The sequence below is a fragment of the Taudactylus pleione genome, unplaced genomic scaffold (genome assembly GCF_031769625.1).
Source record: "Taudactylus pleione unplaced genomic scaffold, aTauple2 ptg000845l, whole genome shotgun sequence".
NCBI classification, from domain to species: domain Eukaryota; kingdom Metazoa; phylum Chordata; class Amphibia; order Anura; family Myobatrachidae; genus Taudactylus; species Taudactylus pleione.
The window spans coordinates 6,079,372-6,223,550 of record NW_028285247.1 but is presented as its reverse complement, the minus strand read 5'-3'; the positions used below and the strand labels follow the sequence as shown (position 1 = coordinate 6,223,550).

At 43.0% G+C, this 144,179-nt stretch overlaps 1 protein-coding gene, 1 long non-coding RNA gene and 3 pseudogenes across 4 annotated transcripts; 1 reads left to right on the top strand and 4 right to left on the bottom strand.

The window, feature by feature from the left end:
* Positions 1–2,657: 2,657 nt before the first annotated feature.
* On the bottom strand, positions 2,658–2,775 carry LOC148474447 (5S ribosomal RNA; annotated as a pseudogene).
* Positions 2,776–7,666: 4,891 nt separating this feature from the next.
* On the bottom strand, positions 7,667–7,784 carry LOC148474446 (5S ribosomal RNA; annotated as a pseudogene).
* A 4,892-nt stretch (positions 7,785–12,676) lies between these two features.
* On the bottom strand, positions 12,677–12,794 carry LOC148474445 (5S ribosomal RNA; annotated as a pseudogene).
* Positions 12,795–41,159: 28,365 nt separating this feature from the next.
* Positions 41,160–78,276, bottom strand: LOC148474444 (uncharacterized). The gene is made up of 3 exons (XR_015872882.1): positions 78,232–78,276; positions 49,942–50,097; positions 41,160–44,950 (listed from the first exon to the last, which is right to left on the bottom strand). It is a non-coding gene; the product is annotated as an uncharacterized LOC148474444 (long non-coding RNA).
* LOC148474443 (ubiquitin thioesterase otulin-like) lies at positions 77,975–140,907 on the top strand. 3 transcript variants are annotated; one of them, XM_088458618.1, is made up of 9 exons: positions 77,975–78,069; positions 78,633–78,844; positions 86,247–86,531; positions 103,532–103,617; positions 117,670–117,767; positions 118,303–118,446; positions 127,043–127,162; positions 133,050–133,316; positions 139,373–140,907. In XM_088458618.1, the coding sequence occupies exons 2-9, from the start codon at positions 78,693–78,695 to the stop codon at positions 139,562–139,564; spliced, it is 1,344 nt and encodes a 447-aa protein (XP_088314744.1). In that variant the 5' UTR covers positions 77,975–78,069; positions 78,633–78,692; the 3' UTR covers positions 139,565–140,907. The 3 variants fall into 3 exon arrangements, with proteins under 3 accessions (XP_088314744.1, XP_088314745.1, XP_088314743.1); XM_088458619.1 differs by lacking the exon at positions 77,975–78,069 and adding an exon at positions 78,120–78,336; XM_088458617.1 differs by lacking the exon at positions 77,975–78,069 and adding an exon at positions 78,344–78,525.
* The last annotated feature ends 3,272 nt before the right edge of the window (positions 140,908–144,179 follow it).

Here is a 144,179-nt window from a genome sequence, read left to right as displayed (position 1 = left end):
TGTTTAATTTGTCAAACCAGTTGTTGGAACTGTCATTAATGAGATGGGTCTTGTATGTGGTATCAAACGATTTGATCTTATCACGAATAATATTAAGTTCACTGCTGGATTCCTCTATGACTACTAAGATGAGGTCCAGCGAACATTTATTTAAAACTGCCACCCATCTTTTACAGAACTCAACGTTGTTTCGTCCAATGGTGGGAACATTCTTAACCCTAAAGCCTCTGGGGATTTTTCTTTCTTTATGATAATCTGAAAGTGTAACCCCGTGCAGGTGGTAATCAATTTCTTTTTTCTTTAGTTTGAGAATCTGTGTAAACAATTCATCTACAGATTGTGTGCCCGCTGTGTCTAAAAGGGTTTCTTTGAAATACAAATTTTCAGCTTCCGACTCACTGAAACTGAGAATGTCCCCTATTGGTAACTGTATATTCAAAAAACCACTCCCATCTGAGGGTATATTAGTAGCCCCTGGCTGACTCTGAGACATCACTAGTGCAGAATGGAAATGTACAAACGGGCAATGATAGTTGTTAAAGGTGTGGGGTTACAATAACCATCTGGTGCTGTGTGCTCCACTATATGATGTACCACTATGTAGTGTTGCTCAGACACTGTTTATGTACATAGCAATAAGACCAGAGGACACTGACCTGTGTCTATTCAAAAACATGAAAAGAATGAAAAATGAAAAACATGAGAGATACTTCTTGTTATGAAGCACAGGATAATAATTAGTCCGCATATAACAAATCAAAAAATAAAAAATAAAAAATCATAAGAAATAAAAAAAAGAGAAAAAAAAGTCTTATTTCTGTATTGTGCAACCCAAATCCATAAGAAAAAACAGGAAAAAAAGAAAGAAGGAATGTTCTGATATATCGGAAAGAGTAATTTAAGGGGGTGCCATGCAACCAACCGGATTGAAAAACAAACCAGAAGTAACATATACTGCAAAAGATGGCCGGCACTCCACAAAAAGATCGTCTTCTTCGTCCGTGTAAACGGCCCGATGCTGCAAAGGTGCAGTGTGATGACGTCACTATGTCTCTGCTGTGTGTCAGATGTGCGCTAAAACCAACGCGTTTCAGGCTCCTGGCCCTTTTTCAAGGAGCCTGAAACGCGTTGGTTTTAGCGCACATCTGACACACAGCAGAGACATAGTGACGTCATCACACTGCACCTTTGCAGCATCGGGCCGTTTACACGGACGAAGAAGACGATCACCCCGTGCAGGGAACCAGCCGGACGGAGCGGAAGCCGTTAAAGGTAGGCAGATATAGGGAGAGACAGTTAGTTTTTCACGTCTGACTCCAGTATCACACCGCACTGCAAGGCATGTTATCGGAACCCTGATGTCAATTATGGACTTTGCTAAAATTAAAAAAGGGTTTTAAACATCTTTTACTAATCCCTTTTTTTTTTTTTTTTTTTACAGGTATTGCGTTACATTCATACATGTTTATTCACAAGCGCTCTTTATTTGTTACATATTGAAATTATTTTATTAGGAGCTGCTTTCAAAATAACATCCATAGCGCAGAATATATATTTTTTTATCACTCCACAAAAAGAGCTGATACTTGCCCGGGTGCCCTCCAATGGAAAAACTGCCAAACATGTATGGAAATGACGGCGGCACTCACAGGACTTGTGCAAAGAAGACTCACGACTCAGGAAGGTCAAAGTTCAACGTTTCAGTCTGGCGACTTTTATCAAGAACTACAGAAAAAAGATACAGTGCATACCTTTATACCCAGTGACATCCCATAGTGACAATGTACACCTGCTCACCACGCTGCTGCTGGCGTCATCAACATGAGACAGAGCGCTTGCGCAATGATGCAATCGCGCACAGCGTGGTTACCATGGTAAGTAACCAGGACGACTACATGTAAATACACAGACCAGGCTCTGCAACGAAAGCGTGCTACAATCCCCCCCGCTTGCGCAATGGGGAGCGAGCACGCTGTCGCTATGACAAGGCAGACACATAGCAATACTGTGTAATGATTCCTGGTGAGGTGGCAAAGCAAGCGGTGACATACAAATTAAACAACGATGCCAATACAGAAACAACAATATGATATATGCGGGTAATAACAACACAATTTCAATGTAATAAAGAGTCATATTATCGATCTTGCTACATGAGCAAGCATGTACCATGTAACATACATGATGACAACAGGTAAGTGGCATATGTCTTGGGTAATGTTGAAAATCAGAACCCACAGGTCAAACATGTTATCCAGCTCTTAAGCGAGTGTGAAACCAAGCAACGCATGTATAAAAAAATGTGTGTTTGAATAATCAATATATGAACTTGTGAGGATGAAATGACCTCCACATGACCAAAACTGAACAAATGAAACCTTTAGGCTAATAATGGAGTGGTTCTGACCCTGCCAAGAAGAAAAAAATGTGACATATAAAGCTGATGTGAAACAAATGGCAGGTCATTAGACTCTCAAAGGTCCACCATGTAATATAGACTGGTGGATCCTAAAGGGGATTCCACAGTGCACATTACAAATAATAAATAATCAAAACACTGCCCAGCTGGATGTATCTGACAAGAGTCCATCCACTGTGTGGAATAAGGAAAAGTGACGGCAAATGCAAACGGATGCACATCAGATAAGGATAACTCCATGTTACAGCACCAGGTATTCCTAGATGGTCTCCCATTCAAGTACTAGCCTGGCCTACACTGCTTAGCTTCAAAGATCAGACGGTATAAGGCGTATCCAGTGTAGTATGGCTGTAGCAGAAGAATGATAAATCCAAGTGTGATCATCCTGCATATGTCTAAAACCGAGACAACAGCAAATCAACACACAGCAGATAGCTCCAAACAAATCAATACCACCTGGCATTACAAATAGAAAAAACAACATGAAAATTACAAACATATAAATTAGACAAAGCAATAATGAAGCCTGAAAATGTGGGTAACAACTACCCTGTGAGTATAAGTGTAACTGCATTGTGTGGCAGTGATGTGAGGAAACCCTCAAAAAAAACAGGAAAAAGAGAGTTGTTCATTGAGACCAAATGGTGATATGGTGTTAATTTTAATCTTCCAAAATGTTTCAAGTTGTAACAGCTTTTTATCCCTATCCCCTCCTCGTTTGTTGATGGGGACATGATCAATTAGTTTATATACCAGAGTGGATAATGAATGTCGGAAATTCTTGAAGTGACGAGCCACTGGCTGGTCTATTTCCTTTCCTTCTAATGCTTGTCGAATAGCTGTGCGATGTTGTGCCATTCTAATTCTGGCAGTGCAAGTGGTCTTTCCGATGTAAACCAGTCCGCAAGGACACCGTATCATGTACACCACACATTTGGTAGTGCATGTTAGTGTATGTCTGATGGGGAAGCGTTTCCCTGAGTGTGGGTGTACCACATCTGGGCCGGTTTCCATGAAACTGCAAGTCGTGCAACCAGTGCACCGATAGCATCCTGGTTTTTTGAATAAGAAATGTTGTTCAGGAATGACAGGACCATGGTTGATATCATTGTGTACAAGCCAATCTTTTAAATTTTTCCCTCGTTTGTAGCCCAACATAATTCTCGAGTATTTTAAAGACATGATGGAGTTGTCAGTATTGATTAACGGCCAAAGACGTTTGGCAGTGGTGTTGATAAATTTGCTGGCAACGTTATGTTGGTTAACGAATAACATCGTATCTGTTTTATTACTTGTTGTTTTAATCCCTTTATCTGTCACTTCATGTACAGAAATTGCCTTGGATTTGGCTGCAGTCAGATCTTTAAGTCTGTACCCACGTTGTACAAATTTGATTATCATGCTGTCAATTTCATGTTCAGCTCGAACGGGATCAGTGGTGATTCTTAGTGCACGTAAGAACTGAGAATATGGGAGACTTCTTTTGAGCGATGTTGGGTGATGGCTATGTGCATGTAGTAAGGTGTTACTGTCGGTTGGCTTATGGTAAATGGAGGTCTGAAAATCGGTACCGGACCAATGGATATTTATATCCAAAAAATGCACATCGCTGTGACTTTGTTCATGAGTGAAAGTGATGTATTGATGCATTGTGTTGATCTTAGACATAACCGAGGTGAATTCCACTTCCGTGCCGGACCACAGGACCAATATATCGTCGATGTATCGAACAAAAAAGATTAGAAATTTGTTGAAATCCGGATTGTGGAGAAAAAGTTCTTTTTCAACAAAAAACATGTAGATATTGGCAAAGGAAGGTGCCACATGGGAACCCATTGCGCAACCCTTCTTCTGGAGAAAAAATTTATTTTCGAAAAGAAAATAGTTGTTGTTCAAGGTCTGTTTCAATAGACACAGGAAAAAATCTATATTGGGGCCTTTGTAATTAGAATGTGATCTCAAAAAGGCACCCATATAATCACAACCCTCCTGTTGTGGTATACTGGTGTAAAGCGAATTGACGTCTATCGTGCACAGTAATAAATCATGTGGAAGATTATTCAGACTGTGCAATTTATCAAGAAGAGTGTTCGAATCTTTCAAGAATGTGGGCTCAAGGGAAATGAGGGGTTGTAAAAAGGAATCTAAGTATTTGGACGTGTTGCTGTAAAGGCTATCCCTAGCTGAAATTATGGGACGGCCAGGTGGTGCGGAGAGTGACTTATGAATCTTGGGTAGTGTGTATAGTAATGGAACCACGGGTTTATCTGTCGTCAGAAACTCCTTGATATCTTTGTTTATGTACCCCCGTTCGTGAGCCTGTGTTAAACTATCATCGAGTTGTTTTTTGAAGGACGGGGTAGGATCTCTGGTGAGAGGAATATATGTTTTTTCATCATTCAACTGTCGATAGATTTCACCACTATACTGGTCTCTGTTCTGAATGACGATGGCGCCCCCTTTATCCGCTGAACGGATAATTATAGAATTGTCCTTCCCCAAAGAGATCAATGCATTATATTCATCCTTAGATAAATTGTGTCGAACTGGTGTTCTCCCTTTGAATTGGGAGCTTACCTCATGATCCAACATTCTAATGAAACTTTTAATAGAGGCATTATTGGAAGGGGGATCAAAAGAGGAGGCTTTTTTAAAAAGTGAACTAGATGTTGAGATAGATGTAGAGTCTGAGTTGCTGAAGAACTCCTTGAGCTTCAAACTCCTGTTTAATCTCCATAAATCTTTCTTCCAATGGAAGCTATTAAAGGAACATGTGGGGATGAATGTAAGGCCTCTTTGTAATAGTTTGGATTCTGTCATGGAAAGGACACGGGAGGATAAGTTAATGATTATGTTTTCTTTTTGTATACCCGTCTGCCTCGACCCCTGTTTACCACGTCGAGTGCGGGATCGTTTCCTTTTTGTGCTCGAGTGGCTACCCCTAAAGGGGGGCGTTGTGTGATTGGGAGTACAGAAGAAGGGATATCCTGATCACTTTGTGATGAATTAGCACCACTGGACCCTTCTGTATCAAAGGGTCGCCGAGTGTTCCTAAAGCGATTACGTTGGAATTTGGGATTAAGGGATCTCCCTGTTACCCAGGAATATACACGCTGTTCCTGGTAGTCCGTGTTCACCTTTGCTAATTTGTCTTTTTTATATTTAATTAAATCTCTTTTGTATTCCTCAACTTGGGTGTTTAATTTGTCAAACCAGTTGTTGGAACTGTCATTAATGAGATGGGTCTTGTATGTGGTATCAAACGATTTGATCTTATCACGAATAATATTAAGTTCACTGCTGGATTCCTCTATGACTAATAAGATGAGGTCCAGCGAACATTTATTTAAAACTGCCACCCATCTTTTACAGAACTCAACGTTGTTTCGTCCAATGGTGGGAACATCTTAACCCTAAAGCCTCTGGGGATTTTTCTTTCTTTATGATAATCTGAAAGTGTAACCCCGTGTAGGTGGTAATCAATTTCTTTTTTCTTTAGTTTGACAATTCATCTACAGATTGTGTGCCCGCTGTGTCTAAAAGGGTTTCTTTGAAATACAAATTTTCAGCTTCCGACTCACTGAAACTGAGAATGTCCCCTATTGGTAACTGTATATTCAAAAAACCACTCCCATCTGAGGGTATATTAGTAGCCCCTGGCAGACTCTGAGACATCACTAGTGCAGAATGGAAATGTACAAACGGGCAATGATAGTTGTTAAAGGTGTGGGGTTACAATAACCATCTGGTGCTGTGTGCTCCACTATATGATGTACCACTATGTAGTGTTGCTCAGACACTGTTTATGTACATAGCAATAAGACCAGAGGACACTGACCTGTGTCTATTCAAAAACATGAAAAGAATGAAAAATGAAAAACATGAGAGATACTTCTTGTTATGAAGCACAGGATAATAATTAGTCCGCATATAACAAATCAAAAAATAAAAAATAAAAAATCATAAGAAATAAAAAAAAGAGAAAAAAAAGTCTTATTTCTGTATTGTGCAACCCAAATCCATAAGAAAAAACAGGAAAAAAAGAAAGAAGGAATGTTCTGATATATCGGAAAGAGTAATTTAAAGGGGTGCCATGCAACCAACCGGATTGAAAAACAAACCAGAAGTAACATATACTGCAAAAGATGGCCGGCACTCCACAAAAAGAGCTGATACTTGCCCGGGTGCCCTCCAATGGAAAAACTGCCAAACATGTATGGAAATGACGGCGGCACTCACAGGACTTGTGCAAAGAAGACTCACGACTCAGGAAGGTCAAAGTTCAACGTTTCAGTCTGGCGACTTTTATCAAGAACTACAGAAAAAAGATACAGTGCATACCTTTATACCCAGTGACATCCCATAGTGACAATGTACACCTGCTCACCACGCTGCTGCTGGCGTCATCAACATGAGACAGAGCACTTGCGCAATGATGCAATCGCGCACAGCGTGGTTACCATGGTAAGTAACCAGGATGACTACATGTAAATACACAGACCAGGCTCTGCAACGAAAGCGTGCTACAATCCCCCCTGCTTGCGCACTGGGGAGCGAGCACGCTGTCGCTATGACAAGGCAGACACATAGCAATACTGTGTAATGATTCCTGGTGAGGTGGCAAAGCAAGCGGTGACATACAAATTAAACAACGATGCCAATACAGAAACAACAATATGATATATGCGGGTAATAACAACACAATTTCAATGTAATAAAGAGTCATATTATCGATCTTGCTACATGAGCAAGCATGTACCATGTAACATACATGATGACAACAGGTAAGTGGCATATGTCTTGGGTAATGTTGAAAATCAGAACCCACAGGTCAAACATGTTATCCAGCTCTTAAGCGAGTGTGAAACCAAGCAACGCATGTATAAAAAAATGTGTGTTTGAATAATCAATATATGAACTTGTGAGGATGAAATGACCTCCACATGACCAAAACTGAACAAATGAAACCTGTAGGCTAATAATGGAGTGGTTCTGACCCTGCCAAGAAGAAAAAAATGTGACATATAAAGCTGATGTGAAACAAATGGCAGGTCATTAGACTCTCAAAGGTCCACCATGTAATATAGACTGGTGGATCCTAAAGGGGATTCCACAGTGCGCATTACAAATAATAAATAATCAAAACACTGCCCAGCTGGATGTATCTGACAAGAGTCCATCCACTGTGTGGAATAAGGAAAAGTGACGGCAAATGCAAACGGATGCACATCAGATAAGGATAACTCCATGTTACAGCACCAGGTATTCCTAGATGGTCTCCCATTCAAGTACTAGCCTGGCCTACACTGCTTAGCTTCAAAGATCAGACGGTATAAGGCGTATCCAGTGTAGTATGGCTGTAGCAGAAGAATAATAAATCCAAGTGTGATCATCCTGCATATGTCTAAAACCGAGACAACAGCAAATCAACACACAGCAGATAGCTCCAAACAAATCAATACCACCTGGCATTAAAAATAGAAAAAACAACATGAAAATTACAAACATATAAATTAGACAAAGCAATAATGAAGCCTGAAAATGTGGGTAACAACTACCCTGTGAGTATAAGTGTAACTGCATTGTGTGGCAGTGATGTGAGGAAACCCTCAAAAAAAACAGGAAAAAGAGAGTTGTTCATTGAGACCAAATGGTGATATGGTGTTAATTTTAATCTTCCAAAATGTTTCAAGTTGTAACAGCTTTTTATCCCTATCCCCTCCTTGTTTGTTGATGGGGACATGATCAATTAGTTTATATACCAGAGTGGATAATGAATGTCGGAAATTCTTGAAGTGACGAGCCACTGGCTGGTCTATTTCCTTTCCTTCTAATGCTTGTCGAATAGCTGTGCGATGTTGTGCCATTCTAATTCTGGCAGTGCAAGTGGTCTTTCCGATGTAAACCAGTCCGCAAGGACACCGTATCATGTACACCACACATTTGGTAGTGCATGTTAGTGTATGTCTGATGGGGAAGCGTTTCCCTGAGTGTGGGTGTACCACATCTGGGCCGGTTTCCATGAAACTGCAAGTCGTGCAACCAGTGCACCGATAGCATCCTGGTTTTTTGAATAAGAAATGTTGTTCAGGAATGACAGGACCATGGTTGATATCATTGTGTACAAGCCAATCTTTTAAATTTTTCCCTCGTTTGTAGCCCAACATAATTCTCGAGTATTTTAAAGACATGATGGAGTTGTCAGTATTGATTAACGGCCAAAGACGTTTGGCAGTGGTGTTGATAAATTTGCTGGCAACGTTATGTTGGTTAACGAATAACATCGTATCTGTTTTATTACTTGTTGTTTTAATCCCTTTATCTGTCACTTCATGTACAGAAATTGCCTTGGATTTGGCTGCAGTCAGATCTTTAAGTCTGTACCCACGTTGTACAAATTTGATTATCATGCTGTCAATTTCATGTTCAGCTCGAACGGGATCAGTGGTGATTCTTAGTGCACGTAAGAACTGAGAATATGGGAGACTTCTTTTGAGCGATGTTGGGTGATGGCTATGTGCATGTAGTAAGGTGTTACTGTCGGTTGGCTTATGGTAAATGGAGGTCTGAAAATCGGTACCGGACCAATGGATATTTATATCCAAAAAATGCACATCGCTGTGACTTTGTTCATGAGTGAAAGTGATGTATTGATGCATTGTGTTGATCTTAGACATAACCGAGGTGAATTCCACTTCCGTGCCGGACCACAGGACCAATATATCGTCGATGTATCGAACAAAAAAGATTAGAAATTTGTTGAAATCCGGATTGTGGAGAAAAAGTTATTTTTCAACAAAAAACATGTAGATATTGGCAAAGGAAGGTGCCACATGGGAACCCATTGCGCAACCCTTCTTCTGGAGAAAAAATTTATTGTCGAAAAGAAAATAGTTGTTGTTCAAGGTCTGTTTCAATAGACACAGGAAAAAATCTATATTGGGGCCTTTGTAATTAGAATGTGATCTCAAAAAGGCACCCATATAATCACAACCCTCCTGTTGTGGTATACTGGTGTAAAGCGAATTGACGTCTATCGTGCACAGTAATAAATCATGTGGAAGATTATTCAGACTGTGCAATTTATCAAGAAGAGTGTTCGAATCTTTCAAGAATGTGGGCTCAAGGGAAATGAGGGGTTGTAAAAAGGAATCTAAGTATTTGGACGTGTTGCTGTAAAGGCTATCCCTAGCTGAAATTATGGGACGGCCAGGTGGTGCGGAGAGTGACTTATGAATCTTGGGTAGTGTGTATAGTAATGGAACCACGGGTTTATCTGTCGTCAGAAACTCCTTGATATCTTTGTTTATGTACCCCCGTTCGTGAGCCTGTGTTAAACTATCATCGAGTTGTTTTTTGAAGGACGGGGTAGGATCTCTGGTGAGAGGAATATATGTTTTTTCATCATTCAACTGTCGATAGATTTCACCACTATACTGGTCTCTGTTCTGAATGACGATGGCGCCCCCTTTATCCGCTGAACGGATAATTATAGAATTGTCCTTCCCCAAAGAGATCAATGCATTATATTCATCCTTAGATAAATTGTGTCGAACTGGTGTTCTCCCTTTGAATTGGGAGCTTACCTCATGATCCAACATTCTAATGAAACTTTTAATAGAGGCATTATTGGAAGGGGGATCAAAAGAGGAGGCTTTTTTAAAAAGTGAACTAGATGTTGTGATAGATGTAGAGTCTGAGTTGCTGAAGAACTCCTTGAGCTTCAAACTCCTGTTTAATCTCCATAAATCTTTCTTCCAATGGAAGCTATTAAAGGAACATGTGGGGATGAATGTAAGGCCTCTTTGTAATAGTTTGGATTCTGTCATGGAAAGGACACGGGAGGATAAGTTAATGATTACGTTTTCTTTTTGTATACCCATCTGCCTCGACCCCTGTTTACCACGTCGAGTGCGGGATCGTTTCCTTTTTGTGCTCGAGTGGCTACCCCTAAAGGGGGGCGTTGTGTGATTGGGAGTACAGAAGAAGGGATATCCTGATCACTTTGTGATGAATTAGCACCACTGGACCCTTCTGTATCAAAGGGTCGCCGAGTGTTCCTAAAGCGATTACGTTGGAATTTGGGATTAAGGGATCTCCCTGTTACCCAGGAATATACACGCTGTTCCTGGTAGTCCGTGTTCACCTTTGCTAATTTGTCTTTTTTATATTTAATTAAATCTCTTTTGTATTCCTCAACTTGGGTGTTTAATTTGTCAAACCAGTTGTTGGAACTGTCATTAATGAGATGGGTCTTGTATGTGGTATCAAACGATTTGATCTTATCACGAATAATATTAAGTTCACTGCTGGATTCCTCTATGACTAATAAGATGAGGTCCAGCGAACATTTATTTAAAACTGCCACCCATCTTTTACAGAACTCAACGTTGTTTCGTCCAATGGTGGGAACATTCTTAACCCTAAAGCCTCTGGGGATTTTTCTTTCTTTATGATAATCTGAAAGTGTAACCCCGTGTAGGTGGTAATCAATTTCTTTTTTCTTTAGTTTGACAATTCATCTACAGATTGTGTGCCCGCTGTGTCTAAAAGGGTTTCTTTGAAATACAAATTTTCAGCTTCCGACTCACTGAAACTGAGAATGTCCCCTATTGGTAACTGTATATTCAAAAAACCACTCCCATCTGAGGGTATATTAGTAGCCCCTGGCAGACTCTGAGACATCACTAGTGCAGAATGGAAATGTACAAACGGGCAATGATAGTTGTTAAAGGTGTGGGGTTACAATAACCATCTGGTGCTGTGTGCTCCACTATATGATGTACCACTATGTAGTGTTGCTCAGACACTGTTTATGTACATAGCAATAAGACCAGAGGACACTGACCTGTGTCTATTCAAAAACATGAAAAGAATGAAAAATGAAAAACATGAGAGATACTTCTTGTTATGAAGCACAGGATAATAATTAGTCCGCATATAACAAATCAAAAAATAAAAAATAAAAAATCATAAGAAATAAAAAAAAGAGAAAAAAAAGTCTTATTTCTGTATTGTGCAACCCAAATCCATAAGAAAAAACAGGAAAAAAAGAAAGAAGGAATGTTCTGATATATCGGAAAGAGTAATTTAAAGGGGTGCCATGCAACCAACCGGATTGAAAAACAAACCAGAAGTAACATATACTGTAAAAGATGGCCGGCACTCCACAAAAAGAGCTGATACTTGCCCGGGTGCCCTCCAATGGAAAAACTGCCAAACATGTATGGAAATGACGGCGGCACTCACAGGACTTGTGCAAAGAAGACTCACGACTCAGGAAGGTCAAAGTTCAACGTTTCAGTCTGGCGACTTTTATCAAGAACTACAGAAAAAAGATACAGTGCATACCTTTATACCCAGTGACATCCCATAGTGACAATGTACACCTGCTCACCACGCTGCTGCTGGCGTCATCAACATGAGACAGAGCACTTGCGCAATGATGCAATCGCGCACAGCGTGGTTACCATGGTAAGTAACCAGGACGACTACATGTAAATACACAGACCAGGCTCTGCAACTAAAGCGTGCTACAATGCCCCCTGCTTGCGCACTGGGGAGCGAGCACGCTGTCGCTATGACAAGGCAGACACATAGCAATACTGTGTAATGATTCCTGGTGAGGTGGCAAAGCAAGCGGTGACATACAAATTAAACAACGATGCCAATACAGAAACAACAATATGATATATGCGGGTAATAACAACACAATTTCAATGTAATAAAGAGTCATATTATCGATCTTGCTACATGAGCAAGCATGTACCATGTAACATACATGATGACAACAGGTAAGTGGCATATGTCTTGGGTAATGTTGAAAATCAGAACCCACAGGTCAAACATGTTATCCAGCTCTTAAGCGAGTGTGAAACCAAGCAACGCATGTATAAAAAAATGTGTGTTTGAATAATCAATATATGAACTTGTGAGGATGAAATGACCTCCACATGACCAAAACTGAACAAATGAAACCTGTAGGCTAATAATGGAGTGGTTCTGACCCTGCCAAGAAGAAAAAAATGTAACATATAAAGCTGATGTGAAACAAATGGCAGGTCATTAGACTCTCAAAGGTCCACCATGTAATATAGACTGGTGGATCCTAAAGGGGATTCCACAGTGCACATTACAAATAATAAATAATCAAAACACTGCCCAGCTGGATGTATCTGACAAGAGTCCATCCACTGTGTGGAATAAGGAAAAGTGACGGCAAATGCAAACGGATGCACATCAGATGAGGATAACTCCATGTTACAGCACCAGGTATTCCTAGATGGTCTCCCATTCAAGTACTAGCCTGGCCTACACTGCTTAGCTTCAAAGATCAGATGGTATAAGGCATATCCAGTGTAGTATGGCTGTAGCAGAAGAATGATAAATCCAAGTGTGATCATCCTGCATATGTCTAAAACCAAGACAACAGCAAATCAACACACAGCAGATAGCTCCAAACAAATCAATACCACCTGGCATTAAAAATAGAAAAAACAACATGAAAATTACAAACATATAAATTAGACAAAGCAATAATGAAGCCTGAAAATGTGGGTAACAACTACCCTGGGAGTATAAGTGTAACTGCATTGTGTGGCAGTGATGTGAGGAAACCCTCAAAAAAAACAGGAAAAAGAGAGTTGTTCATTGAGACCAAATGGTGATATGGTGTTAATTTTATGAATCCAAAATGTTTCAAGTTGTAACAGCTTTTTATCCCTATCCCCTTCTCGTTTGTTGATGGGGACATGATCAATTAGTTTATATACCAGAGTGGATAATGAATGTCGGAAATTCTTGAAGTGACGAGCCACTGGCTGGTCTATTTCCGTTCCTTCTAATGCTTGTCGAATAGCTGTGCGATGTTGTGCCATTCTAATTCTGGCAGTGCAAGTGGTCTTTCCGATGTAAACCAGTCCGCAAGGACACCGTATCATGTACACCACACATTTGGTAGTGCATGTTAGTGTATGTCTGATGGGGAAGCGTTTCCCTGAGTGTGGGTGTACCACATCTGGGCCGGTTTCCATGAAACTGCAAGTCGTGCAACCAGTGCACCGATAGCATCCTGGTTTTTTGAATAAGAAATGTTGTTCAGGAATGACAGGACCATGGGTGATATCATTGTGTACAAGCCAATCTTTTAAATTTTTCCATCGTTTGTAGCCCAACATAATTCTCGAGTTTTTTAAAGACATGATGGAGTTGTCAGTATTGATTAACGGCCAAAGACGTTTGGCAGTGGTTTGATAAATTTGCTGGCACGTTATGTTGGTTAACGAATAACATCGTATCTGTTTTATTACTTGTTGTTTTAATCCCTTTATCTGTCACTTCATGTACAGAAATTGCCTTGGATTTGGCTGCAGTCAGATCTTTAAGTCTGTACCCACGTTGTACAAATTTGATTATCATGCTGTCAATTTCATGTTCAGCTCGAACTGGATCAGTGGTGATTCTTAGTGCATGTAAGAACTGAGAATATGGGAGACTTCTTTTGAGCGATGTTGGGTGATGGCTATGTGCATGTAGTAAGGTGTTACTGTCGGTTGGCTTATGGTAAATGGAGGTCTGAAAATCGGTACCGGACCAATGGATATTTATATCCAAAAAATGCACATCGCTGTGACTTTGTTCATGAGTGAAAGTGATGTATTGATGCATTGTGTTGATCTTAGACATAACCGAGGTGAATTCCACTTCCGTGCCGGACCACAGGACCAATATATCGTCGATGTATCGAACAAAAAAGATTAGAAATTTGTTGAAATCCGGATTGTGGAGAAAAAGTTATTTTTCAACAAAAAACATGTAGATATTGGCAAAGGAAGGTGCCACATGGGAACCCATTGCGCAACCCTTCTTCTGGAGAAAAAATTTATTGTCGAAAAGAAAATAGTTGTTGTTCAAGGTCTGTTTCAATAGACACAGGAAAAAATCTATATTGGGGCCTTTGTAATTAGAATGTGATCTCAAAAAGGCACCCATATAATCACAACCCTCCTGTTGTGGTATACTGGTGTAAAGCGAATTGACGTCTATCGTGCACAGTAATAAATCATGTGGAAGATTATTCAGACTGTGCAATTTATCAAGAAGAGTGTTCGAATCTTTCAAGAATGTGGGCTCAAGGGAAATGAGGGGTTGTAAAAAGGAATCTAAGTATTTGGACGTGTTGCTGTAAAGGCTATCCCTAGCTGAAATTATGGGACGGCCAGGTGGTGCGGAGAGTGATTTATGAATCTTGGGTAGTGTGTATAGTAATGGAACCACGGGTTTATCTGTCATCAGAAACTCCTTGATATCTTTGTTTATGTACCCCCGTTCGTGAGCCTGTGTTAAACTATCATCGAGTTGTTTTTTGAAGGACGGGGTAGGATCTCTGGTGAGAGGAATATATGTTTTTTCATCATTCAACTGTCGATAGATTTCACCACTATACTGGTCTCTGTTCTGCATGACAATGGCGCCCCCTTTATCCGCTGAACGGATAATTATAGAATTGTCCTTCCCCAAAGAGATCAATGCATTATATTCATCCTTAGATAAATTGTGTCGAACTGGTGTTCTCCCTTTGAATTGGGAGCTTACCTCATGATCCAACATTCTAATGAAACTTTTAATAGAGGCATTATTGGAAGGGGGATCAAAAGAGGAGGCTTTTTTAAAAAGTGAACTAGATGTTGTGATAGATGTAGAGTCTGAGTTGCTGAAGAACTCCTTGAGCTTCAAACTCCTGTTTAATCTCCATAAATCTTTCTTCCAATGGAAGCTATTAAAGGAACATGTGGGGATGAATGTAAGGCCTCTTTGTAATAGTTTGGATTCTGTCATGGAAAGGACACGGGAGGATAAGTTAATGATTACGTTTTCTTTTTGTATACCCGTCTGCCTCGACCCCTGTTTACCACGTCGAGTGCGGGATCGTTTCCTTTTTGTGCTCGAGTGGCTACCCCTAAAGGGGGGCGTTGTGTGATTGGGAGTACAGAAGAAGGGATATCCTGATCACTTTGTGATGAATTAGCACCACTGGACCCTTCTGTATCAAAGGGTCGCCGAGTGTTCCTAAAGCGATTACGTTGGAATTTGGGATTAAGGGATCTCCCTGTTACCCAGGAATATACACGCTGTTCCTGGTAGTCCGTGTTCACCTTTGCTAATTTGCCTTTTTTATATTTAATTAAATCTCTTTTGTATTCCTCAACTTGGGTGTTTAATTTGTCAAACCAGTTGTTGGAACTGTCATTAATGAGATGGGTCTTGTATGTGGTATCAAACGATTTGATCTTATCACGAATAATATTAAGTTCACTGCTGGATTCCTCTATGACTAATAAGATGAGGTCCAGCGAACATTTATTTAAAACTGCCACCCATCTTTTACAGAACTCAACGTTGTTTCGTCCAATGGTGGGAACATTCTTAACCCTAAAGCCTCTGGAGATTTTTCTTTCTTTATGATAATCTGAAAGTGTAACCCCATGCAGGTGGTAATCAATTTATTTTTTCTTTAGTTTAAGAATCTGTGTAAACAATTCATCTACAGATTGTGTGCCCGCTGTGTCTAAAAGGGTTTCTTTGAAATACAAATTTTCAGCTTCCGACTCACTGAAACTGAGAATGTCCCCTATTGGTAACTGTATATTCAAAAAACCACTCCCATCTGAGGGTATATTAGTAGCCCCTGGCTGACTCTGAGACATCACTAGTGCAAGAATGGAAATGTACAAACGGGCAATGATAGTTGTTAAAGGTGTGGGGTTACAATAACCATCTGGTGCTGTGTGCTCCACTATATGATGTACCACTATGTAGTGTTGCTCAGACACTGTTTATGTACATAGCAATAAGACCAGAGGACACTGACCTGTGTCTATTCAAAAACATGAAAAGAATGAAAAATGAAAAACATGAGAGATACTTCTTGTTATGAAGCACAGGATAATAATTAGTCCGCATATAACAAATCAAAAAATAAAAAATAAAAAATCATAAGAAATAAAAAAAAGAGAAAAAAAAGTCTTATTTCTGTATTGTGCAACCCAAATCTATAAGAAAAAACAGGAAAAAAAGAAAGAAGGAATGTTCTGATATATCGGAAAGAGTAATTTAAAGGGGTGCCATGCAACCAACCGGATTGAAAAACAAACCAGAAGTAACATATACTGCAAAAGATGGCCGGCACTCCACAAAAAGATCTGATACTTGCCCGGGTGCCCTCCAATGGAAAAACTGCCAAACATGTATGGAAATGACGGCGGCACTCACAGGACTTGTGCAAAGAAGACTCACGACTCAGGAAGGTCAAAGTTCAACGTTTCAGTCTGGCGACTTTTATCAAGAACTACAGAAAAAAGATACAGTGCATACCTTTATACCCAGTGACATCCCATAGTGACAATGTACACCTGCTCACCACGCTGCTGCTGGCGTCATCAACATGAGACAGAGCGCTTGCGCAATGATGCAATCGCGCACAGCGTGGTTACCATGGTAAGTAACCAGGACGACTACATGTAAATACACAGACCAGGCTGTGCGCGAGGCACATATAGAAACCGTTGTAATTTCTACACCGTTCACCTGATTTGGATGTAATTACCCTCAAATTAAATCTGAAAGTCTGCAGTTAAATCACATCTTATTTGTTTCATTTCAAAGCCATTGTGGTGGTGAATAGAGGCCAAAATATGAAAATTCTGTCAATGTCCCAATATTTATGCACCTGACTGTATATATATATATATATATATATATATATATAAATAAAAATAGTGGAATTGACGTATTGAGCGACTTATTAATACTGATATGAAATATATAAATTCTAAAGTGACTTAGTGAAGAAGACCATAGGATATTAGATGCGTATGTTAATAAAGTGCTAGTGTATATGCATGTGCAAAAATATATGAAGGTAGAATATATTTGATCGAAAGTGCTAATGTGCCATAGATAATAAAATACAGTGTATTTGTTCTCATAAGAAATGTGCATACACTAAAAGAATATTTAAAAAACATAGTTTTATTAATACAAAATAGACAAAATATTAAAATACCACCTCCGTTTAAAGCATGCATAATTAATACTACACCTAAAAAAGACGACAAAATCACAGAATAAAAAATAAGTAATAGATAAGAGTCAGCTTATCTGAGATAAATGAGTACATTTCTTAAAAGTTCATGTAGCAAAAGTCAAGTGTTCCCAACCCGTTTTGTCTAGCGGGGACTTCATCAAGGGGATACTGTTCTGGTGGGGAGTCTTTCCTTTTATTCCCCACTAAGTGCTCATTTGGGATCAATCATTGATTTAATCACTTCTGGTTTCTGTTCTTTAGCAAAATGTGGTTACTATTAAAAACCGAGTGTATCACTCTATATTGGTACTATGAACTGAATAAATGTGTGCATAGAAAATTATATCCTAAAAAAGGAATAGAGGGAAGAAAACTAGTTAGCCTCATCGCGTATGTTGCCGGGGTCACTTCCGCCCGGAGGTAATCACCGGTCACTTCCGCCCACACTCCAGATGGCCCGCGTCATCTCCGGCATCCAGGAACTCAACGTGTTGGCAGCACACCACGTGGCTCATCTTTACAACTTCCGCCCTCTGTCTGGAGCAGGATGCCATGTCACGTCTGCCCAGCTTTCCGTCTAGACCATGATGATACGTCATGTCCACCCGCCTCTCCCATATCATATTCATGTGGGCTATTGATGTTTATAGAGCGCCCTCTGTTGTTTGTTTCTAAAAATAAAATATGTCAAATAACTGGAGAAGAAAAAAGGTAGTATAACATTTGGTATGGACAAGCGATCCATATAGTAGATAGATTATATAGTTTAAAACTTCAAAGTTAATACAAGGTCTGATAATCATATTGTGTATAAATCAATATATCAACAGTATATAAGACCTATTTACACATAAATAATATATTTAGGGATAGGTCCATCTATTATCCTAAACCTAAAAAATCAGTGAACCAGGTTTAATAGGTCTAGGTCTTCTCTCTTTCACAATTGTTATGATTGTAGGGACACGCGGTGTATGCAAAAAAGTTCATATTCGAGGGACATGACGGCATTTTGATTTTCATTCTCTCATTTTCACTACTTGTAATTTTTTCTTTCTATATGTCCAGTTTTCTTGGGGTATTTCAAATTTTTCATTCTTTCGTCTCTTTAGATGGGGGTTTCAAAGGGCAAGATGCTTATTGCATCAGGGTGGAGGTATCTACTACACCTGGTATTCTCGTAGGGGGGGGTCTCCCATCCCACTGCTAACCAGGCCCAACTGTGCTTGGCTTCCAAGATTGGGCGAGTTTGGGCATATAATCAGTGGTATGGTCGTAAATACCTTCCTACCCTTAATCCCTTCATCCCATTAATTCCCATCACTGAATCTTGAGTATTTCCATTGTCCCAGGGACTCAAAGGGACTGTTCTGTGTGGGTACAAATATTTACTATACTCAGGATTCCCTGAAGGTCTCCCTTCTCGGTACTTGCTGAGCTCAACCAAATTATCCTTTCAAACCTAGACAATGTTGAAGATTTTCCCAGGTTGATATAATAGTAAATCAGACCCACACAATTGCTTGAGTTGTAGACTTGATTTTCACAGGAATGGAGCTATTTCGTAGCTCTCATTGAAGCCATTGGGAGTTAAAGTGTTAAGTTTGAATATCCAATACATCTCCCGTTTGGATAATAAGTTTCCCAATTCACCTCCTCTTTCACCTAAAGTAACATGTTCAATTGCTTTAAATGTGAAATGTTCCAGGTTAGAATTGTGTTTGGTGATAAAGTGCTTGGAAACCGCATGTCCCTCTATTTTGTTTTTGATGTTCCTTATGTGTTCCTGTATTCTGAGCTTTAATACTCTCTTGGTTTTCCCAAAGTATTTAATCCCACATGCGCACTCCAGTAGGTAAATAACAGATGTTAAATTGCAGTTCAAAAAGTCTTTAATAGCATATTCTTTGGATCTATCTGAATTTGTGAAGATTTTCCTTTTTGGATGAAGGTATTTGTAAATATTACAATGTCCACACTTATAGCAACCTTTGCATTTTTGAATTACCTCTTTGCATAATTTATACTTTTTCTCAACATGCTTGGAGCTACCAAGTCTTTGAGGTTCCTAGATTTTCTATATACTATTTGGGGTCTTGCGGGTTATAACTCCTTTAAAATGGGGTCCATCATCAAGATATTCCAGTGTTTCCTGAGTGATCTTCTGATCTTATTCTCATGACCATTGAATGTGGTAGTGAACGGAATTAGTTTTTTATTTTGATTCTTTTCCGTTTTATATTCCAATAGAGTGTCACGATCAACCAGTTTTACTTTGTTCATAGCTGTATTTAAAGTTTCCTCTGGATATTCTTTTTCACGGAATCTACTGGCATATAGTTTGATTTGTTCCTCACATGTTTTCATATCAATACAATTCCGTTTAATCCTATGGAACTGAGAATATGGAATATTTTGTTTCCATTTCTTTAAATGACAGCTCTTAAAATGTAAATAGCTGTTCGCATCAACTCCCTTGATGAAGTTTTTCGTGGAGATGATATCCCCTTCTATTAAAACTAGGTCTAAAAATTCAATGGTCATGGCATTGAAGTGAGACGTAAACTTCAAGTTCATATTATTACTGGATATATGAGTTAAAAATTGTTTAAACAACTTTTCAGTGCCCTCCCATATAATTAAAAAGTCGTCTATGTATCTTTTATATAGTATAATGTTGCTTTTAAAAGGGTTATTATTCTGTATATATATTCTTTTTCCCAACACCCCTTTTTTTAGGATATAATTTTCTATGCACACATTTATTCAGTTCATAGTACCAATATACAGTGATACACTCGGTTTTTAATAGTAACCACGTTTTGCTAAATAACAGAAACAGGAAGTGATTAAATCAATGATTGATCCCTAATGAGCACTTAGTGGGGCATAAAAAGGAAAGACACCCCACCAGAGCAGTATCGCCTTGATGAAGTCCCCGCTGGATGAAACGCGTTGGGAACACTTGACTTTTGCTGCATGAACTATTAAGAAATGTACTAATTTAGCTCAGATAAGCTTACTCTTTTATCTATTACTTATTTTTATTCTGTGATTTTGTCGTCTTTTTTTATGTGAAGTATTAATTATGCATCCTTTAAAAGGAGGTGGTATTTTAATATTTTGTCTATTTTGTATTAATAAAACTATATATGTTTTTTAAATATTCTTTTAGTATATGCACATTTCTTATGAGAACAAATACACTGTCTATTATTATCTATGGCACATTAGCACTTTCAAACAAATATATTCTACCTTAATATGTGTTTGCACATGCATATACACTAGCACTTTATTCGCATAGGCATCTAATATCCTATGGTATTTTTCACTAAGTCACTTTAGAATTTATATATTTCATATCAGTATTAATAAGTCTCTCAACAAGTCAATCCCACTATTTTCATTTATTCTTTCTAGTGCACTATCAGCACTACACCATTATTGGCATAGTGAGCTGACACCCGTATCAGTGGGTTTTTGTCTGTCTATCTTCATTTATAAATTAGCTGGCGCTGCCCCCCCACCTTTTTTGGGGGGAGATTATATATATATATACATACACACACACATAGCTCAGCCCGCCTCTCTGCCCACAGTGCCTACCTGCCTGAGCGGTCACACTTACTTTTGATGCAACTAATACTGCTGCTCTTGACATATGGTCCAAGGGCTGGCGGATAATCTGGAAGCAGAGCTGTGAGTTCACTCATGGGGCTGTGTTCCGCAAAAGCCCGTGGGAGATGTGGCCTTTGCTGGGCATTTGCAGCATGCCTTCTGCGGCCATCTTGTCTCCTACTATAGCCAATAGCCAGAATGAGTTTCTGTGCAGAAGCTCATTCTGACCTGGCTCACAGTCAGTCAGTGTGTCACCTGACCGGCTGACTGGTGTACTACCCGATCGGAGCTGAGCTGAAACAAAAACCCACAAATACTGACAAACTCCAAGCATTGATTAGGCAAGAATGGGCGGCCATCAGTCAGTATGTGGCACAGAAGTTGATTGACAGCATACCAGGGTGAATTGCAGAGGTCTTGAAAAAGAAGGGTCAACACTGCAAATATTGACTCTTCGCATAAACTTAATGTAATTGTCAATAAAAGCCACTTATAAAATGCTTGTAAATTTACTTCAGTATACCATAGTAACATCTGACAAAAAGGTCTAAAAACACTGAAGCAGCAAACTTTGTGAAAACCAATACTTGTGTCAACTTTTGGCCACAGCTGTATTATGTATAGGTTATATACATACACACACACGTACACACGAGATGTGCACCAGGCAATTTTTGCTGGTTTTGGATCTGTATCTCCTTTGTGTTTTGGATCTGGATTTGGTTTTATAAAACCACTCTTGCATGTTTTGTTTTGGTTCCCGGGCTGTCAGGCTGTGCTTCGTCCAATATACAGGGGTGGGCTGTGCGGGGCTGTGTTGTCCAATACAGGGGTGGGCTGTGTTGTCCAATACAGAGGTGTGCTGTGCTGGGCTGTGTTGTCCAATACAGGGGTGTGCTGTGCTGGGCTGTTGTCCAATACAAGCACGGTGTGCTGTGCTGGGCTGTGTTGTCCAATACAGGCAGGGTGTGCTGTGCTGGGCTGTGTTGTCCAATACAGGCAGGGTGTGCTGTGCTGGGCTGTGTTGTCCAATACAGGCAGGGTGTGCTGTGCTGGGCTGCCCAATACAGGCAGGGTGTGCTGTGCTGGGCTGCCCAATGCAGGCAGGGTGTGCTGTGCTGGGCTGTGTTGTCCAATACAGGCAGAGTGTGCTGTGCTGGGCTGTGTTGCCCAATGCAGGCAGGGTGTGCTGTGCTGAGTACTATTTATTAACCCGATTTTTGAAATGTTTAAGACATTTTTTTAAATAGGAATTTTTCACTTTTTTTGGTAAGGTTAAAAAATAAAAAAAATATATATTTTTTTAATAGATTTTTCATATATATATTTTAATAATTTTTTCCATTGATTTATTTTTAGATGTTGTATTTTACGGTTATCATTTATATATATATATATATATTGCTGTATGTTTGCAATTCACATCGCTATTTTGTGTCACATATGAGTAGCACTGTTTAATATATATTTGAGGAGATGGATGCAGGTTTGCACCTTACATCACTATTTAGTGTCTTGCTGGGTTCATATAATGATTTGTAATTAAATTTCTTTTGTTTACAGTTGCCATGGTCCCAGGGCTGTGTCCGATGACATAATTTCCGGCGCGACGGAGACGCCATGGCCGGGGGACACGGAGGGCAGATGACAGCCGACGTGACCTGGTTGCAGTAATTTTCATTGGGAGATGGGGGTAAGTGGTATGTGAGTTGTCTATTTAACACTGTTTGTTCACATGTTTAGTCATTGTTGCTGTCCTGAGGAAGGGGATTTGGTCCCCGAAACGTTGACTAATAAATTATCCTGGCATAGGGTTCACTATTTGAGAAAGAGTCTCCGAGTGCTGCCTCTCTCTATTGATTGGTATATATAACATACGGACAGAGACCAAAGCTGAACCCTTTACACAAAAGCAGAAGCGCAGCACTCCATATACTTCAAGGAAATGACCACAGCACAAAACATAATTTTACCAACATTAAGTGTGCTGTGGTTATGTCCTTGAAGTCCATTCTTCTGCATTTGAGATTGATATTTATATTATATATATATATATATATATATATATATATACACAGGTGCATAAATATTGGGACATTGACAGAATTTTCATATTTTGGCCTCTATTCACCACCACAATGGCTTTGAAATTAAACAAACAAGATGTGCTTTAACTGCAGACTTTCAGATTTAATTTGAGGGTAATTACATCCAAATCAGGTGCACGGTGTAGGAATTACAATGGTTTCTATATGTGCCTCCCACTTTTTAAGGGGCCAAAAGTAATGGGACAAACTAAACAATCCTAAATCTAACTTTCACTTTTTAATACTTTGTTGCAAATCCTTTGCAGGCAATTACAGCCTGAAGTCTGGAACGCATAGACATCACCAGATGCTGGGTTTCATCCCTGGTGATGCTCTGCCAGGCCTCTACTGCAAATGTCTTCAGTTCCTGCTTGTTCTTGGGGCATGTTCCCTTCAGTTTTGTCTTCATCAAGTGAAATGCATGCTCAATCGGATTCAGGTCAGGGGATTGACTTGGCCATTGCATAACATTCCACTTTTTAGCCTTAAAAAACTCTTTGGTTGCTTTTGCAGTATGCTTCGGGTTACTGTCCATCTGCACTGTGAAGCGCCGTCCAATGAGTTCTGAAGCACTTCACTGAATATGAGCATATAACACTTCAGAATTCATTCTGCTGCTTTTGTCAGCAGTCACATCATCAATAAATACAAGGGAACCAGTTCCATTGGCAGCCATACATACCCACGCCATGACACTACCACCACCATGCTTCACTGATGAGGTGGTGTTTTGGATCATGAGCAGTTCATTTTCTCCATACTCTTCTCTTCCCATCACTGTGGTACAAGTTGATCTTTGTCTCATCTGTCCATAGGATGTTGTTCCAGAACTGTAATGGCTTTTTTAGATGTTGTTTGGCAAACTCTAATCTGGTCTTCCTGTTTTTGTGGCTCACCAATGGTTTACATCTTGTGGTGAACCCTCTATATCCACTCTTGTGAAGTCTTCTCTTGATTGTTGACTTTGACCCATATACACCTACCTCCTGGAGAGTGTTCTTGATTTGGCCAACTGTTGTGAAGGGGTTTTTCTTCACCAGGGAAATATTTCTTCTGTCATCCACCACAGTTGTTTTCCGTGGTCTTCCGGGTCTTTTGGTGCTGCTGAGCTCTCCGGTGCGTTCTTTCTATTTAAGAATGTCCCAAACAGTTGATTTGGCCACACCTAATGTTTTTGCTAACTCTCTGATGGGTTTGTTTTGATTTTTCATTCCTACACCGTTCACCTGATTTGGATGTAATTACCCTCAAATTAAATCTGAAAGTCTGCAGTTAAAGCACATCTTGTTTGTTTCATTTCAAAGCCATTGTGGTGGTGAATAGAGGCCAAAATATGACAATTCTGTCAATGTCCCAATATTTATGCACCTGACTGTATATATATATATATATATATATATAGTGGAATTGACTTGTTGGGCGACTTATTAATACTGATATGAAATATATAAATTCTAAAGTGACTTAGTGAAGAAGACCATAGGATATTAGATGCGTATGTTAATAAAGTGCTAGTGTATATGCATGTGCAAAAATATATGAAGGTAGAATATATTTGTTCGAAAGTGCTAATGTGCCATAGATAATAAAATACAGTGTATTTGTTCTCATAAGAAATGTGCATACACTAAAAGAATATTTAAAAAACATAGTTTTATTAATACAAAATAGACAAAATATTAAAATACCACCTCCGTTTAAAGCATTCATAATTAATACTACACATAAAAAAGACGACAAAATCACAGAATAAAAAATAAGTAATAGATAAGAATCAGCTTATCTGAGATAAATGAGTACATTTCTTAAAAGTTCATGTAGCAAAAGTCGAGTGTTCCCAACCCGTTTCGTCCAGCGGGGACTTCATCAAGGGGATACTGTTCTGGTGGGGAGTCTTTCCTTTTATTCCCCACTAAGTGCTCATTTGGGATCGATCATTGATTCAATCACTTCCGGTTTCTGTTCTTTAGCAAAATGTGGTTACTACTAAAAACTGAATGTATCACTCTATATTGGTACTATGAACTGAATAAATGTGTGCATAGAAAATTATATCCTAAAAAAGGAGTAATTGAGGGAAGAAAACTAGTTAGCCTCATCGCGTATGTTGCCAGGGTCACTTCCGCCCGGAGGTAATCACCGGTCACTTCCGCCCACACTCCAGATGGCCCGCGTCATCTCCGGCATCCAGTAACTCAACGTGTTGGCAGCACACCACGTGACTCATCTTTACAACTTCCACCCTCTGTCTGGAGCAGGATGCCACGTCACGTCTGCCCGGCTTTCCGTCCGTCACGTCACATCCGCCCGGCTCTCCGTCTAGACCATGATGATACGTCATGTCCACCCGCCTCTCCCATATCATATTCATGTGGGCTATTGATGTTTATAGAGCGCCCTCTGTTGTTTGTTTCTAAAAATAAAATATGTCAAATAAATGGAGAAGAAAAAAGGTAGTATAACATTTGGTATGGACAAGCGATCCATATAGTAGATAGATTATATAGTTTAAAACTTCAAAGTTAATACAAGGTCTGATAATCATATTGTGTATAAATCAATATATCAACATATCCTTAGACAGTATATAAGACCTATTTACACATAATTAATATATTTAGGGATAGGTCCATCTATTATCCTAAACCTAAAAAAATCAGTGAACCAGGTTTAATAGGTCTAGGTCGTCTCTCTTTCACATTGGTTGTGATTATAGGGACACGTGGTGTATGCAAAAAAGTTCATATTCGAGGGACATGACGGCATTTTGATTTTCATTCTCTCATTTTCACTACTTGTAATTTTTTCTTTCTATATGTCCGGTTTTCTTGGGGTATTTCAAATTTTTCATTCTTTCGTCTCTTTAGATGGGGGTTTCAAAGGGCAAGATGCTTATTGCATCAGGGTGGAGGTATCTACTACACCTGGTATTCTCGGGGGGGGGAGGGGTCTCCCATCCCAGTACTAACCAGGCCCAACTGTGCTTGGCTTCCAAGATTGGGCGAGTTTGGGCATATAATCAGTGGTATGGTCGTAAATACCTTCCTACCCTTAATCCCTTCATCCCATTAATTCCCATCACTGAATCTTGAGTATTTCCATTGTCCCAGGGACTCAAAGGGACTGTTCTGTGTGGGTACAAATATTTACTATACTCAGGATTCCCTGAAGGTCTCCCTTCTCGGTACTTGCTGAGCTCAACCAAATTATCCTTTCAAACCTAGACAATGTTGAAGATTTTCCCAGGTTGATATAATAGTAAATCAGACCCACACAATTGCTTGAGTTGTAGACTTGATTTTCACAGGAATGGAGCTATTTCGCAGCTCTCATTGAAGCCATTGGGAGTTAAAGTGTTAAGTTTGAATATCCAATACATCTCCCGTTTGGATAATAAGTTTCCCAATTCACCTCCTCTTTCACCTAAAGTAACATGTTCAATTGCTTTAAATGTGAAATGTTCTGGGTTAGAATTGTGTTTGGTGATAAAGTGCTTGGAAACCGCGTGTCCCTCTATTTTGTTTTTGATGTTCCTTATGTGTTCCTGTATTCTGAGCTTTAATACTCTCTTGGTTTTCCCAAAGTATTTAATCCCACATGCGCACTCCAGTAGGTAAATAACAGATGTTAAATTGCAGTTCAAAAAGTCTTTAATAGCATATTCTTTGGATCTATCTGAATTTGTGAAGATTTTCCTTTTTGGATGAAGGTATTTGTAAATATTACAATGTCCACACTTATAGCAACCTTTGCATTTTTGAATTCCCTCTTTGCATAATTTATAATTTTTTCTCAACATGCTTGGAGCTACCACGTCTTTGAGGTTCCTAGATTTTCTATATACTATTTGGGGTCTTGCGGGTAATAACTCCTTTAAAATGGGGTCCATCATCAGGATATTCCAGTGTTTCCTGAGTGATCTTCTGATCTTATTCTCATGACCATTGAATGTGGTAGTGAACGGAATAAGTTCTTTGTTTTGATTCTTTTCCGTTTTATATTCCAATAGAGTGTCACGATCAACCAGTTTTACTTTGTTCATAGCTGTATTTAAAGTTTCCTCTGGATATTCTTTTTCACGGAATCTACTGGCATATAGTTTGATTTGTTCCTCACGTTTTCATATCAATACAATTCCGTTTAATCCTATGGAACTGAGAATATGGAATATTTTGTTTCCATTTCTTTAAATAACAGCTCTTAAAATGTAAATAGCTGTTCGCATCAACTCCCTTGATTAAGTTTTTCGTGGAGATGAAATCCCCTTCTATTAAAACTAGGTCTAAAAATTCAATGGTCATGGCATTGAAGTGAGACGTAAACTTCAAGTTCATATTATTACTGGATATAATTAAAATGTCGTCTATGTATCTTTTATATAGTATAATGTTGCTTTTAAAAGGGTTATTATTCTGTATATACATTCTTTTTCCCAGCATCTCTTTTTTTAGGATATAATTTTCTATGCACACATTTATTCAGTTCATAGTACCAATATACAGTGATACTCGGTTTTTAATAGTAACCACGTTTTGCTAAATAACAGAAACCGGAAGTGATTAAATCAATGATTGATCCCTAATGAGCACTTAGTGGGGCATAAAAAGGAAAGACACCCCACCAGAGCAGTATCGCCTTGATGAAGTCCCCGCTGGATGAAACGCGTTGGGAACACTTGACTTTTGCTGCATGAACTATTAAGAAATGTACTAATTTAGCTCAGATAAGCTTACTCTTTTATCTATTATTTTTATTCAGTGATTTTGTCGTCTTTTTTTATGTGAAGTATTAATTATGCATCCTTTAAACGGAGGTGGTATTTTAATATTTTGTATTAATAAAACTATATATGTTTTTTAAATATTCTTTTAGTATATGCACATTTCTTATGAGAACAAATACACTGTCTATTATTATCTATGGCACATTAGCACTTTCGAACAAATATATTCTACCTTCATATATTTTTGCACATGCATATACACTAGCACTTTATTAACATACGCATCTAATATCCTATGGTCTTCTTCACTAAGTCACTTTAGAATTTATATATTTCATATCAGTATTAATAAGTCTCTCAACAAGTCAATCCCACTATTTTCATTTATTCTTTCTAGTGCACTATCAGCACTACACCATTATTGGCATAGTGAGCTGACACCCGTATCAGTGGGTTTTTGTCTGTCTATCTTCATTTATAAATTAGCTGGCGCTGCCCCCCCACCTTTTGCATGCATATATATATATATATACACTATACTGTTGTTTTTTGGGGGGAGATTATATATATATATACACACACACATAGCTCAGCCCGCCTCTCTGCCCACAGTGCCTACCTGCCTGAGCGGTCACACTTACTTTTGATGCAACTAATACAGCTGCCCTTGACACCTGGTCCAAGGGCTGGCAGATAATCTGGAAGCAGAGCTGTGAGTTCACTCATGGGGTTCTGTTCCGCAAAAGCCCGTGGGAGGTGTGGCCGTTGCTGGGCATTTGCAGCATGCCCTTCCGCGGCCATCTTGTCTCCTACTATAGCCAATAGCCAGAATGAGTTTCTGTGCAGAAGCTCATTCTGACCTGGCTCACAGTCAGTCAGTGAGTCACCTGACCAGCTGACTGCTGTACTACCCGATCGGAGCTGAGCTGAAACAAAAACCCACAAATACTGACAAACTCCAAGCATTGATTAGGCAAGAATGGGTGGCCATCAGTTAGTATGTGGCACAGAAGTTGATTGACAGCATACCAGGGTGAATTGCAGAGGTCTTGAAAAAGAATGGTCAACACTGCAAATATTGACTCTTCGCATAAACTTAATGTAATTGTCAATAAAAGCCACTTATAAAATGCTTGTAAATTTACTTCAGTATACCATAGTAACATCTGACAAAAAGGTCTAAAAACACTGAAGCAGCAAACTTTGTGAAAACCAATACTTGTGTCAATTTTTGGCCACAGCTGTATTATGTATAGGTTATATACATACACACACACACACGAGATGTGCACCAGGCAATTTTTGCTGGTTTTGGATCTGTATCTCCTTTGTGTTTTGGATCTGGATTTGGTTTTATAAAACCACTCTTGCATGTTTTGTTTTGGTTCCCGGGCTGTCAGGCTGTGCTTCATCCAATATACAGGGGTGGGCTGTGCGGGGCTGTGTTGTCCAATACAGGGGTGGGCTGTGTTGTACAATACAGGGGTGTGCTGTGCTGTGTTGTCCAATACAGAGTTGTGCTGTGCTGTTGTCCAATACAGGCAGGGTGTGCTGTGCTGGGCTGTGTTGTCCAATACAGGCAGGGTGTGCTGTGCTGGGTTGTCCAATACAGGCAGGGTGTGCTGTGCTGGGCTGTGTTGTCCAATACAGGCAGGGTGTGCTGTGCTGGGCTGTGTTGTCCAATACAGGCAGGGTGTGCTGTGCTGGGCTGCCCAATACAGGCAGGGTGTGCTGTGCTGGGTTGCCCAACACAGGCAGGGTGTGCTGTGCTGTTGCCCAATGCAGGCAGGGTGTGCTGTGCTGGGCTGTGTTGTCCAATACAGGCAGAGTGTGCTGTGCTGTGCTGTTGCCCAATGCAGGCAGGGTGTGCTGTGCTGGGCTGTGTTGTCCAATACAGGGAGTGTGTGCTGTGCTGGGCTGTGTTGCCCAATACAGGCAGGGTGTGCTATGCTTTGTCCAGGGGGCTATGTTATTATTTATCATTGCTTTGCAAATCCAGGGGTGTGTTGTACTGTACATCAAGAGGTGTGCTGTCCAGGGTTGTGCTGTCCGTCCACAGGCTGTAAAAAAATAAATAAAATGTAAAAAATATTAATTAAAAGTAAAATATTTTTTTTGTGCTTTACCCCACACTGTGACGCTGTATACCGTATCCCCCATCCCCCCAGTGTATCCAAAACACTGTGATGCTGCTGGCCATATTGTGAGTGACGCTGTAGGTTCATCATACTGCAGTGTATAATTCGGAAAGTATTGTGAGTGACGCTGTCGGTCAGTAATACCTCAGTGTAATATTATTCATACAAGCATTGTGGCACTGTTGGTCAGTAATACCGTAGTGTAATATACTCATAAAAAATATTGTGGCACTGTAAGGGATAGCGCAGTGTATTCATAAAAAATATTTCTTCTTAAGGGTCCACAGGGAGACAATGGGGTGTAGGTGGACTTGGAGGACTGGACACCAACAGCAAAGCTTTTTCAATCCCAGGATGAAAGGAATATTCCCTCCAGCACACTGCAGCAATATCAACAAAATACTTGAATCCTACATGATAATAGAAATTCAGGAGGTATTAGTGACATACATTTGCAAATACAGTATATGATTAAGCGCCGGGCCAACGTCAAGGCTGCTCTATAACTGCGTCCCTAACATTAAGGGGTTCACGTCCGAGGTGCAAGGCACCCCAAAATAATCCAGCCAAGGACCATCCCCAGGGCATCACTCGAAAAGGGAAAAAAGGTGATAGTGAAGTGTAAAGTATAGATGTGTAAAGATAATCAATAAGTGTTAATATAATGAGAAAGAATTAAAATTACATAAATAATGAACAAATAGAAAGGTGATGAAAAAGTATCTATGTGAATTAAATGGTGATGCCCTGAAAAAGGTCCAGGCAGAGCAACTCTGGGGGCCCCACGCCCAAACGCTCACCCCAAAATAATTATTGCTAATAGTAGCACCCACTCTGGGTCATATAATTACAAATTAATGTGCTGCATAACAGCACATGTATAAGCCGAGAGCTGACTCACCTAAGAGGTACCTCAGAAACCTCCAAATGGCACTCTAAGGACCAGCACAATCCCAGGATGCTCTGGTCCTTCCCCCTATTACCTGCCCACAGCCTGAGAGCAACTCAGTTTTGTTGGTGTCCGGCAGGAGCTGGATCACCATTATAACAGTGGGGCTGCTATTAAGTGTAATCCCAGCTTCATATGATGAATATGCGAGAATGGCCATTTAGATGCTGATTTATATGTGTCTTTTATCTGTTAATACTGTGTAATTTTAATAAAATATTTTATTGTATTATATGTAGCCTTATAACTATGTGAGCGCACCCTTAAGTGAATAATTTCAGATACCACCTCTTATTAATAAGAATAACAAGCAGCCTGCTGCTACCAATCTGGTGTCTTGTAAGTCATGCTCAGCAGGCTTAGCTTCAAAGGACTTCATTCAGGATGGTCTTTGTGCACCTTGTTATACTGCCCCAGGCACTTCAGTCCCAGTGTCCTCTCTCCCTGCAAATCCTTTGCTTTCCCCATGGGTAGATGCATTTTCTACCTCAGTGCAGAGTCTGGCTAATACCACTACAGCTTTTCAACAAATGCTGAAAAAAGAGAGACCTTTGCCTAGTAAACCTACTAAGCATGCTGTGTTATCTTTCCAGTTCACCCAGTTATCAGATTCTGATTTATCATCTGGGGAGGCTGAAGACACAGATCTCTCTCACTCTGACTCCCCATCGGGAGAGGAGGAGTCCCCCTCTAAGTTGAATATACCTGCACTTGTCAGAGCTATTAAATTTCTCCTTAAAATAGAAGAGACAGAACCCACTCCTAAGGCAAAAGAGCCACTATTTAAGCAGCAAAAGGTAGTTTTGCCAGAGATTCCTTGATCTATCTGATCACATGAGTGAGGCTTGGAATATGCCAAGTAAAAGATTTCAGCTGCCTAAACATTTAAGTTCCTTTTACCCTCTTCCAGCTACTGATTGCACTAAATGGGAAGTTCCCCCTGCAGTGGATTCCCACGTGACATGTCTGGTTAGGAATGTTACCTTACCTATCCGTACTGCAACCTCCATTAAGGAGACTGCGAATAGAAAGTTTGAAGCTTGTCTGAAATCTATATACTCTCTTATAGGAGTTAATACTCCTCCGGCTAGGGCTTTAGCCTGGGTGGCAAAAGCCATTGAGAGTTGGGCAGAGACCCTAGAAGATACATTTCCCTCTGATGCTTTGAGGAAACAGCTGTCCTACATATCTCACATTAGGGATGCAGCCTCCTATTTAGGAGAAGCAGCTCTGCATACTGGTCTCCTACCCTTCAAGGCATCTGCCACTTCTATAGTAGCCAGCCGTATTGTTTGGCTTCACTCATGGTAGGCAGATTCAGACTTTAAAAAGTCATTTGAATCTCTGCCTTATTCTTGGGAGATCCTGTTTTGCAGTTTCCAAGACGGTGTTCCTGCCCTCTGCATATAATGCAAAGCCTCAGATGTCATTCTTTCGGTCTTTTCGTCCTAAAGGAATCTCAAGTCTCTAAACAAGTTTCTCAGGGTACCCAGGTTTCATATAAGAAACCTTCCACTGTATTGTCCTTGCTATGCCTATTTGGACACCATCATTAAAAACTAAATAGACCTCAACCATTCTTTGAATGGTGACCATATCAGATGGAGTCATGGTAGAGGTCTCATTAATTGTAGGCAATTCTATTAGACCTGAGTAGATGTCAAAACTTAGTTGTGTTGACTCATCTGCATCACCAATGGGTCTTTTGGGAAAGTTTAGTTTTTTCTCAGTGCTTTTGCTGGAGAAACTGAAGGCGAAGCCACTGCTGCATCATGTGCCACTTGAGCTGACAATTTGCTCTTTGCATCTTTTTGGATCTGTGTCAGTTAGGAAAAAAGACACGATGTGTGACTTAAGCCTAAGATCCAGCACGGGCATCAACATGTATTGATCCGATTGTAAGATCCTGACAACCCTTAGATCCTTGTCAAAGCAAATAAAGGACTTTATCTATAAGTCTGACATACTTAACAGAATCACTTCGTTTCAGCTCCACCTTCAGTTTCTCAAACAGCTTTTCCAACATTCTAATTAGGGGAATTCACTTGACTCAAGCTGGCAGTGTCTGAACTCACTTCAAAGGTGACTACTTTGAAGGGTTTCAGCACTTAGCACAATACGGAAGGTATTTTCCACTGACCTTGAGTAAGGTACATTTCCCCTCCTCTTCCTATGTGATAGTTCATGGTGTAGCTTTGGATGGCTTTTTGCTGTTCCTCCATCCGCTGAAGCATATAAAGGGTGGAGTTCCACCTTTTAACTACCTCTTACTTCAGCTGGTGGCAGGGCAAATTCAACATTTCTTGCAGGTGCTGCAATCTTCTACATATGCCTGGTGAATGACGAAAATGTCCAGAAATTTTTCTTCATCAGCCGGCGTCTGCCTGTGAGGTTTGCCTGGAGTACATATTGCTTAGTAACAAGCAACAAACTAAATTTAGTAATGCACCAAGTCAATAAAAACAAAAATGTTCTATCATATATATGAACACATAAAAACTGTGCTCATCAGCACAGAAAATAAAAAACACAAGTACCCGACTACGAGGTGGCACCATGAATGGGCTGAGCAAACTATATTTTATAAGTCAATCTGCAATGTAATTATCACATGAATGAGAACATTAGAGACAAACATTATAGATTAAAGAAAACATTGTAATCCCAGGGTCTCATTGTGACCCCTGGAAGCAATGGTATCCAGAGTATATATCCATTTACGCTCCATTTTCATTAAGATATTATTTCTGTTCCCACATCTGGGAGGTACATGGTCGATATTCATAGCTTTTATTGATGCTACCCCATGTTTAAACACAATGGCGAGCTACTTGTTTCTCGCCCCCTTCAATATATGTGGCCTGTCATATGGCGGTACGATGGAGAGCCATCCGCTCTTTGAATTGACGCTGGCTCTTTCCCACATACGACAAGCCACAAGGAAAGGCGAGCATGGAAATCACATATATGGTTGAACAAGTCAGCGCAAAATTAATTTTATCTCTTTTCCCCGCATGTGGATGACAGAAAAAGTTACCAGATAATAAAGACCTACAAGTCACGCATCCTAGGTATCGATAACAACCTGATTTGATGCTCAGGAAATGTGTAGGTTTTTGTTGCCGACTCAAGTCGGTAGTATCCAGTCGAACAATTTGGTCTAATATTCCTAGTAAATCTAGGTAATAGTCTAGAATTCTGTAATGCAGGAAATTCCTTGTCAGAACTAACAATGGTGTCATGCAGATTTATTTTTAAACAGATTCCGTCTCAGCTAATTACCCAGCTTCGACACCGTAGTCCCACGTCGGCATCGGGGTCAGGCGCTGTAAAAATCACTGGAAAATGGCCGCCGCGGCCATTTTCCTGTCATTTGTGCATGCGCAGTACAGTGAAAATGGCCGCTGCGCCCATTTTCCCGGTGACCTGCGCATACTCTATACAATCTGGACACACTCTAATGTCCAGAGTCTATAACTCCGGCGCTGGCCAGAGAAGAGGGGGCCAGTGTCGGAGACTGCACATAGGCCCCCACCTCTCTAGAAATGCCCCTACCATTAAAAATTGTCAGTATGAAATATTGGGGATGTTATAAAAAGTGTTTAAATACTCCCAGCAGCACAAATGTGTTGAACACACTGTAATGTCCCCAGTTCACATTGTGCCTCACAGAAACCCCAGTTCACATACTGCCACAGTGCCCCTCTTTCTGGTGATACAGGTATGTGTGGGGGCCCCCTTCATGTGTGTTGGCCCCTTGGAGAGTGGAGCGTAACATAAATAAAAACACATTATTATAAAAGCAGTAAATTGCAAGTGCACAAATAGATTATACTACTGTCCATCCATCAACACTAAATAGTGATACTCGCCAGATCTGTGACGTGTCATGTGGGCGCAGAAACTGTAACCAATGCATCTGTCCGTGATACAAAGTTCTTGGTGCCTTGATTTTCCTGTTGTTGATTTAGTAAGGGCAGCCTCAATTGGGCCAACAACATGGTCCGACCATGCTCCTAGCTCTCTCTAGCCCTTCCCCTGTGCATTGTATGAATACCGCAATATTGCTAGAGAGAAATAATCGCTATCCAGACAATACCCCTTAATCGCTATACCCAAAATGATGCTATTTAGCGCTACAAGTAATAAATAATTGCTTTCCAATCCAATAGTGGTTCCAAAACACAAAACGTTATATTGCAATAAAAAAAGAAAGTTACACGCTTTCATCTAACAATTACCGCAAAAAGCAAGTAAAAACAAGGGTACAAACCGATACATACGCTGGCGCTCTGGAATCCAGTACTCAGCCATCAATCCTCAAGCCTGCAGTCATCTAGTAAGAGAAAATGACTCCCTTACAGTTCACAGAGCCCTAGCCTATATACCACACAGATCACATATACAACAATAGAGACGAGCTGGCATGATTCCATTGGTTCTTGCTCCTTGTCATTCTGTTCATTGGTTAGTTCATATGGTGTCATCAGAGCTATGGATTAGCTTTCCAACTGCTTCTTTGTGTAGGTTTCCCTCCGAAGAACTAATAAAGAAACACTACATACAGAGATACATTCTAACCTATAATTCATATCTTGCAAACGTCTGCTGCGATCTCCTTGCCGATAGAACCGAAGATCTGCAAATAAACAGGGTTTTAGAATGGTACCAAACATGACATGTCTACTAGCTTCTATACCATAAATATCATATACATACATTTCACAACATAATTATTCGCTAATAAAACCTCTAATGTCACATTTAATGTGAAGGAACCTTTTTATAAGTTATTGTATGTGTAAGTGTGAGAATATTGTGTAAAATCGCTAGTTTGCGGTGTGCATTCGTATGTAAGGACACCCGTGAGCGTCCATGTGTACGCATGTGGTTACACATACAAGTGTTTGTGTAAGTATGTAAGTCTATGTGTGTGCGTTATGTAATTCTGTGTATTTGTGATGGATTAATATATATATTATCCAGTTCTAACATTTTAATAAGTTGCTTAAACTACAGTGCAAGGTGTTTACAAGCAGCAAGGTTCACTTAAAAGTAGGGGGAGGCCCACAGCTATTTGCTTGGTGCCTTAACGTCTACTAGCTCATGAAAGCCTTTAATTAGCATTTAGACCCCTTCCTTTGAGCATACTAGTCTCTGTGCACATGTTCAATTATTTGTCACAGGCATATTGTATTAGCATGCGGAGTCTCTCAAAATATATGCAAACACCCACAGACATACACATTAAACCTGTCTTCCACACTCTGACCAAATTCTGTAGTAATCTAAATATATATTTGTGCGTATCGGAATTGCGCTGACGCAGAGTAGCGTCCATGCAATTCGTCATCAGACCATAGACTACATCGTCAGATAATTGCAAGCGATCATATAAAATAATCCGACAGCTGGCACTGGAAATTCATTGACTCTGTTCATGACATGTATTGTAAATTACAACTGGGAGAGACCATTGATGAATATATAGACCATAATACAAACACCTGAACTATCCAAAACATTGTTTGGGAAGTGCGCAAATGCATTTTTTGTGGGATATCCATTCAATTAGGTGCCTTGCTTAAAAGCAAAGATTACAGAAAATGGATGTTCCATGACAATTAAGTCCTTGGAGGCTTCCCAAAATGTGTTGTTCTCATACAGTGCCCGGGTAGACCTGATTGTCAGCTGGCCTTTGCATTGATTACTTTCTCCCACTCCAGCATCCATGACTTCTCCCATCCTGCACCCCTCTTCTGGAACTCACTCTGCTGTCCTATCAGCCTAATCGTCAGCACTACTTTAACCGCTCCCTTAAAATTCGTCTGTTCTTCAAAGTTTATCGGCTCTCTTTAGCTCTCATATGCTGCCCTCCCACCTTTTTCTTCCCAGTTCACTTCCCAGTTAGATCCCATTTCCCTTAGTCTTTAACCCAGAGCCATAACTAGACTTTTTGGTGCCCTGTGCCAGAAAGAGCATTGGCGCCCCCCTTCCCCATTTTTCAAATATGGACATAAGATAGTACACCCAAAAAGGGGCCATGGCCTCATGGGAAAATGCCAGGGAAGAGATAGGGGAGGCCAGGAGATGCTGGGCATAAAAGACGAGGAAGCTACAAGTGAGAAAGATAATACACAGGAAAATTGACAGACCCAAACAGCGCCTCCTGCCCTGCGGTGCCCTGTGCCATGGCATAGGTGGCACTACCCTAGTTACGGCCCTGCTTTAATCTCTCCCACGCCGGGACCCCCTCCCTTTAGTTCTCACCTTGCACATTACATATTCCCAGTGCTCTCTCATTCATGGTTATTGTGGGTGATCCTTCCTGTCTGCCCACCACACAGGGCACAAAGTCATTATATCATGTTATTTATTTTACTGTCTAGTATTTCCCCTTATACATTTTTGTACTTTCTATACTGATGTGGCTGTGTTTTCAATGTGATTGTTTCTTTGTACTGAGCTATGGACACTTGGATAATAATAAAAATGATAATGTTTATTTGCCTCTAGTTATGGTCTAAATATTTCTGCTCATTGTCGCCCTTTATATTTAATGCTGTTTTAGCAATTAGCAATACAAATATATTTCCATGTTTTGAAATGCAATGTGTTTTTAAGTTCAAAAGCCTTACTGGATTCAGGATGTGCAGTAATTCTATTCACAATACTTAAGCTGCATACACACACAATGATTTTTTTGAACGATTATCGTTAAACAATATCGTTTAACAATAATCGTTTGAAAAAATCGTTCACTTTCTGAGTGAAACAATGAACGATTATCGTTCATGCGCGTTCACATTTGTAGTTTGTAGTTCAGTCAGACTTGTCAACTCAACGATTTTCATTAAGGGAATATGCAAAAATCGTTTGTAGTTCAAAAAAATCGTTCATTACACTTTAAAAAATCTGACAGATAATCTGACAGAAAATCGTTGGTAATAAAATCGTTGTGTGTGTATGCAGCTTAAAAGGTATAAAGAATTTGTAACAATCCCTTAAATTAACTTAAACAAATGGCTTATGGATGACAGAAAGATTCCTCCAAAGACATAGGCAAACGTATGGGGGGGTTCTGGTTGCTTGAAACCCCCCCTCCCCAGCCCACACCATGACCACAATAGAAATAATAATATAATAGAATTGTATTACTAGTGCTGCTTCTCAGTATCACAAATGGAATAATTAGCACCAACTGTGGATCTTAAACATTTGTCAGCCAGTAATAAATACATCTGTGCACCAAGTAGGAGATCTGGAAAACATGCACTGTTAGGGGTGTACTGCTATAAATATTAATTATCAATACTGTATAATAATACACTATCCAGTGCATAAGAAGACCAATATGTACATATATGTCCAGGGCTGGGTTCTTCTGCTTCTCCTCCAGACTGCCTGACATGCTCCCATGCTATGAAAGGGTGCCCACATCTGAAATAACAAATGTTTCTCTCAGGTAGGATGGCGCTACTGCTGCATTTAGCGGCTTCATGTGATCACTGGTCCTGTATATGCTATCATTATGACACACAATACACTTTGAAAGACACATATTAAAGCTGGTTAACTGCTAATTATGCCGTCTTCATGCACTGGCCATGCTCGCTCTAAAATCAAACATTTAAAAGAAAAACCCTCTAGAAATCCTGTGTTTGCCACTACAAAGAGGTTATTCCTACAGGCTAATTAAGGAAGCAAAAGCCTTAGCAGTACCAAGAGCAAACCGCATGATAGGTTCTGAACGTAGATTATGGATGGGTCTATTGTCTGGGTAATTAATTACACCACTACCAGTAAAACCATTATTAAAAGAGCTAAAATATTGTGGGCGGACTGTTCTAAGATCAAAAATGTTGTAAAACTCCTGGAAATAATTTTTTTTTTTTTTGGTCGGGGGGGGCGTTCTACCACATTTTTCATATGGACCTGGTGCTTAATGCCATTTTTAAATGGTGTTACCCAATAGAAGCCTGTGCGGAGCACACATCATTCTGTGCATGTGCAGAATGATGTGAGAGGAACTTCTGGGTCATAAAATCAGAAGTCTCTCTATCACAAAGGACATCTCTTACCGGGCAATTTTCTAGGTATATACCAGCGAGATTATTGCAGGTATATACCCGATAAATGGCGGAATGTACAGCATTGTAAATGAGGTGCTTAGTACATCCCACCCTGTGGCCTTTCGTAAACTCGAATTCTGACTTGCCATCATTGAACAGGTAAAATCTTCTTCCATGTAACAACAGGGATAAAAATGTCCATGACTGGGTAGTACACACTGGCATAACAGGGGAAAAGGCACCTAGCATCACCCATTTAATAAAAATGTAAAAAAAAAAAGGTAAATTACGTGTTTGGGCTGCACAATGTTTGTGCACCCACATTCTGTGAAAAAGTTAAAAATGAAACATACATTGACCTATACTAGCCAGTACATTAGGTGCTCTTATGGGTTGCTGTATGTAGGCAAGAGAACGTGACAATTTAAGAAGCCTTACGTAGGTCCTGTATTAGGCAAGCCCTTTAAGGCAGATGTAAAAAGCAAACAGTTGCTAGGCACTTTAGTCATAATCTTGCAACTTTAGGCTACAAAATGATAGACCATATTCCTTAAAATATCAGGGGAGGTGACAAAACTAAGCCCGCTGGATCCACCATCTCAACACTGTCCAGTCATCTTGTCTGAATGAAAATCTCCCACTGACATCAATGTTTCAGAACTTTAATTTAAGTTCTTTCATCACTCAGCAACAAGAAACATATCTCACCTTATACACTTTTGCCCAAGGTGACCTGATGGACTGCCAGCATCAGGTCACTTTGGATGAAAGTATAAAAAGTGAGATATGTTTGTTATTTATCCTGATGAAAGAACTGAAATGTTGATCTGCCAATTTTGGGTATGCGAGTAGGGACGTGCAGTCAGGGTAGGCAGAGCCTCCCCTGTCATACTCCTGAGATTTGATATAAAAATGATTAGAAGAATACAAAGCAGAAATGTATAACTTCTAAACATCTTCTTTGTTATTGTAATCATTGTTATAGTTAACACTCACCAACTTTGTGGAGGTCCCTGGGCTGCAGGGAGATGAGAGATGAGGCATCAACAGCTCAGCCTTGCTTCTGTATAGTCAAGACACTGCTTGCAGAGCTGGAGGAAGGGGGTCACACCACAGACAGTAACCCGTAAAGAATGAGAGCTAATAAAGGCATGTCTGATTATGGGGGGTGTGCCTTGAGCACTGATGGACACCTTGGATATGTCAAATGACCAGGAAGTGCACTGCAGTGTTTAGAGATCAGAGCTCACTCAGCAACAAAATAAGACACAGTGATGTTGGTAGGAGAATCAATGGACACTGAAGCTTATATCCCTTTTCCACCTAAATTCTGGGTCTGACCTGGAGTTGGAAAAAAGTTCCTATCCGGATCAGACCCGGAATTTTGCCGGCGCCGACTCGGGATACTCCCGAGTCAGCGCCGCTCACACCGGAGTCGGGTCTGCATAGACCCAGCTTTTCCGGAGTGAAAGTGGTCACTTGGAGATGACGTCATCTCGAAGTGCCACTGAAGCCGGACCACTCGACCCGGCGATCCAACCCTCTCCCCTTTTACACCAGGGAGCTGCCCGGGTTAACCCTGCAATAACCCAGGTTTTAGCCCCAGTGTAACAGCGGTATGGTGTAACAGCGGTATGGTGTAACAGCGGTATTAGTGTAGTAAGGGGAGAGTTGCAATGAGTAGGGAGTTAAACAGGCTCCCAGCACTCAGACCAGCTCCATGTGTTCCTCCCCAGCCATTGACCTCGCCGCAAGTCACTGATGTGAGTGTCGCCTGTCCTGTACACACATTATATATATATATTATTTTTTTTTAGTCACTTGTGTATGAGGGCAGAAGCAATTTGATTTCAAATGCAAGATTATTTGTCCAAAAATTACTTTGCTGTGTCACTCTGAGTGAAAATAATTAAGTAGCTTGAGCTGGACTAATAGAATTGTAAACTTTGGCAATCTGCAGCCTCTATAATGGGGTAATTACCAATCCCCAGAAACTAACCAAATAAATATAAAAAAATAGAGGCGCTGATTGTCCAAACACATTTATTAAAAAAAACTCCACAATTTGAATTTTAGTTGTTAAAATATTATTGCTGGCCGGCACAAATCAGATCATATGATCCACATAAAATTACAAAACTTATACGGTTACGTACATGGTACACACTTTACATTTTAAATATAACACTTAGCCTCAATATATCATAATCTTTGTTTATAAAACAGTTTAGCAGCACTAGTGATAATCTGTTATCACCTATACACATACAGCTCTATATACTGTATGGCACTAGTGTTTTTAGAACCGTATATTAAATGTAGTTTTAACTAGTACTTAAAAAATAGGCAGTTTAATCTCTACTTAATATACTTTTTAATCATATTATAATACTGACAGTAATGCATTTAATAACGAAACTATTCAATGATGTTATTATGAATCCATTTGAAAAAGTGACTTTTCCTGTTTGCCACAGACAGTGTTACTCCAGCTGGTCAGTTCTTAATTAAGTGGTAGCAATCAGTAGCAAAAAAAGAATCCACACTATTGTAATTAAATGTTATTATGCAGGTTGTAGCAAGCAGTAGCAGAACAGAATCCACAATACTGTATTTAGATGTTGTTACTCATTTATCTATCAGAACTTATCTCCCAGTTGTTCAGTCTTTTAGTTGGGATGTATATAGAAAGAGACAGTGAAAAAGTTCCACTATATTATATTTAATTGCCGTTAATTAGTATCCCAGCAACTTACTGCCCTTTAGTAATCCGTCCACAACATGTGGATCTTGAATAAGCGCTTTTAGGATCCAATGATCCAGTCCTCCGTGTGTCTGTAGTAATCACAAATCCTTATCCTCCCAGCTGCTGGCAGAGTCCCCAGTGTGCAGCTATATCCAGAGGGTCTCCCGGCAGATATAAACACGATGTAGGACAATGTCCCGGCTCACAGCACTTGTGGTTTGGAGCTGGTATCCTTAACGCGTTTCCCCGCCTATTATCACGTCAGCAGCTTCCTTAGAAGGTATCAGCCTCCTTTCCATGCTGCCCTTTTATCCTCTCCGATTATAGGGCACACCTGTCTAATAAATTTGTAATCCTTGTCTCTGTTTCTATTGTGGATATACACACATGCATAATAAGTTTATTTCCAAGAGATTGTTTTTATATATATCTCCATTACAAACCCACATTCACATAATATCTTCTAAATATTTGTAAAAGCTATATGTTCATACATACTGTATCAGCATTTTAACTTAAGTTAATTATTTTCTATATTTATACAGTGACACATTTCTCAAAGCTATATATATCCAATCTATTTCTTTTCACAAAAACATACATATATAAAATAACGTATATAAAATTGTTACAATATTTTCTATTGTCATCACCCTGCAGCCAGGTCCTAGTTGTCAGTATTACAGCCAGGACACATCATAATAGTCCCAGCCAGGTCCTAGTTGTCAGTATTACAGCCAGGACACATCATAATAGTCCCAGCCAGGTCCTAGTAGTCAGTATTACAGCCAGAACGCATCACAGGAGAGCTGTGGCTCAGGGTGATGTCATAGAAGCTGACACTTTGAGTCTTTTGATAGGAAGTTTTAGTCGGAGACAGTCATGTCTATTTTCTGGTTTATTTTCAGCATTATAATGCTTTTTAAATTTTTCAACACTGGAGTATCAGTGCCTTTAACAAGTAAGTGGACTCTTCAGTTATTTCATTTACTTTACAAAGCTGAAAAAAATTATATTATTTGGCCAAATATAGACACATATATAATGTCAGGACACACAGTATATCATACAATACACTCACATTTGTGGGGGAGGGGGTTTTATATATATAAAATCACATACATACATACATATATTAGACATACAGTATACTTACATTTACTTTAGCCAGAGCATCAACAGCTTTGTCTCCATCTATACACTGGCGCAGGCCTGCAAAGCATTATGTCGCCAGTAGCAATGACACCTTTCTCATAATTTATTTATTTATTAACAGTTTCTTATATAGCGCAGCATATTCCGTTGCGCTTTACAATTGGAACATTAATAGAACAAAACTGGTAATAACAGACAGATATATAGATAGGAAGGCCCTGCTCGCAAGCTTACAATCTATAAGAATTGCATCATAACGTGGGCCTGCGCTAGTGTGGAGACTTAAACTGCATACACACACACAACGATTTTCTTACCAACGATTTTCTGTCAGATTATCTGTCAGATTTTTTAAAGTGTAATGAACGATTTTTTGAACTACAAACGATTTTTGTAACTTCCGTTAATGATAATTGTTCAGTTGGTCAGTCAGAATGAACTACAAACGGGAACGCACATGAACGATAATCGTTCATCGTTATAACTCAGAAACTGAACGATTTTATCAGTGATTGAATGATGACGTCGTTATAGTTAAATCGTTCACAAAATCGTTACGTGTGTATGCACCTTTAGACAAAGCTGTCTAAGCCTTAGAAATAAAAGTCTGCTCCATCAGGGGGTTTCTGGAAAAATACCATGTCATTATTCAGGGTGATTAGTGAGTTTTATATGATTTACTAATTCTGCGCTAAATGTGCTAAGCTTGTCTATATGCATTTTGTCCATGCCCATATTCCCTGTCCATCCTATACTTCATTCAATGTATGCAATAGTTCTCACCATGCCCCTATATCCTGCCTATCCATGTCACTTATATACTTCCTACAATGTATGAGTCAGTACTGACCATGCCCATATATCCTGTCCTGTCTATCCATGTCACTTATATACTTCCTACAATGTATGAGACAGTACTGACCATGCCCCTATATCCTGTCCTGCCTATCCATGTCACTTATATACTTCCTACAATGTATGAGACAGTACTGACCATGCCCCTATATCCTGCCTATCCATGTCACTTATATACTTCCTACAATGTATGAGACAGTACTGACCATGCCCCTATATCCTGCCTATCCATGTCACTTATATACTTCCTACAATGTATGAGACAGTACTGACCATGCCCATATATCCTGTCCTGTCTATCCATGTCACTTATATACTTCCTACAATGTATGAGACAGTACTGACCATGCCCCTATATCCTGTCCTGCCTATCCATGTCACTTATATACTTCCTACAATGTATGAGACAGTACTGACCATGCCCCTATATCATGTCCTGCCTATCCATGTCACTTATATACTTCCTACAATGTATGAGACAGTACTGACCATGCCCCTATATCATGTCCTGCCTATCCATGTCACTTATATACTTCCTACAATGTATGAGACAGTACTGACCATGCCCCTATATCCTGCCCTGTCTATCCATGTCACTTATATACTTCCTACAATGTATGAGACAGTACTGACCATGCCCCTATATCCTGCCCTGTCTATCCATGTCACTTATATAGTATAGTTACTACTGACTGTGCTGCCCATATGCCCCCTGTGCTACAGGTGAGGACTGATCATGCTGCCCATATGCCCCCTGTGCTGCAGGTGAGGACTGATCATGCTGCCCATATGCCCCTTGTGCTGCAGGTGAGGACTGATCATGCTGCCCATATGCCCCTTGTGCTGCAGGTGAGGACTGATCATGCTGCCCATATGAGCTCTGTACTATGGATGGGGACTAACCATGGGGTGGAGGAAAAGGAAGGTAATTATTAAGATGGGGGATATGATGTGGGAGGGCCCCACTTGTACTAGGACTCACAATTTCTGATGACAACCCTGGTAGTGGGTCATCCAAGAGCACTGCTGCCCTCGGTTCCCTTGGTTTATATGCCAGCGCTGACTGTTTGTCTATCAGATGCAGCTCAGGGTCCTCCTCTCTGTGCAAACAAGAAAAATGAATTTACCACAATATGTGACTTTATTATATGTTTTATATTATTTATTGCTGTATGTAAAATGTTGGTTAATCATCATCAGCACTGATATAATATCCTTTCTCTGTCCTATCTAGCTATAGAGGCATACACTGGTATAATGTATGATAATGAGTATGGTGAGTATGACCCTACTTTACTTAATAAAACTGCATTGTAAAGGTAACACTGTGTGGATACAGCAGTTACAGGGGGGTTCGAGATGTGAACAGTTTAGAAAAGGGCATTTGGCTGAAATGTTCACTATCACTGAGTATGGTAAATAAGCTTTAGAGGTGGCCAGAGAATCAGGGAGCATCAGTGACGGATCTGAGCTGTTGTAACAACTGGCTTGGTGACATGCTGGTGTGCACAGATTGCTATTTAGAGACACGGATGGTGCACCAAGCATTGGAATCTACTTATATATATGGATTTGGTACACGACTTGTACGTTAAGTTGCTCGGTATTACAAAGCATTCTACTGCTCAGCCAATAGGCAGTTCATGCACTTTGGCTGATGGTGCTTAGTACATAGACCAGAAGGGGGATTGCAGTATTGTCTCCTCCCCTCACTTCTGCCAGGCCCAGTTATGGTGGGTGTGGCATCTGTCCTCCATGAAGGGTGTTCTCATTGCACCCAGAATCATGCTTTGTGTGCTCCATGCCATGGTGCTCCTGGAGGCCACCCCCCACACACACCCCTAATGCTGTCAGTGCTCGCCCCACTCAGGCATTCACTGTCACCTGATGATGGCTGTCTGGCTCCACTTGCCTTATGTTATTTGCTAGCAGCTTTAGAACACAGATCAGGAATCTCCCATCAGAAGGGGACTTGGATCCTGCCCCACCACCCATTCCCCAGTTAAGGCTCCCATACATCAGCAATCTGAAAACCACAATTGAACAATTTGAAGATTTATTCCCCGATTTTAGGATTTCCCAATCTAGCATTCTGCACCCATACATTACAGATCTTTTTCAGTGATTTGCAGATCGATTGCAGCAAACACAAATCTGCCAATCTTGAAAGGCCCATCATTTTACTGGTAACGGTCTGCAAATCTGCTGATCATGTCCATACACTAGCAATTTACAGCCCCAATCCATCTGTGAAATCCAACATGTTGTTTTAACAAAATAAAAGAGAATTTAGGTGATATATTTTGCGCCTCGGCTGCTCTAGTTGAATCCTTTTATAGAGAGGGTATCCAATTTACCTCTCAAGAGCAATTTAAAGAAACAAAAAAAAGGATAATCACACCTGAGCGCCCCCAACACAATTAAAAAAATGTGAAAATTACTTATCTTTAGTTATTATATCTATTCTTCTGAAGTCTTTTCCAATGATTCATACACATAAAAAAGAAAAAAATAGAGAATCTAGTGCAGACAGTTTACACAGTACAATAGTATTGGAGGGAAAAAAAACCTTTTGTAATGAGAGGTTTTCCCAATATGATTATATATATGATGTACTAATCCATCAAAACAAGTTTTAGCGAAACTTGTTTTGATGGATTAGTACATCATATATATAATCATATTGGGAAAACCTCTCATTACAAAAGTTTTTTTTCCCTCCAATACCATTGTACTGTGTAAACTGTCTGCACTAGATTCTCTATTTTTTTCTTTTTTATGTGTATGAATCATTGGAAAAGACTTTAGAAGAATAGATATAATAACTAAAGATAAGTAATTTTCACATTTTTTTAATTGTGTTGGGGGCGCTCAGGTGTGATTATCCTTTTTTTTTTTTTCTTTCTTTAAATCTGATTTAACAATTCCAATCACTTTTTGGTTGCAATCTGCGATCTGAAGCCCATACATTGCAAATTTTTATACACAATCGATTGCAAATTGCAGAATTGCCACAATCGATTGCTGATGTATGGGGGGCCTTTATTCTCCCAGTTCCCTCCCCCATTCTGAGGCTGGCCCTGGGCACTCTGGTCTTTGTGTGTCCTGCACCAGCTGGCTCCCTCTGACCAAGTCCCCTTCCAGAAATTTACTGGCCTTATTGCCTTTTTCCCTCCAAGCCTAGGTCTTCCTATTACCCCCATCCCCCATAGTTTCTGGTATTACCCATTGCAAGCATGACTGCCAGCCCCCTCTGCATTTTCTCCCTTCCACTTTGCACAAGCAGGCTTCTGCACCTCCCTGGCTGATGCAGGGATTTCCTTGGCAGTTGCGTGTCACCCAAGTGCGCTGCTGTCTCTTGTTTTATATGGCTGTATGCAATGAATGTTTGTTTTTCAGATGCAGTTCAGGGTCGTCCTCACAATGCAAACAAGAATATTTAATTTAAAACAATTAATTACTTTATTATATGTTTTATATTATTTATTGCTGTTTGTAAAATATTGGTTGATCATTATCAGTACTGATCCAATATTCTTTGTTTGTCTCATCTTGTTACAGAGGCAGACAACAATACTGTGTCAGGTGACCAGTACGAGTATGGTGAGTATGACCCTGCATTACTTTCACTTATTAGCACCAGTAGCAGCTAGTTGGGGTCCCCGTATCACTCCCACCAGCCGATGCGCCTCCTTGTGCAGCATGTGAAGGGTAATGCGGGATATACTGGGACAGGGGAAGCAGTTTCTGGAGCGGATATGGGGCATTGTGTAAATACAGCAGTTACAGGGGATTCGGAAATGTGGACTGATTAGAAAAGGGCATTTAGCGGACATGTTGACTATCACTGAGGATGGTAAAAAGGCTTTAGAGGCGGACAGAGCATCTATGCCTTACTCCTACTTGGCTTCATCTGTGTAGGCCATTCGTATTCCTCTAGATCTTCCTACTTCCCCCATAGGTTCTGGAATTACCCATCTTACCCATTGCAGGCATGACCAATGGCCCTCTCTGCATTGTCTGCCCTCCCCTCCACTTGGAACAAGCAGGCTCCTGCACCCCCCTGGCTGATGTAGGGATTTCCTTGGTTCTCTTGTTTTATATGGTAGCAATGACTGTTTGTCTTTTAGATATGCAGTTCATGGTTGTCCCCTCAATGCAAACAAGAAAAATTAATTTATAACAGTAGATTACTATATTTTATGTTTCATATAATTTATTGCTTTATGTAAAATATTGGTTGATCATTATCAGCGAAAATCCAATTTTCTTTCTTTATCTCATCTAGTTACTGCAAACTCTACTTATGATCAGCCTGTGGACCAGTATGGTGAGTATGATCCTGCATTACTTTTTAGCACCAGTAGCAGCTAGGTTGGGTCCGAGTATCATTCCCACCAGCTAATGTGTCTCCTTGTGCAGCATATGAGGGGTAAAGGTGGGGTCTCCTGGGACAGGGGAAGCAGTTTCTGGAGATGACATGGGGCACTGTGCAAATACAGCAGTTACAAGGGGGTTCATAGATGTGAACGGATTAGAAAAGAGCATTAACCTGACATGTTCACTATCACTGAGGATGGTAAATAAGCTTTACAGGTGACCAGAGCATCAGAGAAGGATATGTGCTGTTATAACAACTGGCTTGGTGACATGCTGGTGTGCGCAGATTGCTATTTAGAGACATGGTGCACAGAGCATCGGAGTATACTTGCCTACATGGATGTGGTACATTAAGTTGCGCATTATTACTTGGTGCTCTCATGCTCAGCCAATAGGCAGCTCATGCACTGTGACTGATGGTGTTTAGTACAGGGACTAGACGGGGGATTGCAGTATTGTCTCCTTCTATCAGTTCTTCCAGGCCCAGTCAGGTTTAGGGGTTTGCAGTATTGTCTCCATCTATCTGTTCTTCCAGGCCCAGTCAGGTTTAGGGGATTGCAGTATTGTCTCCTTCTATCAGTTCTTCCAGGCCCAGTCAGGTTTAAGGGTTTGCAGTATTGTCTCCATCTATCTGTTCTTCCAGGCCCAGTCAGGTTTAGGGGATTGCAGTATTGTCTCCTTCTATCAGTTCTTCCAGGCCCAGTCAGGTTTAGGGGTTTGCAGTATTGTCTCCATCTATCAGTTCTTCCAGGCCCAGTCATGGTGGGCTAGGTGCCTGTCCTCCCTGGAAGGTGTTTTCATTACACCTGTTTTGTGCTCCATGGCCATGGCGCTCTTGCAGGCTATCCCACCATCATAGTACTGTCAGTGCTGGCCCCCCTTAGGCATTTCCCTATCACCTGATTTCTGCTTGGATCCCCCTGCCCTATCGTCAGGGGCGCCGAGAGGGGGGGGGAGCGGGTACAGATTACCCGGGCCCGGGCTTTCTGAGCCGCCCCCCTCACAGCAGCCCAGCACACAGCGTGTGCTGAGCTGCAGTTGGAGACTGCTCGTGGCTGCTGAGGAGCAGCCACAGCAGTCTCCTATGCCTGTGCAGGGGAGCGATCACACTGATCGTGCCCCCCCTGGCTTTGCGCCGAGCTGAGGGGGCTCAGAGCGCCCCCCCTCCCCAGTGCGCAGCGCCACTTTGCAAATCATTTTTTTTCTTTTCTATCAGCAAGGGGGCGTGGCCATGCCTCTCGCTATTAGGCCACGCCCCCTATTACCGGGGCCCGCCATGGCTCTTGGCGGGCCTGCCTATCGTATCTGCCAGCAGCTTTATGACACAGAACAGATATCTCCCATTAGAAGGGGCCTTGGATCCTACAACTATCCCCATGTGTGGGGGATCCATATCCCTGGTGAGGGTTGTTAGTCCTGCTCCACCACTCATTCCCAAGTTATTCTCCCAGTTCCCTCCTCCAATCTAAGGCTGGCTCTGGGCACTCTGGTCTTTGTGGACAGGGCGCACCTGGTACCAGCTAGTTCCCGCTGGACAATTTCCCTTCCTGAAATATCCTGGCCTTACTGCCTTTTCCCTTCCAAGCCCTACTCCTACTGGCTACTGGGCTCCATCTGCACAGGCCATGTTGCATTTCTCTAGGTCTTCCTACTTCCCCCACAGGTTCTTATATTACTAATTTTAACCATTGTAGGCATTGTCTGCCCTTACCTCAACATGGCAAAAGCAGTCTCCTGCACCCCCCTGGCTGATGTAGGGATTTCCCTGTCAGCTGTATGTCACCCCAGCACGCTGCTGTCCTCGGCCCTCGTGTTTTATATGGCAGCAATGATTGTTTGTCTTTCAGATGCAGTTCAGGGTCGTCTCCTCAATGGAAACAAGAAAAATTAATTTAGAACAATATATGACTTTATTATATTTTATATAATTTATTACTGCATTTAAAATATTGGTTTATCATTATCAGCACTGATCTAATATCCTTTCTTTATTCTCCCTTAGATCCTCAGAAAGAAAACAGTGAGTATGACCCTGACTTACATGTGTTTTTTAGCAGCAGCTCATCAGGGATCACTCCCACCAGCTGATGCGCCTCCTTGCGCAGCATATGAAGGGTAAAGGTGGGGTCTCCTGGGACAGGGGAAGCGATTTCTGTAGCTGACATGGGGCGGTATTACCTGGCACCTTTAGTTTCAGCCGTTGGGCAGCTCATGCACTGGGGCTGATAGTGTTTAGTACAGGGACCTGGGTCTGGTTCCCTGGAACAGCTAGTAACCCGCGCTGCAGATCTCTCCTACATCATCATAGTCAGCCCAGGTTTCCTAGGTCAGGGGCTGTGTACAGAGAGTATATAGGTGCCACTCTGCCTTATTACACTTATTACCAACACTGCCCATGGTAAGGAAGCTGCTCTATAAATGTATCACATAAGGCACTGATATGTGTGACTGGCTGTAAGTGACAGGTATTTATTCACCCAATGTTGTTCTCTCTTACATAGCGCTGGAGTGGTTAGACTCCCTGGACAACGCAGGAGTATTCTGTGCAGCGGTCATCGCACTAATCCTCTGCCTGTACATAGGGTAAGTTAGTAACATCACCTATAGAGCCCAATACCATTTATATACCTAGATAGTATTATTAATAGCACCCAGTAGTAACAATAGTAGTGGGTGGGTATGCCTCCTGCCTCTCACAGGACAGGTTTAGCAGTAAGTACAGCAGGGCTATTACCAGCTGCGGATGACAGTGGTCTTTATTCAGATATGTACGCAATGCAGATTTGTACGCAGAGCTAACGATTGTTTGCCATTGTGCATGTGTGTCAACTGCTCTGCGCAGCGATTGTTTTGCGATTACACCCAAACAGAGGATCCATTCGCAAAGTGAGTGACAGGTAGTCAGCGTTTGGGGGAGGTAACGGGGGCGGGGGGGGGGGGGTGGCTAAGCAAACGCAGGCGTGTCTGACTGTTTAATCACCATTTCATGTGTGTGCATAAATTAGCTACTGCGATCTCCTACTCGGCATGAGAGTCCTCTGTGTGTCATGAGAGCTGCAGTGTTTGCGGCTGGTCAGACTTGTCACATATGCTGCATGGCTGCCCAACCTGCATCGATGTTATCAATGTTTATGCTCTTGTACGTCGTCAGACAATGTGAGAAGGCAGCAGTGGGCATCCCTGGGGGTAAGCTTTGGAAACATTAACATATTTTCACAGCTGCGTTCCTGCGACATTGCAGATGTGATTGCATTAGCTTACATCTCTGAATCAGGCCCAGTGTTATCTCTATCTGTACAGAGCGCATATGACGTTATCCATCCCTATCGGGCATTATTCTGTACAGGACAGTAATAGATGGAGGTCTGTAGCAGGGAAGAGACAATACACTCACAACCACCTATAATTCTATGTATTATTTATATAGTCCCCATCCCAAGGGATCACATATAATATAACCCATCCCTAGGGGGCAGTGTTCTGTACAAGACAATAATAGATGGGAGGTCTGTAGCAGGGAAGAGACAATACACTCACAACCGCCTATAATTCTATGTATTATTTATGCAGCCACCATCCCGAGGGATCACATATAATGTAACCCATCCCTAGGGGGTAGTATTCTGTACAGGACAGTAATACATGGAGGTCTGTAGCAGGGAAGGGACAATACATTTACCACCATCTATAATTCTATATATTATTTATACAGCCCCCATTTATTAAGTACAGGCAGTCATATGAACAGACAAGTGACTGAGGAGAAACATAATACCATAAGAACAAATGATTACTAATGTGTATATAACCATTCATAACCATGGGAAAAGGAGCCAGTCCATCTTATAGTTACTACAAACGGACACACACAGGGGAAAGTATGTGGGGGAATAAGAGGGGAATGTCAGGTGTCCCTAATAAATAACAGTCATAAAATTGTTTAGTCTCTAGCTATAGGGAAGAGGGGGTCTTTTCCAGAATATGGGAACAATAACCTCAGTAGTAACACTCAGGTTTTCCTGGCCAATAAGTCAGGATTCATGGATAGTCACTAACAGATATGGAAGCGGTTCCTAGCATTAGGCCATATGTCCAGCACACATTCAACTTACAATGGAAAATTTTACTACATACAGCAGCACATCTATACCCCTGAGAATACTAGGGGTAAATTTACTAAGAATCGTGTCTGGCCAAGATTGCCTTCCCATGCAAGTTTTCCCTGATTTTGCTACTCTGAGAGTTGCTAAAGGTAAATACGAGTCCAAAAACACAATCCCGCGCAGTAATAGATGGCAAAACACGGAAATAGAAGTCAATAGACCATCGAACCAACCCGCAAGTACTTTCCATAGACAGGAATACAACTCATGGATTTACTAAGAATTATGTTTCAAAAACACGATAGAACACAGAGCAGAATATATAGGAAACACACAGAATTTCCTGTAAGCTGCATCTTCTGCTTTTGTGTGTTACTAGTTAAATGAAAGGTTTAAAATTAGAAAAAAATCACAATGGGGTGTCCCCCTCTCCAAAAGCATAACCAGACCTCTGGGCCCGAACAGCATGGGGTTCCCCCTCAATATTTCCATATGGCTGGGGGCTTACCCCCACTGTAAAGAAAAAAAAAAAAAGAGGCAGTACACAGACACTGAATGATTTACCCCTTTATTAACCAGTCACTCACACTACATACTTAACTCATCATACTGACCTAGTTTTGAAAAAGCATTTTAGGAAGATTGCGAAAGCAACACCTATGAACGCGGCAGTAAAGTGGATGTGTGCTGCTAGATCTGAGATGTGCCAAAAATTGATTTACATCCAAATGTAGATGAGCCCCAAAGCAGTTAGTAAGATATACTTGTAGATAAAACACATTGACACTTTTCCGAAAATGCATGTAGCCATAGGGATCATTGTGCCTTATACCCAATGCAGGTAAATGATACTAATGATCCCATTTGAATGTATGGATATCTGTGTTTTATATATATGTATAACAACTACATATTGGGGGTAAGGTGCAATCAGGTAGATTGCTAGGCTCTTCAGGGAGTCAGTGAAATTGCTATTATTTCTTAACTACTCCATGGTGCTGGTCGGTCCCCTTCTCCAGGTAGACATCCAGGGGGCTTGGCAAAATAACATACCGCAATCCCAATCACCTGAAAGCACTAAATATTACATACTGTACATAACAGTGCTTCTCTGAGAATGACAGTTTCCCCACGTGGTTTCCTTCTGATTAGGTAAGGGTCAGACCTCTCTCAGTCAATCAGTGGCCAGTTTATATTGCAGCGGGTGCTGATTGGCTGAGAGAGGTCTGACTCTTAGCCAATCAGCGCTAAGGTATAGGAAACCTCATGAATCCTGTCATTCTCCAAGTGCCTGCATGCCAGGGCAGGCTTGCTGGGACCTGCAGTCCCACTGTAAAGAACAATATTATAATCTATTTTTTATGCATTTTCACGTGCATCCAATGCCACCATGGATGCAGGAAAGAAATTCCAAGGCTGGTTGATCCTCGGGAGCTTGGGTTTGGGGTTTCTACTTTCCGAGGACTGTCAGAGGAACCCTACGCTGTTTTTCCATAAGTTTCTAGCACCAGAATACACTCAGAGGTCCAGGGCTGGTTATGTTTTATTTGTCAAATTTTTTCTACGTTTTAACCCTTTATTTAACTAGTAACACACAAAAGTACTGCACAGATCACACTGATATGTGCAGTGCTCAGCAGAGTCTATTCAGAAGGGACCAATATGAACTCATAGACAATACAACTCCGCCATCACCATTAAATCATAATAGACAGGCAAACATGATTCTTAGTAAATCTGTGATCTGTGGCATAGTAAACTCATGCGAGTCCTTGTGATGCCCAGCATACTGAAATTTGGCCAGACACGATTCTCATAAAATGTACCCCCTAGTGCAGCTTACATGACTATACTGTACTTACAGATGCTTTCCCATTGGCCATCTATAATATGGAAATAAGTCCTTACACCATGTACCTAAAATATTAGGAGGGCCAGGGTAATGCTGCTGCCCCTCATCTTTATGTTTAAGTTGTTTAAGGTTTTAAATCCTCACCACTGCTCAGCTGTATGTGGCTGTTTTGGGTTAGTGGTAATATAATGGGGACAGAGGGACAGGAACCTTCCCCACCTTTGGTGATGTTCCCAGTATAACAGGAGCATAAAATTCTGCCACTAGCAAGTTGGGCTGTGCTAAGCAGCCATGTGCTGCCCTGTGTACTGTACTGTACTACCATATGCTGCCATGTAATACTGCTCTCTAACACCATGTAAGACACTTATTGTACATTCAGGCCACATGTCTTGCTGGTTATTACCTATAACTGACACTTTATCTTATTATTACAGTTACAACATCAAAAAAATGATCTTCAAGTCGGACGATGCCTACAAACAAGGTAACAATAACTAAAAGCAGGATTGACCTAATGAGCAGTGAAGGAGAAAAGGGGCACACTTTGTAGAGGCCTATGGGCCTGATTCAGACCCACTCGCGAGCGGCTGTCCGCTCGCAAGTGGGTCGATGTTATGCACTGAGCATGCGCACGACGGAGGGAGCTCCGTCGTGCGCATGCGCCAGACGCGACGAGCGAAGGAAAGTCCTTCGCTCGTTGTGTCCGATCAAAGGGGGCGTGCTGTTAATGTTGATTGACAGCACGCCCCCTTTGGTGGGCGTGCCGGGGGCGTGCCTCCCTGACGGGGGCGTTCCCACGGGAACGCCTCCCGTCAGAAGCCGGCCCACTGACATCACTAGTGATGTCAGTGGGAGTGATTTTGGCTCTGATAGAGCCAAAATCACTCCGGAGCTTGCGGTTGAAAACCTCAACCGCAGGCTCCGGCTCGCAATTTCGATGGTCGCGATGGTCTCGACCATCGCGGCCATCAAAAAGCACGCTCGTATAGCCTGTGGGTGGTGACCCACAGCTATACGAGCGTCCAGGAGGACACTCCATGAAAATGGAGCCCGGCCCTCATTCAGAGCGTGCGCTCTGCTCAGAGCGTACGGCTCTGAATGAGGGCCTATGTTCTGTATAGAAATGGCTTAAATCAGTGCTGTTTTTAGAGGTCGACATACTCACTGTACAAATTTGTAGTGAGTATGTCAACCTGCCATATCCAACCCCTGGAGAATACACTGAGCTGGATAAGAGTACATGGCACAAGCATGTGAGAATCACAAAATGGAATAAACAGCATTCCAGTATTTGCATTGCTTTTGTCTTTACTGGAGCCAAAGCAATATAGGAAGGGCATAATACTGATAAATTATTTACAATAAGAATGAGCTCAGAGGGCCGGATGTACTAAGCATAGCATCCGCAATGCCGTACATTCCGCCAGTTATCGTGTACATAACCATAATCCGGAATGTACCCGCATTAGCATACTGTAGTAATAATGTAGTGTAATGTAGGGTATGCAGTCGGGAAGCCGGCGGACCTTATACCGACAGCCAGCTTCCCGACTGTCATATCTCGGCGAGGGTTAAATGACCGGCGTCTACATCTAGATGCCGGTCATTTCACCGACGCCGTGAGACCGGAGCCTGGCATCCCGATCGAAGTGATGCCGGGCGCCGCTGCGGCCAGCCGCGCGGGGGGGGGAGGGTTAGGTTTAGGGCACCCGGGGGGGACTTAGGGTTAATTAGGGTTAGGTACCCCCCCGGGAGGTTAGGGTTAGGCTAGGGGGAGGGAGGGTTAGGCACCCTCGGGGGGGACTTAGGGTTAGACACCCCCCCGGGGGAATTAGGTTTAGGCGGCAGGGAAGGGGGGGTTAGGTTTAGGCACTGGGGGAGAAGGTTAGGGTTAGGCACCCTAAAGGAGGGTTACGGTTAGTGGGTTAGAAATAGGTTAGCTAATACTTACCTTCGACGATCGGGATTTCCTCCTCTGCCGGGCTCCTGGTGTCGGGATTCCAACTGCCGGGCAGGGGACCGGCGGTAATTCATACCGATTCCTAATGTAGTGTACAGCAATATCCAACTCAGAATCAGACCCAAAGTGATTAAACTTAAATAGGGGATCTAGGGCAGGATGTACTAAAGTGAAAAATGTGGCAAACCCCCAAAAATGAAGCTTTTGGGTGTTTTACTGCATTTTCCATATGTACTATGCATTCTAAGCTTCGTCCCGGTGGGTAATGTCATCTGCAGTTGGCGTTACCCAATAGAAGTCTATGGGCTTCTTGTCGGGACACCTCCCATGAGAGTGATCCAATTGGATCCCTCCCATTTTCCCCCCGCATGCGTAGAAGGACGCCAGATTGATTTTTGGGTGTCAAGCCCAGAAGTCCCTCTATCCGAGGCTATCACAAAGGACAGCTCTTATCCGTAGAGCTGTGCTTTGCGATTTTCATTGCATTTCTAAGTACATACCACGGTAATCACCCGATGCTTAGTACATCCCGCCCCTAGTGTGTTTGCAATTATCCAATATACAAACATATAGACCCCAAATGGCCACTGTGCTGTAACTTTGCTGAAGGATTCCAGCTCAATCTTTATAGTTTGAGCTTTGGGCCTGATTCAGAGCCGGACGCAATTAGCGCTCACTCGTCCAGAAAATAGGGGTGGCTATTCAAATGAACCGTTCGCTCTTTACGGTCTGTTCACGCCTCTAGGTCTGAACGAGCGAACAAAACTTGCGGTCGTTTTTTGAAAAAATACGCCCCCTGGCCGCTCGCATCCTACGTCATGTCCGCTATTTATTAGATTAATCGAGTACATCGACCAGCGTATGAACTGCTCGCTATTCTTGGGGTTGGTTTTTCCTACCACAATCTTGCGAGCAGTTCTGGCTAAAAAATAACCCAGTGACATGGTCAATGACGCTGCTGTATTAATTATGCACACCCATAAAACGCCCGTTTTGACCTTTAAGCACGCCTGCGTTCGGATCTCCACTCCCCGTTTTCAAGCACCTTCCCCTGTTACCACCCACATACGCCTCATCCTGTCACTCAAATTATCAGGCATTTGCTATTTTGCGAGCACATGAATTTCGACCGCACTGACTGGTTAACTGGATAACGATCCGTACGCATGCGCAGTTGGGCAAACATCGCTCGGAGCGAACGAGCGGCCTTTTTACAAGCGGCTCTGAATCAGGCCCTTTGACCCCATTATAGATGGGATGTACTAAGCATCACATCCACAATGTAGTACATCACACCTGTCTTCGGGTTCATACTGTGGTTGATTGGTATGTACCTAGATATCACAAAGGACAGCTCTCCCGATAAGAATTGTCCTTTGTGATAGCTCCATAGAGGGATTTCCGGGTTTCACACCCAGAAGTCCCTCTTGCGTCCTTCTGTACTTTGTACATATGGGGAATGCAGTAAGAACCCCCTGACATTTGTATTTTCGGGGGGTTTTCCGCAATCTCCCCTTTAGTACATCCCGCCCTATTTCTTTCATCGTCCCACTTTGCAAAGGCATCTTTTAATGTTTTGCAGATTTTATCATAAAAATTAAATGAGAAATGTTAAATCCTATAACTGTATAAAGATGTCTCTATGGGTAATACTTGTCCATTTCATTCCAATTTCATAAATTTCCATATACATACAGAACAAAGGTCTCTACAAAGTGTGCCCCTTTCTCCATGTGTGTATATATATATTGTCACAGAGGGCAGCACCCACATCCCAAACTGATCAAGGGATATGTGGGCAGCTCTGTTACATCAGATATAGGACAGGTTTCCGATCCCTGTGTATTATTACATAGTATGTAATATAATATTGGTGTGCTAGTCTTGTTCTTAGTAAAATAAGCAGTGACCACAGGACAGACTAAAGGGTCATTTACTAATGAGATAAAGGCCCTATCCCCAGGGGAAATGGATGTGCTACATTTGGCAGCTGCTACTTATCATAGGCTCCTGCCGTGCTACAGCCGCCTTCTTATAGACACACATTTATAACTATGGGTGGGGTGTGCTAACACTAAAATGCAGACAAACCTCAGAAAACTGCAGTTTTTGGAGGTTTGACTACATTTCCCGTATGTACAAAGATCCAGAAAGTGAACTTTTTGTACCTCTATAGATGGCGTTGACCAATAAGAGCCTATGGGCTTATTTCCGCAGAAATCTCTGATTGGTATCCAATAAGATTCCTCCCATTCTCCTCTGCGGCTCACGCATGCATTGACTGATAGCATAACCCTGGATGTCCTCATATCGCAAAGGACAACTCTTATCAGTAGAGCTGTCCTTTGTGTTTTTAATCACAATTCTACATACATACGGCGTTAATAAATGCTGCTGTGCATGCGATAACTGGCGGGATGTATCACATTTAAAATGCAATGCTTAATACAAACCACCCACCCAATGTAGCAAGTGTTAGACATGGAAATACTGAATTAATATTTCCTCATATGTCTCCTTCCCACAGATCTAGAGGCACAGATTCCCTGAGTCCCCACCACCCCCATTCCACCACCTGTACCCGACAATCAACATTATCGCGTGGTCCTATATAGCACCTACCTCTAAATCCACTACCCCACCCAATAATGGGGCAGTGGTTTGGTTTGGGGACTGCCCTGATCCCCCACCATATCCCACACCCTCCATCACCACTACCTGTCCCCTTCCCATAGATGTTGACGGGCAGCTTATTTAGTGGTCCGGACACCCCTGGCAAAGAACTTCTCATCATGACAGTGGCCACTTTGCAATACTGGACCACAACATCATAGAGGCTGTGTGACGGAGCCCAGAGCCAGGAGTGAGAAGAAAAAGACAAGGCGAGGTTGCAAAGAAGAATTTGGCCACCACTGACCCCCCCAAGGGTTAAAATGTGCAGGTGGAACCAATCCCCTTAATGGGCCTTTGGAGATTGCCTTCCTGGTGAACAGTAAACCCTCAAACAGTCTTCTCATTCTCTCCACCACCATTTGTAAATAAAAAACTTTTGCATCATCATATTTTTGTCTATGCTACACATCCTGCATATTAACTGTAGGTCCTTACATATGTATTTACAAGGTATAATAGTCACATACACAGATAGCAACTGGTGTGGTGGATTTGTAGGCATTACATGGAATCAGTCTATGCAGGGGCGTTTGTAGAGAGGAGGGGGCCTGTGTACAGTCTCCGACACGGACCCCCTCCTCTGTCCGGCGGCCGGCAGCACACTGAGCTGTGCGCGGCCATCGCCGGAATTATAGACTCTGGGTGCTAGAGTGCGCCCAGAGTCTATAGAGTATGCGCTGGTCACCGGGAAAATGCCCGTGGTGGCCATTTTCCCTGTACTGTGCATGCGCAAACGATGGGAAAATGTCCGTGGCAGCCATTTTCCAGTCGTTGTAACAGCGCCGGACCCCCGCGCTGACGTGGTACTCCGAAGAGGTAAGTAATGCTATGGGTGCAGGGTGTGCCGTGCGGGGCCCCCCTGGACCCAGGGCCCCGTGTTCCCTGCACCCATTATAGATATACCCTTGAGTCTATGAGTCCTTGACTGAGAGAGCCTGGTAAGCACACCCACATTACATAAACACAGAGCTGTACACTATGGAGTGAGGGGAACCTAACATAGGCTGTGCGTCCCACATGACATACACACAGTAATGTACACAATGAAGTGAGGGGAACCTAACATACACTGCATCTTCCACATGACATACACATAATGCTGTACACAAATGGGTGAGGAGTGTAGTGCCTGTGTATGTTATTTCATACAAACATACACACAAGGAGATCAGGAGCTTTAGTCAGCATGCTTTCAACACCTTCACTGAGGACAGATATAAAGCAACGCATTTTGCAGCAGCACCTGTCAAGCATTATAGTGAAATAACACAGTGATGAGACATGCAGTGGCGGGCTGGGCCGGGGGGCAGGGTGCCATGTGCCCCCCGGGCCGCAGCGTCATGCGGGCCGTGGGCCGGTGCAGTCTGTGTCACTGTGACACAGACTGCACCGCGTGTGTAGCGCTGACCGGACGGAGTTCGGTCAGCGCTACACTGACAAACACACAGCCGCCGGCTCCGGCAGCTGTGTGTTTGTTGTAAGCAGCAGCCAATGAGAGTCTGTCAGACTCTCATTAGCTGTTGCTGCTGCGCCCACTGCGGGAGCCGCTCCATCTTTCGGCTCCCGCAGTGGGCAATGGGAGAGACGTCATGATGTCATATGATGTCTCTCCCATAATGCAGAGCGGCCCGGGAGGACAGACGGAGGAGCAGATGGCGGCGGCGGGAGCGGGGATTCAGGTGTTTTTTTTATTTTGTTTTTTATATTATGTGTCTACTGGGGTGGGGGGTCTGGCACTACTGGGGGCACTACAAAGGGGGGGGACTACTACTACTGGGGGCATTACAAGGGGGGTGGGGGACTACTACTACTACTGGGGGCACTACAAGGGGGAGGGGACTACTACTACTGGGGGCACTATAAGGGGACTACTACTACTACTGGGGGCACTACAATGGGGGTGGGGGACTACTACTGGGGGCACTACAAGGGGGGTGGGGGACTACTACTGCTGGGGACTCTACAAGGGGAAGGGACTACTACTACTGGGGGCACTATAAGGGGACCACTACTACTACTGGGGGCACTACTAGGGGGGTGGGGGACTACTACTACTGGGGACACTAGAAGGGGGAGGAGACTACTACTACTGGAGACTACAACTACTAGGGGCCCTATAAGGGGACTACTACTACTGAGGCCACTATAAGGGGACTACTACTACTACTGGGGGCACTACAAGGGGGGTGGGGGACTACTACTACTGGGGACACTACAAGGGGGGGACTACTACTGGGGGCACTACAAGGGGGGGGAATACTACTACTGGGGGCACTACAAAGGGGGGACTACTACTACTGGGGGCACTGCAAAGGGGGGGTACTACTACTGGGGGCACTACAAAGGGGGGGGGACTACTACTACTGGGGGCACTACAAGGGAGGGGACTACTTCTGGGGGCACTACTGGAGGCCTGCATAAGGGTGTTCTCTCCTGTGGCACACGGGGGCACTGCATATGGGCACTACGAAAGGGGGCTGCCCTAATCTTTATTTTTACCTTACATTAATCCCATATGGAACCGCCTCCTCCCTGGAACACTTGAGGGGGGGGGGGCGCCGTAGCATGCATATTCTTCGGACACCCTGGCTACACGCTACTCCTCTGCCAGGGCCATCTGCATGCATTTGCCCCCCAGGCTAAAAGTTGCCAGCCAGCCCCTGGAGACATGGTACTGCAGGCATTAAACAACAATGTGAATCTGGAGTAGCCAAATTCAATATATAACAATTCCCTCCCCATGTAAGTAATTTTTTATTCCCTCCTGTTTACAAGTCTAGTCTTTTTGGTGCGTGTCTTACCCTAGGAGGGAAATGGCAGTCCTCATGTAGGACCTGTGGACTTGGAGCATGAGAACTTACGGTTTCTGCGGACTCCTCCGGATTGGTGTTCACTCCAACAGTATCATGGGGTTGAAATAATTGCGCTACCCCAGACAAGTCATCTGCACAATCCTCTGTATCTACTGCTGCAGGCATTGACACCAAAGTTTCTGTAGTAGATTTTACTCCATCAAGAGCAGTTAATCCATTATGGGCCTGATTCAGAGCTGAACGCTCTGACCAGAGCGCTCGCTCTGAATCAGGGCCCTCCTCCCTGAAAATGGAGCGCCCTCTTGGACGCTCGCATAGCTGTTGGTGACCACCCACAGCATATGCGAGCATCCATGATGATGGTCGCGATGGTCTTGACCATCGCGACCATCGGGCTTGCGACGAAGACCCTGCGGTAGGGTCTCGCTGCCGCAAGCCCAGGAGTGATTTTGGCTCTATCAGAGCCAAAATCACTCCCACTGACATCATTAGTGATGTCAGTGGGGCCGGCTTCAGACGGTAGGCGTTCCCATGAGAACGCCTCCGTCTGGCAGGCACGACCCCCAGCACGCCCACCAAAGGGGGCGTGCTGTCAATCAACATCGACAGCACGCCCCCTTTGGTGCGAGACCCGGAGCGATGGAGAGCCCGTCTCTCGCGCATGCGCACGACTGAGCTCCCTCCGTCATGCACAGTGGGGGAACATCGACCGGCTTACGAGCATACTGCCGCTCACGAGCGGGTCTGAATGACCCCCTATGTTCCGTAGTTGATCCAGGTTCCTGTGCCACAGTACACCAGGTTCAATTTCCACTATGTATGACAATGGCTCTCTACATTGTGTAACCTTTGCGATTACCCAATTCTGCTCTCCATGGTAGTTACATGCCCACATAGTCTGTCCTACCGACAAAGTCCAAATTGTGGTGCCACCGGTAACTTGAGACTGCTTCAGTTGCTGGTCACGAATCAGTCCACGAATATCTGGTTTGATCAAATCCAGTCTAGACCTGAGGTTCCTACCCAGGAACAACATAGTTGGGGTTTGGTTGGTTGTGGCATGAACAGCATTCCTGTATGCAAAAAGAATTGGAAAGCTTGAGCTGTAATGTCCCCTTGTCTGTGTGCATGGCAAGCTTGCTTTAACGTTTGTATGAAATATTCAGCCAATCCATTCGTAGCCGAGTGATACGGGGTGGAGGTAATGTCCCAAATTCCATTTTTATTTATGAAGGTCCAAAACTATTCAGCAATAAACTGAGGCCCATTATCACTGACCAACTGCTCCAGTACCCCTGTTCTGGCAAAAAGACTCAACACCATGTGTGCAGCTGTAGTAGAAATGACAGTAAAAACATCAGACCATATGAAACAGACATCCACCACCACCAGAAACATGGACCCCAGCAATAGTCCCACAAAGTCTACATGAATCCGCTGCCACAGGGGGAAATGGCCACTAACAAGGCTGCAATGACACTGGTGTGGGCATATTTTGGACAGATTGGCACCGAGATCACTCCCTGGCCAGATTCTCCAATTGCTAATCCAACCCTGGCCACCATACAAAACTCCTGGCCAGTGATTTTATTTTGACTACACCTAAGTGGCCCACATGTAGTTCCTCCAAGACTCTTGTTCGCACTTTAACAGGCACAGTGACCTGCAACCCCCACAGGAGGCAGCTGGAATCAGCTGTCAACTCATGCCTCCGATGAAAATAAGGGGCCAGCAGCCAGTGCAGTGGCGCAACCCACCCTTTTTGGGTCACTGTGAGTACTTGAGCCAGGATGGGGTCTCAAGCAGTCTCATGTCTGATCAAATTGGCAGTTATGGGAAGACATTCCACTTGCGTCATTGTGAAAACATCCCAAGACTCCTCGGTTTTCTGTGTCAATGGGGCGGTCTGTAAAGGCAATCGTTACAAACCATTTACATTAGCATGTTATGCAGTCTGCTTAAATTTTATAGTATAGCAATGTCCACCTAAGAACAGGGCTGATCACTGCATCCTTGCAGCCGCAGTGACAGGAATACCCTTCCGAAGGTTAAAGATAGACAAAAGGGGTTGGTGGTCAGTTATAAGTGTGAATTTCTTTCCATATAAAATACTGATTGAACAGTTTTACACCCCAAACCAGGCTGAAGGCTTCCCTGTCAATCTGTGCATATATGCTTCCAACATGGCACAGAGTGGCACTGCAGTGGTAGACAGGTTAGCAGTTTAAAAAACTATACTACCCAATAGGATGTTTAAAAACCAAGAATGTTTTCACTTTTCATTAATCAAGAACAAGGCTAGAAGGGAAAAGGGGGGGTTAACCCCCTATTGTTCCTCAGCACACTGAATTTTACTTGCAACAATATATGAAGACTATATGGTAATAGAAATTCAGAGATATTAGTTGCATGCATTTGCAAATAAATGGGAAGCTGCTAGGCCACGTCACGGCTTCTCTGTCTCTAGCCGCCCCTAACACTAAGGGGTTCACGTCCGGGGAGCAGGGCACCCCAAAAAACATCCAGCCCAAGACCCCCCAGGGCATCACATGAAAAATGGAAAAAGTGTGACAGTGCAGTGTAAAGTATAGATGTGTGCGAGTAGTTAATAAGTGTTGAAAAAGGGGTTAAAATATATGTGAAAAAATTACATGAATAAAAAAAAACATAAAAAGTGATGTGAAAAGTAACTGTGTATTTGGTTTTGGATCTGTATATTTCCTAAAAAAATCAGAAAAACAGCTAAAATCACGTAATTTGAGCCTGCTTTAATTCCTACTGTATTATTAACCTAAATAACATTTGTTTCCAGTCATTTCCAGTCAATTTTGACCACCTCACATCTCACAATATTGATTACATCCAGTTTAGTCCAAAAGGTTGTGGCAGTTCAGCTTACAACATGGCACAGAGTGGCACTGCAGTGGTAGACAGGTTGGCAGTTTAAAAAACTATACAACCCCATAGGAAGTTTAAAAACCAAGAATGTTTTCACTTTTCATTAATCAAGAACAAGGTTAGAAGGGAGTTGGAATATGTTTATGTACTGAAGACAGGGAAAGGACGGAAGGATTGATTAGTTTGTAAATTTAATTATTTTAATATTTTGATTCTGAAGAAAATTTTGAGGGAGGATCAATGTAAGATCAAGTTTTTCAGTTCTTGAAATACATCTTTGATCTGGAGGAGGTATTTTTCATACATCTAATAGAAATGCAGTGGCCTTGCTTGTGGAGGTGCTGCTAATAGTATACACTATAAACAGATGTTTACTTTGTACTCAGGGAGGTTGTTAGTGATAATGGGACCAAGACTTGCTGTTTACATCAGAGGAAAGCAGCCTGTAGCTCTCCGGCTGAACTACAACTCCAAGCATCCGTGCTGTTTGCAAGACCTACTGGAAGTTGTTTGTCAACAACGGGTGGCGTGCTTCAGGTTACCTCAGTCTGCGCTGTATGTAACATGTATGTAATGTGACCAATATACACAACTAATTTTTGAATTAAACGTATTTGCACACATCCTGGCAGGAAGATGCACTGTGCTGCTGCTCATATTTCTGGTCTCTCTCAAAAGTTTATTGAGCTAAACCGTTATTTATAACAGCCTATCAATTTACCAGGGTCCTAGGGCAACCAGTTGGGGTTAGGAACAATGAAAAAACGGTGTAAATGTGAAAATCTACCATGTTTTGCTCACCCAATTACCTTGGTGGTTCAGAATTTTTTTTTTTTAAATGAAAGGGGCATACAGGGAATGCGGTCTGTGGCCATGAAAATTTCTGGAAATTTTTGGCATTCAGCAACCGAATGTAGAAGATTTCAGCGTCTGTGGCAGTTAAACTTCCAAAATGGCACATCAGGAAACAAATGTTTTTAACTAATCAAGACTGAAGCCTGAGGGAGTTGGAGTATGTATGTAGTTGAAGGAAGGAAAAGCAAGGGTTGATTCGTAGTAAATTTAAGTTTTGGATTCCGAAGCAAATTTATGAGGGAGAGAGGAGGGGAGTAATTTACAAAGAAATTTGACTCATTCATATCAGTCCTTGCCCCAGTTGAGCTCTTTGGTGGTTCCGCATATTTTTTTAAAAATGAAAGGGGTATGCGAGAAATGCTTTATGTGGCCATAAAAATTTCTGGATATTTTTGGCATTAAGCAACCGCATGCAGAAGACTTCAGTGGATGTGGTAGTTCAATTACCAACATGGCACTGTCACAGACGTAGAGATTTGAGGTTGTGTTCCCGGGCTGTGTCCTGGGTCTGGATTTATAGAGTCTACTGCACGCTGGAAACTACTAGGTTGAATGTAATTTCTGTGCATAGATTTGGGTACCGGGTTGGTTCCGGTGAGTAACTGAACTCCAAGGGTATATTGGAGGCTGGCTGGACACCGGATAGGACCGGAGGGTAACTGGACTCCAAGAGTATATATTGGAGGATGGCTGGATACTGGTTAGGATCGGAGGGCAACTGGACTCCAAGAGTATATTATAGGAGGATGGCTGGATACTTACAACTACAGCCCACTGAAAAAACAGCAGACGCACTTTGAAAGAGCACAGTATGGAAGCTCACTAACGGAGCTATGAGTCCTGTTGCACTGGCAATTTGTTAGAGGAACAGAAGGTCCCTGGAAGCTGACTGGCTGGCCACTGAGGGAGAGCTGCTCCATTGGTGGAGATAGTCACATGACTTGGTCCAAGATGGCTGCGCCCATCTTCTCCAGAGAGCGGCTGCTGGTCCACGTGGGATGCCGGATCTGCCGCTGCAGAGCGGGGAAGCCAAAGCAAGCCGCGGGTGTCAGTGCTCTGGGGAGAGGACGCCGACGAAGCCAGTCGGAGATGACGGAAGCCACTGCAGCATCACATGAGCGCTGTGAGCAAGCGCCCGCAAAGGTAAGTAGCGGGCTCTGATTCTGGGGTGTTTGTGGCAGCATGCGACAGGCACATCTAGGAAATACATTTTTTTTAAGAATATAACACTGCGGTACTACCAACCGTGTCACAATACGTGTATGAACATTACACTGCGCTTCCACTTAGTGTCACAATACTTGGATGAAATTGGGGTACCACTTACAGTGTCACAATACGTGTTTGAATATTACACTGCGGTTCCACTTAGTGTCACAATACTTGGATGAAATTGCGGTACCGCTTACAGTGTCACAATACGTGAGGTTCCACTTACAGTGTCACAATACAAGGATGAAAGTATGGTACAGTACGTTTATGAATATTAGACTGCGGTTTCACTTACAGTGTAACAATACTTAGATGAAATTGGTTTACCACTTACTTTGTCACAATATGTGTATGAATATTACACTGTGGTTCCACTTACAGTGTTACAATACACATATGACTATTACACTGTGGTTCCACTTACAATGTCACAATACAAGGATGAAAGTATGGTACAGTACGTTTATGAATATTAGACTGCGGTTTCACTTACAGTGTAACAATACTTAGATGAAATTGGTTTACCACTTACTTTGTCACAATATGTGTATGAATATTACACTGTGGTTCCACTTACGGTGTTACAATACACGTATGACTATTACACTGTGGTTCCACTTACAATGTCACAATACAAGGATGAAAGTATGGTACAGTACGTTTATGAATATTAGACTGCGGTTTCACTTACAGTGTAACAATACTTAGATGAAATTGGTTTACCACTTACAGTGTCACAATATGTGTATGAATATTACCCTGTGGTTCCACTTACAGTGTCACAATACACGTATGACTATTACACTGTGGTTCCACTTAAAGTGTCACAATACATGGATGAAATTGGGGTACCACTTACTGGACCTCATTCAGAGGCGGTCGGAGGATGCAAGCAGTCGCTCAGAAACTGGGCGGCCACTTGCATCCTCACCGCCCGCCTCTGTTGCGGTCGTTAGGCTGTGGGTTAACACCTGCAGCTCTAACGACCACTCGGGTGATGGTCGCGATGGGTAGGGTCTCCCTTGTCGTAAGCCCCGGAGAGCTTCTGGCTCTGTCAGAGCCGGAAGCTCTCCACTGACATCACTAGTGATGTCAGTGGGGCCTCCCCCAAACGGCAGGCGTTCCCATGGGAACGCCTCCGTTTGGGCTGCCACCCCCCAGCCCACCTTCCAAACGGGGTGAGCTGTCAATCAACATCGAAGGCTCGCCCCCTTTGGAAAGAGACCCGCTACAACCAGCGCTGTAGGTCGTAGCGGGTCTCACGCATGCGCACGAAGGAGCCGGCTCCCTCATGCGCATGCGCACTAGACAAACATCGAGGCGGCCGTGCGGTCGTTTATGAATAGTACACTGCGCTTCCACTTACAGTGTTACAATACTTGGATGAAATTGGGGTACCACTAACAGTGCCAAAATAAGTGTATGAATCTTACACTGTGGTCTGACAGGCAGTGTCACAGTAAAAATAATTAAAAACAATATAGTACACTGGCGTACAGCACAACATTTTATTAAATTATATTAGTTTTTATTTTTTTTACCCTGGGCACACCTAGACCGACGGAACACCTTGAAGGACACAGTAGCCCCTTTATGGATAGACAGAGCACTCCTATACGGAATCAGTATGATTTACCGCCTGACCCATGCCCGGTGGTTGGAATCCCGACAGCGGCATCTCGGCAGCAGTGGAAATCCTGATCGTCCAAGGTAAGTACTTCCTAACCTAATTCTAACCCCCTAACCCTCCCTTAGGGGTGCCTAACCCTAACCTTCCCCCTCTAAGTGCCTAAACCTACGTCCACCGGGGGGGTGCCTAACCCTAACCTGCCCCTGGGGGTGCTTAACCATAACCTCCCAGTGGGTGCCTAGCCCTAAGTCCCCCCGCTTGGAACCCTAAACCTAACCCTCCCCCTACGCGGCTGTCCGTGTCGGCGCCCAGCATCACTTCGATCGGGATGTCGGGCGCCGGTCTCCCGGTATCGGTAAAATGACAGCCGTCTAGATTTAGATGCCTGTCATTTAACCCTCGCCGGGATATGACATTCGGGAAGCCGGCTGTAGGGATTACTTATAATAGTCCTTAGAGGAGAAAGAGTATTGCGATTGGATCTGGGAAATATATAAATTACCTGAGGTCGTTTCCTCAGCCAAAGTAAGAACTCCTCGAGCACCCCAGATTTCAAAAGATAAATTCAGCGTCAAAGAGTCAATCCTTCAAGAGAAAAATTAATAGTGGAAAAAAAATGTGAAAAGGGTAGTGTCTTCCAGGTTGCCTCCAAAAATAATATATGGTAAGAACTTACCCTTGTTATCTCTATTTCTACGAAGTCCATAGGGTTCCACAGGATACCTTGGGGTATAGGTGTGACGTCAGTCGCTGGGCACCATAGAGTTAAGCTTTTCAGCCTCCCAGGATGCACTAGGGTCCCCCTCCTATACCCCGCCCCCGAGCCAAGGCACCTCAGTTAGTTATCAAGCCATAGGCCGGAGGAGGAGAAGGAAGAGAGAGAAAAAAGATCTGGACACATACAAGAATCACATTCTCACCAGAGGGAGACGGAAAACCGGTGACCAGAGCAAAGCCCATCTGCAGCACAGGTGCGACAGGGCGGGAGTCCTGTGGAACCCTATGGACTTCGTAGAAATAGAGATAACAAGGGTAAGTTCTTACCATATCTCATATTTTCTACTTCAGGGTCCATAGGGTATCCACAGGATTCCTTGGGGATGTCCCAAAGCAGTATCCTTTAAGGGTGGGGACGCTCCTGTGCAGAAAGGAGAATCCGCCGCCCGAAGGAAGCATCCTGAGAGGCGAAGGTGTCAAACCTGTAATACCTCACGAAGGTATGGACAGAAGACCACGTAGCAGCCTTGCAGATCTGAACTGCCGAGGCACCACGTCGAGCTGCCCACGAAGGACCCACAGACCTAGTGGAATGAGCCTTCAGAGAAGGAGGGACCGGTAGGCCTTCATGAAGATAAGCTTCAGAAATAGCCATACGGATCCAGGCTGCCAAAGTTTGCTTTGAAGCAGGCCAACCCTTTTTACGGAAGCCATAGAGGACAAACAAAGCGTCCGACTTCCTAAACGAAGAAGTGCGGTCAACATAAGTCCTTAAGGCCCGCACAACATCCAAAGAGGCCTCACCCACGGAAAGACCCGGTGAGTTAAAGGCCGGAACAACTATTTCCTCGTTAACATGAAACTGGGAAACAACTTTGGGAAGAAACTCGGGACGAGTGCGGAGCACTGCCCTGTTCCCATGAAAAACCAAGAAAGGGGGTCTACAAGAAAGAGCCCCTAACTCAGAAACACGTCTGGCCGAAGCAATGGCCAGAAGGAAAACAGTCTTAGCTGTTAGCCATTTAAGATCCACTGAGCCCAGTGGTTCAAACGGCGGTCCTTGGAGAGCCCTCAGGACCACAGCCAAATCCCAAGGCGCCACAGGTGGAACAAAGGGCGGCTGAATGCGGAGAACACCCTGCATAAAGGTGCGCACATCCGGAATTGTAGCAATCCTATGGTGAAACCAGACAGATAGGGCCGAAACCTGTACCTTCAAAGAAGCAAGGCGAAGCCCATGATCTAGTCCCGCTTGCAGGAAGGCGAGAATCCGAGACAGACGAAACTCCCGCGGTGCATAACCTCTCGGTCGACACCACTGGAAGAACGTATGCCACACGCGATGGTATATCCTCGCGGAAGACGGTTTCCGAGCTCGTAACATGGTACGCACCACAGAGCTGGAAAACCCCCGGGACCTCAGCATGGCCGTCTCAACAGCCACGCCGTCAAAGACAGCCGAGTCAGGTCCGGGTGAAGGCAAGGACCCTGAGACAGAAGGTCCGGTCGTAGCGGCAACCGCAGAGGACTGTCCACGGACAGACCCTGAAGGTCTGAGAACCAGTGCCGTCTGGGCCACGCGGGAGCTATCAACAGGAGCGTCCCTCCTTCCTGTTTGAATTTCCGGATTACCCGTGGAAGAAGGGAGACCGGAGGGAACAGGTATGCGAACCGGAACGTCCACCGGACGGAGAGAGCATCCACCAGAGACGCCCCTTCGTCTCTTGTGCGAGACCCGTACAACGGCAACTTGTTGTGCCGGGACGCCATGAGGTCGATTTCTGGAAGACCCCACCTGTCCACCAGTAGTTGAAAAACGTCCGGGTGCAGGGACCATTCCCCCGGATGAACGTCTTGGCGACTTAGAAAGTCCGCCTCCCAATTGAGCACTCCCGGGATGAAGACCGCTGATATGGCTGGAAGATTGCGCTCCGCCCAAACCAGGATCCGAGAGACCTCTACGAGAGCCGCCCGACTGCGAGTTCCTCCTTGCCTGTTTATGTAGGCCACGGTGGTAGCGTTGTCCGACTGGACCTGCACCGGGCGACCCTGGAGAAACCGCTGTGCCTGCTGGAGAGCATTGAAGACCGCACGGAGTTCCAAGATATTTATTGGAAGCTCCGCTTCTGTCGGCGTCCACCTGCCCTGGAACAAGTGTGGACCCGAAACTGCTCCCCAGCCCCGAAGACTGGCGTCCGTTGTCAACAGGACCCAATTTGGAACCCAGAACGGACGTCCCTTGTTGAGGTGGATCGTCTGTAACCACCACGCAAGGGACAGGCGAACCTCCGGGGTGAGCACAATCGTCTGGGACTTCAGAGACTGAGGCAGCCCGTTCCACTTGGACAGGATCAGGTGCTGCAGAGGTCTGGAGTGAAACTGGGCGTATTCCACCATGTCGAACACCGACACCATGGAGCCCAGTAACCTCATCGCCGAGTGTAAGGACACCCGGCGGCTGTGCAGGCAACTGCGCACCCTTGACTGTAAAGCAGAGATCTTGTCCTCCGTCACGAAGATCCTTTGCTGTCCCGAGTCCAATAAGGCTCCAAGATGCAGAATCCTCCGAGACGGGATTAGAGTGGACTTCTGCCAGTTGATTAGCCAGCCGTGCCGTTGCAGCAGTGCAATGGTCAGGTCCAAGTGGCGTAACAGGAGCTCTGGAGATCCTGCCACCAATAACAGGTCGTCCAAATACGGCAACATGCGGACTCCCTGCAGCCGCAGAGAAGCCGCCATGACCGCCATCACCTTGGTGAAAACACGTGGTGCTGTTGCCAGGCCAAAAGGTAACGCCTGAAACTGGAAGTGGTCGCTGCGGATTGCAAACCTGACGAACTGTTGATGGCGCAAAAGAATAGGGACATGCAGGTAAGCGTCCTGTATGTCCAATGACACCATGTAGTCCCCAGGTTCCAGCGCCAGAATGATGGACCGTAGGGTCTCCATCCGAAACTTCGGGACCCGAAAGACTTGTTGAGCGCTTTGAGGTTGAGAATCGGACGATATGACCCATTGGGTTTCTGTACCAAAAATAGATTTGAATAGAAACCCTGGCCACTCTGGGAGAATAGAACAGGCACTATAACTCCAGCCTGGAGCATAGTGTGCAATACCTTCCGCAGCTCCGTAGCCTTGTTTCGGTCTGATGGTAGACCCGTGGTGAAGAAGCGAGCCGGGGGTCTGTGCCGGAAGGAGAGGGCGTATCCGTGGGAAACCACCTCCAGAACCCAAGTGTCTGTCGTAGTGGTCGACCAACACTGGGCGAACTGTAGCAGGCGGCCTCCCACCCTGGGATCCCCCAAAGGGAGGCCCGGACCGTCAGGCCGCAGGCTTGTCATCTGGCTTGGGGGCCGGACGTCTTTATCCAGATCCGGACCGAAGAGAACTTCTCCGGTAAACGGCAACGCTTCCAGACCTTTCTTGGAATCTGCGTCCGCCTTCCAGGATCGCAGCCACAAGGAGCGACGAGCAGCTACCGCTGCTGAAAAAATTCTAGACACCAGAGTACTAATGTCTAGAGCCGCCTCGTTGATGTAGGTGGCCGAATCACGGAGATTGCCAATCAACTCTGCCTGTTCGGCCGGACAGTCGGATTCAAAAGAAGCCTCTAATGAATCCGCCCAGCGCTCCATCGCTCTGGCAACCCAGCAAATGGCCATAGCCGGCCGTGCTGCCCCCCCTGCAAGGGAATAAGCGGACTTCAGGCAGATTTCTACCTTCTGGTCCGTAGCATCCTTAAGGGAGGACATGGATGGCACCGGCAATGTGGCACTACGGACAAGACGTGTCACATGAGAATCCACCTGTGGAGGGGATTCCCACTTAGCAAAATAATTATCCGCAAACGGATAAGCCACCGCCAGGCGTCTCTGCGGCTGGTATCGCTTGCCAGGCTGTTTCCACGCCTCCTCTAAATGGTCCACCAACTGACCCGAAAGAGGAAAGACTGTGGCATCGCCCTTCACATCTTTGAAAAAGGCATACTTAGATTTAGCCGCTGGGGGAACTTCGTCCTCAATCACCAAGGCTGTGCGGACCGCCCGAATAAGTCCAGGAATATATACTTTGGACTTAGCATCAGCGTCCTTAGTATGGAGAGGTTCCTGATCGTAAGGAACCAGAATCTCCCCATCATCAGACGTCCCTTCGTCATCCTCATAAGGAGCGGACAGAGACGCCACCGGCCTTTTATGAGGCCGCATCACAGACTCCCCTTGCAACACATCCGACAATTGCTGTACAGAACTCGTCAGGGAGTTAACCCACGCTGGCTCCTGAGAAGCTCCTGAGAACCCGGGAGCGGGGAAATAGGGAGACTGTGGGGTACCACCAATTGTCGTGGGAACCCCTGCATGGGTGACGACACCACAGACTGCTGGGACAAACCCATCGGAGTAAACGCGGGCTGCGGAGCTAACTGGCCCACTAAAGCTGTTAACGCCTGAGCGAAACAAGCCCAGGGCGGCTCCTGTACCGGTGCTGTAACCGTAATAGGCCGCGCCATGGACAAACACTGCCGGCAAAGGCCCTCCGCGCTACCCTCCCCCTCCGCTAACGGTACTTTGCACGTGGTACACTGTAGCCGGAGGGGAAAATCACTTTCAGACATGATGGCACCACGTATGTGACCTCTCTCACCAATTAAGTATTAAATAGGCGAGAGACCACCCTGCAGCACCGCACCGCAAGGGCTTTAGCAGAAAGAACAAGGACAGTAATAAAGCTGACAGTTTAGAGAAGAAAAGTTACAGGCAGCGCTAGCACAGTCACATACAATGCAGAGAAATAACAATTCCTGCACTAACAGCGCTGATCACTCAACTACACAGACACAGGGCCTGGTAGGACACAGCGCTGCATACACAGACCTGAGCCACAGCGGAGGAGAGGTATGCGGGGGGACCCAGACCACGATGCTTCCATCCAGCGCTTCCAGCAGCGTTCACCATGCCTTCTGGAGAAGATGGCCGCCAAGGAGCAGAGAGGAGGCTGGCCTGGGGGAGGAGCGCTGCCACAGGACCAGTCGGCAGCATGCAGAGAGGGCTGTGTGCAGCGGGGGAGGCGCCGGCTGTGAGACAGGGAAGGCGCGCTCCCCTGGCATGCATTTAACCCCTGGGACGCCTGGGGTCCTCGGGACGCTACCGCTCTGCTGCGGTCCGCTGTCCCAGGGGGTAGTGGAAAGCGCAGGTTGGTCGCCTGGCTCCACGCTGCAGCCAGTCCCCAGGGAGCCCCCTGCCTGGGGACTTAGGACCATGTGACCAGCGGGGACCCACCGCGGGACCCCGCTGCTTACCTTTGTCCCCCTTGGATCCGGCCATGGTCCGGAACATCTGGGGTCACCGCTAGCTGTGACCCCAGATGCTCACCAGCATCCCCGGATCGGTACCGGCGTTCTGGTACCGGCGGGGGTGTAGGGAAGACAGCATGGACGTCAGGACTGACTGTCCATGCTGTACATCCAGATGTGCAGCCACAGCTGCACTGAAGAAAGCTTCAGGGGCTCTTCTAGCCCCCACTCCGACAGGTGCACCCGACGCCGACCGGGCACCAAACTAAACTGAGGTGCCTTGGCTCGGGGGCGGGGTATAGGAGGGGGACCCTAGTGCATCCTGGGAGGCTGAAAAGCTTAACTCTATGGTGCCCAGCGACTGACGTCACACCAATACCCCAAGGTATCCTGTGGATACCCTATGGACCCTGAAGTAGAAAAAGAGATTTGGAAATGGTCTGTATAGCGTCCAGGTCCAGGAGTAGGTGTTCAGCCTGGAAGGGTTCTAAAATGTGTAACATCCCAACATAGGCTTAAGGCCGCACAGTCAGACCATGTTACTGGTAGTACAGAAACTTGTTTAATATGCTGTAGGGTCCACTTATTGGAAAAGACCAAATCAATGCGTGAATAGGAGCTATGAACATGGGAAAAAAAGATATTGGGCCCGATTCAGAGCCACTCGCAAGCGGCCCGATGGTTGCCCACTGCGGATGTACCACGTCCAGCGTGCGCAAGCCCCACTGAGCGACCGAAGTTCAGTCACTACGGGGCTCGCAACAAGACAGGGCGGCTGTCTATGTTGATTGACAGCTCGCCCCGTTTTGTGGGCGAGTAGGGGGGGTGGACGGACAAACACAGGCGTGTGCATGTTTTCCATGTCTCCTCGCACAATCACAAGTGAATCAATTAGCTCCACCTGTGGAAATTTTAATATGTGTCAGTGAGTAATGAATACACCTGTGCACCTACTGGGTGACCTGCAAAATGTGAGATGTGTGGGGTCCTGAGGACCGAGTTTGAGAACCACTGCGCTAGAGGAACCAGAACCTCTGCCGGAACACCAGTCTTAAGGCCCTCAACAAGCTGCGTAGCCCATGCTTCCACCGCCTTGTTGACCCAACAGCTGACTAATGTGGGAGGTAGACACACCCTCGCTACAGTGTACATAAACTTTAAGGTAGTTTCTAACTTCCTGTCAGAAGACTCCTTTAAAGAAACTGCTGGAACAGGGAGCACGGTCTTTTTAGACAGAGGTGACATTGAAGTGTCCACTGAAGGAGGTGTTTCGAATAATTTCCTGCTCTCTGCAGGAAAGGGATAGTAGGATAAAAGTTTACGTGAGATCTGAAACTTTTCATCTGCGTGTTTCCACGCTGAGGTAAGGATCTCGTCCAATTCCTCAGACACTGGAAAGGAGGCCGCTAGTCTTTGTTTCTTATTAAAAGATAGACGGCCTAACTTCCACAGGGTCCATGTCCTCAGCATGTAACACCTGGCATATAGCTGCAATCAGCACCTCTACACCCTGAGGTAAAGGCTCCGCTTCCTCTGGCGTCTGTTCCTCTATAGAGTCCTGTACCCACCGGCAGATCCAGGGGGGCGATAAGGGCGATCGCCCCCCATACACACAGCCCCGATCTCCAAAAGTTCTGCCCTCTTATTTACACCAGTCGCAACTAGTGTGTCCTGTCAGTTGGCTATGCTGCTGCCTGTAAGCAAAGTAGTGCAGCCGCGGCGCAGCACCAGAGCGATGATCTGTCATGTGACATTGGAAACACAAATGCAGTGTCTCCAATGTCTCCAGTCCTGGCTGGCAGGATCGCGGGCGGCGCAGCGGGCCAAAGCTGAGTTGATATCTTCCGTAGATCAGTTGGCCCCCCTATCCTTCTTTGCGCATGCGCAAGGTCAGCGCAGTGAGGATGCTGGGATCCTTCGAGGCAGCAGCCATCTTGACTTGAGCAGCGTAGCAGACTGTCACTTGGCTGCGTGGGCTGGCTGACAGACACTGCGGTCGAGTGTTCTCCTGCCTGTCACTTTTCTGAAGAGAGCTGTGTTTGTGGAGCACATTGGTGGGGGCACATATGGGGCTGGGGGAGCCTTTGTGCGGCAAATTATTATTGGGGGGGCCTGGTGCGCATGTGGGTCTTGGGGGAGCCAGCCTGCTGTGGGGAATATTGTTGTGGGGGTCCGGTCACGGTGCACATGTGGGGCTCGGGGAGGAGAAATATTGTTTAAATTACATGAAAGAAAAATAAGCCCCTCCCAACAATTGTAGTATATTTAATTTAGATTTTCAAAACATTATTACAACCAAAATTGTAAAATCATATTACAAGAAAATGAATAACTAAAGACTTTTCTAGAATCTATTATGGTATTTTACATTGTCCCTCATTGAAGAGTACAGGATATATTGTCAGTGATTCCCAGAGCAGTTCCTGTATATGTAACTCAGAAATCTTTCTTTTTTGTTGTAATGCATGTATCATTTCTCTGTAACTGAAGAGTTCATTATGTTAGGGTGATGGTGAACATGTAACCATGAAAATGTCAACATGGCCATAATGTCAACAGTGATTTTCCGGGTAAGTCCAACACTGACATTATAACTGTAATGTCCCATTTTTACTAGGGACCAGGTTGGAATAGATCAGAGAGACAACCTGGGTGAAATGAGTTTCCCTTTTTATCAGACACAGCGACAGACTCAGGGCCTGATTCAGTCCCGGTCGCTCTGACAGAGCACTCGCTCTGAATCAGGGCCTGTTTTTTTTTTCTTTAGAATGGCCTCCTGGCCGCTCACATAGCTGTGGGTGACCACCCACAGCTACAGCGAGCGGCCATGATGATGGTCACGATGGTCAAGACCATCGCGACCAGTGGACTTGCGACGAGACCCTTGTGGTAGGGTCTCGTGGCCGCAAGCCCCAGAGAGATTTTGGCTCTAACAGAGCCGGAATCTCTCCACTGACATCACTTGTGATGTCAGTGGGGCCGCCCCCAAACGACAGGCGTTCTCATGGGAATGCCTCCGTTTGGGCAGCCACCCCCCCAGCCCGCCCACCAAAGGGGGCGAGTTGTCACTCAACATCGACAGCTCGCCCCCTTTGTTGAGAGACCCAGAGCGACAAAGTGCCCGTCGCTAGCCAGGTCTCGCGCATGTGCACGACGGAGCCGGCTCGCGAGCGGGTCTGAATCAGGCCCTGTGCTCAAAGCTAAAGATGCGGAACGGCTCCGTCGTGCGCATGCGCTGTGGGCCTCCGTCGACCCAGTTGTGAGCGCTCAGCGCTTGCGACCGTGTCTGAATCAGGCCCTCAGTTACAAGTAACAGCACAATTTTAATGTGAGGGCAACAATTGACACATAAACAGCTGTACATTTAGTACATTATCTCAGTTTCCCTTCAAAGAGACCTGTCACAAAACCATCAAAACACAGTAACCATGTCTTAAAATAACTAGTTTCAGCAAAGCAACTACACTTCCGGATATATATATATATATATATATATATATATATATAAAAAAAAAAACACACAGTACAGCATTACAGTGAAAATAAGGGTTTGTGTAGAGTTCTGTGGCTTTAGTTTTGAGCAAAGTCAGTCCAGCATTAGAGAAAAAAAACAAACAGGGATTACCAGGCAGTTCTGCATGTTTAGCTTTGAGCAGAGGGCCTGATTCAGACCCGCTCACGAGCGCTGAGCGCTCGCAAGCGGGTCGATGTTGGCCCAGTGCACATGCGCACGACGGAGCCGGTTGCCAGAACACCTACCATATTTCCTACCAATTGCCAGGCAGATCTAGCACCAAGTGGCCGCACACTCCCCTGGGGGACCACCTACTACGGTAACGCTACCCATATAGCACGGACACCTAGGAGCACCTCACGCTCAGTCCTTTTTTTAGTCACCACCATTCAGCACCACGCAGACTTCCCCCGCCGCCGCTTTTGGCTCTGCTCAATGTCTGACGCTAAAGAAGTCGTACTGCACCAGAACCTTATATTACCTTGTACTGAAGGGGATCTGTATGACACCGCCCGGCACTGTAACGGTGACCCGTGACGTCATTGCTACGCGACTTTCGGGAGCGTCACAGTGCCGAGCGACAAGGGTCAGTGCACTGCAGAGCGACTTTCAGATACGGGTGTCTGGGAGGCAGGGAATTTTGGCCGGGTGAAACGCCCGAGCACTAAAGCTTGGGGAGGACATCGATGTCCGTTTCCGGTAGAGTGCAGCTTGTGAATGGCTGGAGTGCTGCTGTTCTAGTTCTGTCAGCGTTTCCCCTGCGAGCCTGTAACCTGTAAGGGGGGGGATGAGGGATAGGAGATTACACTTTGTGTACGGAAGCAATTACTACTGGATTAATTTCCTGACAAGCAAAACCTCAATATATTTATTCATTATTAGAGAAAGAGCTGATGGTTTCCTGGAGGCAGGAGGGATTGCTACTCGCCACCTCAGGCGCTAATGGCCTCTAAGCCCCTGAACTCTGCTCTTGTGAAGCTGTCATCTGGGGACTGGAGCCCTGCATGTGAGGGGAGCACAGACATGGGGAGCCTGCCTGACTACGGCAAGAAGTCACAGCCGCTTCAGGATTCCCACCCTCAAGTGATTGATGGGTAAAGCTTATTAAGTTGCTCTTTTACAATTTGCCTAGAGCCCCCCCCCCTGTATTTCTCTACCATACTGACACCACCTAATAAAAGTGAAAAAAAAATCTGAAGTATGACAGGAGGTTTTACTTTTTTTTGGTGAATGTTACATCTTCTTAATGGTGATTCTTCTCAGGCATCTACATTCCTGCTTGACGTAGTCAGAATTGTTAATGTGCATGGAGAGTGAAATCTTCTTGGCTCATTTTTGCGATGCACTAAGCCAGTGCTTCTCAAACATGGTCCTCAGGACCCCACGCAGGTCACGTTTTCCAGGTCACAGCAGGTGCACAGGTGTATTCATTACTCCCTGACACATTTTAAAAGATCCACAGGTGGTTATAAGTATTTCACTTTTGATTCTGGTCTAGAGACCTAGAAAACCTGCACTGTGTGGGGTCCTGATGACCGAGTTTGAGAACCTGTGCACTAAGCCTTGAAGAGATAAAGCACCAACCAATCCGCTCCTAATGTCCGGTACACACTAGACTATATGTCGTCCGATGCAATATCGTCTACATATCGGCCAGTGTGTACCGGCTATGTCGCTGGCAATTCCCGCTCGTCGTCAGCAACATCCGTTGGACCTGCATGCAGGTCCGATGGGTGATATCGTCAGCAGAGGCCATGCTGCCGAATGCAGCGTGGCCCCCGCTATCGCTCCCAGCATCGGCAAGTGTGTATGCACTTGCTGATGCCAGGACCTCTCACTAACGAGATCGTGCTGGGTACACATCGGTTAGTGTGAACCCAGCATAACAGTGACTTTACAAGATGTTTGAAAAATGACAGGAGCTGATTAGTTGGTACTTCATCTCTCTTCAAGGCTTGGTACATCTACCCCTCTTAACATCAGGTACACAACAAGATTTTTTATTGTTGGTATAAGGGGAGAAATATGGAACAGAATAGTTGAATCCAATGGGATTGGTTTAAGATTGTAAAGCCTGACTGTGCTATGGTAAATAATTGCTGTTTAAGATTCTCTCCTAAAAAACATTCTATATTATTTGTTGTAAAAATCTATAAAAAATGAGGGATAACTGTTCAGACTAAAATCAATGACGTCTCCTCTGTAGAATGGACTTCAGAAGGGCAGATAGAAGAGAGAGAAATGCTTTAAGGAAGTGTAGAGCAAGTCTATTTTCTTATGTCCATTAAATGGAGGAAACTATTGATTTAGATGCTCCAGTGCGTGGTACATTTATTACACAGCTACATCAGAAACCACCTTTTACACAGTGACCGCAACTAAGTCTCTGCCAGAGAAGTCGGCTCTGATAGTATCACTGACACCGCTTATATAGTCTGAGTGGCTGGGACTTCAGCAGGCAAACTGCTCCCACGAGCGCCACAGCGGAGTTTCCCCCCCCCACACCCCTCCAACCCCCCCCCCCCCCACGCACGAGTACCTTAAGCGGGTCTCACTGATACAGCTAGGTTGACTACAGCTGCTATTGAAGCCATACATTTACACAACAGATGTGAACTGCTCTAGCAGTCTGTCAGTGGACAACAGGTCAGACCCTCATTCCCATTAATCTAATTCTGAGGAGATTTGGGAGCTGCATCCCTAAGATGGTGGCGGAATGGAGCTAGCTAAGATTTTGCTCACTGAGACTATACCCACTCCAGAGATCCAGGCATCTCAGATTAATAAACTAGCAGTTCCAGGAACTTCAGCTAAAGTTATATCTTGGTTTGAACACTCCTAGAGGGCTTGTCGCACCAAATAGACCGGGTTTAGCAGTGTATATCTGCTAAACCTGTTTAAAGTCCTGGTTAGGGCACCCAAACCACAGGCTTCTCGCACATTTCTGCTTGCCTCCTCAGGAGGGGGCGCCAACATTTGAATTTCCCCCTAAAAATTTATTTTCTGCACTCGATTAAATAACCTTTACTTATCGTAAGTTTTTAAATGATCTATAATCATCCCTTTATCAAGTAGGTTATGATGTACACAGTAAATATAATTTCCGGATATGCCGCTGCCTTATTTAAATGAATGATTCAACAAAGCAAGAAGAGAAAAATCTTAATGGCAGTGCACTAGGGACTATATTGATTATTAAACAGGGTTGGAAAAAAAACAGGTTTATTAAAAAAAAAAGAAAGTTAATTTGGTTTAGACCGTTTTTGGTTTAAACCAGTTTTTATTTTTATTAATGTTTTAATGTAAAAAAATGAATCCAGGCTTATTATATTAATACTGTGAAACATTGCTATGTATTAGAAACCATGATCAATCTTGTTTAATGCTTTCCATAAATAACAACCCAAAGTTATAACGATTTTTTTTTTTTTCATCAATAGCCAGATGCTGGGAACAAACTGGCCAATATACTGGCTGTTTAATTGAATGACCAATATATTGTGTGTGCATCAGCCAGTGTGTATAGATGATTTGTCTATGAACGACATCCACTCATCTTAGTAGGACTGAAGGTTTTGAATTGAAATAGACTTTAAGGAGATTAAACCATGAGGTGTTTCTCTGTGTATTGCCTCAATGTGTTGGAGTTGTTTACGCTTTAAGATTGAGAATGTTAAGGTGTGTATCCACTAGCAGACTGTGAAACGACTGCACGGTTATGACATTGTAATCGTGCAGTCGTTTCACAGTCTGTGCTGTGCCTACACTGAACGATCAGTCATTCAGTGCAGGCACTCTCCCTCATCCCTGAACATGGCCAATCTGTCATTATCGGCAGATTGACCAGCATGTTCGGACGATGATAGATGTCAAAAACGGTTAGCGGGAGCGCGCATCGCTGGTCGTTTTTTTACATTAAGCTGCACGATTTATGCTCGATTAACAAGCGATTGAACGATAGTGTTGTCATTATCGTTCAATCGCTCTGTTTAACCGGGTAGTGGATACCTGCCTTTAGTTGTGGTTTTCTCGTGTCCTATAGGATAGTTTGGGGAGGAGTTTGTGGAGTATTAGCTGATGCTAAGCAGATTTAGCACCTCTCTGATATGGTTCACCCTCCCTATTTCTCTGTTGTGTGTGTTAGTGTGAATTTAATGTGGAATAATACCAGGGGAATTTCCTTATGATAGGCTTTTTTTAAGAAGTCATGGTGCTGTGCCTGTAGTCATAGCATATTAAAAAAAAAAACAGAGTGGTTTAAACCAGCAACAAAAAATTTGATATCCAAGACTTGGGTTGAAATTCAATTAGCCCCGTTAAGTTGAGGGTGCTAATTGATCGCCTTCAGCTATTCAATTAGCCCCACTTAACGGATTTCTTTTCGAGTCTCATGAGACACAAAAAGAAATCCCTGATAAGTTTGCGGTTAAGGGGGAAAACACTCAGTTAACGCATAAGTCCGTGAACTTATCATGGACTTTGAGTTAACACCCGTTAACGGCACTTAATGCCCCTTTTTAACGAGTGATCGGAAGAGGCTCGGGTGAAAAAGGCAGTCTAATTGAATAGCCTCAGGCGGTAAAGCACTAAGCTACCGACATTTTCACCCGTGTAAACTTATACCCCTTTTCCATTCCGGAATATCCTGGGTAGGTGCCAGCTAAATTCCGGGTCTGATCCGGTTTGGAACCCTGGGCCTGCTTCAGAACCATTTGCTAGCAATCGATCGCTCGGAGCTAGTGATGCTTTGCAAAGTGCGTATGCATCGCAATGCGCAAACTAGTCTGAGCGATCGGGAAGCAATCGCTCGCCCAGCAGAGACAGCCCAGCTGAATGAGTGACAGATCAAGCTGTTTGTGGGTGGTAACGGGCAGGCCACTGGAAACGGGGGAGTGGAGGTGCGAACGCAGGCGTGCCTGAACATCTTAACGCCGTTTCAGAGGCGTGTATAATTAACAGCCAGTGTCATAGTACAGGTCACCTGGTTGAATTTTACACTGAAGTGCTTGCGGTAGGGTACAGTAAACCGCAACCGCTGAAGTCAGTTTCGATGGAACCAGATGTACCGATGGTTGTATATATTTCCTGGAGATGACGTTCGCTAGTGGGTGGCTAAAGACAGGCTGGTGGGCGTCTGCATACACAAAGTGATTGCATGCCAAGACATAGTGGGCGTGCTTATGCCTTGCTGTGCGATCGCCTGCCTTGACGTCAGCTGAATTTGCATACGCTGGGAGCGAGCATCCGCATCTAGCGACCGGGTTTGAATCGGGCCCCCTGTTCCAACCTCCGGGTCAGACCCGGAATTTAGGTATAAAAGCAGTATTAATGAGTTGCATTGAATTCCCCCCTTTAGTTGTAATTTTAAGGAAAATATAAAAATAAAAGTTGATACATGTGATTGAAAATAAAGAAATGTGAATTAAGAAACAAGGTTATGTTCCATCCACTCTAAATATATCTGTGGAATGTAAACATGTGATTAGTATCCTACATATGATATTGTTTGTGTAATATTAAAGCTATAATACTAATAATTTTTTTCTTAACACATGGGGCATATTCAGTTTGAAAAAAAACTCTTGGTGCTTTTTCCTATGCAGTTGCTGGGGAGAAAATCAGCTGCATTAATTTCAATAAGAATTTTTTTTTCTCACAGCTCCCCAGCAGGTACAAAAGTCAGAAATATCTCCATTTTGTGTTACCCCCCTTCTGGCTGGGCAATTGGATGTTTTCAATTAGCTTAATTCCTCCACTAATTAGTCCATAATTGGCAGCCCTATCCTCCCCAACATGCTGAGGTTAAACAAATCTTTTTCTCCTGGTCATTCACTGGGTCTTTCTCCTCCTGGTCCGGCAGCGCTCCACCTGCTTATTATATCGATGGCTGGCCCATTACTATGCGCTGGAGTCCAAAGCCGTCAGCAGAATTGGGGGACACGGGGGTCTTGCTGAGCACCTGCGAGACTGCTGCGCTATAACATTACCTGCTGGCCGGGGGGACTCTGCTGCTTGGACATGGTAAGGGACACGGGCATGACTACCCGGGGAGCAGATAGCACACAGCAAGAGCTAAAACACTTTGGAATGCAATGGACTGGTCTCATCTGCTGCTGCCCAGAAACTGCAGTGTGGTGGTGGGGTTTTTTTGTAATTTTTTGGGGTGCAGACTATTTTTTATGTTATTACCCACAGGTTTTTGTGGTAAAAATTCAACCGCAGTCATTTTTTTGCAACTGGATACTGCAGGTATCGGAAGTGCTTAAATGCGCAGTAATAAGAAAATGGTTGCCATGTCCTCAGTAATTTTACTGTGACAATCTCGCAGCTAATTGAATATGTCCCATGGGGTATCATTTAGTAGGAAATATCGCAATTATTTTATAAGGGGATTCCGTTACGTTTAGGTAATAGTTTATACTGTGAAGCCTGCAATCAACTGTAATTGAGTCTGATGACACTGTAACATTTATTACCCTTGTCTATTCGTGATGTTTTATTGTAACTAATGTCACTGTGCAAACTGTGTAGTCACAATTGCTGACTCCTAGAGAATCGCAGTCAAATCCCCTGTATAATCATGTACAGATTGTCAGACTTCCACATTTGTAAACTTCAGTATATGAAAACCTTTAGTATCTGCTAAATATGTGCAGTAGAAGGAAAACTGGTTAGATGTTCTTGTATTAGATTCCCCACAAAGTATGTATCAAGTGGCGAGATAGAGGTGTTGCAAATAGTAATTAGATTTATCTGTGATCAATACCATTTACATCCGTATTGTTCAAAATGGGTGTCTTAATGAAGTTTACGGTGCCCTAGCCTTTTCTTTTAAGCATGCCAATTAAAGTTTGGGTATCTCCACCTTTATTCCTCTGTTTCTCTACCGCTCCTCCTGTGTTTCTATAGCTTTATCCCCCTTCTGCCGCTTCAACCTTACCCTGCAGTGTCTTTTCTGCCTCACTTACCTCCTCTGTCTCTCCAGCACCATCTCCCTTCTCTTTCCAGCTCCAGCCCCATTGTCTCTCCAGTCTCATTGTCGCTCCAGCCCCCTTCTGTCTCTACAGCTTCATCCTGTGTATTTCCAGCCCCCCACTCCAGTGTCTCTCCAGTGCTAGCCTCCTCCTGTGTCTCCTGGCCCCAAGTGTCTCTCCTAAGTTCCAGCCCCTGCATCCCTCTGGCACCAGTGCACAGTACCTTACCTTCTTCTGTATCTTCTGGCTGTACCTCTATGTGTGCTTGCTCCTCTGCCTTTCAGCGGTGCATCATGAAGTCACGCGCACTGCGCCGCAATAAGCATAAAACGTTATTTGCACCGGCCGCCAGTGCCATAAGTTTAAGTGACAGGGCTCCCAGACTCCATAAATGCCTGCACCCTGCTGATTGCTGCAGTGGTTAGATAAGTCTGTCCCCGATAAATGTTGATGTGAGCCCGAGTTGCCAGGGCCCCTTGTAACCTTGATGCCTGGTCCAAGTGTGCCTCTTGTAACCCTCCTGTCATCAGTCTTGCTTGTGATAAGCGCCAGTTACAAGGATCTGGTAATCCTATCTGTCCTCGTGCCCTCTGTCACTTTCTGATCTAACGAATGCAGGTTATACATTTGTTAGGAACAAAGCATAACGCAAACAAGCGATTCACCATAGCTTTTTCTTAGCCACACCTGGATTTCAAACATCATCAGCCTAAAGCAGTGCAGTGACACTCCTCACACCATCAGCACTATTTCTGTTCAGATTATGCTTCTAAACTTTCCCCAAAGTTCAATTACACCCGATGAGTTTTCACGAGGCTATTCAATTAGGCTCCCTTTTTCAACGAATACCTTTTGTTAACGAATGTTAAATGGACATGTTAACAGGTGTTAACACACAGATCCATGAAAAGTCGCTGCATCTGTTAACTGCCTAGTTATTAAGTGCCTGCACAGTGGTGGAAAAAAAATCCCTGTTAAGTTCTGCACCTCAGTGCTAATTGAATAGCCCCGGGGGAGCAGTTAGCCTAAGGTAAATTACCCAGGCTAATTGAATTCCCCCCTTACTTGAGTTCTTTGCATCGTAGTGAAACGCTGCTGGAGTCATAGGGCTTTTATTTCTGACTCTGAAATTACTGTTTTCTAATTTACTGTAGCAAGATATATAAAACTAATTTTACAGTGATATATTCATGAGAGCGATAGAAATCATATAGCCTAACAAATTAAAGGCAATCTAAAATATAAAGTAGACACTGCTTTTAAACAGCGAGCTGTTGACACTGCAGCAAGCTTATAAATTATTTAATAGTGATCATTATGAGATCTGCTTCTAGGATTAAAGTAGAGTTGCAGATGCCTCTCAATCTTTCCAATTTACCCTGTCTTATACAGTATTTTGTTCTTTCATACAGTGGAAGCTTGTGAAAATGTAATATAACAGTCATACATAACTCCCATCTTTCTTCCTATACACACCTTCTGTACTTCACACACTGTATTCATCTATATGTTTTTGTTTTAGTGATGAAAGTGTAAGTGGCCATGAGTCAAGTAGAGAAAAAACATATTTGTCAGAGTTTCCGGTGACTGTAAACATCTGTAAAGACTCCAGACATGATGATGATGAAATAAATGAAATGGCTGATGAACCAAGTCATTTATTACTGGGACCGGAACATAACACCACAGAGGCTTCAAATCCAAATGCCGCTGATGGGATCAGCAGTCTGCAAACTACTCAGAGAACAAATACCAGGGAAATTATGGTTCAATCACATGTATTACAAAAAGATGTGTCTCTGGAAACGTGAGTATTTACATTTTCATGATAAACTATTTGGGTCCATACAGAATTAAATTAATTGGTTGCTTGACCATTTTTTTAAAAAAAACAATATTTTTTGTGTGTGGTGACCCCTGTAAATTAGTAATCAGAAACCACCATTACTTTATTTTTATTTACCTTCATATGAAGATGGCAGCCATTTTTGTATCATGGCGTATGACATTTTCCACTGTTGCAGACGTTTGGGGTAAATGCAATATCTCCGCTCAGAAAAGTCTTAGAAAGCTGGAATAAAAAACATTATTTTCAGCACATTTCAAGGTAGACTTTTTTTTTTGTCGTATAACTATTTCCCTACCTCACTTCCTTAACACTGCAATTTAAGCCCAAAGTTAATTGTCAAATTTAAAATAAAAAAAAAAAAAAAAAGGATTTTTTTTTGGATTGTATTTCAGTGGGAAGGAATACAATTTCAGAGCTGTAATTTTTTTGGAATAGCTATGTTCTCAAGGATTTGCCATCCAAATTTTGCGTTATCTATCTTTTTTATTAGCGCACTTTGAAATTGCTAGTTTTTCAGGTTTTCACCTAATTTGAACTCTAATATTTCTGGTGTGGGACCTGGTAACAATGGCAAATTCACAGGATACACAGTACTTTGTGGGGTAACTGTAAAAAAAAATGACTTAATTTTTGTTGATTATTTCAATAAAAAAGTTTTGGCCTTGGGGTGCCATGACATAACATTTCTGAGATTCCATGATTAAAGAATGTTTGGGAACCACTCTGCTAATGTATATTTATAGCTGTAGATTTAGAGATTTGTAGGTACAGATGTAGCGTTTCCACTAGAAAACGGACAGGCCAGGGCCCAGACTTGCTGATTGGGCATCTTCTGCGCGCACGTTCTCGAAAAGGGAGAGTGACTAAGTGGGGAGGAATTAAAAGAAGAATGCAATGAAAATGTAGGAAAAAGGGTGATTTTGGGGTACTGTGAGGGCACCTTGAAAAATTGAGAAAAAAAATTATAAAAACGATTATTTTTCAACTTAAAAATTATTGTAATTAACTTTGGGGTGCCTAAACTAACGAAAAAAGTTGATTTTGGGGTAATTTGAGGACATTTTTTTTTACCACAAAAAATGACATATTATTGGAAACTTCCAAATGCCTAATTAGTGATTAGGGAGGGTGTCCAAGGGGTTCAGCGCAGTGTCCCGTCATTTTAACCTTAAAATAAAGATCTTCCTTTCCATCTCACATCCTCAGGGATGTGCGAATGGAAAGATGCGAATTCAGTCTGACTGATTCAGTGCGAGTTGCTAATTGGATTTCAAAATGAATTCACTATGCAAATTCGAAGTGAAAATAGCAACTCGCAATTCGCACCTAATAGGATTGACCCCATAATGTTCTCAAGGGAATTTTAGAGAAAAGTTTTTCAGTAAAATCCATTACAGTATCATTAAACAAAAATGATGACTAAAACATTGACTAAAATGATAACTACGGTCCACTGACTAGACCTTGACTAAAACACAACAAAATAGACTGTAGAATGTACCAGGGATGGGGAACCTAAGACCTGGCGGCCATATAAGGCCCTCGGAATCGTTTGGTCTGGCCCTCTGAGCTTTTTTCTGCTAACCTTATCTGGCTAGCAGGGTTCCTAGAATGGCACACTGCAGCCAGAATCTATGTAGCAGTGCCCCCTGGAGTGTCTTTAGGACACTTCAGACGGTCACAACGCTGTCCTTGAAGCTCCCCAGAGCATCCTCAAGATGCTCCAGGCATTGCTGTAATCACTGGCGATTGTGGCCCCGTCCCCATGTGTCATCACACGGAGGGGGCACCGCAAATAATGTTATATATTTCAAAATGGCCCTCGGCAGAAAAAAGGTTCCCCACCCTTGCTTTATACCAACTACAAGTTTAAATAAGTGACTAAAACTAAATTTAAAATCCTTATCAAAATGAACACTGGCATAGAGTCTTTTCGCCCAGCCGTGAACGGCCACCACAACTTTTTCCACCCACTGGACACTGCGGCCTGTGGATGGGGAAAGCTAAGGGCAGGCTGTTTTAGTGAGGTGCCGCTAAAAGGGCAGGGCACGATGCCCCGCTAAAACAGCCTAACGGAAACAATACAGATGTGCCCTTCCTCATCATTGCGGCAGTTACGCCAAACAGCCCCTCTTTGTGCGCCAGGTCCCATCCTACTCTGCTAGCGCCAGGCGTCTCTTTTTTCACATCTTTTTTCCAGAAAATGAGTTTTAGTCACTATGCTTTGCGACTGGGACACACCAGGAGACTGTGCTGATTCATGTTATATGCAACACTTGTATATTTGGGTGCGATTAGTTTCTGAATATGTATACAAAAATAAGAGTTATGGTTTAACATACCTTCGTTAACTCTTTTTCTTCGAGGTCCATGGGGTCCACAGCTATTACATTGGGGTATATGGATGTATCCAGGCACCAAACAGTTAATACAAGCTCTCGGCTCCCAGGATGCACCAGGTTCTCCCCCATATACCCCGTCCCTGGCTACAAGCAGTCAGTTTGTTATAAAGCCCACCAGGAGAAGGCAAAAATATAAGAAGGAAGAACCCATGTTCTCTAAATCAATCTGTCACTGAAGAGGGAAAACACTCAGAGATACAAAGAACTACCCAATAACACCAGGTGCGCTAGGGTAGGTGTCCTGTGAACCCCATGGACCTCGAAGAAAAAGAGTTAATGAAGGTATGTTATACCATAACTCTTATTTTCTTCTTCGGGGTCCATGGGGTCTACAGCTATTACGTTGGGGATATACCAAAGCAGTACCCCTAAGGGCGGGGATGCTCCTATGTTTTAGTAGAAAGGAGAACCCTATGCCCGAAGGATGCATCCTGAGAGGCGAAGGTGTCAAATGCATAGTACTTGACAAAAGTGTGGACAGAAGACCATGTGGCCACCCTGCGCAGTTGCTCCGCAGAGGCGCCCCAGCGGGCTGCCCACGAAGGTCCCACTGACAGAGTCGAATGTGCCGTAACTGAGTCTGGCACCATATAACCGGCCTGAGTGTATGCCTGCGATATTGTCATACGAAGCCATCTTGCTAAGGTCTGTTTATTGGCTGGCCAGCCGGGCTTATGACAGCCATACAGAACAAAGAGAGAATAGGACTTCCTCAAGCTGTTGGTGCGATCCACATAAATACGTAGCGCACGAACAACATCCAGGGAAGCCTCACCTACAGAGAGACCTGAAGCCTGAAAAGCTGGAACCACAATTTCTTCATTTATATGAAACCATGATACCACCTTAGGAAAGTATCCTGCTCTAGTACGCAGCACCGCTCTATCCTGATGGAATATCAAAAAAGGAAAGCGGACCAACAGAGCTGCCAAGTCAGATTCCCTACGGGCTGAAGCAATGGCAAGAAGAAAAACTGCCTTCTTTGTCATCCACTTAAGGTCTACTGATTTCAAGGGTTCAAAAGGGGGAGCCTGTAAAGCCCTGAGAACTAACGTCAAATCCCACGGAGCCACCGGAGGGACAAAGGGAGGCTGAACCCTCAGAACACCCTGAAAAAATTTCCTCACATCAGGCAGGGGGCAATCCTGCGCTGAAACCAGACCGAGAGTGCAAAAGCCTGAACTCTCAGGGAGGCTAGACGGAGACCCCGCTCTAAACCCGACTGAAAAAAAAGAAAGCACTCGGGAGACCCTAAACACCTTCGGGTCATATTTCCTCAGTTTACACCACTGAAAGAATGAGTGCCAAATCCTATAATAAATGCGGGCCGAGGAAGGCTTTCGTGCCTTTTAACATTGTCTGTATCAGTGAATCTGAATAGCCCTTTGTCTTGAGGACGGAGACCTCAAGAGCCACGCCATCAAAGACAGATGAGGAAGATCCGGGTACAAGCAGGGACCCTGAACTAACAGGTCCTGCCTTACAGGAAGAGGCCACGGAGTGTCCACGGAGAGACTCTAGATCGGTGAACCAATGGCGCCTGGGCCAAGCAGGAGCTATCAGTATCTCCACACTGTTTTCCTGCTTGACCATCCTGATGACCCTAGGTAGAAGAGCCAGAGACGGGAAGAGATACGCTAGCCCGAAACTCCACCTTACTGTCAGCGCATCTGTGAATTCAGCCAATGGATCCCTGGTTCTGGACCCGTACCTGGGCAACCTGTGGTTGTGCCTTGAGGCCATGAGGTCTATCTCTGGAAGACCCCATCTGTCAACCAGGCTCAGAATATCTGTCGATAGAACCCACTCTCCCACGTCTACAGTCGGGTGCATAAATTTTGGGACATTGACAGAATTTTCATATTTTAGCGTCTATTCACCACCACAATGGCTTTGAAATCAAACAAACAAGATTTGCTTTAACTGCAGACTTTCAGATTTAATTTGAGGGTAATTATATCCAAATCAGGTGAACGGTGTAGGAATTACAACGGTTTCTGTATGTGCCTCCCACTTTTTAAGGTGTCAAAAGTAATGGGACTATCAACTCAAAAGCTATTTCATGGACAGGTGTGGGCTATTCCCTCGTTATTTCATTATCAGTTAAGCAGGTAAAAGGTCTGGAGTTGATTCTAGGTGTGACATTTGCATTTGGAATCAGTTGCTGTCGACTCTCAATATGAGATCCAAAGAACTGTCACTAACAGTGAAGCAAGCCATCATTAGGCTGAAAAATCAAAACAAACCCATCAGAGAGATAGCAAAAACATTAGGTGTGGCCAAATCAACTGTTTGGAACATTCTTAAAAAGAAAGAACGCATCGGAGAGCTCAGCAACACCAAAAGACCCGGAAGACCACGGAAAACAACTGTTGTGGATGACAGAAGAATTATTTCCCTGGTGAAGAAAAACCCCTTCACAACAGTTGGCCAAATCAAGAACACTCTCCAGGAAGTAGGTGTATATGTGTCAAAGTCAACAATCAAGAGAAGACTTCACAAGAGTGAATATAGAGGGTTCACCACAAGATGTAAACCATTGGTGAGCCACAAAAACAGGAAGACCAGATTAGAGTTTGCCATATAACATCTAAAAAAGCCATTACAGTTCTGGAACTACATCCTATGGACAGATGAGACAAAGATCAATTGTACCAGAGTGATGGGAAGAGAAGAGAAGGAAAGGAACTGCTCATGATCCAAAACATACCACCTCATCAGTGAAGCATGGTGGTGGTAGTGTCATGGCGTGGGCATGTATGGCTGCCAATGGAACTGGTTCCCTTGTATTTATTGCTGATGTGACTGCTGACAAAAGCAGCAGAATGAATTCTGAAGTGTTTAGGGCAATATTATATGCTCATATTCAGTCAAATGCTTCAGAACTCATTGGACGGTGCTTCACAGTGCAGATGGACAATGACCCGAAGCATACTGCAAAAGCAACCAAAGATATTTTTAAGACTAAAAAGTGGAATGTTATGCAATGGCCAAGTCAATCCCCTGACCTGAATCCGATTGAGCATGCATTTCACTTGATGAAGACAAAACTGAAGGAAAAATGCCCCAAGAACAAGCAGGTACTGAAGACATTTGCAGTAGAGGCCTGGCAGAGCATCACCAGAGATGAAACCCAGCGTCTGGTGATGTCTATGCGTTTCAGACTTCAGGCTGTAATTGCCTGCAAAGGATTTGCAACACAGTATTAAAAAGTGAAAATTAGATTTAGGATTGTTTCATTTGTCCCATTACTTTTGGCCCCTTAAAAAGTGGGAGGCACATATAGAAACCTTTGTAATTCCTACACCATTCATCTGATTTGGATGTAATTACCCTCAAATGAAATCTGAAAGTCTGCAGTTAAAGCACATCTTGTTTGTTTCATTTCAAAGCCATTGTGGTGGTGATTAGAGGCCAAAATATGAAAATTCTGTCAATGTCCCAATATTTATGCACCTGACTGTATATCCTGCCGACTCAGAAAGTCCGCTTCCCAATTTAGGACTCCTGGTATGAACACAACTGATATTGCTGGAAGGTGACTATCTGCCCAGAGCAAAATCTCTGACACTTCTGCCATGGCCCCCCGACTCCGAGTGCCCCCTTGACGATTGAGATAAGCCACCGTGGTGACCTTGTTGGATTGTACCTGCACAGGTTTGCCGTGTAGTATCCCCATGAGCTTGCACCAATGCTCTGAATTCTGCTCTCAGTTCCAGAACAATTATTGACAGACAACTCTCTTCCTCTGTCCATTTTCCTTGAAAAGTGTGATGACCTGTCACCACTCCCCAGCCGCGAAGACTGGCATCGGTCGTGAGGAGTGCCAATTCCGATATCCAAAATGGGCAACCCTGGTTGAGATGGCCTGACCGCAACCACCACGACAGGGACAACCGCACCTCTGGTGAGAGGTGGATCCTCTGAGATCTTATTGATTGGTACTCCCCATTCCAGAGTAAGAGGAGCAACTGCTGCAACGGTCGGGAGTGAAATTGGGCATATTCCACCATGCTGAAGGTGGACACCATCGACCCCAGCACCTGCATTGCCGAGTTTACCGACACTCATCTGTTGTGAAGCAAATTGCGTATCCGCAACTGCAGGGCTGCAATCTTGTCCTCCGGCAGATACACTCTCTGCCCCAGGAAGTCCAGGCATGCCCCCAAATGTACCAACTGTTGCACTGGCTGGAGTGATGACTTCTTCCAGTTTATGATCCAACTGTGCATGTGTAAACAGGAGATCGTCAACTCGAGATGATACAGAAACTCCTCTGGAGACTGCCCTAATAACAGGAGATCGTCCAGGTATGGCAGAATTCTGACGCCTTGGCGCCTGAGGCATGCTATTATTATTGCCATCTCCTTGGTAAACATCCGAGGAGCAGTGGATAAAACGAATGGCAGTGCTTGAAACTGTAAGTGATCCTGCCCCACTGCAAACCGCAGAAACTGCTGGTGGGATGGCGCAATTGGTATATGCAGATAAGCATCCTGGATGGTTTCTGAAACAGGAACAGGTTGGAATAAAATCCCTTCCGTAACTGATTCCTTGGCACCCGGATAATCACATCTGCCCTCAGCAGGGTCTGAATAGCCTGTTGTAGGGCCAAAGCCTTTACCGAACCCATTGGCTGGGTTATGGTAAAGAACCTTCGGGGGGGACTTCTCCAGAATGTCAGAGTGTAACCTTGGGAGACCACTTCCTGAACCCAGGCATCTGTTGTTATGAGATGCCAGGTGTCTGAATACCGAAGAAGTTGGCCTCCTACCCCAGGATCCCCCAGGGGGAGGCCCACCCCGTCAGGCCACAGGCTTATCCTGGGACTTGGAGACCGGCCAGGGCTTTTTTGGTAGTGGTTTTCTGCTAGAGCTGGCTCTACTGAGGGTTGACCTCTGACCTTCCCCTGCGGCCGAAAGGATGATCCCTCCAGCCTGGGAACAGATGCTGAGGGTAACCCAGCTGTTTTAGAAGACGTCACCGTAGCCACAATTTTGTCCAGCTCCGTGCCAAAAAGGATGCCTCCCGCCAATGGAAGGGATTCCAAGGCCTTTTTAGACCCAGCATCCGCCTTCCAATCCCTTAACCACAGGGCTCTGCGTGCCCCAACAGAGGCAGCCGATGCTCTGGCGGATAATAACCCGGCATCCAAAGCTGCCTCTACTAAATAGGATGAAGCCTCCTTGACATAGGAGACAATCTCCAGCTGTTCCTTAGACGATTCTGGCAGGGATTCCGCCAAAGTTTTCATCCATTCTTCGATGGCTTTGGCAACCCAAGCTGTAGCCATAGCTGGGCGAGTGGCTGCTCCTGAGATTGAGAAAACTGCCTTAAGACAGCCATCCAATCTCCTATCCGTGGGATTTTTAAGAGAAGATGCAGACGGTATGGGCAATGTGGCACTCCTCACCAGATGTGCCACATATGCGTCCACCGACAGCAGAACTTCCCACTTAGTACACTGTTCCGAAGGAAACTGGTATAAAGCCGCAACCTTTCTGGTACGATGGAATTTTTTATCCAGAACTTTCCATGCTTCCCCCAAGAGCTCTGACAAGTACTCTGATCTGGGAAACTCTGCCTTCACTACTCTCTGGCACTTAAATACAGGCGCCTTTCTTTGCAAAGGTTCTTCCTCATCAATGTTCAACACTGCTTTGACTGCCCTAAGGGACATCAGCTACCGGAAAACGATCCCCTTCTTCTCCCGAAAGAGAATCCTGAGAGGACACATGCACCTCCTCACCCTCCTCAGAGGACGTGTCGGAGTCCGTGGCCTGGCCTGCACGTGCGGCCGAACGCCTTCTGGTTCTTGGCTGCATTGATCTGGCTGTTCGTAGCTGCTGCTGAAAGGCTACCGAAGATGAAGGTATAACCTGACCCCCATGCGCACACATATCCATCCAGGATGGCAGCATAGGGGGCATAAACATAGCTGGTTGCAGCGGCAGATGATATGTCATCACTGGGGCCGCTGAAACTGCCAATCGTTCCACCACCACCTGGGAAAAAGAAGCCCAAGGGGGCTCCTGTCCCGAGGCTGGTAAGTCTGATTGCTGTGGTGACTCCATAAAACAGTGAGCACACAGACCATTTTGTATAAAATGCTGAGGGGACAAGCCCACTTTACAGGCCATACAAGATACCAGCAGAGGGGCCTCTGCCACCTGTCTATCAGATTCTTTAGATATAATTATTTATGCAACAGAACACATGTGACAATGTTTTCCCCCTAACCACCCCACACACATGCAGTAAAGGGCTATAGGGAGAAACATCAGTGATAGGTTAAAAGTTGTAACACACACAGCTTTCAAAAGTCACAAACAATGCATATATAAATACCCTTTATCAGAGCCTATGCAATCTAAGCTCCCAATGTACTACGAACAGCCTAAAACCTAGTAGCATATGGAGCTCTGTATGACCAGTCACCTTGGGAGAGGCATACAGGGAGATTGACCCAATCTCCTGAGTGAACAGCCATGGAGAGCACCCAGGAGTGGTGTCTGGCTGACTCAAGTAGCTGGTGGCTGGGAGGAGCAACCCAGATGCGGGAACCTGGGAGGGCCAGAGTGAGGGTTGGGGGAGGGGCAGCCGGGGAGAGCAAACCTCCCCTATGCTGTGTGAATCCACCTGGCTCACTGACATAGCCGCCGCCATTAGCTCCCCCGGCTGTCAGGAACATCAAGTCCCGGTGGTCTAGTGTAGGAGGCAGACTGCCCTGGCTCCTCACTACAGCAGTCCTCCGGCCAGTCTCCATGTCGGAGGACGGACCGCTACGTGGCTACGGCGTCAGCAGCCACCGCAACCACACTTACCTGCATCCCGGTTGCGGCCCAGGGCCTTGTGCCCCTACCGAAATCACCGGCCTCAAACCAGTGTCGCGGCGCCGGTGTGGGTACATGGAGCAGGCGACCGTGCGTCTCATCAGACGCTCAGCTGATCCACAGCACGTGCCGCCTGCTCAGGGAAAAAAAAAAAACTTGTCTATGGGGCTGCTTCAGCAGTCCCACTGTCAGTGCAGTGCCTTCTCGCACCAAACAGAAAAACTGACTGCCTGTAGCCAGGGGCGGGGTATATGGGGGGAGGACCTGGTGCATCCTGGGAGCCGAGAGCTTGTATTAACTGTTTGGTGCCTGGATACATCCATATACCCCAACGTAATAGCTGTGGACCCCGAAGAAGAAATACCAAGTGCTATGATGCAACGGCCGCAGCTTTTGTTACATGCCAAGTTCCATTGTGCTTCCAATATAAGTGGTGCATATCAAATTAATCAGTAAAGTCTTCTAGTGTGTCCTAGTCTCATCTGGTTGCGAAAAAAATTGGCAAGTGTTAGAAGAGTTGCCCAGGACCTGGCAGCTCAGTTGCGCTAAGCATCTTGCGCCACGTGATGTATTGAGGCTAGATGAGGTAGGACACATCTAAATATATATTGTAGTTCCAGGACAGCGCTCAGAGTAATCACCCCGAATGTTTTTTTCTCTGGCGCAAAATATATTTATATGGAGTTTGTGTCCAAATACGAGGGTTGTTCAAAAAAGTAATGCCTAAATGCTCATAACTCTGAAATAATATACAATATTTATTTGAAACTTTGTCAGTTTGTAGTTTAATATGTCTGCTAGCTATATATGTATTTTTGTTTAGGTAGCCCAAGAAATACCATGGAATCCAAGATGAAACAAAGAGACATCATTGAATTTCTGGAAAAAGAAGGCTGCAGTGCTACAAAAATCCACAGAAGACTGAAAAAAGTGTATGGTGAGCGTAAAATTGACTATAGTAATGTCAGAAGGTGGAGAAAGCGTTTTCAATCGGGAGAATCGTCCGTGTGCGACAAACCTCGTGGTGGCAGACCATCAACTGCAGTGACAGCAGAGAACCGACACAAAGTCGATGCCATGATTCAGAAAGACCATCGTATGACCATCAGAGATGTCAGTGGTGAACTTGAATGTAGCCAGGCACTGTAAAAACACTAATCAATGATTTGGGATATCGTAAAGTGTGTGCTAAAATGGGTTCCAAAGCAATTAACCAGGGATCATAAGGCCCAGAGGGTGGAAGTGTGCAATGACCTTTTGACCAACTTTGAAGCCAACCCTGAGATGTTTTTGGAAACTGTCATTACAGGAGATAAGACCTGGGTATTCCTTTATGACCTTTCAACAAATCCCCAATCAAAGCAATGGAAACACCCAAGTTCATCTAGGCCAAAAAAGTTTAAATCACAGCGATCCGTAAACAAAGTCATGGCCACATTCTTCTGGGATTGCCGAGGTGTTAATCTCATCGATTACTTGGAACCAAAGCAATCAATCAACAGTGATCGATACATTATTACACTTAAGAAGCTGAAAGAAGCCATCCGCGAAAAAAGGTCAACAATTCCACTGTCAAATGTCATCTTACACCACGACAATGCCAGACTTCACACTTCGATGGCAACATCTGGGCCATTGCCAAAATGGGGTGGGCAATAATGCCACATCCACCATGCAGTCCTGATTTGGCCCCTTCTGACTTTCAACTGTTTGGCCCTCTCAAATACTGTCTTCGGGGTCAACATTTTGAAGACCTAGAGGTTGTTAAAAACGCCATACGTTCCTGGGTCAAACACCAACCACTGGAATTTTTCCAAAGTGGATTCGCAGCTTGGGTTGAGAGGTGGAGAAAATGTTTTGAGGGCAGATGGTGAATTTTTTGAGTCGAGTCATTCTGTTACTAAGACTTAAAAGTATTTTACTGCAAATTTTCAAATCTGTATCTATAATAAAATTTGAGTTGTGAGCATTTAGGCATTACTTTTTGAACAACCCTCGTAACGTGTGTCCTTCTAGTAAAAGGAGGAAGCAGTCTTTTCCGTGTGTCCGTGTGGCAACCGGATGGATGTGATCTGAAAAAAGGGGTGGAAAGGGCATTCGCCTAATAATGAAATAAATTATAGATATTTGTGCACGTGCGCTAAAAAGTAATGTGCGTATCAAATAAACAATATTTATGGCTTATCTGAGACTTTACCGGGTGAATCCAGCTGATAAGATGAGCCTGGAATTCCGGTGGCTGGGAAACCTTAATAGGAGGGACTCCAAATAGAGCCAGAAACAAGAGAAGGAATATATAGTGTAGTACTTCTGTTTTGGTTCATTGAATAATATTTATAGATATGCGTACCATATAAACTTAGTGTTCACTCTAGCTCTGGCAGCAGGCAGGGTGCCGGAGCTAGAGAGGGCACTTCCGTGCGCGCCGAAGGGGGTGTGTGTCTATAAGACACGTCACCTTTTCGTCACTCTTGGGGGCGTGCCTGTCACTTATGAACTCACCGGGCAGCCCCCAAGCGCTGATGACAGCTAGAATAGATGCCGGGCACATGCACCCAGTGTCTATTCATCGGCAGTGACCAATTCACCACACATTTCCCCACCCGCGGGACACTGCGACCCGCAGGTGAAGACTGCACCCGCAGGTTGTCTTAGCGCTGCACGGTGAGGGCAGGGCGCTTTTTGTCCTCCAGAAGGAGGGCAGGGCGCAGCACCCTGCTAAATCAGCCTAGCGGTAAGATAGCATATAAACATATGTTCCCGGTCACTCCTCCAATGTCCTGTGGTACCCCGAATACCTCCACACGTGCCAGTTATGGGCACAAATAAATGTGACAATAGAACGTCCTTATGTACTTCCTTGGGAGCATTTACCAAACAGTTCTCGGGGAAAATGAAGAAACTCAGCAGATTTTGCACTGAAGATGTACAGTGGGCCTGATTCAGAGTTGGGAATAGAGTGAGATCTCTCTCTCAACTGATCATCTTGGTGAAACCATGCTGCACTGCAGGTGGGGCAGATTGTAAATGTGCAGAGAGATTTAGATTTGGGAGGAGTGTTTCCAAAGTAACATCTAAATTGTAGAGTAATAATAAAGCTGTGCAGTATTTGTGGGCTACATGCAAAAGCAGCCAGTATTTACCCCACATGTAAAAAAATTTATGTATTTACACACGTTGCATTGCAATATGGTTTGTTCAGGTTCACAGTTTAGAGAGATATCTCACTCTATTCCCAAGTCTGAATCAGGCCCAGTATCCTCAGCAGCAGCTGGCAGCCTGCATGTCTGTGTCACCACATGCAGGATATGCTATCTTACAAGAGTTTATATGGTACTCACATCTATTAATATTATTCTATAAACCAAAAAGGAAGTACTACACTATATATTCCTTCTCTTGTTTCTGGCTCTATTTGGAGCCCCTCCTATTGAGGTTTTCCAGCCACCGGAATTCCAGGCTCATCCCATCAGCTGGATTCAATGGGACAAAGTCTCAGATAAGCCATAAATATTGTGTATTTGATACGCACATTACTTTTTAGAGCACTTGCACAAAATTTTACACTATTAGGCGCATGCCCTTTCCACCCCTTTTTTCATATATGTATAAACTTCCACATGGTCTGGCTCTCCCTGTGCTGCAGTAACAGTCTGGGTGCCCGCACAAATAATGGCATACAAAACTTCACAAGGTGCAGCACTCCAGTATCCAATAAAACTCTCACACAGCTAGTTTTAAATGGCAACGTTTCAGTGCCTGTATATTTGTGGCACTTTCATCAGGACAAAAATACAAGTGAACATCTTACCTTAAATAAAAAGCATGTAATACCCAGTGCTCATAGCGCTTCTGGAAGCGGGACACGCAACCCAGTCCGGCGGCGCACAAAATGTGACATCATCACTGATGACTCACAACAGTGCTCCCATCACCATGACTACAAAGAGGACTGAAAGAAAAAATAAACAGAAAAACGCATATTAAATAATGAATGAAAGTACTACTGCACACACAATATGTATGTCTAAATAAACTATGCAGAAAACTGAATACAGTTACACACAATAATAATCTATACCAATGCGGACCACATATTCTTAAGTTATAAACACAACTGGACATATTCAAGTTATAAGCTGTACTGTAAACCCAAGTGGTCCTTCAGTCCCCTGGGAACAAGGGTCCCTAATTGAACAATCCACTCAGTTCCCCGGCGCAATAATTTTGCTGCACGATTACCCCCACGTATGGTTGGCGGTATGTGATCATTCATACGGTATCTTAAAGATGTTAACGTATGAGGTGCAAGACAGGGGTGTCGAGTAACAGGTTGCTCACTATTACCCTGACTGATAGCGGTGCGAATAGCCGAGCTATGGGCTGTCATACGTTCTTTAAAGGTACGCTCATTTTTCCCTATGTATGACAGCCCACAGGGGCAAATAATTTGGTAGACAACAAATTTAGAATTGCAAGTTAGATGATGATGAATATAGAATGTTTTACCCATATGGGGTTGTTGGAATGTATTTCCAGGTATCAAAAACTGGCACGTAGTACACGTGCACTTGAAACAATCCCAATTTGGTGTGTAAAAAACTTACAGGTTTTCTCATGTCAGTAATGTCAGTTCTAACTAGCATGTCCCGCAAATTTCTACCACGTTTATAGCATGGCATGAGTTTAATATCTTTTAAAGGTAAATCCGCATCAGATTGAATAAGGGGCCACAGTTTTTTAGAAATCCAATTGATATCATCACTGGCAGTATTGAATTCCATAACCCATGGAAGCCTATGAGTATTGGAGGATACAGGTTTCTTTACTAATAACTTTCTCTATCAAGTTGGAGAGCTTTACGTTTAGCATCCATCAAGAGCCCAAACGGATATCCATGTTCTAAACATTTTTGTACCATCTTATCCATTTCTAGCTCTGCAATATTAGGATCAGATGTAATTCTTCTTATCCTCACAAACTGTGAATATGGCAACCCTCTCATAGGTCCAGATATTAATTTTTGTATGGAATTACTTGAGATGACTTTGACCAGAAATTTCTTCCTATATGATGGGCAATTTTTTTCTGCAACAGGTTGGCTGTGCGATGGGGTCCTATGTGGCCCCATCGTACGCCAACATTTACATGTTTCTAGTAGAACAAGATATTTTCTTTAATAATACGACTGTTGCCGCTAAGATTGTATTGTTTTGTAGATACATAGATGATGTATTCATTTTCTGGCAAGGCACTAAAGAACAATTTACTTCTTTGATGCCCATAATGCTAAAACACACCCAGTCAAATTGAGTTATGAGATTAGTGATTGTCAGATACATTTTTTGGATGTTCAGATCTCCATAAATAACGGTTACATTTCTACAAACCTATACTCAAAACCCACGGATAGGAATAATCTTCTCCATATTGATAGCTTTCACCCCCATCCTCTTAAGAGAGGGTTGCCATATTCACAGTTTGTGAGGATAAGAAGAATTACATCTGATCCTAATATTGCAGAGCTAGAAATGGATAAGATGGTACAAAAATGTTTAGAACGTGGATATCCGTTTGGGCTCTTGATGGATGCTAAACGTAAAGCTCTCCAACTTGATAGAGAAAGTTTATTAGTAAAGAAACCTGTATCCTCCAATACTCATAGGCTTCCATGGATTATGGAATTCAATATTGCCAGTGATATCATCAATCGGATTTCTAAAAAACTGTGGCCCCTTATTCAGTCTGATGCGGATTTACCTTTAAAAGATATTAAACTCATGCCATGCTATAAACGTGGTAGAAATTTGCGGAACATGCTAGTTAGAACTGACATGAGAAAAACAGTACGTTTTTTAAACACTAAATTGGGTTGTTTCAAGTGCACGTGTTCTACGTGCCAGTTTTTGATACCTGGAAATCCATTCCAATATCCCCATACGGGTAAAACATTCTATATTCATCATCGTCTAACTTGCAATTCCAAATTTGTTGTCTACCAAATAATTTGCCCCTGTGGGCTGTCATACATAGGGAAAACTGAGCGTACCTTTAAAGAACGTATGACAGCCCATAGCTCAGCTATTCGCACCGCTATCAGTCAGGGTAATAGTGAGCAACCTGTGGCTCGACACTTCCGTCTTGCACCTCATGCGTTAACATCTTTAAGATACCATATGATTGATCACATACCGCCATCCATACGTGGGGGTAATCGTGCAGCAAAATTACTGCGCCGGGAAACTGAGTGGATTGTTCAATTAGGGACCCTTGTTCCCAGGGGACTGAAGGACCACTTGGGTTTACAGTACAGCTTATAACTTGAATATGTCCAGTTGTGTTTATAACTTAAGAATATCTGGTCCGCATTGGTATAGATTATTATTGTGTGTAACTGTATTCAGTTTTCTGCGTAGTTTATTTAGACATACATATTGTGTGTGCAGTAGTACTTTAATTCATTATTTAATGTGCGTTTTTCTGTTTATTTTTTCTTTCAGTCCTATTTGTAGTCATGGTGATGGGAGCACTGTTGTGAGTCATCAGTGATGATGTCACATTTTGTGTGCCGCCGAACCGGGTTGCGTGTCCCGCTTCCAGAAGCGCTATGAGCACTGGGTGTTACATGCTGTTTATTTAAGGTAAGATGTTCACTTCTATTTTTGTCCTGACGAAAGTGCCACAAATATATAATATAAACTGGAAACTCAGCACTCACCATTGTTAAATCACTCTCAATAATTTATAAATAAATAATGGGGTTTTGGTTCATGGATTGATCAATGCATTTAAGCCTGCAACCCACATCACGGGATCCAACTTCTCTGCAGGTCCTACACTATCTGTCATACTTATGGAAACCTGGTAGCTGCACTTATGGAAACCGGGTAGCTGCTATCACAGAGTTTAAACTGAAAAAATGTTAACTGGTTTAAAGCTCACCTGCCAACTAATGGCTTTTAAAGGCAGTCACCAAACATCGCTTCTAACATACTATCAAAAAGGCAGCTGACACAGGTTATTATAAATGAGCTTGCACAGGGGTGCATGAGAAAGCTGTGATCACAAAAGGTTAATTAAAAATTAACCAAATATACAAAGTCAGAAATCCACTGCACTCGCCACTCCCAGATTTGGGGTAAAGATCTACACTCGCCATTCCCAGGCCTGGGGTGCAAGTGGCTTGTGACCACATTGCTTAAATAAATAAAAACCGAAAACTCTGCATATATCTCTGCACCCTTTGTTTCTCATTAGTCGTATGACCAGATGATTCATTTTGATATGGATACTCATAAAATATAAGTATTGCCACATAAAGGCCAATTCTCATGGCTGTAATATTTAGCATTTGGCATTGACCTGTCCTGAAGCTCCTGCTAGCTTCATTGAGACTCCTTATTGAACCCTCTATCTGTAGTTTGCCTCCTCCAATGTTTAATGAAGGAAAGCATATACTGTGTGTGTACAATACTGTTCACAGCTGATAATGTGCATCTTATAATGCACCGGAGAGCAGGCTGTACACACAGGCTATAGTATGGCCAGCTCCTGAATAAGATTGTGACGGAGGGCAGTGCTACAGTATATGCATGTGTACATTTATAGAAAGCTGTTCTAGATGGGATAAGGAGGAAACATTATCCTGTACATTTGAGGGGGGGTTAATGGTTTATTATAGATGTAAATATAATTTATTCCCTTAAATTTATCATGAATTTAGTGATGAAGACCTTTATCGTGGTGAAGAGGAAATTGAAAAAGAAAAGAAACAGAAAGTAGCTGCTACAGTTGAAAAAGAATCTAAAGGTATAGAAGAGTTTGCTTTTCCCTCTTCTCTTGTCAACACATTCTTTTCAGTCCTGTCCTATGTCTTCTCCGTCTCTTATCCTCCATTTCTAACACTGTGCATATGTTTAGTTTTTATACACACACTAGGGAAAACATAGCTAAGCCAGATTGTATTAGTACAATTAATGCCCTTTATATTAATGGTCATAGGTCACAGCCCTTGCTGTTGTCCCAAAGTAAAAAGGCATCTTGCAATGCTGAGTACACACCTAAAAGATATATCTGCAGATGTTTGTTCATACACACTGAACAACCGTCATCTGGTCGCGTGTCCTACTGGCCGGGGGTCTCATCACGTCCCCCCTCCCTGCGACCTCTGCTGCAAGTGTACTGGCAGTACCGCCTGTGCAGCACAGCCAACGCGATATTTCTGTGAACACCGTCATTTACAGTCATATTGTTGGTACACACTGGCCGACGGGCACCCGATATTCGCTGTTCAATTGATCGGCCAATATATCTGCCAGTGAGTACCCAGCATTACATTCAAATAGTTATGCATGTGCAAACATCAAGGAATACAATTTTCTTACTATACATGTTAGAATTACACGAAGAAAATAATTTCTGTTTGTATATGCTTAAAGTGTATTTCAATTAGTATATTCATAGCTTCTTTTGATTTCTGAATTATAATTAAAACAGTATATTTGGGCACCAATTGATCTTGTTTTACTAATGAGAAATATTTAACATAATCTGATTAACCACTTAACTGACGAATTCTCTCTCCAAAAACCGCTCCGAAATTGTCGGGTTTTTTTATGATTGAATTAGGTCAGGAACAGCTTTTTAAAACTTATCCAACACGATTTTCTATAAAAAAAAAAAAAAAATTTTAAGCGCTGTATACCAGAAAAATGGCAATTTGTATGCTTTATAGTACTGTTGGCCATCGATAGAAACATCGGTTGGGAGCTGCCATCAATATACGCGTGTGTGTGTGTGTATATATATATATATATATATATATATATATATACACACACACACATATATTATGGCCAGGGCTCTGATTTATTCATGGGGGTGGGGTTATTATCAATGGTGGAGTGAGGGAAGGACAGCGCTACCTTCCCTGCACGGCGGCTGCTGCTAGCCAGGAGTTGGAGGGAGAGAAGGACAGCGCTGTTAGCGCTGCCTTCTCTGCCCTGTCGGCTGCTGCTAACTGCTGGAGGAGGGAGAGAAGGACAGCGCTGTCTTCTCCACCCTGCCCTCTCGGCAGCCGCCAGGGGGGGGGGGGGGGTTCGCCGGCGCTGGGCTGGCCGATCCCACGGGGAGGGGCAAAGTGTGCAGAGGGACCGGGAGGTCCCTCTGTGATTGGCGGCTGCTAGAAAATGATTTTCCAGCAGCCGCCCATAGAGCTTTTCTGACTGGTCGTATCAGATACGACCATGTCAGGGAAAGCCCAGTCTGGTATGGTTGTATCTGATACGACCATGCCAGGCAAGTTGTTAAAATACCATTAAGATGTTTTTAATTGATATACTCATAGCTTAGTTCAAGTACAATCTATTGAACTATGCAATTTTTATTAGAGATAAGTGTTTCCGTGCAGGCATTTTCCATTTATATATAGTATTTTTTTTATAGCCGTGATAACGTGGTAACAATAGTACAAACATACTGTAACACACAGCAGCCAATCACATGGACGATTTAATGAGTGCAGTGCAAATTGAATTTACTTTTCTCCTTCATCCATCTGGGGGACACTTTTTGACCATGGAGTTTTGTGAGGGTTGAGGTGCCAGCACTTAATTGGTTAACTCTTTGGTTATATAAGCTCCTCCCCTCCAACCACTTTGAAGTGCTAAAAGGAATAGGTCAGCACTTAGGTTAGCTGGTGTGTAACTGTGTGTATGTATATATATTAAACTGGCCTTCTATTCGCGTCTAGTCCCGTGCGAGGTTACTCATGCAGAGTGTCTTTCCGTGTGTCTTTTTCACAGCAAATACATCAATGCGAGTAGACTTTGCTGATTAAAATGATATTTGGCATGTGTATGTTCTGTGTGTGCTAAGGGCAGTGGACGTCCGACAGCAACAACTCAAGATGATTCACAATCAGTGCATGAGGTTTTAGTATTCAAAATCCACTCCCATCATATTTTTAAAGTGTTATTTCTGGGTGTACCAATATACATTCTAAGAGACCAATATACATTCTAAGAGCTTGTTTGCAAAAAAAAAAAACCCCTTGGTGACCGTCTCGTATGATCATCTTTTACCAGAGACAAAACAGTCTTTTCTATGGTAGACCCGGTCAGAGAACTTGCCTCTGATGAAGCTGGTTTATCCAGTGAAAACGTGTTAAGGCGGACTCACATTTTGGGGGTACACCTGAGAAATTTAAATCCTTTCTTTCCTCACTGATTTTGGATATAGTGACCCAACACCCATAGGGTTCAAGATTTGTGTTGATTCCTACTCCTGGTGACATCTCCTTACAGGATTCATATCCGTCACAAATTATTGGCACCTTCCACTAAAGTAGGAGTGGGCAATAAGCGTCCCCACAGCTGTTGTAGAACTACACATCCCATCATGCCCTGCCACAGTTTTGCTATTTGGCCATGCTAAAACTGTTGCAAGGCTTGCTGGGATTTGTAGTTGAACAACAGCTGGAGGAACGCTTATTGCCCACTTCCGCATTAAAGGCGCTCCACTTTTCCATTGTGACGCCCACCTGTCAAACACAAGTCTGCATAGGCTGCAGTCACGAGGCGGACACACATCTGGATTTTCTCATTGAGATGCAAATGGTCATCCAGGAAGGATCCCATACCTCACCTCAGATCTGGAAACTTATTCAATCTGGAGAGACTCACTCCTAGTTGTTTCTACATTCCCACAAGGCCTCAATAGTTTACACCGATTGTTTTTTTTAATTAAATTACCATTCATACACATTTTATAGTTTTTTTTTGTTTTCTTTTTTGTAGTAGTAGTTTTTTCAATAGCTCCATTCTTTTTATGTTTAGTACTTGAGATATATTAATTATAGCTGCTGAATGTTCACACCATGGTCAATTGCTGTGTTTAGTGTATATTATTTAGGTACTACTTACAGTTCAATACACTGCACCGTCTTCACTTTCCGCTGTTGTACCTGGTCAGAGAACTTGTATAGAGTCAGGAGTTCCTCATCCAGGATTGAGTTTATAGCACGACAGATGCCAGTTTCCAGTGTGGGAGGCGATTAGTTGGAACCATAATTTCGGGGACTCTGGTCCAGATGACCCACACAAAACTGGAAATACCCAATCTTGATGATCTTGGAATATATGCAGCGTTGGACCTGGTTAGTACTTGGATGGGAGACCACCTGGTCATACCAGGTGCTGTAATTGGGAAACTAGGCTTCCAATCAATCTGCTAGAACTAAAAGCAGTTTGAAATACATTGTGCTTTATTCAATCTCCTATTCAGGGAATGACTGTTAGAATTCATTCAGACAACGCTAAAGCAAGTAGCATGCATATAATTCAACAGGGAGGGACAGTAGTTCCCTGGCGATGAGTGATTCTGTTCAGGTCTTTTCTTAAGCAGAAGTTCATATTCCAGTGTTATCTGCAGTCTTTTATTTTGGAAATAGAGAATGGGAAGGAGGACTGGTGAGTTGCCAGTCTATCCCTCCAGGGAAATTGTCCAGAAGCTTGAGAAGTTTGGTTGTGAGGTGTGGGGTCTGTCAGATAGACTTATGGCATCTTGGTCCTGCAACAAGAATGCCAAGTGCAAAATCAGCGATCCAATAGTCTTATAGTAAATTCTTTATATCTTCATCTGGTACATTTCCACAAATACCCATGCTTACTCATTCACTGGACCTCTATTTCAACAGGACCGGTTTGTCTTAGAGGATGATTGTTTGTCAGGACAGCTGTTGGTTAAATTATTCTGTGCCTTTGAAACTAGGATCTTAGAAGAACTAGGCGCCTCAGATTCCGTAGTCCAGATGTGGAGAAAACCAGAAACTAAGGGCCTGATTCAGACCCACTCGCAAGCGGCTGTCCGCTCGCAAGTGGGTCGATGTTGTGCACTGCGCATGCGCACGACGGCGAGAGCTCCGTCGTGCGCATGCGCCAGACGTGACGAGCGAAGGAAAGTCCTTCGCTCGTTGTGTCTGATCAAAGGGGGCGTGCTGTCGATGTTGATTGATGGGCGTGCCGGGGGCGTGCCTCCCTGACGGGGGCGTTCCCAAGGGAACGCCTACCGTCAGAAGCCGGCCCACTGACATCACTAGTGATGTCAGTGGGAGTGATTTTGGCTCTGATAGAGCCAAAATCACTTCGGGCCTTGCGGTTGAAAACCTCAACCGCAGGCTCGGCTCGCAGTTTCGATGGTCGCGATGGTCACGACCATCGCGGCCATCAAACTGCACGCTCGTATAGGCTGTGGGTGGAGGGCGGCCCTCATTCAGAGCGTGCGCTCTGCTCAGAGCGTACGGCTCTGAATGAGGGCCTAAGTCTCTTCAGGCAAATATTTTAGAGTCTGGAGACATGGTGCAGTGAGCCTGGTACAATGATGAGTGTCTGCAGGCAACAGTGAAGCATGGTGGAGGTTCCTTGCTGCATTTCAGCAAATGGAGTTGGGGATTTGGTCAGGATTAATGATGTCCTCAATGCTGAGAAATACAGGCAGGCACTTATTCATCTTGCAATACCATCAGGGAGGCGTCTGATTGACTCCAAATTTATTCTGCAGCAGGACAACGACCCCAAACATACAGCCAATGTCATTAGGAACTATCTTCAGCGTAAAGAATAACAAGGAGTCCTGGAAGTGATGATATGGCCCTCACAGAGGCCTGATCTCAACATCATCGTGTCTGTCTGGGATTGCATGAAGAGACGGAAGGATTTGAACAAGCCTGCATCATAGAATTTAATGGCGGATAAGAACCATATGGCCCATCTATTCTGCCATTTTTGGGTTCGTGATGGGTTAGGTTAATGTCGGGGGTTAAGTTAGGTTGTTAGTGGTTAAGGGTTGTTTGTGTAATAGTGTTAGGCTATTAGAGTTAGGGGTTAGTGCTAGAAAGTTAGGGTTTTAGGGTTAAGGGTTTGTTAGTCATCCACAGAAGATCTGTGGTTAGTTCTCCAAGATGTTTGGAACAACCTTCCTGCCGAGTTCCTTCAAAAACTGTGTGCAAGTGTACTTAGAAGAATTGAAGAATTAATGCTGTTTGAAAAACAAAAATAAACTATTAATAGTTCTATTTTTGAAAGCATTCTTACTTTGCAGCAATTTTTCCACACCTGCATGAAACTTTTGCACAGTACGGGGTATGATATGTGGATCCAAAAGTAGTTAAGTTCAAATGGCATTTATTTTTCAACATAGTCCCCATTTACTTCAATACACTTCTCTCATCGGTGCTCCAATCTCTTGATTTCGTTTAGGAGAAATTCCGGTGATTGGTCCTCGAATCAGTCCTGTACAGCAGTCATGACATCCTTATCTGACACACGTCTTCCCATGAATGTGTTCCTTGAGCCTGAGTGTGAATCTCAGTAGGCGTCATCTTCATTTACAGATATTTAATGACGGCTCAAGCTCAGTTTTTTCCATTTTTTCAGTATTCTCCATTATTCAAATTGTAGTGATTTTGTTCTGTTTATTATTCAATATCTGCGAAAAAGGAAGATGTGCTGTAATTTCCACAGTGTTCTACTAAAACCTCAAGCACATACATACAGAAACTCAACATTCAAAACCCAATGAGAGTATCAGACACACTGCTTAGGACTTAACCAAACAGCAGATGTCACTGACATTGTTTCAGTACACAATTATAGCAGGTCCGCTCACGTGTCATTCACTGCAAATAACACGACATGCAGCAGCCATTTGTGGTTTTTGATAAATCAGGATATCTTTGTATTTCTTTCTTTCATTTTCACTCTGCAAACCTGATCACTTTGATCTGTACTCCCTAAATGCATATTATAAATAGCATGATGTCATAGAGGGTTGCTCCACAAATTATTCAGAGTGGATCACTGTCAGGCATTCATTTTTGTATGTATGCTACAATTACCAATATACTGTATTAGGGATTAAAGTCTGTTGTTTGTGGTGGTTGTTACTGATATTAAAACAGGATTTACCTGGTTAATTTTGCTGAATTATTATCTTATTTTCGCCAGGGGATAGATAATAATTATTCTCTCTTCCCCAATTTTGTGGTTTTATTGTATTTGGATATGTACTAATACATTTATTGAATATCTATTTGCTGTTCATCATTTTTAAAAGAGTACATGTTTATGCTTTGATTGTTTGCCTTGTTCCTAAACATCACAAGATTATTATTTTATGGATTTAGGACACTACATATTTATATGTCTTTACCATACACCTTGGTACATGTGCTCTGGACCTAGATAATTGTGTATTATTTCAGCACCACTATAACCCAGAACTGTTATCACTGAGATTTTATAACAGAGGTGACGTATCACACATGTACTTTTAATTTTAGTTATATGTTGTCTTTGGTTTCATGTGTAACATTTTATTTTTCTTCATTTTGCTATTGTGTATAAGAAAGGTTACGCTTTCTACTTTAAACATTCTTTTATTTGGTGGATAAGTACCCCAACCAGGAGAGTACTGTTTCTTTTTCTACTACTTTACCTTTTACCTACTTAGTTTTTACTCTTTGGAACATTTCTATGACTGGATTCAGGGTATTTATACATAATAAATTCATTTTCATGGAATATATTTGCCATACATGCTGTTTGATTTCTTTGAGTTTTTGTACCAGTGCTCAAGAAACTTCCCGTCTCCCCATTTTTCCCTGTTACATATCTCGTTTATTGCAACCTGTCATCATATCCTGATGTTGGGTTGTTTTGTTTTAAGTCCACAGATTGCCGTCTTGCTTCTTGTTTTATTTATATAATATATATATATATTTTTTTTTAATATAGTGTTTGTATTAGTGTGTGTATGTATATATGTGTGTGTGTGTGTGTGTATGTATGTATGTGTATATATATATATATATATATATATATATATATATATATATATAATATGCATGTATTCGAATTACTTGGCACTCCCAAGAAGAAAACAATACATCTTGAAACGGTGCCCTTCCTTAGGTAAGTCCAAATGTAGTGTATGGACGGCACTCGTTATTGCAGCATAGTAAAAGAATGGAGACTCTCACTCCAGTGTCACGGTCAACGTTTCAGAGATTTTAATCTCTTTTATCATATATATAATATTTCTTATTTAGACAAACGGCACATGCTCAAATGAAAAATGGAGTGCAGTGCACATAATAATGTTGCAGCAAGAAAAAAGGAGCCAGCACATCCACGGTTAAATATATACCAATTTTATAGATCCATAAAGTGCATTCCAAAGTGCAAAAACAATGAGGGGAGCAGATTATATTCACAACATAGCAGCAAAATGTAAGCAAGGCATATCATTAGTAGTGGCAAAGAAAACTGATACTTATCAGTGGCACATTCCCCTCATGAGAACTGGATCAGCTCGACAGCTGTTTCAGTGTGAGTTCATTGTCGGCAGGAGCACAACTGATCCAGCATCCCAAGCGTCTATATGTACCAGCCCCTACAAACAAGCAATAAGCTCCCCTGAGAAGAATCACACACATATACAGTCACACTCGCTATGCGCCGGAGTCTCATAGACACCAGCAGAAACCGGAAGTGTCTTTGCGCGTCTCCCGGCAAACAGCCTTGGAGAATGTGGGTATGAACAATGATCATTTAACAACCCTGTATCAAATACACTGGTAGAGCAGTACCATTGGTTCCCCTCAATCAGTATAGGACATAGCAGAAAAGCTGTACGCCTGATGCACCCACGGGCACCGGAAGTGGCTCCCCATTGTCACAGCAATGGAATGCCACAACAATAGAAAAACTGAAATTATATTTTGCGTCTAGACAGTAGTCATTTAATAGATCAACAATCCGGTAAGTATACCTAATCAATTGTCAAATACATTAATAGAAGAGTACCATTAGTTACCCTCAAACACCATAGGAAATAGCCGGAGGGGGTGTGTCCGCTGCACCAGCGAGCTCCGGAAGTCACCCCCCCCCCCCTCCGTCGTTAAGGCAACAAATGCCTCAACATCTGGTGTAAAGTTTGGTAATTATGTGCAATATCATAACTATATGAAGAGTAACAACGTTTATCATAATCGCCACACTGGGACCAATATCAGCAGGTACAATGACATTTCACACAACATAGCACACACAATCACATGATAGAATAGGGGGCTTAGTTGATTTGTGGAATCAGTACATATAGACAAAATGTATACCAAATATAAAAAAAGATGTGTAAAACATGTATCAACCAAAAAAGAAAATCAAGAAAAAAAAACAGCAAAGTAAATATACAATTGAATTGTCAATGGTCCAATTAAACCAAATTAGACCACCACCATCAGATTCGTCAATACAGTAGATATTATAGTAGTAATTCTAAAAAGCAGTTTAGCAAAAGTCCCTCATTAAGACCATATGGTGACACTGTATTCAATTGATGTATCCAATATGATTCTCTCTGCAATAAGGCTCTGCCTCGATCACCTCCTCTCCTGAGAGGTGGAATATGGTCCAGTGGTAGAAACTGCCAATCCCTTAATGTGTGTTTACAAAGGGCATAATGCCTACCAACAGGAGGTGTGTTGCTGTCTACTCCAATTAAAGCTTTTTTTTTATATAGAAGAACGATGAAGGGCAATTCTTTCTTTTAAAAGGCGTATAGTTTTGCCTACATAGAATTAGAGCATTGACAAGTAATGACATAAACAACGTAATGACTGTCACAGGTAAGATGATGTTTAATCAAGTATTTCTTGCCATTTCTCGGATTTATGAAGTGTGTGCCAGTATATTGGCAATTTACACACCCATGGCATCTGAAACTTCCATGTTTGGGTCTCAGCCAATTATTAGTTATAATCGGTCCTATATCAGACTTTGCCACTACATCCTTAAGGTTATTGCTCCTTTTGTAATAGAACATCTGTATTTCAGAACAAAATTGTCCAATAGTCTCATCTGATTGAATGATATGCCAATGCTTAAGGACAGTATCACGTATATGCTGTGATGCAATAGAATATGTAGATATAAATGTTAGCCTTTGAGATTGTTCTCCACAATTCTTACTCACTAAAGCTTGTGTTTGAGTGAGTCCACGACAATGTGCAATGGCTTAATTAATACCTTTGGCAGGATAGCCTCTATCCAAGAATTTCTTTCCCATTTCCTGTAGTGCAGAAGAGATTTCCTCAGAGTCAGAAGTGATACGGACAACCCTCAATAAATGAGATAGACTTCGCTTCAATGGTAGAGGATGAAAACTATTCGCTGCCAAAAAAGTATTTTTGTCTGTTGGCTTTCTGTATATATTTGTGGACAGTTTATTATCACACTTATAGATACAAACATCAAGATAGTTTACAGTCACATCGCTAAAGGTGAGCGTGAATCTGATGGTGGTCTGTAGAGAGTTGAGGTGCTCTATGAATTCAGTCAGGATTCTAGTACCCCCAGTCCAAGACATCAATAAATCATCAGTGTACAGTATCTCACATAAAAAACTGTGAGACGCATAGCAATCATTGGCCATAATATATTGACTCTCATACATATGCATATAAAGATTTGCATATGATGGGGCCATATTGGACCACATCGCAGTCCCTCTTTGAGAAAAAATTCTCAAACAGGAAACAGTTCTTGGTCAGAACTATTTCCATGAGTAACATAAGGTATTCGACATTAGGTCCTTCATAATGAGGACTGCTGGACACCAGGCTCCTGACCACATTCAGACCCTCCACATGTTCTATGTTTGTATAAAGGCTAGTAATGACTAGCGTGACCAGTATGGAGGATTCAGGAAGAGATCCTAGTATATCTAACTTCCCAATTAAATCTGAAGTATCTTTTAAATAGTATGCTGTATTTTGTACCACTGGTTGAAGCCAGAAGTCAATGAATTGTGAGAGAGGCTGACAAAGGGAATCGCAGAAGTAGATGATATGCCTACCTGGAGGTTTTACCTTGGGTAAAGCATAAATGATGGGAACCCCTGGATGTGATTGGGTCAAAAAAGAAAGAGGTAGGTTCATCAATCCATCCATTACCTAAGCCTAATTGTATCAAGCATCAATTTTCTTTTTATAGATGTAAGTGGGGTCTTAGGTAAGAGCCTCATAACCAAGTGTGTCAGACAGTTGCCTTAAGATCTCAGACACATAATCATTTTTATTTAAAAGCACCCCCTCCCTTATCCAAAAGTCGTATTATAATTTCAGAATTTTCTCTTAATGTCTTAATGGCTGTATGTTGCACTTTAGTAAGGTTAGAGTATGATAGTTTCTGTTGATCCATAAACTGTAAAATATCACGTTTAACCAAACGTATGAAGGTCTCGATAAATGGGTTCGTGCGGGGGGGTCAAAGATACTTTTTGGTTTAAATTTAGAAGTCTCAGTCATGGGTGGACAATGTTTGGCAAAGTGATGCTTTAATTTTAATAATCATTGAAAACGATAAAGTTCCACCTCAAAATCAAAAGGCTGTTGTGTGTATGTTCTCACGTAAGAAAGACCCTTAGAGAGAACAGACAATTTAGCTGTAGAGGGTGTATAGTCGGATAAATTAAAGATTAGGATTTCCCCCTCCTCCTCATCCCTTGATTTCTTCTGTTTATAATGTCTCCTCCCACCCCTTCTGCACGGCCTCTTCCTCGCTGACCCTTGATTTTGGACCGAGTAGTGCTGCCTTTCGGAAAAACCTGAGATTGATTGGAATCGCTGGTCGAGGTAGAAGTATCCAATTTGGAAAATACCTTATCAGATCTACTCCTTCTGTACTTAACACCACTGAAACCTAGAATCCTACCCCTGAATCCATCCATACACCTTTAGATCTTTATAATCTTCTTTAACTCTCTCATATTTGATCTTTTTGAAAGCCAATAAATCATTATAAAACACATCAATGGCACTATCCACTTTGGACAGCCAGTCAATCGATGTGTCTGCTTTTAAAATTTCCAAGCCTGTACTTTCACAGGCAGCTATTTCTTTATCAAGTAACTCAATATCAGCATTCACCTGTTCTATCACAAGAACCATCAACTGTAGTGAGCAATCATTTAATATCTGACACCACTGTTTGCAAAAGTTAGCATTTGTTCGACCTATAGTAGGTTAGTTGCGTATACGAAATCCCCTAGGTATCAACTTTTCCTTATAATATTGCGATAAAGTGAGTCCATGTAGATGTAATTACATTTAGTTTTATCAAATCATTATATATTTCAGTTGGGGTGTCAACATCAAATTCCAATGATTCTGTATCAGCAAACAGGATTTTCTTAATGTCCATAGTGTAAATCGTTTCACACTGGTGAGTGCGTCTAAGAGAGTCACTGAAGTTTCCATAATAGCGGATACACATAAAAAGCCAAAAAGGTGTCAAAAAACTTTGTACTTTATGGATTTATAAAATTGATACATATTTAACCTTGGATGGGCTGGCTCCTTTTTTCTTGATTTTTTTTATATATATATATATATATATATATATATATATATATATATATATATATATATATTACAGGTTGAGTCTCCCATATCCAAGATGCTTGGGACCAGGGGTATTTTGGATATCAGAATATTCCGTATTTTGGAATATTTGCATACCATGATGAGAGATCTTGGGAAAGGGACAAAAATCTAAGCACAGTATGCTTTTATGTTCTATATACACCTTATACACACAGCCTGCAGATAATTTTATACAATATTTTCAATAATTTTGTGGCTCAAACAAAGTTTGTGTACTTACATGAAATTTATTTATGTTTAATATACACAAAGCCTGAAGGTAATTTTATACAATATTTTTAATAATTTGTGCTTTAAACGAGGTTAATGTACATTGAACCATCAAAAAGCAAAGGTTTCACTATCTCAGTCATGCTAAAAAAAAATTCTGTATTTTGGAATATTCCGTATTTCGGAATATTTGGATATGGGAGACTCAACCCTGTATAGATAGATTTGTTTTTTATGTCTTTTTGTCCGGTTATGCATTCTGACACTCCTGCGCCGATTGGGATGAAACCAATGCCAGGTGGCCAAATTGGATTAGTGTCCCAGTCGGAACTCCTGTTGGTGTATGCTGGGCAGAGCTTTGACCCAGGGAGCCTGTTCTGGCTCGTCCACTGGATGGATTTGGATGAAAATTTCACAGAGGGGTGGCAATTGGTCTGTGATGCCTAATGGAGTGGTTGGGGCCCTGGTTGGACCTCACTGCAGTGTGTGCCAGGCAGAACTTTGACCCAGGCAGCTTGTAATATAAAATATATATTATAATATAATAATCTTGAATGTCAGAAATAGGAGCTTATCTAAAGTCATGTGGATAGTGTTATAGGAATGGGTATGATATACGGTTCGATTCCCGTCAGCGGCAGCCCGACAGGAGCAGAGTGCGAAGCAGCGGAAGCCCGACAGCGCTGGAAATCCCGATCGTGGCTAGGTAAGTATCTGCTAACCTAACCCCCCTAACCCTCCTTAGGGGTGCCTAACCCTAACTTCCCCCCAAGTGCCTAACCCTAATCCCCCCCTCTAAGTGCCTAACCCTAAGCACCCCCTTCCCCGCTGCCTAAACCTAAGTCCCCCGGGGGGGTGCCTAACCCTAAGTCCCCCCCGGGGGTGCCTAACCCTCCCTCCCCCTAGCCTAACCCTCCCGGGAGGGTGCCTAACCCTAAGTCCCCCCCGGGAGCCCTAAACCTAACCCTCCCCCCCCCCTTCCCCGCGGCTGTCCGCTCGCGGCGCCCGGCGTCGGGGAAATGCGGGCGTCTACATCTAGACGCTCGGCATTTCACCCATGCCGGGATAAGACAGTCGGGAAGCCGGCTGCCGGTATTTAGGCAGTCGGCTTCCCGATTGCTTCCCGTGTTATATACACTAACATTTACTAAAGTGAGAGTTTTTAGAAGTGTAGATGTTGCCCATAGCAACCAATGAGATTCTACTTAATATTTAACTAGCTTTTCTAGAAGATAATAGCTAGAATATGATTGGTTGCTATGGGCAACATCTCCACTTCTAACCACTCTCACTGTAGTAAGTATACCCCTCTATTTACTATCTATACAAGTAGTGTCATCTCTTTTCATTACTCAGGAAACTGTATTAACAACTTTTGCTAAATCAGCAAAACATTGGATCAGACTCAGTGTCCCTGCTGTTGGATATTGCAGCATAAGTATGTATCTGGCGAGGTCAACTAGCATACGAAAATTGATAGTTTACTTATTATTTATGAAATTAATGAAATAAATTGGCCTGCTTCCAGGCATACTGCAGCCAGATGGATTTGTGCCACAATTTAGCAGACATATGAGAGTGCTGGATGATATTCCTAGTTAGGATCTCAGCTCATTCTACTCGCTTGGTTGGTACTTTTTGAGCACCACGAAACAGTTAAGCAGAGCAGTTACAGGGACCTCTTTGCATACATTCACAGGGTTAATTCATTCATTGATTTTGCATCCAGGGATATTCCTTGAACAAAAAGTAAAAGTATTGAGTTCAGCTTGCTAGGGGCAGTTTTATACATCCCAATGGTCAAGAAGTGTCCCCAGATGGAAGGAGCAGAATATAAGATTTGTGATACTTATGGTTAAATCTCTATCTTCAATACCACCTGGGGGCCATATCGGTCCCTCGCTATTGGGTTATGCGTGTGAGAAGGACACTAACCTGTCCTTATTCTTCAACCTATCTTTAGAGCTTATTAAGTTCAAACTGAGAAAGTCGTTTGGGCGGGGGAGGGGGGTTTAGCTTATATACCCAAACCTATTAAGTGCTAGCTCCTCGACCCTCACTAAACCCCATGGTCAAGTAGTGTCCCTTATATGGACTCTAAGTAAGAGATTTAATGGTAAGTACCAAAATCTTATTTTTTTCCGTAGATGCTCTTAAACTAGGAGTGGAGCCAGAAGTTGACATTATAGAATATTGTCAAAAGGAGTGGAGAGGCACAACTACAGTAGCCAAAATAATGAAGGAGGTATGGTATACTCTGACAATTTGTGTATGCAGTGCTGAGCACTACTTGTCCAATCCCAGTTTTCCCAGACTACTACCATTTATCAAATACAGTAGTTAATACTTTGGACCCATCGTAGATGGTTTATTTTTTTATGTCATATGGTGCTGCAGAACCTTCCCAAGTCCTCTAGGCGTCATACCCTGGCATCTCTAATGTTCATTACCTGTCCTGTCTGCTATCTATGATATCTAACAAATACAAATGTTATTATCTCACTTACATTTTTTTTTCTCCTCTTCCTCTTTTTTTTTTTTTTGTGATAGTCTGCGGGCAGTGAAGATGCAGAAACCAAAGTAAAAAAAACCACTGGCCTTTTGTTTACGAGTAATAAAAAGTGTTAGCTTTTTATTTTTATTATGTATTTTTTTTATTTCTCTATGTTAACATATATTTTTTGGAATGCTGTCAGATGAGCTATTATACTTTCTGGGTATTTTTATATAGTATGTTGAATTATCTATATTTTATTTATATTTCTTACCAACTCTTACAGGGTTATGAAGAAGTGTCCCACTTTTTTGGTTCTATAAGAAGAGTGAGAGGGGATAATTACTGTGCCTTAAGAGCCACATTATTCCAGTGCCTTAGTGAGACTACGAAGCTTCCGCAGTGGCTGGATGATGACCATCTGATTGAGGTTTGTATTGTTTTGTCTTAACTCATGTTCACACTTTTGTCTGTGCAACATGAATGGATTTTAGTGTTAAGCCAGACACACAGTTGGATCACTGTTCAGGTTGTCAGCTCATATAGGGCAGGATGTACCAGTGTAAAATGCGGTGAATTCTCAGAAAGCTACAAATTTCAGAGGTTTACAGCAATATATCTGGATCACCATTTGTGTTAAAAAGGTCAGCAATATACTGTATATTGGAGATATCTGCTGTGCACCAGCAGCACTACAAGCCTCATAGAATTCTATAGTGCTGCAATGTGCCCATATGCAGCAAGCTCTGGAAAGCGTAACTTTTTGGAGCTTGTGGCTCATATGCAACACAAATAGATGGTGTTTCCTGGAGGAGCCTACTGTTTTTTTAGTCCCAGATCCGAAAAGATCCCTCTCCGTTTCCAGCTGCTTGCGGTCAAGAACATGGAATATATTCTTCGCCGAGACACCTTTATATTGGAAGAGCTGTCCCGGCAAGTAAGTATTGCTGCATACAGGCGATTAAAAAAAAAAATGCTGGTTCGCTTGCGAATAGGGGCTGTATGTATCAGAATGTATTTACGGTGCACAATATATCCCAACCCATGTAGAGATCACTTCCAGTATAACTGGACTGTTGACAGAACTTGAAAGCACACACCAGGCCACCAGCAGCAGTCAAGTGCAGTCATTTTAGGACATCATGATGGTTTTCGGCCCTGAAGTACTGTCTGGTATTGGCTGCAGTATGTGGCAAATATTGATGTAAATCTTTGAGGTGCAACTATATTAAAGCAGGGGTTCATAACTTTTTTTGGTGAGTACAAAATGACTACTAGGTGTTTAGGTCAAGTACTGCTTTGCAGAAGGTATGAATTAATGAAAGTTATAACATTTGTGACATACATGAATAATGTGGTACTTTAAAAAAAATTAACAAAAAAGAATGCAGTGGTTGCAAATTTTATTTTATTTTTCATAGTCTTTTTTTTTTTTTGTCTTTTTTTCTTCACCTCCAAGTGATGCTGTACTTTATTGTAATGTAAAAGACATGGCTGAGTCTAAGGGCTTTATTTATGAAGCAATGGCTCTTGTAAGCCACTGCTTCCCGGAAGGCTGCAAGAGAAAATTTGAAACTGCACACAGAGTCAGTGTACAGCAACCTGGGCTTTAAACTGACTGCGAGTGCCGTTTTGCATTTTCACCTACAACCCACCAGGAAACAGAAGCGTTTGGTAAATAAAGCCCTAAGAGTGCTGGAAAAACCTCAGGGTATTGTATGTAATGTAACATCCTGTTTGTAAAGTGGTCTATGTGCAAATCACTACAGGGTTCTGGAGTGCTGCAGAAGTATGGATTTACTAGCTACATACCTGCTGAAATAATGGCTACAGAGAAACTTCCTGTATTACATACACTTCCTGTATAACAAGTGGATGGCAATGATGCAACTTCCAACATCCACATACATCTACACCCTCCTTTTCCAACATAAAGAGCAAACAGTTGTATGGGTGTAAGACATTGTGACAGATGTTTGATGCGGAGACAGTGTGCAACAAATAAAAAAATAGTAACAAAATCATGGAATTTTGGATTTGGCCTGAAAATTCTCCCACACCTAGTGACAGAAAGGGGCTAATGGTGTGTCCGGTGTCTGACTAGGCTCACTATTCAGGAGACTCTTTGTCCATGATGATGGGTGTTGATTCACACATTCCTCGGAGGTGGTGCCATTTACACTCATGCAAAACAACGTCAGATTGCACCACATAGCCGTTGGGCCTGTTGGAAGATACCTGAAGTCCTAAATCTGTCAAACCCAGCAGAAGTCTGGATGTGAACAGTCTCCCCAGGGGACAGCGGTATTGTTTGATGAGATGTTCTATCATGAATGGCTTTGAGCAGCAACTTGGAATTCTGCAGAGCATCTTGCACATAGTTCTCAACTTGTGGTCTAAGTCAGTGGTTCCCAGACTTTTTTGAATCACATCGCCCTAGAGTATCAGCATTGTCTTCACAGCACCCCTAAGCCAAAAGTTTGTTATTGAGAACTTCAGAAAAAATGTAGTGCAGTAGTAAATTGTCAGAGAAACTTACTCCGACGCTTAATAAAAAATAGATATATGGACTTAAATTTAAATAGATCTCAGCTGCAGAGAGTTTGGATGGGTCTGTGAAAAAATAGTAGTAAATTGTGCTTACCTGTCATCCTTAGGTTCGGTTATGTGGTGGTGGACAGGTTTGCACTTCTGTTTGTCTACATATTTACATTACATTGACCATAAATAATTTGATTTGGTGCTGGACCACCAACCTGAGGCACCCCTGCAAGTGTCCTGAGGAACCCCAGAGTGCCACTGCGCAGTTTGGGAACCACTGGTTTAAGGGCTTGATTCAGAGATGTACGTTCATCCGAGAATGAACACACATCTCCGATGTTGATGGGTCTGTGCCTGCGCAGGTCCCATTCTGTGCATGTGCATAATGGGTCCTAAGATCTCACTCGCAGATTCCCCAAGCTGCAGCTTGATTCACATGCTGCAGCGTTTAGGGAGCAGAGCGGGGGCGTGCCTGGGCTCCGTTCCAGGGAACAGAGGCCTGTCATCTCCGTTCTCTGTGAGGGACGAGGCCAGGGCCTGTGTCAGCTGACGCAGAATCCTGGCCTCTTGTCTGACCAGGCTCTGGCCAGGCTGCAGGGAAGCTTCAGCTCCCACAGCCTGATCAAAAGGGCAACCATCGCGACGGTGCTGGGATTGTAAATGCAGCAAGTAGGTGTCTGACATATCCTTCAGCATTTGCATGTGAGATGGCACAGCTGCTTGTGCACGACTAACTTTTGTCTAACAGGTTTGTCACAGAATGTACAACCCATTCTGCCAGTTTTGCTGAGAATGGCAATCTGGTTGGTTGTCTGTCTCAACCAGCACTAGATGCCCATAGATGAACTCATGAACCTTTTGACAAACAAAGATTAGAGCCAACAGTTCCTTTTCAATCTGAGTGTAACTTGACTCAATATAAGTAAGGGTCCTGGAAGCAAAACCAATGAGTTTGTTACGCTGTAGGCAGACAGTACAAAGAACATGCAGAGATCACAACAGCAAATTGCACATCAAAAAATTGGAGCAAAGTGCTGAAAGGGAGCATAGCCTTGAGGCGAGATATAGTAACAGCATTGCATTTCAACAAACATGATTTAACGTCGTTGTGCAACAGCTTGTGGAATGGATCTGTGACTTCACTGTATTATGGCAGAAATTTTCATTGGATAGCTTATGTTTTGGCAGGATCCGGCTTAACAACCTCTGAAGTTAGGAGATGGCCATCATACACATCCTCATTGACTGTGAAACAACACTTGTCAGGGTTTTAGTGCATATTGATGTCACTGATTCTTTGGAGGAACGTGTTCTTTCACGGTGCGAGCCCAAACAAGGATGTCAGCCATAATGATCTGACAAGGGTATCCCTCAAAGGGATGTTCCAAGCAATGTTGGAATACTTCACTGCTAGTGCATATTCCGCAGGGCATTCGGAGGTGTACCTTCCCACAGGTGTCATGAACATGATAAGCATGAATGATTTCTTATCCATTGCAGCACCCAGAGTGGTAAATAGCTTTGCATTTGGCATATCTGCTATTACTTGCTTCACAGTCCAGAGGAAGTGATGTAGTCTCATCAGGGCTTTGTTCAGATGCACAGGGTCAATGCTTATGCGTATCAAACCAGATATATGGTTTCTATATGAAAGTGCAGGGGGAAATTTGCGGGTTGCAGCGTGGCCACGCCCATGGTCTTGATTACTGGGCCACTGTTAGCCATTAGGTTCACAGTGTGAGAGCATTCAATAGGTGTGTTGGAGTTTGTGTGCTGGAGGAGTCCATGTGACATGTCTCCTAATATATTGTGGTGGTAAATATTGCACCCTGCACAGCCCTCGCAGTGGAGACCGGCGTCTGGGGTGTTTTCTGGTGGAGCGTCTACAGTGTGCGGTGGGCTGCTGGAATGTGCAGTGTAAGGTTTCCTGTCATCAGCTTTAGACTAGGACCTGTGATCTATTGCTTTACTGTAAGAAGACACTCTACAGTTTAAGTTGCTGTTTCTGACTTGCATGGATCTCTGTTCATGGATGCAAATAGCTAGTTTTTGCACACTGCACAAATTTACACATCTTTGTGTATGTCCATCCTAGTTCAAAGCACCTTGGCCAGAACGGTCTTTCCGTGAAATAGGGTGTTCTAGGGCATGAACTGGGTGCTGACAATACAGACACACATAACCACCCTGATTTTGTAGGAGCGTCATGGGCATATATCAACAGCTCCATGAAACCTGTTTCAGACATCTCTCTTGCACCTTGCATGGGCCTGGTGCAAGTGCACATATTAATGATGACTGGTAAGGTGGCCTACGTAAAACAAATGGGCGACACCGGTTCCCCTTGCACATGCATGAACCCCAGCATTGGTTGATTGGATGCTTACATTAGCATAAGGATAGACAATCGCTATCGTGGGTCCCGGCAACTTTGCATGCAGAATCAGACCCTCAATAAGTAATACTCCACACAGATGTTATCCTTACAAGGCAAATGTCCTAAAGTAGCTCTCCTTTAAATTGTACATGTGCCTGAGATAAACATACAGAGAAAGTGCCTTTAGTAACCCCATAGCTTTACACGATGTCAGAGTTCCCCATAGTCCTTTGCATGTGAAGGATAAGGGTCTGCTGGTTATTACTTCCAACCAGTGTTCCTGTCAAGGTGAAGCGCAGTCCTGTAATGACTGTTGGTGGCTTATTTCATAGGATTAAATGCACATATGTGGTTTAGAACTCTGATAGTCACAGTCCCATTGTCCTACACTCATTCTGCACAAAAATGTGCTCTGCCCTTTTAGGGAGGGCCACACTGATTAGATAATCAAAGCTGATCTGGACACTTCCCCGATGCTGAGTCACCGGCCTCCTCCACGCAGCTCTGGACCCCAAACCAGTAACAACATGCCGCATAGGGGACTTGACAGAGAGCCCTGAGGTCTGCTGTGAGCTGGTGCACTGGAAACACCTCTGGTTGTTCACCTGCATAACCCTGCAGCCTGCATGTCCTCTCTCTCATGGCCATCGTCTTTCTATCCCCCTCCGCTGGAGGGTTGCACATAGGTTTGTCCAGTTAATTTGTGGGGCACTAAAAGGGCATGCAGGAGCATGAGTTGCAGTGTTCTCCCCAGAACTATGTGGGGGCAGACTGCACGCTCATATTACTTACAAAGACTATGGTATAACCTGCATGAGGAAGAACAAAATAAATTTGTGTAGATCTAATGTGCAGTATTGTGGAGGAGATGTTTCTATGGTCTCCTTGCTTCAACTTTGTCAGCCAAGCAGGGAATGTATCAAACCTCCTAACGAATGGAGAAGTCTCTCATTACAACCAGCTTCTAGCTAGCATTTATCAAGTACTATATATGAAATGATTAGTAGAAGCCAATTGGGAGAGCTCCAATCTTTAGAAGGCTTTGATACATTTCCCCACCAGTCCCTAAATTATTTGAATAGTGAGTCACCAAAGTATGTAGTGGAACAATGTACAGAATCTGTGAGGGGACTGAGGAATAGCATGTCACTGCTGCTCTGTATTTACGCTTGACTCACTGAGTGATTTTACAATATGAGGTATGGATTGCATGTCTGCACAGATGCACTCCTGCCACTCTAATGCTGTGACCACTGAGTGGGAGTTATGTAATGAGGAGTAAGACAGACTTTACTAAGCCCTGGAGGGAGATAAAGTGAACGGTGTTAAAGTCCCAGCCAATCTGCTCCTAACTGCCATGTCACAGGCTGTGTTTGAAAAATGACTTATGAGCTGGTTGGCTGGTACTTTATCTCTGTCCACTTTATCTTAGACCCTTTAATGAGGAGTGAGGGGGGGGGGTGAAATCTAATGAGTAGTGGGAACTTGTGCTGCTGCTGCAATCCCCAGCTGTCAGTCATGCACTTTGGACCGGATTGACAGCTGGGTGGTATGGGAAATATGCCTGATGGTGCACCTGTGAAATAGGCCCTGGGGAGAACACTAACAGTTGGTCTGCGTGTAGGGAGGATTGAGGTGCATCCTAATCCTGAACACTAATTGCAATTTCCATATCTGTTTATCTGCTGCTAATGTCACCTGTGGTGGTAGTTGTTGTCACCAATATCTTGCTGCTGGACCCTTGACCAGGTCAGCTACAGAGACTGCCTTTTCTACTAACCACAGCTAGAGCTTGGTAAAATAGCTTCCACCACATGCATTGCCCTGGACAACTTGGATCAATTGGTCCTATCCACTCTCTCTACCTACCCTGACTAATCTGCATTTATCCACATCTGTCACATCACTCCACTATGCACCTACTAGATTAACTTGTTTCCTCTGTGCAATACAGGATTCCATTAAGGTGCAGATGGCAGTTTGTCATGAGATGATAGAAAAATAAATGTAAACTATGACAGCAGGATGGGTTAATTATAACAGTTTAATTTGTGGTGGCTGCATTTGGTAACAGGTATTTATCACAGTGCAGTGGGTAATGGCAGCATGGTGTAATTATTGCAGTCTAGTCTCCTTGTGATGGCAGCAGCATGCGAGGGTAGTTATAATAGTATAATATATTATTTTGCCATGCTCTTCTTGGGCATAAATGGCCCTTAAAATATTGAGAGGAAAAATCCTGTGTATTCGGAAAGATGGCATGCGCAAAAGAGAACAAAGTGTTTTGCGGTGCCATCTTTCCGAACACTTAGCTGGAAAGATGGCCTGTGCTATGTGCTGTGCAGCGCCATCTTTCCAAATACAAAGCTGGAAAGATGTCCATTTCACTGTGAACTGGAATAGGGGAGGGAACAGTCGCACAGACATCTGTGAGTCTCTGGGCATGTGAGGCATCTGGACTTAAGTGCCAGTGTGCACCACAAACACTGCCAGTATACACACACCACTGGCCTTGCTGTACCAACATCAGTTTAGTACTCCTCACCCTGGCCTATACTGTACCATTACCAACATTCTTAGTATCCAATTATGTGTAACTTACACTCACACAGATCAGTCTAGACAAGGGATGCATCAACTTCACTATGGAACTAGTTGTTTTTTTTTACTGTTTTGATGACAACTTTGTTGTTTTCACAACAGTGATCAAACACTGCTGTGCTGGTCTTTGTGTTTTTTTTGTCTTTGTCAACAACACATTATTGGCTTTCTCCTGCTGCTGCTGCTGCTTAACATTTCTTTTTTGCAAGATAATAATTAGACTTGTTCAGAGATGGATGAGACTGATCTGGAGGAGAGCCTGAGAAATGGTGAATGAAGAGTTATACCCCTTTCAGACCTAAATCTAGGTTTTAACCCAGCTCAGACCCTAGACACTGAACACAGGTTAAAGCCTGGGTTTCAGTACTTATAACATTTCACACCTGGGTAATGGACCCGGCTTATTCTTGGGTCGTCACCATTCACACCATACCTGGGACATCCAACAACCCTGGTCTTCTGTCTAACAGTGGACGCTTGGAGATGATGTAATCTCCAAGCGCTACTGTGCCCACCAATCAAGTCCTTTTAGGCATGACCCGTTTGCAGGGTTGTGGGTTTCGGGACTGTCAACCCAGGACAGACCGTTTCAGACATAAGCAGGAGCCGGGACAACTCGATATGCCCCGTCAAATTCCAGAGTTTTTGCTTATGTCTGAAAAAGTTTTACAGAGGCCTGTGCATTCATTAATTCTATCACTGAAACTTATATAATAATATAAGTTTTATTAGAAGTCTGAGTTTGTTTCTGCCAACTCCATAGCCCTGCTGCATACTTCTTTATATCACTGTAATTGACCAGATCTGAAATATTACAATTGATGAACTCTGTGTAAAATACTCATTTAGCAAGCTTTCTATGTATGAAATGATTATTATAACAGGGAGTTGTAAAATATGTGAATTTTCTGGATATAGTTTGCTTTTGCTTAAAGTCTAGTGTTACCATTACTTAAAGTGTGTATACAAGTTGAGTCTCCCATATCCAAATATTCAGAAATACAGAATATTCCGAAATACAGAATATTTTTAACATGACCGAGATAGTGAAACCCTTGCTTTCTAATGGTTCAATGTACACAAACTTTGTTTAAGGCACACAATTATTAAAAATATAGTATAATGTAACCTTCAGGCTGTGTGTGCATGAAACATAAATTAATTTCATGTATGTACACAAACTTTTTTTGGTGCACACAATTATTAAAAATATTGTATAGAATGACCTGCAGGCTGTGTGTATAAGGTGTATATGAAACATAAATGCATTCTGTGTTTAGATTTGTGACCTGTTCCCAAGATATCTCATTATGGTATGCAAATATTTCAAAATACGGAATATTCCGATTATCCAAAATACCCGTGGTCCCAAGCATTTTGGATATTGGCGACTCAACCTGTATTATGAAATATTACAGTTTACAAGCACTGTTTGATAAGTCTTTTTTTAATTAATAAAATAAACATTTATGGAGCTTATGTTTTAATAATTGCAATTTATTCACAGTTGCCTGAAAAGCTTATTAAGAAGTATGACTGGATTAGGTTGTGGAAATTTTGGCATTCGCATGGGAGCAAGAAAACCTGGGTGCGGATAAAGACATTTCTGAAGTTGCTCAAGAAAAAGGTACATGCAAAGCAAACATGTATTTGTTATTGGAGCTAGTGTGTTTTAGAAGCCAGAAAACATGAGTAATCATCTTAGGTCACTATATTCCATGGTTTTCAAGTTCTAGAGTGATATTTAAGTAATAATTATAAAATGTCTTCATAAAATTGAGTGACATGTTTAATGTATTTGCAATGCTTTTATTGCAGGATAAAGATAAAATACAATCTGCCATGAAAATTCTTAACTCAATGGACATTAAATGGTATTAATGGAGAGGAGAGTTGGCAAACTAATAATTAATGCTAAGCATCACTATACACTCAGTCACTGCGAAATGATGGCCGTGTATGTCAGACCTGTGTATGAATTAACTGCATTTCTATACCCAAAGCCTGTAGAAGTGAGTGATATTTTGCCCACTGAGGTCTAAAGGCTTCGTTACATTTGCGATGAATTGGGGCAAATCGCCAACGCCTGGATCAGGGAATCGGGGACTTCAATGTCCCTGATATGCCAATCCTGACCAAAAAATAATCTGCGTTTGTTGATAAGCGAATCAGCAATACCCATCGCAGATGTATGGGGGCCCCTATCCCACTGCAAGTATCAGCCTTTTTTTTTTTTTGTGTGTGTGATTGGGGTTTTTTTTTTTTGTCCTAACCAGATTATGGGGGGGGCGACAGGGGCGGTCGGCCTTGGGCCCCCACACACGGAGGGGCCCCCACTAGCAGCGGTGCTCTGTTTACACCTGCCGCTAGTGTCCCCTCCGCTAGAGTAGTGTAGACCACGCAGTCCACACTACACAATGACATACACACAGCCGCCGGTGGCGGCTGTGTGTATGTTTCAGCAGCCGATGACAGTCATAGAGACTCTCATTGGCTGCTTCGTCAACTGAAGGAGCCGGGCGGAGCTCATTCATGAGCTCCGCCTCCTGGTTCCCCCCCCCCCGCAACTGGTGATGATGGGAGAAACGTCATGATGTGGACGTTTATCCCAACTGTGCAACAGAAGAGCCGGGACTCGGAGCGGGCAGCGGCGGTCGCGTCAGGAGTGGGGATTCAGGTAAGTTTTTTTTTGTGTGTATGTAGGGGGGGCACTACAGGCGTCCCTGTATAGGGGGGCAGATAAAAGGGTCAATGTATAGGGGGGCCACTTCATGGGGGCACTGTATAGGGGGGGACTAGTACTGGGGACAGAGCATGGGGGGACTACTACTGGGGGCACTGTATAGGGGGGGACTACTACTGGGGGCAGAGAATGAGGGGACTACCACTGGGGGCACTGTATAGGGGGGGGACTACTACTGGGGGCAGAGCATGGGGGGGATTACTATTGGGGGCACTGTATAGGGGGGAACTACTACTGGGGGCAATGCTTTTGGGGGAATACTACTGGGGGCTCTATATAAAGGACACTGCATAGGGGGGACTACTACTGGGGGCACTGTATAGGGGGGACTACTACTTGGGGCACTGTATCGGGGGGAACTACTACTGAGGGCACTGTATAGGGGGGACTACTACTTGGGGCACTGTATCGGGGGGAACTACTACTGAGGGCAATGCATAGGGGGACAACTACTGGGGGCACTGTATAGGGGGGACCACTACTGTGGGCATTATATAAGGGGCACTGCATAGGGAAGACCAATACTGGGGGCACTGCATAGGGGGGACTACTACAGGGGGCACTATTACTGGGGACAATGCATAAAGGGCACTTCTACAGTGGGCATTGCAAGAGGGACATTAAGGTGAATAGAAAGGAAAAAAAAAATCCTAGGGCGACGAGAAACAGTGGTATATAGGGGCCCCCATAAGTTTGCTGCCCAGGGGCCCCCACAGACCTTAATCCGGCCCTGACTTTCATACATTAGATTTGCTTCATATTTGTTATTCCCCAGAGACTCCTTTAAGGTGTTTTAATTCTAATTAATTCTAATTTAATATACTTAAGGGTTACATTCTTGTTGATTGATCAGAAAGAGGTAAAGGGGCCTTGACAGTAGAAGATCAGTAGAAAGCCTTGAGCAGTATCTATCCTGGGTGCTTTAAGCAATATATTATGGCCAAAGTGAGCTGGTTAGTTGATTAGTACAATACTCAGCGCTCCCCTTTGTATGTTTGTTATATGTATATTTTTTTTCCCTTCTAAGACCGCTGAATCCTGTCTTTGATTGACAGCACCGTGAACCAATCAGAGAATGACACACCAGGTTACACCACGTACAGTTTTCGGGCAAATATTGCATTGTGTTCTTTGGAATAGGATAGTGCGAAAAACGGGAGCACACATAGGCAAAAGACACAAAATTTTCGTACCAAAAGCACTGAAGTGTGCAAAAATTTAACACACATTCAGTTTTCGCTTTATTGCGGCTAATTGGATATGGCCCCTAATCTGACCTTCAACCACTTCCTCCCTGCAAACCAACTAAAAACAAGCCTGCACGCAGCACCTGAGCTGGTTTAACGGATACACCCTGTTGTTAACCCATGGCCGCAAGCTGAGGTCAGCAGCAAACCACTTGCAGCCTCTCTTGTCCTTCCAGCTGGGTCCGGGACTACCTGTTATCCCCATCAAACGATCGTACGTTTTCTCACTGGTGACCACTGTGTAAACACTGGGGCTCAAGGTCACAACCCTGCCACTGCTTCATTTGTTGAAGCTAAGTCCCAGTGAGTGTGACCGACCATTCCCTGGCAGCGTCACATTTGAAATCACTCTGGTGACCTACTCAGCCTTCTTGGGTCCTGGACACTGAGTCCAGCATTGCCACCTGCCAGGAGAGCTGCAACTGCAGAAGGGTCCCCGTGGCTACTGCAGAGTCACGGACGAGACCATCTCCCAACCACCATCCAAGGAGTAATCCGGACCTGCAATTGGAACCTTGATTTTAAACAGCATGTGGGTACGTACCTTCGAATTAGGAAAGATTGCACTTAGTAACAAGACTCTTATGTATATTTTTTTGCATTTTCAAACCCATGCCCTAACCAGACCCATACTTGTCCTCAGTCACTAACGCCTAAAGGCCCCCACACATCAACAATCGATTGTGGCAATTCTGCAATTTTCAATCGATTGTGTATAAAAATCTGCACTGTATGGGCTTCACAGATCGCAGATTGCAACTAAAAAGTGATTGGAATTGTTAAATCAGATTGTCCAACATGTTGGATTTCACAGATGGATTGGGGCTGTAAATTGCTAGTGTATGGACATGATAGCAGATTTGTAGACCGTTACCAGTAAAATGATGGGCCTTTCAAGATTGGCAGATCTGTATTTGCTGTAATCGATCTGCAAATCACTGAAAAAGATCTGTAATGTATGGGCACAGATTGCTAAATTGGGAAATCCTAACATCGAGCAATACATCTTCAAATTGTTCAATTGTGGTTTTCAGATTGCTGATGTATGGGGGCCTTAACCTGAGGCGTTGGTGCACTAAACATTTAATGCAACATGGTGACGATTGTTTTTCTTTGTGCCACTTTAAGGGGGTCATTCAGACCCGGTTGTTAGCGCCGATGCGCTCGGACCGGGTCGATGGCCCCCCACAGAGCATGTGCACGAGAGCGCCGGCGCCATCGTGCGCATGCGTGAGACCCGCTACGACCGACAGCGCCGGTCGTAGCGGATCTCGATCCAAAGGGGGCGAGCTGTCGATGTTGATTGACAGCTCGCCCCGTTTGGAAGGCGGGCCGGGGGGGTGGCAGCCCAAACGGGGGCGTTCCCATTGGAACGCCTACCGTTTGGGGGCGGCCCCACTGACATCACTAGTGATGTCAGTGAAGAGCTTCCGGCTCAGACAGAGCCGAAAGCTCTCCGGGGCTTACGACAAGGGAGACCCTACCCTAGGGTCTCGTCGTAAGCCCCGATGGTCTTGACCATCGCGACCATCACCTTAGGCGGTCGTAAGGCTGTGAGTGTTAACCCACAGCCTTACCACCGCAAAGGAGGACGTCTTGAAAATTCAAGACGTCCTCCCCTAATTCAGACCGACCGCACGCTTTGTGCGACCGGCTCTGAATGAGGTCCTAAGTCTCTAGTTGCATAATTAATATAGTCAACATATAACAAACATACAAAGGTGAGTGCTGAATATTGCACAAATTCATCTGTTTCACAATTTTGAGGAAGGTGACCTCATTCACCCAGCTGCTCCCGTGCGCTCACATCTGTGATGTTCTCCATGAGCACACCTACTTTACATACCTATTTAGGTTACTTCTAATCTATTATCATATATATTGCCTTGTCTTCCTGTTCTTGTTGTCTACACGTTTGTTTGCTATTTATTTTGTATGCATCTTATTTTTTCTATGTATGCACACATGCCTGGTGCTTTGTGTGCATTGCAGTTGCTATGGTTTATCAAATGAAAATCTTGATTCAAGTACATTTTTATTTATTGCAGCTAAATTGGCTCAGTTGGCGTCAGCGTTCCCATTCAGTCTAAATCTGAAGCTCTGTTTTTAAAGGCAACAAATTGATCTCTCTTATATTTAGATACCGATGAGCATTTAATTCTCATTTTTTATGCCCTGTGGGAAGGAGGTTGTTTTGTTTATTATCTTTCCCACTTATATTTTGGGAATTCTCTCACATGTCCTGGGATAAAATAGAGACTGAAATTTGTACCTACCTGGAAATTCCTGTTGTAATCCATCAAAGCGATGTCGTGCTGCCTTTGTTAATGTGCATGAAGATGTGGGGCATTTTAGGTGAACTACCCAAAATCTCTGATCGCCTTGTTTGGGAGGATCTTTTTTCCTACCCCTTCTGGCAGTTGTGATATACAATGTAGCTGGATTTGAGGGACTAGAAGAGAGGAAAGAAATTCCAAACTCTCCTCCCATGTCCCAAATAATACATACATGAAACCTGATAGTTATAAAATCATAATTCTAATAATAATGTCTCAATAGCTTTCATTGTATTTACTGTTTCATACCTTTTCAGTGTGCATTGTAAATATGTTGTATACATGCTAGCAACTTCATGACACAAGTATTGTATATGTATGTGTTGATCAGATTTTCTAGTAACTTGTATTTATTTTATTTTTTTTGTTACGTTAGGCTCTGCCACTTTGTATTTGTCTGCTAAGATTAAAGTAGGCCTCTTGGTTTTTATTGTAACTAATATTAATTTTATCTGAGAGAACATATTTCTTATATAATGCAGTAAATTTAATTTCTATTGCCTTTATAAATATTAGCACATACTTTTACACTAAGCCTGTATTAGGTAAAAATTCACAAATGGATTTCCTGTACCCGGAGTTTTAAATGTACCTGATGCAAAATGCATTGGCATGACTAACTCTAATAATCATGAGCTGAGATATGGGGTGAATCATCCAGGCAATGAACAGTTAAGGGTATGGTGTATGTAGAAGATACAATATAAAAACTATTTTGAGACATGTGCCATCATTATTACAATGTATACTTTTAAGATACATTTTTGGTTTAAAGATTGAAGGAATAATTAGAAATTTACAACCAAAAAACAGTGGAGTTGTAGAATAAACACACAATGCTAGCAAATGAACAGATAAGTTCAGTAAATGAATAATATGACTTACATCAATAGAACGTCGCCAATAGATCTAATCGAAGGTTGTATGCACCAAAATTTAAGATTACTGTATTTAACCTGAAAATGTTCATTCACTGGTAGTGTTCATTCACCAGCGGATTCACCCTATAGTAGCAGTCACTTCATCTTATAATTGCATAAATAATGGTTTACTATCGTGTTCAATCTAGGAAAAAACAAATGTTGTGTTTGATATAAAAAGATCATTGCAGCATTCTGCTCCTTCTGAGAAGTGCAGTGGTTGTATTCTGTGCAGCTATGTTATGATCTTTTGTCTCCTGTTATACAGTGGTCTGAAATGAGTGAAATGAAGATCCCAAAAGAAAAGCAGGCTGCTTGTGATGAGATCTTCCAGAGTGAAGAAGAGTATGATTTGTATGAGGCAGTAAAGTTTTTAATGCTGAAAACTGCTATTGACTTATATAATGCCAATGCGGATGGCAAAGATGTGCCTGTCTTCTCTTGGCTGCTGTTTGCTAGGAACACATCTAGTAATCCCTGTGATTTTATGAAGAATCATTTAAATCAAGTTGGGCACACTGGAGGCCTTGAGCAGGTATGGTGATAAAATCTATTCTGGCATTCATGAAACACATTTTTCGATAGAAGAAGATTGTGTGACCAAGAAATAATTTTAATATGTTGTTTAAAGCTGAACATAATCAAGTATGTTTCTCACTATGCTGATTGACAAATGAAATTACAGATGTGCATCAATGCTCAGTAGGACACAAGTCTAATGCATTTCCCTGTACCAGATAGCTTTGTCAGAGACAATATGGAGTACAGTAATGGCACTCGTTTAAATACCCCACTTGGATTAAAACTATTAGAATGATTGTCTACCTGGTGGCGGGTAATATGGTATGTTGTTGTCATACACTCTTGTATATAAAAAAATGATAGTAATAATAATCGGCGACGAGACCCAATTCATGCTTATTAATATATAAACAGGGTTTTTACACTGATGTTTGGGTATATTTCACTGATTTTTTTTTTTATATCGTGCTATCCAATTAAACTATGTTTATTACGGCCGAAAATGTTCTGTTTTTCTCAAGCGGAAACATTTGTTCCCTGAGCCACTTAGTTATCACTTTTGTCTTATGGCAAGGTGCTCCATCATGCTGGAAAAGGCATTGTTCGTCACCAAACTGTTCTTGGATGGTTGGGAGCAGTTGCTCTTGGAGGATGTTTTGCTACCATTCTTATTCATGGCTGTGTTGTTGGGTAAAATTGTGAGTGATCCCACACCCTTGGCTGAGAAGCAACCCCACACATGAATGGTCTCAGGATGCTTTACTGTTGGCATGACACAGAACGAAGACTTTTGAAGGATGGCCTGGTGTCAAGAAGGGCAGCAAAGAAGCCATTTATCTCCAGGAAAAACATCAGGGACAGACTGATATTCTGCAAAATGTACAGGGATTGGACTAGGGTAAATTTATTTTCTATGATGAATCCCCTTTCGGATTGTTTGGGGCATCTGGAAAAACGCTTGTCCGGAGAAGGAAAGGTGAGCGCTATCATCAGTCCTGTGTCATGCCAACAGTAAAGCATCCTGAGACTATTCATGCGTGGGGTTGTTTCTCAGCCAAGGGAGTGGGATCACTCACAATTTTACCTAAGAACACAGCCATGAATAAAGAATGGTACCAAAACATCCTCCAAGAGCAACTTCTCCCAACCATCCAAGAATAGTTTGGTGATAAACAATGGCTTTTCCAGCATAATGCAGCACCTTGCCATAACGCAAAAGTGATAACTAAGTGGCTCGAGGAAAAAAAACATTTGGGTCCATGGTCAGGTTAACTCCCCAGACCTTAATCCCATTGAGAACTTGTGGTCAATGCTCGAGGCGGGTGGACAAACAAAAACCCACAAATTCTGACAAACTCCAAGCATTGATTAGGCAAGAATGGGCGGCCATCAGTCAGTATGTGGCCCAGAAGTTGATTGAAAGCATGCCATGGCGAATTGCAGAGGTTCTGAAAAAGAAGGGTCAACACTGCAAATATTGACTCTTTGCATAAACTTAATGTAATTGTCAATAAAATCCTTTGACACTTATGAAATAAAACATTGAAGCAGCAAACTTTGTGAAAACCAATACTTGTGTCAATCTCAAAACTTTTTCCCATGGCTGTAGATTAAAGAGATATACAATGACAGATTTAGGAGAGTTTAATGTAGAGAGAGTATGTATGTGCACTCAGGGCCTAATTCAGATCCGCTCGCAAGCGGGTCGATGTTACCCAAGTGCGCATGCGCACGACGGAGGCGGCTCCGTCGTGCGCATGCGCGAGACCCGAAGAACGACGGCCAAGCTGTCGTTATGGGTCTCGCACCAAAGGGGGCGTGCTGTCGATGGTGATTGACAGCACGCCCCCTTTGGTGGGCGTGCCGTGGGCGTGGCTGCCCAGACGAGGGCCCCACTGACATCACTAGTGATGTCAGTGGGAGTGCTTTTGGCTCTGATAGTCAGCGAGACCCTACCGTAAGGGTCTCGTCGGAAGCCCGATGGTCGCGATGGTCTTGACCATTGCGACCATCATTTTGGCCACTCGCTATAGCTGTGGGTGGTCACCCACAGCTATGCGAGAAAAGGAGGGACGGCCCTGATTCAGAGCGAGCGCTCCGTCAGAGCATCCGGCTCTGAATCAGGGCCTCAGTTATAATATGCTTCTGGGATAGGAGGAATAAGTAAAAAAACAAGATGGGGAGAAGAGCAGAGCTTATGGGACCGGACTGTCCTTAAAATCCCTAACTCAGGTTTACATAATGGAGTTCAGTTCTACTGCTCCATTCAAACCATCTGGCTGTGATAGCTATATGCATTCTTAGGCTAAAGAATCTTGGAATGTGAATGCCAAGATAAATACATTTCTTGACGTTTACCTTTTGAAGGAAGGCCAGAGCTAGATAAGAAGATTCAGAGGCCACGGGAGGTAAAGTTTTTCCTATAAGAAATTCTCAAAGTCTCACTCCGTAAATAGAAGGAGCCAAGGGCCCAGACTCCAGAATAAGTCAACTTGACAGGCATATACTCAGAAGTATCAGTGGTGGGGGTTGCCCATATTCTGTAATTCAGCGGGTCCTCTTCCAGAAAAGTTACATAAAGACAGACATATATGTATTGCTTTAGATCTAGTAATTATGGCTCTTCTGAATTTAGGAGGAGATGTCGCAGTATCAAAGTGCAAGAGGAATTTATTATTATTATTGTCCTATATATATATATATATATATATATATATATATATATATATATATATGGCGCCACAAGTGTTCTACAGCGCCTTACATAGTACATAAACAAATAAGTGAACAAAAAACCAGTGACTTATAGTACAATACAATATAATGCAGGACAAGGTTTATATACATTGCTTCATTAGCTGTCATAACACTCAAATAAGCAACAGGGTGTAAGTGTTAGGTGCCCTAGTGCTTCTCCTTACTTATACTTTCATCTACGAAAGTATAAGTAAGGAGAAGCACAAGAGGGTAGTGGGCCCTGCTCGTGAGAACTTACATTCTAATGGGGAGGGGCAGACAAACAGGCGTGATACAGATGGGGTAGACAGCGAGAGAGGAGCATGTAGCAGTGAGTTAGAATGAGATCTGGAAGGCTTTGATGAAGTAGTGGGTCTTGAGAGCCAGTTTGAAGATATGTAGAGAGGTGGAGAGTATGTGAGGGAGAGTGTTCCAGAGGTAGGGAGCAGCACGGGCAAAATCTTGGAGGCGGGAGTGGAATGGAAGTAAGCAGTTGACAGGAGAGGCAGCGTGCATTTGTTGAACAAAGAGGGCGGGCAGGAGTGTGAAGGGAGATGAGATCAGAGATGTAAATGGGAGAGGAATGGGTGAGGCCTCTGTAAGTGAGTAAGAACCTTGAATAGAGTTCATTCTCATTTTTTCTTAAATAATTTTACTGAGGTTTTGCAGTAAAAAAACAATAACATACAGGTATCTGATAATGATCTTACAGTACTTACTTCTCTTAAGGTAGGCATCCAGTTGGGTCTTCGGTTAGGTTCTCTTAAGGCATAATACATATACAGCCACTATATAGGCGTTCCTATGCTAGGGTGATCTTTTGAACCATTAGCATATTTTCGCAGCTGCGTTCCATACGAAATCGCAGCTGCAGTCACATTAGCGTCCATCTCTGAATTAGGCCCAGAGTCTCCTTAATCAGGAATTGGCATTACCATCTTTTGCTAAATCATGCAAAATAACAGATCAGGGTCATTTGTCTATTTCAGATGTATGAGTGCTAAGTATTTATCTGTTGAGGCCAACCAGTATAAGAAAACTGGTAATTTTCTTGGCCTGCATCTAAGCAGACTAGAGCCTGATGGATTAGGGCCACAATTCAGCAGGTATCTGAAGAACCAATCCTGGCTAGAATCTCGGCTCATTCCACTTGCTCGGTTGCACTTCATTACCGGTGTGGCATGGAGCTTCCGCGGAGCAGTTACGTAGAGCAGATACATGGTCCTTGGTTCATACAGTCACCAGATTTCATGACTCTGCATGGAGTGATGCTTCCTTTTTTAAGAGAAAATGCAGCTGCATACTCTAAATGCTAAACACTGCCAATCAGAATAATAAACTGCAATATAACATAGAGTAAAGTTGAGATGCTTAGCATAAGTTTGACCAAAAATATGGGCCCATCCACTACGCCCAGGTGGGCCTCATAATTAGGTGGGTCCCTAACACTAAGGTTCAAGTTCAAGGCACAAGCCAACCTCCCCAAGACATCACATTAGTAAGATGTCTAAGTGTTAAATTAGTAAGTAACAGCAGCTGTGTGTTGTGATTGTTACATAGCTGAGATGTAATAATTATGTAATAAAAAAAAATTAAAAAACTGTTACATTGGTAAAGTAAAACAAAAAATAATTGTGATAAAAAAAAGTACTAAGTTAAATGTTACAATGTGATGCCTCAAAGCAGCTAGATCACGCCAACCCAGAGGACCCCATGCCACAAACTCATCCCTAAAACAGACAAATTAACATATCTACCATATGTTAGGTGTATTCCTTTGCCTTATTCAGGGCAGTGCAAGGTTTCTCAGCACCCTAGACAAAACTTCTGCTACTGCCCCAAACACCCCATCCCTCTCTCCACACACACACTTATTTTAGTCCCTCAGGTGAAAGTGTGGAAGTGGCATGTATTAAAAGTTCCAAAGCTGCCACTCTCGTATAGAGAAACACCCCCTCCAAAAATATGTAAAACACCATGATGCACGACATTTGCGTGTACACCCAGGCAGACTGTAGAGGAGTCAGGGAACATAGGCAGGATAGATAGATACATGCTCATATATATATATAAAATATGGAACAGGCTGTGTCCCAGACTGCGTGGAGAGGCCATTAGGCTGGAACGTCTGTGCTCTGTTGCTCAGGGGTCAACACAGGATAGGAGGAGGGACGCAAGTGCCTGCAGCCAGAGAGCATAGGCAGACTCTCGCTGCAGACGGAGAGGTAGAGTCGGCCAGTCGGTGACAGTGATGTCACCGGCACTGGACTCAGGTGCTGTAGCTTGTGTCGAGTGGCTCTCGGGTCTAGCTGTATGAGGGGAATTTTTGTCTTCTCTGGGGCCGGGTGTAGATGGGCGCCCGCCGCTGAGGGTAAGCAGCCTTTACCAGGTCTTTGAGTGGCTTCTGAGAGAGACAAGACCATGCCCCCTCTCCAAGTCCGTCTCAGCAGGCCACCCTCTCAGGTCCCGGCGCCCCTATGCAGCTGCCTAATGGAAGCACTGGCCATGGCCTTATTTCATGAATGCTCTCCAACTCACTCAGGTCTATTGCTTCCTTTCTTTTATCCATGTAATTTTATACTGCACACTTCCCCCACTTGTACGCAATTTACAGTATCTCATAATTAAAACCTAATAAATTAGGTGATGCTCATTAAAATAGTGGTTTCCCATCCAAGGAATATTGAGCTCTCCCTACAATGATAAAACCGCCTTGATTTGGTAGAATTGTTAATCAGCTGCACGTTCATAGGATTTAATCTCCCAGGTAACATAACACTGGTGAAAGCAGTTTTTGTAAAAAATTAGAGCTCTAAATAAAGGGAAAATATTATAGATCATTTTTAATGTATACAATTGTACTATAGTTGGTCTTCCGTATGCCAATTGATAAGCAGCAAGTAATGTATGGCTCACTTACATCAGTGCATGACACAGTGATTAGTTTAATGAAATGCCTGCATTCTGCCATGTGTTTCACCAACTGCACAATTTTGTCTATGTGCTGATAATTCTCTCTCTGCAAGTACACAAAATCTGCAATCACATTATGGCAGGAAGAGACAAACATACAGTACATACAAGGTTAGATAGATCAAACCAGGCTTTTCAGAACAAGGAGACTAAAAGGATGATTTCCCCGCCAGAAGAAATAGGGCTCAGAGATATGCACGGTACAGTTAATGGCATATAACAAACAGTGGTATTTCTCTTTTTTATCTTGCACTCTCCTTTTCAAAGAACCTCATAAATGAGCAAATGACACATTTAATTGAAATAGTGCAGTATACAGTACTAACACAGTCTGTTCATTTTTTTTTTTTTCCTTTTTAGGTTGAAATGTTTCTTCTTGGATATGCATTGCAGTGCACCATCAAAGTGTACAGACTGTACAAATATGGAACAGATGAATTTGTTACACAATATCCTGATGACCAGGCAAACTTTCCTGTTGTAACTCTTATAACTGAAGATGACCGACATTACAATGTCCCAGTTAGAGTGTGTGAAGAGACAAGCTTATAAATAACTCCCCCAACCCTTTATTAAAGAGATATATTCTTGCTGTGGTTTGCAATTGTAATATTGCTATGCAACTGAAGCTTTCTCATATCTGGCCATTTTGTATGATGAGACCTGAACTGGTCACAGATTTTTATCATGTGCTGGAGCAGGTGCTCTGTACATTTCCCATAAGCCCTGAGGTCAAACTACAAAGTTGTTCTAGGTGGTGGTTGCTTAAATTGCCTGGTTAATGCCAATTGTTTTGCGTTCTGTGTCTTTTTCTGTAGGTTTGTAACAGAGCAGTCCAATTTAAAGCAAGTATTGTGGATTCCCAGATTATCTATATGACGCTATTTGGGGATTAACAAATCTAAAGTCTCAAAACTGATTTACTTACAGATTAACATTTTATGCTTTTAGAAACTTAAAGGACTACCAAACCTAGATAGCTCAATTCATTTGTTTATAGAATGCAAAACTTTGACAATCGTATATATTATACATGAAGCTTTTAGCAGCTTATTTTACAGTATTTTTTTTTAAGTAGCCGTTTGATCGGGGCTGGGGGGAATAATTTCATACCCTACAACTATACTGTTGTAGCCGGTACAGTACAGGTTTTTAATGGTCTGTACCGGCAAACAGAGGCTGTACCATTTTGTACCTATTGGGTACAATCACCTGATTTCTTAAGCAGCACTCCTGGGACACAGGACTCCCGCAGCGCTGCTGATTGACAGCCAGCTCTTCTCCGTCCTCTGTACTTCTCTAAAATCTGCCCTGACCGTCGCCAGCGCCGGTATACAGAACTTGCAGTATAACACTTATACTGCAAGTTTTAAACCGGGCAGCGCCAGCTGCCTCCAGCCCCCGTGGACATGCCCCTTTATCTGTGATCACGCATCTTTATCTGTGGCCACGCCCAATGTACCGGGTTCTTACTGTAAAATGTTGGAGGTAATGTCATTTCAGTAATTCCACCGAAGACATGACAGGGAACCCTTTTTGGATGATAAGAGAGGGCAATTGCTTACTGTATATCTATTAACCAGCGGGTTGTCAAAGCCACCAATCATCTCCAGCTTTGACCTATAGAGTTAAAATGGCAGTAGAAATACATGCTGAAATCAGGCTTACTGAGCTTTTTTTTTCTATTGCCTTTTTAAACCTATCCGTCAAAGCCACCGATGATCTACCGCTGGTTAGTAAATATACCCCAAGGTTTTATACAATATGAAAACTCTCTTCTGCTAAGTTGGGAATACTTCCATATATTGATTTGGAACTGTTTCAAAATGGCTTTTAATATACAGTCAAATTATATGTTCGATTTGGTGGCCTTTAAAAATACAACCAACAAACTGTTGAATACAATTTATTTAAAGATTATAAATTTTTCTTTGACCAAATATGTGGATGTCCTGAGAGGTTTCGTTAAATTATGAAAATCATTTTTTTAAATTACATTTTTTCATGTGTGACCTTTTTAAGTAATATCTTACATTTGCCAGGCATGGTTTTTATTTCCCACAAAAGTATGAAACCTTTGTACAACCCCAATTCTAATTGATAAAATATTTGCATTATGTAAAAGGGAAATATCACCTAAATTTAAAACTTAGCTTGAATTAAATCCCCAAAAATGTAATGTTTTAAAAAAAGAATTTAATGTGCAAGGACTGGGGTGCCCACTTTGTGCATCTTTAGACGCTGCCATTGGCTGCACCATGGAAACTAGCACCAGCCCCATGCTAGGTGCAGAATATCCATCTGAGTATGGCCCCCAATGTTAGTGATTAGGCACTCCCATAACATGCCCATAAGACTTGGAACTCCATGTGTATGAATAGCCACGCCAAATCACTGCCCAGGAACACACAATATATTTCCAGCACATCACAAATCACTACTGTGACAGTCTGACACATGCTCTGTGTGACTTTTCAGCTGCTTCAGTGCATGTGCAGTTGAAATATATCGACCATTTCCATCAATATCGGCATCGTGCCTGAATCGGAATTGAGCCCAATGTATGAAAGTCTCTAAATTTCCTACCAGCTTACTATACAAAACCACCCTCCGCTATAATTTGAGTCAATCAACTGAGTAGATAAAATGACCTCTGGAAAGTACATATGTGATGTTGCTCCTCCTTCCCTATTTCTTTTCTTACTGTCTCCCAGCTGACAAGTGCCAAATGTGTGTAGGTGAGAGTAGAGTGTTTCTATGTTTTTTGATCTGAAGGCTCACTTGTTCCTGGCAAGTTCGCTTGGTCTCTGTGATGCATCTCCGGGAGAGCAAGCAGGACAGATTTGACTCCCCAGGAACACTAATTGCCAATACCGGTTTTTAGATTCTACCCCCTTCTTCCTTGTTAAGTGAAATGGTCCCTAATGCCCATTTAGCATCACTTCCCAGGTCATGCTCTGTGATGGGCAATGATGCTGTATACAACGCTTGGAACGTCTATGTAAGAAATAGTTTCAATGAAGTTTCTACAACAGTGGTTTCCTCTGTCCTCAAGGCACACTAACAGTCCTGGTTTTAAGGATAACCATAATTGAGCACAGGTGTCTTAATTAGTAACTCAGTTATTTTGATTTAACCATCTGTGCTCAAACATGGATATCTCTAAAACCAGGACTGTTAGTGTGCCTTGAGGACCGAGGTTGGGAATCACTGCTCTACAACATGGAGCAATGAACCCATTCCCAAAGAGCAGAAGGACACCAAGTTCTAAAAAAGACCCTTTGCTACAAACTTTTTAGATTTGTTTAATATATAACCATTTCCTTCTTTGTAATCATTTAGAGCTTGTTGAAGGGAGAAAAAATGCAATCTCATCATTGTGTTTGTGGAGCTTAAGATAAGCCTTTATTAGATGATGGATGGTTTTTAAATGTGGATTGTATACATCAGAACAAAGAAACCACAGCTCCCTCTCCTGAACAAGTTTGTTCACATGTATATGTATTCAAACTTTAATTTCCTTGATGATATTAATATACAAGGGCAGAAGAGATACAGTGTGGACAGGGATGATGTACAACTTGTTCCCTCTGGTGTCACAGGGTACCTGCATTCTCGTATTGAGGTTATCTAGCAATGAATCGGGAGAGATAAAGAGTAGGAACGGATTTAAGAGACTTAGGGCTGTATTCAATTATCGTGCGTCCCCGCTATTCGCCGTATTCAATTGCAAACCAGACGAAAATAGCAAGCGGCGAATTCAGAACAGGTGGAAAGTGCTGTCAGAATTGGGGAAACTAGCCTGAACCCCCCAAAAAAGATGCACTAACATTGGGGATCAATGTAGATGTGTTCGAATAGCCCTAATAAAACCGTTTAGGGTACTGAAGTTGTTTCAATAGCTTCTTGATAGCGTCTTTGCACAAGTGGTGAAGAATGGCATAAAGCAGTTCTTTGATGAAAATAAGTAGTCCTATCAAATTTGAGGTACTTGAAAATGGGTGCAGGCATATTTTAAAGTCTTAAAGTTTTAAAAACCGTGAAAAACGCACCTGTTGCATGCACCTGCAATATTAAAAACATCTGACCCATCCTTGCAGAAGTTTTTCGCGGAAAACGGCTTTTCGCTTCTAATTGAATACGGCTCTTAATGGTATACAGTATATCCTTTTCATAATGTAGAAGCTACTAATTGGTGTTCATAGCCCACAATTGATGCAGCTGTATCCAGTCAGCCTATGAGGACCACAATTCCTATAGAAGATGGAGGAGCGTGTTTCTGCTAGTACAATGTTTTAAATATTGCTTCAGTTTCCAGGGTGTTTAGGATATATGGGTCAAGACCCTTCAAAGGTACACAAGAAAAATGGTAAAAGACAATATTTTACATAGAAGCATTGGAGTGATATTAAAGGGAATTTATTTTCTTTGTGAGGCTTCACTAGATACAATCCCTTCTCAGAGCTATGGATTTACCAGTAGTTGGCAATAGAGCAATTACAGTTGTGTCCATAAGTGACAGACCCACAAATCAAGAATCCTTTAACCACACTTTCGTTTGTTGATTTTATGGTATCAAATTTTCTCAAGATAAATCCCATCTTTTGCGATATGACAGAGTGTGTTTCGACCCTGATCACTAGTTCTAAAGATATAGATATATATAGGTGTAGTTGAAATAAAGCGCCTGGTGTGTTGCATATAATATAATATAAAACAAAGGGTCTTAATGAATATATCTACAAAGTGACTAAAGTGATAATCATATACAATTTATTCACATAAAAACATAAACATAAATCAAGGGGCCTGCAAACAATAATAGCAGCAATTCAAGCTCTATTAGGATGTTTATAAAGTGCAGTGTGCTAGACAAACATATACCATAAAAATTAGTCAAAGGGCCTGCACACAGTAATAGCAGCATATACAAGCTCTATTAAGGTATTATAAAGTGCAGTGTGCTAGACAAACATGTCATAAATATGTAATTCATAATAAATTAATAATGAATAAATACCGCATATAGCTGATCATATATTTAAAATTCAAACATTAAATAATTCTTTAAAATATAAAAAGAATTATTAAAACGGCAATGCTTATCTGGATATATGATAAAAGTTCATCAGGCAAGAAAGAGGCAGCTCCCAACGCGTTTCGTCCT

Bases quoted from the DNA above. Each gene is read 5' to 3' on its own strand.
- LOC148474443 (XM_088458618.1), top strand. From the start codon at position 78,693: ATGGCCTCTAAGCCCCTGAACTCTGCTCTTGTGAAGCTGTCATCTGGG. The intron at 86,532-103,531 runs GTGAGTATTTAC...TCATGAATTTAG, and splicing joins AAAGATGTGTCTCTGGAAAC to TGATGAAGACCTTTATCGTG. The intron at 127,163-133,049 runs GTACATGCAAAG...CCTGTTATACAG, and splicing joins TGAAGTTGCTCAAGAAAAAG to TGGTCTGAAATGAGTGAAAT.